This window comes from Nyctereutes procyonoides, unplaced genomic scaffold (assembly GCF_905146905.1).
Source record: "Nyctereutes procyonoides isolate TBG_1078 unplaced genomic scaffold, NYPRO_anot_genome, whole genome shotgun sequence".
In the NCBI taxonomy this organism is placed as follows: Eukaryota; Metazoa; Chordata; class Mammalia; order Carnivora; family Canidae; genus Nyctereutes; species Nyctereutes procyonoides.
Genome location: NW_026575035.1, coordinates 1,824,892 through 1,936,029, shown reverse-complemented (window position 1 = coordinate 1,936,029; position 111,138 = coordinate 1,824,892). Strand labels below are relative to the sequence as shown.

Here is a 111,138-nt window from a genome sequence, read left to right as displayed (position 1 = left end):
AACCCTTCTGAGAGGTTTCTGTCTCCTGTAGGTAGCTCCAGTCCCTTCCGAGGGATCCCGTTTCGGAATGGGCCTAGAGAGACTCTACCAGAGACCCCCACCCTCACTCATGCTTTCCTCCCTCTTCCCCCACCGATGTTAATTCCCAGAATTAGCCCACCCGTTTCAAAATTGAGCCTAACGTCATACTTAACCGTTCACAAACTAAGCTGTCCATCCGCCCTCTACCCAGCAGTTTTATATTAATCCAGTTAGTTTAGAGGAGGAGGCGGCAAGCCCCCTTTGCAGTTCATTTGCAAGTACCTTGATAGAAGGAATTTTTATGTATGACCACAGCCCGTGTTTTAATAATACCTGACTGTGGATTTTGAATCTCTCTGATGTTCTCATCGATTGCATGGTTAGATGATACACAGAACACTAGAAGTTTACTAACCTTGGGACGGTGCCTGATTGTAGGAATCACAATTTATTACTATAGCCAACTGTAGGGTCACTGTTAGAAATTCACTAGGGGGCTTTGAGATAGATTCTACTCCAGGGTGTTCTTCTTGACACTTTAGCAGTTTATTTCTTTTGACCATTAATGAAGTCTGACCGGAGTCATTTTTGCATTGTTATCTGTGGCTATTGCTACAGATACTTCCCTTCAGGAAAAAGTGGTAAATTGTAAAGAGCATTGGCTAGTGACCTTATGAACCCCTTGGTTCTAGTTCTGACTGTAATACTGATCTCAGGCAAAACCAATGTAACGTTGATTTGGGTTCTTCACTTGTAGAGCCAAGCCATTGGGCCCCTTGCTAAATTTTAAGTGCTTTGTAAATTTAACTAAATCAATAGCTATGGAACAAATGGGATTCCTAAAGTCCCAGCTCTAAAATTCAATAGATGTATTTATTATATTCATGTCTTACCTCACCCAGATGATAAACTCCCTGAGCATTAGGACAGCAGACATTTTGGGACAGATCCTGAGGTTTTTAATGTATAAAAGCTTGTGTCAACTGACTTCAAGTTATGCTTACTTAGTTCTTTATCTTTGGTAGAACATTAGAAGTATGAATTGAGAGGGACTGTAAAGGACTCGGTAAATCAACAAGGAGATACCTACAGTTTGTCCTATACCAACACCAATTGTAACATCAGCTCTAATGTTTAACATCTTGATGGCACCTTAGGGAGTCTGATCCTGTTCTACTCCTTGCATTACACCTTCCTTCCTGCTTTATTAAAAATACAGTCCTTTTCCCCCATAGCCTGCAAGTTGTTCGGACACTTTGTAAAAATATTAGCCGTGGTGGATGGCAAGGAACGTGAACAGAGTATAGGTCAAGTCCTGGCTGCACATCTAATGGTTGTAATCTCATTTATAAAATGGTTACCCTGCCACAATCTTGAGCAAAGACTTAAGAGAAATGAGTGAAAATGCCCAACACATACTGAAAGCTTAATAAGAAGTGGCTATTAATGTCTGGATGGAGTGATTAGAAATTCATGTCTCTTAAAGCATGCATAAAAACCTAGAAAAAAGGATAGGACTAGTGATATACTTGGGAGATAATAGTATTACCCTAAAGATATTATCTCTGTGGCTGATGACTAAGATCATTAAGGAGATCATATGAAAGATCAGTAGGGACAGGCAAGAACACTTGAGGAGTGGGAAGAAGAGAATATCAGAAAATAGTCAAACTGGAAAATAAGAATGGAGAATTTTGATCCTAGAAACCAAGGAGATGACCAAAGCATGCTGAAAAGGAGAATGTTAAAGAGAAAGATCATACCCGCTTATAAATATTCCAACAACAAAATTGTGTTAGGTTTTTACTGTATGGTTGGGAGACCACCAAATTAAAAGAATCACACTACCAACCAACCTCATTCTGTATTCAAAATTCTGTAGGAGAGTTGGCAAGAAATTTAGTAACCAAGCATCATTTATGTAAATATGAAATCCTGGCCAGTGTTAGGTACAGGTAGGTCCTGCCCCTCTGGGGGCTTATAAACTAAGAGTGGGTTTCTTTTGGCTCATTCTGATTTCAGTTCATTTTAATTTCAGAGTCAGAATATGGAAATTATTTGCATAAGGTTTGTAGGCTTACTTAAAAGTGATAATGCTTTATATTAACTCTTAACATGGTCTGTGTAACTAATCCAATTACAAGGGGGCAGTCATTAATTTATTGCCAAGTGTTTCTTCGCTATGGGCAAAAAATCTGATTTTTCATCTGGCTCTTAAGAGCTGTAAAAAAACATGGGTGAAGTTGACATAGGACCTTGTGCAGCATCTCCTCTACATACATAAACAAATTGTCACTGTCAACATGTAGCTTGTTGAGTTTTGATACACTAATCCCATATAGCTACTAATGGGTTGGGTTTTTTTCCCATACCTAGGACATGAAGTGTCTGGAGAGAAGTTCTATTAATGGACTCACCTCTTTCCTTGACAGATAATACATACAAAAGAACCCATACCCAAATTACAGAATTTTTATTGTGTTCAAATACTATACAAAAAAAAAAGTACAGTGTGCATTTCGTGATAAACAGATCCAGAAACAGTGATTCCAAATTAAAGGTATTTTTGTTCTCAATGTCAGTACTTTGAGTAGTACTAAAAGGATAATCCAGTGAATTCTCTCTTCCATTGATTACTTTGGCCTCATAAACATGAGAATTCTTGCTATATCCCACAAACTCCATAAATTGAAAATATTTCTTTGTAAAAAGCGGTTAATTTGGGGATTATTTTCTTCTGTCACAGTTCTTGAACTCTTAAACATCTGAGATTTCCTTATTAGATTACTGTTTTCCTACAGTGTCAGACACAAAATTCAAAAGAATGACCAGGACCCCTCTGGTATTTTTAGTAATTATTGTGTTCCAAATTTCTTAACTATCTGTGAATTCATAATATTAAATCCTCCACAAAGACTATTTTGAATAATACTTCTAAGTCCATATGTTTTGTTTTTCTAAATTCAACCTCTTACTACTTTTTACTACTACTTTTAAGATGCAGAGTACTTTTCAATAGATTATTTAAAATAAGTATAGGCAGATGTCTGGAAAAGCAATTTTTCCAGTTTCTTTCACAACCATCACCAATAGCCACATACTCCCCATACCATTTTCCACTCCTTATTCTATCATTTCTCATTATAAAGTAGAGATCTGAATATACTTCACTCAGCTAAAGTTGAAAGGTAGTGAGAGGGCAGGACACCCAAGAAACAATGTGCTAAAAAGATGATGTTGTGATTTTTTTTTTTAAATGAAAGACTAGTTGGAAAAAAATAATTTATGTTGAGTAACCACAGTATTTCTATAAAAAGACAAATTTCTACAGATCCACTTCTTCCGGACAGTGCTTCAGCAACTGGGGCAACAGCCGTAAAGCCTCTTCAAGGAAATAATTTATATGTTAGTCTGACATGGTTAAGTGGTAATTTAAAGCAGATAGTAAAAAAAAAAAAAAAAAAAAAAAAAAAAAAAAATTTTTTTTTTTGCATAGACACCAGTTGATTATTTAATACAAGCTGTTTCCGGACCACTGGTCTCACAATAAATATTGAGACCTACACTACAGATATACAGAATTTATTAGGCTTTTTACATTTAATTAGAGCATATTTTCAGTTGCATCTAAAGTGCTATAACAAAAGCTCTAGCAATCAAGAATGGCAGCATGTTACTTAGAACAATCAACACTTGTGGCTTTTCAAATTTGGTTTTCATAAGATAATTTATCCTGAAGTAAATCTAGTCATGCTTAAAAAAAAAAAAAGCCTCAGGTCACTCCAAGCTTGGCAATTAACATTTGGCATAAACAATAATAAAACAATCACAACTTGATAAATAACAAATACGACATTATAGGCCATAACCATACACAGAATAGTGAAAAGGTAATAGTGATGAATAAGTAGCTATTAGATTATAGAGTACCTTGGCCTCCATGCAGATACTTTTAGAGGCTTTGGTTCATTCAGCCCTGCCATTTTTTCAAAGTAGGGCAACATCTACAGTATCATTTTATAATTTCTAACACACCGAAAACAAGTAGAAAACAGTGAGTTGATTTTCATTAATGCATTAAATCCTCAGGAATTACCACCAACCCCTTAGTATCAAATCTTTTCAAGTTATATTAGTCATACAATTTTGTGTGCTTATTTTTTTAAATGTTGCTAAATGAATTAAATGAAGACAGCAATGTATCCCCTAATGTGATTGATTTTAGCATTTTTACAGCTACTGAGATCTAAAAAACATTCAGGCTTTTGAATGGAACATGTGATGAGTGTTCCTATTTCAACCGACTGGTAATTACAATATGCCCGATTCAGAATGTGATTTTGCAACTTACTCTGAAACCAAAAATTCAGTCTCATGAAAAGTAAGCTGAGAGAAGTGGCATAATAACAAATACAATGAAATGGTTACTGTCACAAATGGTGACAAGGATGTGAGGGTTCTACTCTCAAGTCACCCAGGACTTTGAACCGCTGCACACGTTGTCATGGTCACTTACCAAACTATAACAAATTGGATATAGAGCGGATTTACTTAGTCTGCTGTCTCCGACAAACAAATAGAAGATACCTTCTATCAGAACAATGTTTATTCAAAAATATTTTTTTGTAGCTGGTCTTTCTTTCCTCGGAGGTAAAGAAAATTATGCCAAAACTTTCAATAACCAGGATTCAGGAAATTTTAAAGAAAATTTTAGTTAGCAATCAAATACACAGAAGTTCAAGAAAGAAACAAGAAAATCATATTGAAGACAAAGATCAAACTGGCATCCCAGATCCAGAGCAATTTTGTGAAGTAGGAAAGCAATTACGATAACCTGAAGCTTCTTAGATCATTCTAATGAGGATCCCCAGGAATTATGTGTGTTTTTATACTGATATTTCCTAAATTGGGGCCCTTAAATGCACAGTAAAGGGTGTTTCCCAGGAACAGAGGTGAAGATACTTTTATTTTGTTCAACCCACAAACTATTTGGTCAAATGAATATGTAAAGCTAAGTAAAAGCACATCTGGTAGAAATTCACAGCAATGAATGTTGACAAGATGTGCTTGGATCTTGCTTGCAGCATCTGGCAGTGGGTAGCAGAACAAAGGTAAGAACTTCACGGGCTCGCCTGCGTCTGTTCTGGAAGGGGCTCTGGGGCGGTGGCACTGGCATTTGCAGTTGAATTCAAGACTTCTCCAAAATCCCCGCCAGCCGGCTTGGTTCCGCCTACTTTAGACTTTAAAAAAAGTTCAAAAAAGACAAGACATCATGAAACATAAACTCAGCTGACTCTGCAAAAAAAGTAACTCAAATTTTACTTTGAAGAACAAATCAGTCAGGAACCCAATAGCCCAGTGACGATTATATTTGTACTGAAGTTAGTTCTGTTGCAGTGTTCCGTGCAGTTTAATAGAAAACCATGTGGGCTTCTCTGCTGAAATATTCAGATTGGTAAATTCTACCCCCCCCCCTTCTTTCCCATCTGCTCATAGTTCTTCACAGGGAAATTTGTCTGAAAAACTTTAGGACCTCTTATTCTAAAATAAATCTATTGGAAGACTCTATATTTACGTACCACTTTGTATACCATCAGATTGTTCATTCAGCTATACGCATGCAAGAAATACTGCATATAACGAAAGAAATAGATCTATTTTTCCCAGTTACAGTGTAAACTTCCTAACCTGCTGCTACTTAAAAGTGTGGTGCGAGGACTTGAGTCCAAGTGTGGACTCAACATCACCTGGGAGCTTATTAGAAATGTAGACTCAGACCAGCCTCCCCCACTCCATCTACAGAGATCTCCAGGGCTTCCTTGACAAGTTACAGTTTGTGAAGCACTACTCCAATTTATCTGGCCTGAAATTTTGTCAATAAACATTTGTCTGCAGGAATAAGTTGGCCTAACATTTGTATAAGACTTTATGCTTTTCAAAATGCTTACTATGTCACTTCATCCCTAATAACACTGATACATCTATGCTCACTCTGTTACATCTCCTTACTGACCAACAGGACAGCTAACATTAAGAAACCAGTCAGTACTTCACAGTGCCACTCAGTAGATTTAACTTGACCCTGCTCTTAGCTCAGTCTTAACTAGCTACAGACACATTAACAGTTGGAATCTAGTTGAAATTTTTTCTCACTCTCCTTGGTCTCCCATTCATAATGTCTGAATAGTTTGGAAAAATCTGTACAACTTGTGTCCCCTGTGTATTTATTAAATTTATTAAAACATATTTCTTAATTATAGGAAAATACTAAGACCCTTGCAATTCAACATGTCTAATGCTGAACCCCTCCCACAATTGGTCCCTTCTCTATTCTTCTTTAAAACTTTAAATGGCTGTAACGTCTACCTAGTTGGCCCAGTCAAGATAGCTGGGAATCATCCTTGGATCCTTCCTCATCTTGTTCCAGATCCAATCAATCACTGACTTTTTTGGCTGTCGGGTTTTCTAAATTCTAAATCTCAACACTGTCCCATCAGCACTACCTTGAATTCACTCCACCACCATCTTTGGCCTGGATTACAACTCCTTCCTCCTAACTAGTCTCCCCGAGTCCAGTCTTTCTCCCCTCAGATCTTCAGGGCACCAGTGATCTTTCTAAAATGCACAGAATACACTACCCACATTGTTTAAAATCCTTTAAAGGCTTTCCATTGCCCTAAGTCCAAATTCTTTAGTGTGGCCTACCCATCACCCTAGCTTCATTTCCTAGTCACTACCCTATAGCACAGCAAACTTCCTGGTAGTCCTCAAAAGGGCTCCAAAACTTCAAATACCTCAACCCTAAAGGCCTTCACTTATATTAGTATCCTATGAGAAACACTCTTTCCTTCCTCCTAGGCTTGATCAGACATTCCTGCTACTGGTCCCCACTGCATCCCTGAGTTTCCCTGCCATGGCACCTTACCTCTCTTTATTTTCAATGGCCATTAAATTATCTACACATCTTACAGAAAGGGTCTGTGTCTCGCTGTGGTATCCCCAGGGCCTACCCCTTGCACATGGAAAATGCTCAATAATCACAGATCGATGAATCAATCCAAAATCTAAACATAAGTGCACATAGACCTAATGCTTAATTTAATATAAATGTAATTTAGCAAAATCATATCCCAAGCATAAAACTATATTTTCCAGCTTTTTTTTTTTGGGGGGGGGGGGAGATATCTGTTTGATTAACTTTACTTTTAAAAAGTTACAAGTTTTTATCTGTATGGTGCCTAATCATGTTTCAAAAGCAAGTTTCTTTTTTTTTTTTAATTTTTATTTAGTTATGTATGATAGTCACGGAGCGGGGTGGGTAGAGACACAGGCAGAGGGAGAAGCAGGCTCCATGCACCGGGAGCCCGATGTGGGATTCGATCCCGGGTCTCCAGGATCGCGCCCTGGGCCAAAGGCAGGCGCTAAACCGCTGCGCCACCCAGGGATCCCCAAAAGCAAGTTTTGCCACAACTTACAGAATCCAAATATACTCAGAGGGAGAGTATACACTGAATGAGCTGGACGTTTCTCATCTTCAGTGTCAAAAAAATACAGTTGTCTGGTTTTCCAACCAGACATTTCAAAAAATAATGCTTAAGGCTGATTTCAAGGAGAGGCTTAAGATAGTCCTCAAAAGTGAGAATCAAATCATAGTAAGCCTTGACTTCCTACCGTTTGTTTTCAAATACGTGACTGGGCATTAAAAAGAATAAAGCAGGTCTCATACTGACCTGGAAGAATAACTAGGATGTATTTTTGCTCATCAAATATGTACTAAGTAGTTTCAATGTGCCAAGGACTAGTCTAGGCCCTTAAGAACCATCAGCAAGCAGAGAGGGTCCTTGTGTCTGAGGGATCATAGAGCACATAATGCTAGTGGGAGCTAAATGAACAAGCTCTAGGATGGTGTGTGCAGTGTGATTCCTTCCTGAAAAGTGTTTATACAGTTATGTAGAAACAGAAAAGGTATGTATACATGTTTGTGCAAGGAAAAAAGGTCCAGATCATGGTACAGTGTTTGGTTTTCTTTCCATAAGCATTCCCTGCTTCTGCAATTTAAGAAAGGTGCATTTAGAAATAAGTGACTCAGTTCTGAGAGACCAAATCTGAATATTTGTTTTTAAGTAATTTATATAGAATGTTTAAGATTAAGATAATACTTTTAATCCTTAAAAAAACATCTACAGTAATGATCAGATTTAGTTTAAGAAGAAATGAAATACTGGCTTTGTACAAACTGTAGAGAAGACTGGGCAGTGAATGGGAACTAGACAGCCCTTTCTAATCACTTGTGATCCTAAGAGTTGATAATGTTATCATCTTGAATATAATCTTGAAAATACTACAATTTACAAAATAATAAAGCTAATCATGGAAAAATGCCCACCTTCACTGAAATCAAAGCAATCAAAAAATAAAACCATGAATCATCAATAATGATCACCATGGCATCATCATCATAAAAATGTCTAATAACTGAGGACTGAACAAACAATATCTGTCATAAGGTACATGCAAGAAACCATTAAACATAGTATTGAGGAAGAATATTTAATGACATAGGAAAATATTTATCTTGTATTTGGTTAATTCTTTCTTAAAGCATAATCATGGGGATCCCTGGGTGGCGCAGCGGTTTGGCGCCTGCCTTTGGCCCGGGGCGTGATCCTGGAGACCCGGGATCGAATCCCATGTCGGGCTCCCGGTGCATGAAGCCTGCTTCTCCCTCTGCCTGTGTCTCTGCCCCTCTCTCTCTCTCTCTCTCTCTCTCTCTCTCTGTGACTATCATAAATAAATATTTTAAAAAATTAAAAAAAAGCATAATCATGTAGTTCCATTATGTATGTATGACTGTCTCTTGCTGGTAGGACCAATTTTTTTTGCATTATTTTTTGTGCTTTCACAATGTTAATTTTCTGCAACAAAATTTATATTAAGTTTTGTTCAGTTATAAAAGCATTTCAAAAAAAAAAGTATTTCAGCAGCACAAAGTTCTCAAGTACTATTGCTTTTTAAATTATACATATCCTTTCAGCATTTAGCATCTACCATGCTACAACATACACTCAAAAAGTTGCTTAAGAGTATATATCATCCATAATAATGTATAGTTTAAAGTTATTAAAGCTCTTTAAGTATTTTTAGAAAGAAAGAGAAATGAGAATAATTTACCCACAGCAAAGAAAATCAAGGTACCAAGTAAGACATCACTAAGATCCTATTCATCACTACTTGCCTTTAAGTTTTCAACCTTTTCTTCAAATGATTTGAAAGTTGGGGAGTTTCTATGGAGAGAAAGAAAAACAAAAAGTTACAAACAAAAAAAATTTCACAAATTTTGCAAACATCATTAATTGTATTCCTCTTCACCACGTTTCTCAGTGAGCCAAAGAGACAGATATATTTAACTGTACATATGCGTGCAGGCATACACACAAATCTGCATTATTAGGTAAGACATCATTAGGTAAGATGATCAATTTCTGTTCTAAGATTTCTACAACGACGCTTCCAGTTCCACAGACAGCCCATCTCAGACAAATGGGATAACAGACCTAGCCAAGTATGTGTATGAGGAGAGGGAACAAAACCAGGTAAAACCTCAATTCGGTCACTTCTCCAGCCATCTAGTCATGACACTTTAATTTTGGTTAAGGTACTATAAAACTTGTGTTTAAATTCCCATGTTGCCTGACAAGAGAGCCCTACATGAATCCACATCGCCAAGCTGGACAAGCAGACCACATAAGATTCCATAATAGGGATCCTAGTTCTCAGGGAACAGCATTAGAGACGAGGAAAGAGAGACCAGAAGGAAGGGAGACACACAGAAATATGATTTTGTCTACATGACAAAGCTACCCCATGAAAAGCCTCTCCCTTGCCTTCACATTCATATATTAATTGAGAAGGATCACAGCACCTATGTCGTTCTCAACTGGGTTTCCATAGCTTCTATACTATCCATCTGACCTCAAATATCCTTCCTATTACCTAGATGAAAAAGGTAAAGAAAGAACAAGGGTTTTCCTCCCTCCCACAGTGGTGATGCACAGCCAGTCCCAAGGGGTGGCCCCTCAGGTGCATCAGTAGCTCCTGGGAAGTTGCTGGCAATGCAAGTTCTCAGGTCCCACCCCAGACCTACAGAAATCAGAAACCAGAGGTGGGGCCCAGCAAGCAGAGGGTTTTAACAAGCTCTACTTGTTACTAAAGGTGAAGCCAAGTATATACTGTTAGAAATTCTCTACCTCTCTAGAGTGGTTAAGTGGGGTAATGACATACTTAATAACATACACCACTTGCACGAATTTCCTGGTAAAAGGGGAGATTAGAATTCAATCACATTGGACTCTAAATGGCACAATGGGATGTGAGAAGTGGAAATGGGGAGGATGGAAGAAAAGCAGAGTGTAACTAAAACTAATGTAGACAAATGTGGTGGGACACCTATGCAGCTGGGGAAAAGCAGCTTTATTAGTAAGTGGTCACTTTTTCAATTAAGCAGATTGAAGATATGAAACAATTTAATAGGTTTACAAAATAAATTCGAGAATTCTTTTCTTTAAATCACAAATCTCTAACGGATCTCTTGAACCCATCTTAACATCATAGGAAGATGCAACTTAACATCATAGGAAGAGCAACTAAACACTGATACAGTGTGGATGTGCAGCTTATTTAGAGCAGAACCCTAGTTCCCTATTGCAGAAATGTTCAAGTTAAACATCTAAATAAAGAACAAGAAAGCATAAGATCAACTACATTTTGTAAAAATATACTTTACCTCATAGCAGGCATGCTAATTGAATGTTGAATGGAGCGGATACTAAGAGGCAGCATTAAAAAGAGACAGACATGAAGTTAGTACAGTGATTAGACATTAGAAAACTTTGCTTTCTAGGGGCTTATTCTTTTGGCACCATGAAGACTTAATCTACGTTTTGAGGTGGAGGGGATCAAAGTTATTTCAACATAATTTACTTTTATTCATGAGCCTTTCTTTTAATTTAATATTTTCTTTCTTTTTTTTTTAGTTTGACTGATTGACTTATATAATCCCTACACCCAATGTGGGCTTGAGCTCATGACCCCAAGATCAAGAGTCACATGTTCATTGATGAGCCAGCCAGGTGCCCCTTCATGAGCCAATGTAACCTATGTGGTAAATAGAGCTAATAATTCAGCCTTGCATTTTATAGCACTTTGAAAACCCTATCATCCTTTCACTTATATCTTCAGGGCATCTAGCACCAAGGCTCAGAAGTTAAACAATTTACCCAAGGTTACAGCAGAATTGAGAATGGAACCTGGGTCTTCTGAACTCCTAATCAACGTTCACCACCTCCCCTCAAAAAACGAAGTGCACGCACACACACACACACACACACACACACACACACACGTGAGGCTAGTGAAAGGCTCCAGCAGCTGCCTTTCTCCCACATATTTGTGACCAGACCAAAATAAATCACCTATTTGACAACTTTAAGTGAGATTTACAGATCACTCCTTAGTAGTAGTACAATTTTCTAGGAAGAGGTGCTTGTACTTCATCCTAATTGTTCTTAATGGTCATTCAAATCACATTTGGCCCTTTGTTTTACTAGGACCAACTACTCCAGGGCAATGCAGTTCACTGACCATTCAGGTTGAAGGTTATCTACTCTCAGCCATCTCCCATAGAGACCACCTCGCAAGATGAAAGTACTTTAATCTAGAGGCTCACAAAGTCACTATAAATTGCTGATATGGTTACTGTGCTTAAAATATTCTGATCACTGACACAGTTTTTTTTGGTAGGAAATCTCTCCTTCAGTTATGCTGGACAGTCCAAAGTATTCTCTATATATTTGAATATTGTGTGTGTGATTTAGTTTTCTTTAAAAATCCATTGTTACAAATGACAATGTGTTTCAAGAGAAGCTCCCCAAATCTAGTTCGCACTAATATGTAATGACATGAAGTATGATCTTGATAGGAATCAAAATAGGCTGGCAGTTCACATAGGCAAGATAGTCGGCAAAATATGTAGACATCTTTGTACTTGATGTACCTAACACAGGAAAATATCCATATTCCTCACCATTCTCTCTATACTATAACCTCAGGTAGATAACCTCAGGTATAAGACCTCAGGTTAGATAACCTCAGGTAGATAACCTCAGGTATATTCCAGGAGGGATTTGTTCATTCTTTTCTTGCTTGATCTATTGCAGTGGGCTGGATCCATATTTGAAGGACAGAGATTAATTAAAATCCTCCTTTATAGTTTATAATACTAATTGTATTAATTACAATAGTTTATAATAGTTTAGACTCTTCTAAAGAGGCTGTTTGCATAATCACATTTCCACAGCCACTCTCCATCATCATCAACAATGCTAACTGGATCAGGAGAGCTCTACCCACCGCAACTAACCTGGTGATCTACAAATTGGACTGAATGAAAAGAAAAAAAAGAGGACAATTAAGATGGGAATTCATAATTAGGACATTAAGCCACTGGTCAGTTAGTGGCTAGGTGTATGAGCTAAAAGGTAATGTAGGCTTAGATGCTGAGGAAGACCTTTTTGGGACCAGGAAGGGTAAGCTGCAAGAATGCAGAGGAAGCCAGTTCCCAAAGAAAGGACTGAACATAAGCAGAGAGAGACGTAGAAGAAAGGAGGTGGAGAGGACCATGCAGGGGAGAGAACAGAAGTGGAGAGGAACGGTGGTTTCCTTAGCTTCGGGAAGTGACCTTGATTTCTACCAGCTTTCCAATCAGCAGGGCTAGTCTGGGTGGATCCAGGGCTTGCTTCCTTTCTCCTCTCTTTGGATCCCAAAAGAACTCTTTTTCTGTGTAACACATGCCCCTTCCTAGGTCAGGTAATTTACATAATATTTTTGTTCCTTATAACCAAGACTCTTCATTAGGACATTCGTTTTGGCAGAAATGACCAAATTCTGGCAAAAGAATGGAGAATGATGGCTGAATGTGTGATAAAATGCTTGTTCATGAGACTCACAGATTGAATTCAACAGTATCAACAAAATGAGGAAATAGGTGAAGAAAGTACAAATTTCAGAAATCCATAGCTAATTCTAGCCACTATCCCTAAGCACCCACATAAAACCTCATTCCTTCCAACAGCCATTTGGGGAGTTCTGTGCCCCTTGAACCAGCATACAGACCAGTTAAGAGGGAACAGGTCAAAGGCAAAGTGGAAGACATCATCATAAAATGAATTCTAAATGCATCAAGTAGACTGTCGTAAATTTAACATCTGGGGAGCAAATTACTTCAGGATTACTCTATGTAAGAAATAAGCTCCGGGGTCATAAAAATTGAAAAACTAAACTGTAACCATCACCTGAAATTATCAAGGGGTGGAGAATGGAAACAGGAAGCCAGTGGAGAGCTATACATGAATCAAGGGGGCTCCCCTGATCGGGTAAGAGATAGATGGTAGTGGACCATCAGTGCAAGGAGAGGTCAGGAAGAAAGGGGAAACCGACAAATAAGGTCAAGTTAGGAGAAAGCAGTAATATTGGAAATACAGATAATTTTTTAAATGTTTGATTTTTACAGCATTACTACAGGAAAGGACTACCAATATGCTTCCAAAAAAATCAAGTCAGAAGTTGATAATTTGGGGCACTTGGGTTATTAAGCACCTCCCAGGCCCCAGTGATTTCTGCAATGTGATTTAAAGAAGAATGTTAAAAATGATCACTCTGAGAAATCTAAGAAACAATGTAGCAAGTCAAGTCCTTTAGTGGGGCACCTGGGTGGCTCGGTGGTTGAGCGTCTGCCTTTTGCTCAGGTTGTGATCCTGGGGTCCTGGGATCGAGTCCCTGCATCGGGCTCCCTGCATAGAGCCTGCTTCTCCCTCTGCCTGTGTCTCTGCCTCTCTCTGTGTCTCTCACGAATAAATAAATAAATAAAATATTTTTTTAAAAATACAATAATAAAAAATAAATAAAGTCCTTTAGGGCCTTCTAAAGGACCCTTAAGTCCTTTACAGGATCATGACATAATCACACTTGCTACTGTCAAACTTCAATTAGCAGCCGAGACAAAGTGAGGAATAGATAAGGAAAAGCAAGGAAGTGGTAACAATAAGGTGTTTACTTTGTGATGAATCACTGACTTGAATTTGATTGTGAATGCTTCTATAGGTTTCATATTTCCCAATAAGATTAAAAATGTACTCACTGAACAGAGAATGAAATCAAATTAATACAGATTCTTAAAAAGTGCAGGTCTCGGGCAGCCCTGGTGGCCCAGTGGTTTAGCACCGCCTTCAGCCCAGGGTGTGATCCTGGAGACGCTCGAGTCCCTGCATCGGGCTCCCTGCACAGAACCTGCTTCTCCCTCTGCCTCTCTTTCTCTCTCTCTCTCTCTCTCTCTCATGAATAAATAAATAAAATCTTTTAAAAAAAAAACAAAAACAGTACAGGTCTCCCTGCTTTTGAGATAGCCATTTTAGTAGGGAGAGCAAGGAGTACCTAGCAATTTCTAGTCCATTCAGGTATTTGAACTTCTCCGCAAAATCCATATTTAGGTGAGATTCAATTTTGTTGGTGGCTAGTTTTGTAACTCAACTATAGGGCGGCTGTTCTCACACTTCTGGCTTCCCTATGGAAAGTTATACAAAGCTTCACCTTGACTCAACTTACATAACATCTCCGATTCCACTGAAGTTCAAATAGAATATGGGAAACTCCAGAAGGAAAAGCTGCTAGACCAGAACCGTCTAATAGTCACACTGTGAGGATTCATTAGCAATACAGCAAATTTTGTTAAAATTTCCCCAGCTTGGTTTGTAACTCTTAAATATGGTATCAAAAGTAGGAATACAAGTCTGGGTTCCTCAAAACACTGACCAAAAAAGAAACCAGACGCCAACCAGATTCTCACTAAATGCTTCTTGATCTTACACTTACTCTTACTTTAGAGAAGTTCATCTTTTAAGAAGCTGAATTGATTTTTAAATTTTTTCTTGTTTCTTTCACAGTTACTTGATCTCTTTACCTCTCTAATCACAATAATGGAGGAGGCACAGAGGGAGGGAGGAGGAAGGAAGGGAGGAGGAGGTGGTACACGGAGAAAGGAGGGGAAGAGCTAATGGTTAACCTGCCTACTGTGTGTCAGGCACGCTATCTGTGCATCATTATTCCATTTTGCCCTCATAGTAATTTCCTGTAGGTGAGAAACCAAAGTAACTGCTGGGCAGTGCCTAGAGGGGCATATTCTTTAACTATAACTGCTTTGGGGGTGGGGAGGAGGCGCAAAACAATGCAGAGAAATAGAATTTAGGCTCCAGAAATAGAGTGTTGCTTAGGTTCAAATTTTGGCCATAGCCCCTTAGCTGTGTGACCTTGGGGAAGTCACTTAATCTCTCTGTGGCTATGTTTCTTCATCTGTACAATCAAAAAAAAAAAAAAAAAAGCACCTACTTCAGAGTAACTACAGAGCCTTGCCTGGAAGGCAATTATTTACCATTATTAGTACTAGGGACATTTTTAATGGAAACACATTAACATTTAATTTACATTAGATTATATTCTTTAAAACTGTCACATTGCACCCAGTCTGTTTATTTCAGTTGGTAACTTGAACCACACAGTCTAGACCAGGGGCTGGCACAGGGTTAGCATTCAATAAATACTTCTGAATGAAAGAATGAGTGGATGAACAACTGTGGTAACTATAATTAGGAAATATGGCATGAAAGGTAGAAAAGTTCAATAAAGCTTTCCAAATTTAAATCAAGAAGTACTCTCTGAAAGAAAAGACATCACTTTTTTTCCTCATTAAGTGGTGGAAATTTTCATCAAGACAGAATGGTCTGGAGTAACTTTAATGAGCCCAAAACAAAAATACCTAGAGGGTTATATAAAGAAATATACATATAAAGAGGAGAAATTTCCTTTGGAAATAAAGGCAAAGTTAATGAGCCCTTCCTCCTAAATATATCAAAAGTATCTGACTAATGAAGCTGCTGTGTTATTTTACTATGCTTTAACACTAAAACTGATGTTTAACCCTGGCACCAAGGAAAATGAGAAAGCTCCTTCAAAGTTTCTCTCAAAAAATTAAAGGCATGAGTCAATACTCAGCATGTATGTGTAGAAAATAAGAAAAGAGAGAGAGGTGGATATGAACACACCACCTGGGGGTAGGGGGAAGCTGGCTGCCCCTACTGGGCCTCTCAGCACAGTTCATATTACCATGTCCCACGTCTGGCCCTCAGACACCTAATTCTCAGGGCATTAAAACCAGATCTCGGGGGATCCCTGGGTGGCTCAGCGGTTTGGCGCCTGCCTTTGGCCCAGGGTGCGATCCTGGAGTCCCGGGATCGAGTCCCACGTTGGGCTCCTGGCATGGAGCCTGTTTCTCCCTCTGCCTGTGTCTCTGCCTCTCTCTCTTTCTTTCTCTATCATAAATGAATAAATAAATAAATAAATAAATCTTTAAAAAAATAAAATAAAATAAATAAAATAAAACCAGATCTCTGGGACACCAGGGTGGCTCAGTGGTTGAGCGTCTGCCTTTGGCTCAAGTTGCATTGAATCTTGCATTGGGCTCCCTGCAGGGAGCCTGCTTCTCCCACTTCTCCCACGGCCTATGTCTCTACCTCTCTCTGTGTGTCTCTCATGAATAAGTAAATAAAATCTTTTAAAAATAAAAACAGATCTCTGTCTCTCGTCTCTTCTGCTTCCTCCTTCTTACCCACCCACTTGAGGTGTAAGACAAATATCTAAGTCCCAAGTGCCCATTTATTGACAATGTGACATGAAAACTGTTGCTGTATCTAACAATTCATGTCATCAAATCATCCACAATCCTGTCAGAGAGTGAAATCATCGCCTCAAGCTTTCTGGGTTAGCATGGACTCTGTAAAACAAAAGGTAGTTGACAGGATTAACCAACTATTTCAAGGACGTGGCTAAAGAGACCTCTTGCCCATCTCCACAGGAGCAAAGGCCTGGCTGGGAATGAAACCCTCAAAATCTTTGCTCTAAGCTCCCTCTCCTTGAACAGTTTTTGGGGCCAGTACCTGCTCCCTTGAGTCATTGATCCTAGAGGTGTGGTCTTTCTTTATGTACGTTTTCTATTATGTATGTTTTTATGTGTTTCTATTATATATGTTTTCATATATTTTTATGATATATGAGCACATTAAATCTGATGACGATCAGGGCTTCTTGGCCTGGAAATGACTTAAGTGACTTCAGTCAACTTTTAATCTGTAAGAATTATAAAATTTAGCTTTCGGAAGATGATCTCCTGTCTCTAATTTCCAAGTTCTCATCAAAAGCCTTACTTTAACCTCCATGTTTCAATACATATTATTAATCCTGGAGGACAGTAGGAAGAAAGGCAGGCAGGGGCAAGGGGCCCTGTCCTAAGACGATTATCCTACACCATCCTGGAAGGAGCCCTCCACCCTTTCCCACATGAACAACTCCCTGATAGGTAGATGAGTGTGTGGACAAAATCCTGATTGGGTGACAGGCACGTGGAGGGCTAATCAGATTAAAACAGCCCACTAACATTCTCACCAACGTTCTTGTAAAAACCCCTAGACTTAAAAAAAAAAAAAAAAAAAAAACCCTAGACTTAGCAACTCCCAGGGCATCCCTCTTGGGTCCCCTCCCTCTTCTTCAGGAACTTTGTCCTATCCCTCAATACACGTTGCCCACCACTCTTATTCTTCGAAGCAGTATGAACGAATCATGGGTGCTAAAGAAAAAGAAATCCTGAACGTTATTAGAAGCAGGACTTAAAAAAAAAAAAAAAGCAGGACTAAAAGTGGTAGAGTATAATCTCAATTACATATTTTTAAAAATATTTATTTATTTTAGATGAGGAGGGGCAGAGGGAGAGCATCCTCTAGCAGACTCCCCACTGAGCCTGGAGCCCAACACAGGGCTCAATCCCGGGACCCATGAGATGATGACCAGAGCCTAAGCCAGGAGTCAGACGCTTAACCAACTGAGCCAACCAGGCGCCCCTCAGTGATATTTTTTAAATGAATAAAATGAAAAAAGGGACTAAGGAGCTAGAAAAGGGTGGCAATACTCAATCTGTCCCCAGCCAATTAATAAGACATTTGCTTAATCTTCTTAAACACATAGAGAATAGGGACACATACTAATGAGTCATTCCTCAATAGCACTTACATAAATATTCTTGCATTTTTGTTTATATCACATCTAAAACTGTTTTATATAATCCAGTGTTAACAGGGCTCTTCCACCTTAACTTGTTCCTAGTCCCTGCTTCTTTCCCCCATTCCATCCACTCAAAGATTTTTAAGGTCTTTCCGTACAAGAAGCAGATCTGATTTATGGTTCTATTCTTTGGACCTGCCCACAAAGTGCAGTCTAATGTTAGCAGGATGGATTATGAGACTGAATACCTGTTCACACACAACTCACAGACAACCTTAGATAAAATGGTCTTAATTAACAGTTGCCTAGATCACTTAGGACGTTTTTAATTGAATACCAAAGATACAGTATCACCTCCTATTAGTGATTTTTTTTTTAAAGCACAGGTTTAACTTTAAATAATTCAGCTTTTAGAGTTGATGCATCCCTATGATTTACTCTGACTTCCAGGGCCAAGTGTCAGTAGGGCAGAAAGACCTCAGCTCTAAGTACATATTCCCTCACTTAAGAAGACAGACTATCGCAAATGACTGCTTGAGAAGACAATCTGCCTTCATAGGAACAGGTGTGGAGACTACCAATGCTGTCTTTCCTGCTTATACTCTAAAGACCTTGCTCCAACTTCATTTTCTCAACTAATTGGATACACAGTCTGTATGGGAGACAGAGAAGAGGTTTGTTCAACATCACAAAGATTCCTTCTTCTCTAAGGCATGGTTTGGGCTGACATCTTTTTAATGTGCTTGTTTTTTAGCCTAAGAGATTATTTTTCTTTTGCAACCATGAAATTTCTTTACATGTACACTTAAAGAATATAATGTATAGAGAAATTAAAGGATAGTAAAAACTATACGCTAATAAAACAAGTACTGAAAAGTACAGAGTAATGGTATATTTTACTTTATGTATATTTTACCACAATAAAAAAAAAAATATCCAGAGTAACCTGTATAAGATGGGAGACTAACATCACGAGGCAGGACATATGCAGTCTATTACAGATACATAATGAGACCCAGGTGAAGAATTCCAACATCCTGACAAAAGCACCAAAGAAATTAAAGCATCAGAAACAAACAAAGTCAGACATTAAAAGGGAGGAATTCTGTATGCCATGGTTAAGCTGCTTCTTTTTACCAAAAAAAAAAAAAAAAAAAGTAAGAAACATCAAAATCATTTCCATATCCCTAAACCACAATGTCAAATTATTCTTTTAATTTATCCATTACCCCGGGTATACGAGAAATCCTCCCTTAGAAATAGGTATGCACTAGAGAAAGATATTCCAGATGCAAGAAAAGTATGTAGTGGACAAACACAATCATCCAACGTGGCATAATCATCTAATTAAGCACACTTGTCTTAGACACCGGCTAAGCTGCAGGGATGGTTCAAGCTCTCCTTACCTAAAGGAATGTGAAAAGGCTTGCAATCTGCAAGAAGCCGCAGTAAGCATTAAAAAAGAAAGGAAGTTCTGGTAAATCTAAAACAATGAAATTACCTACTGTTTAAAAGTTGTGTAAGGTTTTAACTGGACTCCAAAGCACTATACAGTCAAGTTGGCAAAAAAAGAAATGAGAACACCTACGAGATGTCTATAAACTGTCAGAAGAATCCAAGTAAGCTATGTTTATTACACAATGCTTAGAATGATGATAGTCCAAATATAATAAGTCATTTGTTTTTTTGGTACAATGTATAATACATTTGATTGCCAAACTTATTCAACCAACAAAATTCTGGTTGTAAAAGCTACATTCCCCACAAATGAAAAACACAAAGTCATGCAATCTGAGGGTTTTGTTGGTAAAACAAAATAACTTTCATGCCAACAGAAGCACAGCAAATGTAAACCATGTCTCTCACTTTCAGCGCTATTCTAATCAACATGGGGGAGGGGGGCAGAGGAGACACACAGAAGCACCGTGAAGTGGTTTTATCAAAATTGCCACAAAAATTCTGCAGACTAATCTAAAATATAAATGCAAAATAAAAAGCAAAGCTCAATATCAAGACTGGGGCCTAAGCATGAATGTCGAGAGAGCTTATAAATGAGTACAAATCAGTACACAGATGGGCATGTTGTAATCACACCACGGTTTAACAATGTAACACACAGAGCTGAAGGCAGGTCTTGGCCCCAGCGTGCAGTCAATGCTCCTGGACGTGTCCCCAGTAGGATCACAGGCTCAGCCCCCAACCACAAACTTGCAACTGCGAGAGATATACTTACCCTGCATGACCAGGAAGGACTAGAAGGATAGAAGTGCACAACCAGAATTTTCCAGCAACTTTAAATGTATTCATAAAATGATTATTTTGAACGCTATGTCTGAAAGTCAGAAGGCTACCCCTACAATACTTTAGGCAATATTTCCTCTCCTGTTTTGAAGAAGTGGGCTCCCCTCAGTTGAAAAGAGGAGAATCCAGCATCATCCACAGCCAAAGTCAGGAAACCAATGCAACCACGACATAACTTTAATTTGCCTCAGCTACTTAATGAGCAAGGAGAAATGAGGACATACTTTACGTCTTCCAGCTTTTTGGTGATGACTGATCCAACAGAGGAGAAAGCAGCTGACGCCTTCTGCCCAGCTTGAGATAAGGTTTCGGAAGTCTTTTTGTATCTACATTAAATTATAAAAGAACAGAACAAAGAAAAGTTAAGCTAACCTTTTCTAATAGTTATTTAAAGCATAATCACCACCTCTTGGAGAGCTCTCGAAAATTAAAATGGTTTTGTTTTCAGAACATCCAATCTGCTTCACAACCACCAGTTTGGCATCATCACTTCACCTGATGCTTACCCCCTCATTCAGGCGCGATCTTCGGCAGAGGCCTAGAAAGGCAGGACCAAGGAAATCAGGGTGAGGGGCAAAACAGTCATGGAGAAAAGATGAAAATGAGCCGGAGGTTGAAAGAAATTATACCTCTTCTTCTTCTCCACCGAAGCCAAACAAAACAAAAATGAAATCAATTCTTCACATGCCTTTTATAACTTAATCTCCTAAAAAGGGACCAGAAGCAAGGTAAGGCCCACATGTACTTTATTATTCAAATATATTGTATGGGCTATAAAGAATTTTTTTTTAATTTCGCATGTCTGCAGAGCTACCAAATAAGGACTTGTAGACTCTCAGCAGAGTATGTAAAAGGTGTGACACTCAAGATAACTTTAGTGTGGTATTTGCTATAACATAAATCTACCATTTACCACCTCCCTCTTCCCATCTACCCACGGATTAGTGAAGGGAAAATAAAAATAAGCTAATATGATAGCTGCTACCAAGAGGTTAAGATCCCCACATTACAGAAAAGGAAGGCTCAGGAATTTTTAGTTATCCCATCAAGATGAAATATTAAAAACAAAAAATGTATGGTGATACACAGTCAAAGGATAGTTTCCTGGACTTATATGGGTAGAAAGTGGACCGAAGGGGGTGGAAAGACCCTAGTGCTGTCACGTAAGGATGCCAGCAGCCTCACTGCCTCTGGTCACCAGCTCAGTAAGTGGGACTGAACAGAATGATAAAGAACACACTTCAGAATCTTCACAAGCTTGCTCCTCCTTGTGCTGGGAAACAAAACTGCATCATGATGATGCCATAACAAAATCTGTGTGATCAAAAAGACAAGATGATTAAGGGGTGGGCCTCGCCACCAGCACCTATCAGAGGCGATGAGTCGAGTCTTATGCTCCCTATAGAGTAGGATGAAGAAAGACTGGCTCAGGTCAAACCTGAGTTCAAATCCTGCCCCCATATTTTTGAGTTTTGTTACCTCAAGACTCACCTGCTCCTGCTTCCTTATCTCCGGCTAGCTCACCTACCACCCTATTTGATCATTCTGAAGACTATGTGACACATGTGCATTTCTGGCAAGTCAATATATAACACTGTGGGAACTTAAATGTCATGTCTTCAACTCACAGACGAGGCTGGTTTTCTTTCTATCCCCTAGAACAGTCTGGAAGACCAGAGTTAGAGAAGACTCGGGTACACTGGAGAACTGGGTTAGGAGAGCCCTGTGTTGTACAAAGAAAAGTTGCAGAAGCCTCCTCATCCCCTTTCAATTCCCCTCCCCACACAAAAGGAGCAGAAGTGTCCTTCACGTTCTCTGTTCTCTAGAAAAATGTATGATCAAGGGAACGTACGCAGATGTTGCTGTCACATCCTGCCAGCCTTTGGCAATGTTCTGTTTTAGTTCCTGTAGTGAATTGATCCCAAGTTTCCGTTTGATCTCTGCTAGGTGCTTCTCTTTTGCTGCTAACACTTGAGACAGAGTCTGGATTTCTTCTTCTACCTATGAGGAAGGAGGTTGGGGTAAAAATACAGCATGAGTCCTTCAGTAAGTGAGGATTATTAGTGCAAAACTATTCTCAATATTCTTCTATATGAGTCACTTAAAAACATGTTCTGATTCATTTATCCGTCTCTGAAAACAACATACAGCATGTTTAGTAAACTGGTTACATGCTGAACTCTACTATAGAGCTTCTCTTTCCTCTTCTTTTTTTATCTTTTTTTTTTTGAGAGAGAGAGAGAGCACACACATGAGTGGGGGTGGGCAGGAGGGGCAGAGGGAGAGAGAGAATCTCAAGCAGGATCCACACCCAGGGCAGAGCCTGACGTGGGGCTCCATCTCATGACCCTAAAATCATGACCTGAGCAGAAATCGAGAGTCGACACTTAATCAGCTGAGCCCCCAAGGCACCCCTCTTTTCTCTTCTTTATATTTCTATCTTGAATTGTCCTTAGGCTTCTCTTCTCTCTCTCTCTATACTTCCTTACTCAGTTATCCCATGGAAGCTTAGGGCTCAAACCTCCACACAGATAATATTCAAATTATTCTAACATCCACTCTTCTGACCTCTCGTCTGCATTTCCAGCTGGACACGTCCACCTGAGTACCCACAGATCTCATATTTGTGTACCAAATCTCTACTCCCCACTAAAACATGTGCATCCAAGCCAAATCGAAATCCAACCTTCCTACATATTTCATAAAAGTTTATACTGGAAACGTCTGTCCCAGAGCCTGCCAAAACCACAGCTCTCAATGAATCAAACTGTCTCCCCACAAAGAGCACCCAGAAGTCCCATGTGGACCTCAGCTAAGGCTGGACAGTTAGAGATAGGCCCTTGACCCAAGGACAGCCAGCCCATCAAGTGGCCACCACCCAGGAATATGCCTGCTGGAAAAAAGAGATGCTCCACTAATCACAGTCTCTGTCATTCAGGAATCTAGTTTGAGAAACTGAGATAACACTGAGAATAGTTGCTGAAAGACTTGGATAAAGATGCCCTAAAGTAAAGAAGGGGAAGTGAGATTAGGAGATTTGGAAGCTTAAATATATTTGAGGAGGCCAAAACTCTACATGCAGAAACTAAAAAGAACAAAAAAGACTTACAGAGCAGAAGAAGAGCCTGCAACAGAAAAACAGAAGGCAAGAGACAGACCCACAGAGACAGACAGACCTCACACGAAGAGAACTTTTGTCCTGGAAAGTTGAAAAAGTGGGATAGTCATTAATACTCAAGACCCTTAGAAAGATGCTTCTCTTGGCTTTTTGCAAAGCCATATTCTCAACCTTGACCTCTCATTTCTAAGATTTCAAAGACAGCATGGCCTTTAAAAACAACCTATAGTGGGCGCGTGTGGGTGGCTTAGTTGGTTAAGTGACTCTTGGGTTTCGGCTCCGGTCATGCATGATCGCAGGATCCTGAGATCATGCCCTGTGTTGACAAGAGTTTGCTTGTCCTTCTCCCTCTGCATTCCCCCTCCCTGGAGTAAATAATTAAAAAAATAAAATAACATTTAGTGTTGTTAAATAAACTCTTCTCACTGCCAATTAAATCTTTACAGAACACAAAGTGAAGAAAAATAGTACTCAACAAAAGGAGAGAAGAACAAATCACATGTGAAGTGGCTAGCAAAACACACACAGTTCTTAAGATGGCATTAATTAGAATGTAGGTCCAGAACAAAGATAACCCTCTGTGCTTGTCAGGCAGGACCGCTCATTCTGTGCTAGTCTTGGAAGTCATTTAAGTGGAATATGAAAATAAAAAGGCAAGAATGAATGAATGAGGTTCAAAATCAAGTAAATTAAATGATTTGCCCTAAGTCATCAAACTAATAATGTAGGAACCAGAATTTCAACCCAGGGGGCTCCATTTCTCAGTTTCCTGGCTAATTCTCATTGCACACTATTAGCTTTCCAACACCTCCCTCTCTATCCCAACTCCCAATTTTTCAGATGCTCCAAAAAACAGACCTAAAAGAAAATATTCTACCCCTTGACACTTCTCTCGATTCCCTTTCCCTAATGACAGTTGGAGAAAAGACCACTAAAAATGTGACCCAATGCATTCCCCACTTTTGTTGGTTAGATTGTGCTGCCAACATACCTAGTTCAGCACATCATAGCTACAATTCCTTAATTCAATATATACATATCACAGACATATATATATAATACATATTTTTAAATATGGAAAAAATACATATATAAAAGAACGACCTTAAAGCACAAAGAATACATCTGATAAGATCTAGTATTCATAACATACTGAACACATATAACTCAATAATATAAGAAAAATAATCCAATTAAAAGTGGACAAAGGATTTAGACATTTCACCAAAGAAGATACATAAATGATCAATCATATGAAAAAATGCTCAATACCATTAATTAGTAATTAGAAAAATTCAAAGAGACTCTTACTAGGATGTCTATCATAAAAAAGACAGTAACAAGTGTCGACAAGGACATAAAGAAATTGGGGCCCTTTTACATTACTGATGAGAAGGTAGAATGGTGCAGTTTGGCAGCAAAACAGTCTGGCAGTTTCTCAAGAAGTTAAACATAGAGTTACCATATGATCCAGGAATTCCATTCCCTGGTACATAGCATACAACCACCCAAAAACCTGTACACAAAAATATTCACAGGAGCATCATTCATAACAGCCAAAAAGTGGAAACAACCTAAGTATCCAACAATTGATAATCAAAATGTGGTAGATAGCTATACAATTCAGCCATAAAAAGGAATGAAATACTAATACGCATTATAACATGGATGAACCTTGAAAAAATACTAAGTGAAAGAAGCCAGTCACAAAAGACCATACACTATCTGATTCCATTTATACAAAATACCTGTAATGGGCAAATCTATAAAAATAGAAAGTAGACTAAGGGTTGCCAGGGGTTGGAGGGAAAGGGCTGGGAGTGACTGCTAATGGGAACACGGTTTTTTTTTTTTTTTGGATGATGAAAATGTTTAGAATTAGGTAGCAGTGAGAATTGTTCAATAACATACAATCTACTCAGAGATTTAGAACCTGTTTCCTCCTCAATCAAGTTATGATAACTAATAGTATTAAGTAATGTATAGAATTGTGGAATTACCATATTGTATACCTAAAACTATGATACAGCATGTTATACTAGAATTTTTTCAATAAATAAAAAATAATAGCATGTGCCTCTTCACACTGTTGTGATAATAAATGAGATGATGTATGCACTGAGTTCAGCTTAGCAAGCAATCTGAAGACACTAGGCACTATTACTATTATGTTAGTATTACCGATAATAAAATAATAATACCAAGAATGACAAGGATTTGGAAAAATGGCTTTCTCATATACTGTGAGAAATTTTCTGAATAGCATTTTGGTACTACCAGTGTACATGGGAATGACTCTATGTCCTTAAGAAAAAACTACTAGACCCAGGAACCCTCTTTGTAGGAGTACTAATTAGAGAAGTGCATAAGGGATTATGTGTAAACGTTTCCACCAAAATATTACATAATAGCAAGAAATGGAAACAACCTAAATGTTTATAAATATGTTCATTAATTAAAAATGAGCTTGCAGCAATGAAAAAATGGGCTATCCAACAATTAAAATTAATTTTTTATTGGCATGAAAAACTGTTATGAAATCCAGGTAAGTGGGGAAAAGTTATAGACCTTTTTTAAAAAAGGCTTTTTAAAGTACAGAAATAAAAAAAAAGAAGTACAGAAATATAACAATACATATCTAGAAAAATGTCTGGAAACAGATCATCTAAACTTTCACACTGTGAGTAATTTTCATTTTCTTCAGTTTTCTTTTATGTTTCTACAATAAATATATGTCACTTGTGGAAAATGTACTTTTGTTTTTTTCTTTTTAAAATAGCATGTACTAAATACACGATATTTTTAATTCTTACTCCTCCATAAGGCATATCACCACTCTAACCTACCCATCCTATCCCCACTTTGTTAGTAAAATCTTATGTAAACAAGTGGACAGAACATATACATCAATAAGAAAACAGAAGACTTGAACAACACCATAAACCAACTGGATCTAACAGATACATATAACACTGTGCCCCAAAACAGTAGAATACACATTTTCCCCAAATGTACATTCTCCAGCACAGAGTATATGTTAGGCAAAAAAAAAAAAAAAAAAAAAAAAATCTCAGTAAATTTAAAATCATATGAAGGGGATCTCTGGGTGGCGCAGCGGTTTGGCGCCTGCCTTTGGCCCAGGGCACGATCCCGGAAGTCCCATGTCGGGCTCCCGGTGCATGGAGCCTGCTTCTCCCTCTGCCTATGTCTCTGCCTCTCTCTCTCTCTGTGTGACTATCATAAGTAAATTTAAAAAAAAAAATCATTATGAAGTTTTTTCTCCAACCACAAAGGAATGAAACTTGAAATTTAAAAAAAGAAAAGCTGCAAATATCATAATTTATGAAAAATAAACAACACACTCTTAAACCACCAATGGAACAAAGAAGAAATCACAATATAAACTGGAAAGTAGGGGCACCTGGGTGGTTCAGTCAGTTGAGCATCTGCCTTTGGCTCAAGATGTGTTCTAGGGTCCTGGAACCTGGCAGTATTGGGCTCCCTGCTTATGTTCTTTCTCTCCCTCAAATAAATATATAAAATCTTTTTAAAAAAAAAAGACCTCAAATCAATTATCTAACTCTACACTTTAACAAACTAGAAGAAGAAAAGGAAATTAGCCCCAAAGCTAACAGAAGGAAGGCAATGATCAAGATTAGAGTGAAGACAGAAAACACAAATAAGAGAAAAATCAATGAAATCAAAACCAGATTCTTTAAAAAGACCAACAAAATTGGCAAACCTTTATTTAGCTAGACTGACAGAGAAAAAAACAATAGAAGATACAAATAACTATAATAAAAAATGAAAGCAGCAACATTGATACCACCTTTTTTTGTATATTTTTTTATTGGAGTTTGATTTGCCAACATATAGCATAACATCCAGTGCTCATCCCGTCAAGTGCCCCCCTCAGACTGGGTGACAGGCACTGAGAGGGGCTACCAACTTTAAAGAAATAAAAAGGACAAGGGCACCTCACTGGCCCAGTCAGTAGAGCTTTCAACTCAATCTCAGGGTCATGAATTCAAGCCCCGTGTTTGGCATAGAGCCAGGAGAAGAGAAGCCAAGACTAGACATAGGATTATAAGAGAAAACTATGAACAACTGTATGCCAACAAACTTGATGACCTAGATGAAAGGGACAAATTCAAAAAAAAAAAAAAAAGGGACAAATTCTTAGCAATTTACAAATTATTTAAACTGACCCAAGACGAAACAGAAAAATCTGAAGAAACCTATCATATGTAAACAGATTGAATTAATTATCAAAAATCTCCCAACAAAGAAAAGTCCAAGACTTAGATGGCTTTATGGTGAATTATACCAAACATTCAAAGAATTAATGCCAGGGATTCCTGGGTGGCTCAGGGTTTAGCGCCTGCCTTTGGCCCAGGGTGCAATCCTGGAGTCCCGGGATCGAGTTCCACGTCGGGCTCCCGGCATGGAGCCTGCTTCTCCCTCCTCCTGTATCTCTGCCTCTCTCTCTCTCTCTCTCTCTCTCTCTGTCTATCATAAAATAAATAAATCTTTTTAAAAAATAAAATAAATAATTAATGCCAATCCTTCTTAAACTCCTCCACAAAACAGAAGACCAAGGAAAACTTCCTAACTCATTCTAAGATGCTAGAATTACCCTAATACAAAAGCCAGACAAAAACATCACAAGAAAAGAAAATCGTAGGCCAATATCTCTCATGAATATAGATGCAAAAATACTCAACAAGGAAAAAATAAATAAATAAAAATTAAAATAAATAAGTAAATAAAAATTAAAAAAAAAAAAAAAACAAGGGGTGCCTAGGTCGCTCAGTGGTTAAGCATCTGTCTTTGGCTCAGGTCAGGATCAGGTCCTGGGATTGGAGTTCCACAGCGAGGAATCTGCTTCTCCCTCTAGCCCTCCCCCTGCTCATGCTTGCTCTCTCGCTCTCCAATAAATAAATAAAATCTTAAAAAACAAAAGGCACTATGAAGAAAGTGAAAAGACAACATACAGAATAGGAGAAAATACTTGCAAATCATATATCTGATAAGGGCCCAATATACAGAATACATAAAGAGCTCTTATATCTCAACAAAAAAAAAAACAAACAAAAAACAATTAAAAGAAAAACTGGGCAAAGAATCTGAATACACATTTCTCCAAAGAAGATAGACAAATGCTAATAGGCACATGAATGCTCCATATCATTGGTCATAGGGAAATACAAAACTAATGACATACAACTTTACACTCGCTAGGATGGCCATAATCCATAATCTTCCTTCGAAAGATCAAAAATAACAAATGTTGGCAAAGATGTAGACAAATTGCTGAATGGGATATAAAATGGTGTCCCTGCTGTGGGGAAATAGTTTGGCAGTTCCTCAAAAAAGTTAAACATGGGGAGGGCACTTGATGGGATGAGCACTGGGTGTTATACCATATGTTGGCAAATCAAATGAAATTTTTTTTAAAATGTAGGGGGAAAAAAGGTTAAACATGGAATTACATTTGATGCAGCAATTCCAGTTCTAGGTATATACCCAAAAGAACTAAACATAGGTATTCAACAAGTACGTTTACACAAATGTTCCTAGCTCAGTATCTACAATGTGGAAACCACAAACAGATAAACAAAATATGGAAGATACATATAATGGAGTATCATTCAACCATAAAAAATAATAAAGCACCAGGGATGCCTGGGCTGTTCAGTTCGGCCCAATTTTGGTTCAGGTCACCATCTCAGGGTTGTGGGGTCAAGCCCGTGTCAGGCTCCACACTCAGCACAGAGTTTGCTTGTCCCTCTTCCCCCACACTGCCCCCCCCACTCATGCTTGTGTGCATACATGCATGTGTGCTCGCTCTCTCATAAATAAATTAATTAATCAAATAAATAAATTCTTTTAGAAAAACAGTAAAGTGCCAATATATGCTGTAAGAATGAACCTCAAAAATACTATGCCAAGTGAAAGAAGCCACAAAGAAAAAGTACCATATTATATGATTCTGCTTAAATAAAATATCCAGAATAAGTAAATCCATAGAGATGAGACATAAAGCAGATTATTGTTGCCAGGGGATGAGGGAGGGGCGACTGATTGAGGATGCCAGTTTAATGAGTATAGGTCTCCTCTGGGTGTGATGGAAATGTTCTGAAACTATACAGAGATGACAGCTGCACAAGGCTGTGAATGTGCTAAATGCCATTGCATTGTACACTTTTAAACAGTGAATTTTAAGACAGAGAGAGAGAGAGGGAGGGAGGGAAAGAAGGTTCAAAGTGCCTATACCCACAACACAACAAAGGGGAGAACAGAGTCACTGATGCAGCTGAAAAGGTAAGTGTGTTAGACTTGGTGCAGCCCCTCAGGTGATCTCTAGCATTCCTCTCGCCCGGGTCCTCCTTCACATCCTACTTCTCGGACCCACATCACCCGTTATATACCTTTTTCCATATAAAAACCAACTGGTATCACGCTCCTCTATTTCTTCTCCCCGCCTCCAGACCTCTTGGACATAAATGCATGCTGCTTTCTCTCCCCTGGAACCGATGAGGAGATGTGACCATGTGCTTTAGAACTCTAAGTGACATTGTAAGGGCAAAGCGTGAAGTTCCAAAAGGAAGGCTTCTTTACCTTTGCAAGTTCTCTTCTTAGCTCTTCTTGCTCCTCCTCTGATAGGGTCTCTGTGGCACCAATTGTGGCAACAACATCTTCTCCTTCCTCGGGTACTGGGTCTGTTCTCAGCAGACCTTGTTGAGGATTAAAAAAAAAAAAAAAAAGTCTGAAAAGTATGAAAACTAAGTAAGATTCTCCCTTAGGCTCCTGTAACTGCCCCAGCGAGAATAAAACCAATTAGACTGGATCCACACATCAACTTTCTGTACCTTCAAATGACCTGGCTCTCCCAGGAAAGGACAAAAGAAAAGTCTGACCTACCGCTAAAAACCACCAAGTTATACTCTGCCAAAAATGAATTTAGAATTCATATTTGCTTGGCTTCTCTGTTCCTTTGCTCAGTCACAATATAGTTACTCCAAAGCAGAAGAGTTAAGATGCCAAAAATGGGCTCTTGGCAAGGCTTAAAATGCTAAGCTAGTAAATCAGCGTGACTAGTAATTCACACTAACAAGGAAAGGGGTTTGTAAATGTCTCTAGCTTCCTCTGCTAATCAAATCCAGCACCTAACCTCAAGTCAAGAACTGAACAAGCTCAGAGCCTACAGAAATTTTATTCCTCCCCCCAAAACAAGAAAGAAATTGTATTTCATTTCTTTCCATTGTTAGTGGAGATAGAAAACACCACCTTGTGGCTTTTAAAATAAATATATTAATATATATATTACATATATATCATCCAGATAATGTTTAAAAAGTCCTAATGTATACAGAAATGACCAACAGCAACATAGAAGTTTTCCATATTATTTAAGAACAATAAGGCCACAGCCCCTCCCCTTGAATGGAGCCAACCACTATGGGTCTTTCAGGAAGAATGTGGTATTTCTCAACTGGCCAAGGAGGCATCTGACCCTCTGCAATTCTCCCTTCTCTTCTGCCCAACCACCCATGCACAAAGCTAGGGTGAGGCCAGCAAGGCGCCCCTACCCACAAACCTTGGGTGCAAAATTTAAGGTGGTACCAAAAAACTCAATATAAATAATATTTTCATGCAATATTTTTAGAAAAGTTAATTCAAAGAATCTATAAAAAAATATCACAATTTTCTTTTTAAAGATTTTATTTATTTATTTATTTATTTATTCATGAGAGAGAGAGAGAGAGAGAGAGAGAGAGAGGCGCGCAGAGACACAGGCAGAGGGAGAAGCAGGCTCCATGCAGGGAGCCTGATGTGGGACTCATCCCGGGTCTCCAAGATCACACCCTGGGCTGAAGGCGGCGCTAAACCACCAGGCTGCCCCAAAATATCACAATTTTAAATAGACAGGCTCAGTATTGTTGACTTTTTCCTTCCACCTCAGCCTCCAAATTGGCTTTGCACAGTACTGTTCCTGATCTTGTCTTTATTTAAAAGTTTCGTATTTTGTTCAACATGATTTCATCTTAATTTTTTTGAATACTATGTTAACATATTATTGGTCTCGACTGCAGAGCATTTTGGTGCCCTATTAAATTTACAGCTAGGGGCACCTCGGTGGCTGAGTGGTTGAGCGTATGCCTTTGGCTCAGGTTGTGATCCCAGGGTCCTGGGATCGAGTTCCACATCGGGCTCCCTGCAGGGAGCCTGTTTATCCCCCTACCGATGTCTCTGCCTCTTCCTGTGTATCTCTCATGAATAAATAAATAAAATCTTAAAAAAAAATTTTACAGCTAAGGCAGGTGGCTGCTGGCCCCCCTTGCCTTACCCTAGTCACAGTTCTGCCCATACATTCCTATATCACAGAGGTTTGGGTTTTCACAGTCTCCTCTGGCAACAGATTTTTTTGCACAGGGAACCAGGGAAAAGTCTCCTCCTTTTCCTGCTCTTCGCCTCTTTCTGCCAGTGGGCATTACAGCAGACGCAGAGCCCCACCACCCCACACCCATTTCTGAGAAGAGCTAGTTCAGCCATAGCAGCAATGTGGCATCACGCCCAAATCAGGATGCCAGGCAGCAGATGACAGACTTCACGGGCAGGCAGAAAGGCAGGAGAGAGAATAAACCACGCTGTTCAACAAGCAGCCAGCGCCATGGCAAGCCTAAAGAAGTATAGGATGTGTATGCACACTGTGGAAAAGGTACAGAGACACCCTTTACGGGGCCTGTTGCATATAAACTGCTAATGGCCCTTAATAATCATAACAGCAATAATCATGAGCATAACATGCCAAAACAGTGCCCACTCGAGGGGCGTTTACAGAACTGTGAAAGGAATAAAAGCAATACAAAGAAAACAACTAAAAAAAAAAAAAACCACAAACTGGAGCAGCAAACAAAATATGATTGAGTCTTCTAATGCACAGACAATACGTGACAGGTACAATCAGTAGATGAAAAAGCCCAATGAGTAATTGCTTCTGTAGGCCCCCTCTAAAATATCTTCAGGCTGCCCAAGTCATATTTCTGTACTAGAAATCTGATCGTGTCACTCTCTAGCTTGCAATCCTCTAGTGGTTGGTTCCCTGTTGTTTTCAAGACAAAACTCAACCCCGTAGCTTAGCACGCAGGACTTACTGGACCCATCCCCCTGCTATCTGTCATTGGAACCCTCATACTCCAACTCCAGCCAAAACAAACTACAGATAAGGTACGTACAGTCAGAAATCACTGAGTAGGGTCCATATACACTTGCAAATTTATCCCCTATACCAGATTATGTGACAAGAGAGTCCAAGATTGAGGGTGGAAGGGGAGTATTTGGTAGCAAGCACATAAGACAATATAGTCAGAACTACAACAGAGTTCATAATGAATACTCTTCATTTTTAAGGTTTTGTTCTGACTTTTCAAGTCTCCAACTAGAACAGGACTCAAAAAAATCTAACAAAACTCTGCTTTTTGTTGCTTTTTAGCAAGGGCTCTTTCATGTCTTTTAATAGTTTGCAAAACTGCTTAAGGGGAAAAATGGAATATCTAACTACTAATAATGCTTTATGCACAAATGCCCACTTCCAAAAAGAATCTAGGGGGATTGATACTATTCAAGTATTTAGTTAGGCTAGCAGAGAAAATAAATGTCTCAGAAAAGGGGGTCATGTAGTTGTCCACAGTTGGCTCAGACCTTGAGATTTTATATTAGGAATCATTAGTAACATAGGAATTACAGGTTCTGCTTTTTCCATATAAGCCTGTAGGTGGCAGCAAGTTATCAACATTACAATTTTAAGGTGTGGTTTGTTTTAGGGTAATCAGACGGGGGTGGGGGGATGGAAAATGAATACAAAGGGAGAACAGAAAGGTAGAAGTCAAAATCACTGGCAAAACATGACAATCATGACTTAGGATAATTATTAATAACCACAGCCACCCCCTCAGAGTGCATTCCGTATATATTCAAATCTGAACTAAGTGGTCCAAATATATTACATCATTTGTGTACAACACTGCTATGATGCAGGGATCCCCATCCCCATTTCCAGAGGGGAAGACAAGCTTAGAGATTAAGCAACTTGCCCATGGCAGCACTTGAATCCATGGTGGGGTTACAATTCTGAACCTCAACAGCTTGATGTGAAAGTATATGCTTAAAATCACTGATTTCTATAATACAAATGAAGAAAAGAGCAGGGAGCTGAAGCTCAAACTTGTATGATATCTAGAAGCAATAATAAAGACCCTGCACAGAGGAAATGAACCTGACCGACCAGATCAAAAGCAATCTCTTCGTTTCCAAATGTACAATTTCTCCAAACCTGGAGCCTTACAAGTTTTTCTAAGTATTATCCAATTTCCCATATGTTCAGTAAGAGTGCAATATTTATTGTAGAGGCAGAGTCTGGCTTTGGGAAGAAAAAAAAACTTCTCATTCACAACACAAGTTGGGAAACGGGAGCATTTTAACATACAATTCCTTAAAACTATAAATACTCCCAAAAAACAATTCTTGTTCAATCATTAATTTTAATGTTTCTCCTCAGAATCTCATGGGAAACCGTTTTTTTTTTTTTAAGATTTTATTTATTTATTCATGAGAGGCACAGAGACAGAGAGAGGCAGAGACACAGGTGGAGGGAGGAGCAGGCTCCACGGAGGGAGCCCAACGTAGGACTCAATCCCAGGTCTCCAGGATCACACCGTGGGCCGAAGGCAGCACTAAACCACTGAGCCACCGGGGCTGCCCTGAGAAACCATTTTTAAAAGAAGACAAAGAAGGACAAAATATGATTAATATTTGTTGAGATCTAATACACCAACCAGGGAGATTCACATTACCTCATTTTTGAAAAAACATCTTACAACCAAAACCTGATGAAAGGAGTATTATTTATTTCCACTGGGAAAGTGAGACCCTCTGCGGTTAGTCATTTGCCCAGAATCACAGGTGAGATTAAAATGTGGGTTTATCTGACTCCAAACTCTTGCTCTTTCACGTACACTTTTTCTTAGAGAAATTCCAATGAGCAGGGAGGACAAAGGGCAGGTGACAGAAGCCACGAAGGGCAAGCAGTAGGCAGAGGGCTGGGGCCTTCTACACAGGGACTTCCAACTTCCCCCAGGGTGGAAGAGCACATGTGGATCCCCAGCTGAAGTCACAGGTACCATTATCCAGCCCAAGCGACTAAAAATTGGGGATAATTTGTTCCTTCTGGTTATTACTATTCTGGCCACCTCCTTCATTCCTGTAGCTGTGCATACAGATAGTCCACCTGCCTCCCTTCCGAGGAGTTATGGAGCAGAGAGAGCTGGGAGCCCATTGGCAAGCCAACGGTCGGGCACCCAGGTGAGAGTCCCACTGTCAAGAGTGGGCAACAGGGAAGAGGAACAGAGACCAGGAGGACCATGCTCCCACAATCAGAGACCAAGAGACCATGCCCCCTCAATCCGAGGACACAATTAAATTTTGAACTTGAGATGCACTGAACAGCCAACCAGTAAAGCGGTCCTTATGGCATAGCGGTTTATCACTGGTAAACATGCTCCAAAACTTGCAAAATGGGTGTCAGGGGCTTAGAAAATCACACACTTCTCCTTCAGCAAAGTCTGCATCACAGACATTACATGCTGAGAAAAATAAAGCAAGACATGGATTATTGCCAGGTGAAAAGCAATTCTGGTTAAGTTAGATAATGCATGTGAAGATGTTTCTGGAGGTAAACTTGGTTTTACTCTAAAAAATAAGCACAGGAGTGTTATGGTCAACATGTATGTCTGAGTAAATCAAAAAGGATGTCAATAAGCATTAAAATTTTTTTTATTTTTTTTAAATCTTTTTTTTTAAAGATTTATTTATTTATTTATTCATGGCAGACACAGAGAGTGAGAGGCAGAGATGCAGACAGAGGGAGAAGCAGGCTCCATACAGGGAGCCCGACGTCGGACTCGATCCCGGGACCCCAGGATCACACCCCGGGCTGAAGACGGCGCTAAACCACTGAGCCACCAGGGCTGCCCTGCATTTAAAAAAAATTTTTTTAAAGCAGTGTCTTTAGTCTTTTAACTTGCAGCAATTTTCCCCCTTCCTCAACAAATACTATAGTGGTACATCCTAACATCCATGGTGTCTTGGAAGAAATGAAGTATGATACTCCACACTCCTGAGAACTTGTTAGCAACTTGAGGAAAACGAAGTGCTTAGGTGTCTGGCTTTAGTGGAAATGTGTGTGATGAACAAGCATGATAGGGAAGAGCAAAGATCAATGGAAAAAGAGTTCAGCCTTGAACATGTCTCTAGGTGCACACTATAAAGTCCTGATGTCACAGCCGTATCTTTTCATTTCAGTGCTCACGGTGCCAAGAACAGAACAAATGTTAATGCTTTATTTGAACTGACTGGTTAAAGATTTATTCAAATCAAGTTCTCTTTACTTTCCCATGCATACCCATCTATTTGACAAATACTGCCAAAAATGTCAACCAGGTATTTTTTTTAAAATACAAATTTTGAACCTACAATTAAAATTAAGCCATGATTAAGAGTTTGGTGAGTATCTTTCTGCTCAAGTGCTATGGAGGCAGCCCATGCCACCCCATATTGGAGCACCCCCCCAAACATTTCCCTTTGGTTCACCTTTGACCTTTGACTCAATTAAGACCAACTGCTTCTCCTCAAGACCTTCTACAACTATCATTTAAAAACTCCTTAGCCTGGGGATCCCTGGGTGGCGCAGTGGTTTGGCGCCTGCCTTTGGCCCAGGGCGCGATCCTGGAGACCCTGGATCAAATCCCACATCGGGCTCCCGGTGCATGGAGCCTGCTTCTCCATCTGCCTATGTCTCTGCCTCTCTCTCCCTCTCTCTCTCTGTGACTATCATAAATAAATAAAAATTAAAAAAAAAATAAAATAAAATAAAAACTCCTTAGCCATTTTTTAAATAATTTCAGATCTGAGAAATTTTGCATCATTTTATTTAAACACTTTATTAATAAGTAAGATGAGGAAATGGGGCAGAGATTTTTTTTTAAGAGTCGATAAAGCAGGAACTTTGAAATTAGATGGTTCTGTAGATTGACTTGTGTCCCCCAAAAAGACACATTTCATTTCCTAACACCCAGGACCCACAAATGTGTTTTTGTTTGGAAACAGGTTTTTGTAAATATAGTCAAGATGAAATCACAGTATATCAGGGTGGGCCCTAATCCAATGTGTCCTTATAAGAAGAAGGAAATCTAGACAGAGAAACCCAGAGCAAACAACATGGAAATATATGAGCCCATAGAGGCCCAGGGACAACTCCACATGATAATAGAAGCAGACTGGAGGGATATAGCTGCAAGCCACAGAATGCCAGGACTGCCAGCAACTGCCAGAAGCTAAAATGAGGCAAGGAAGAATTTCCCTACAGAGGGAGCATGGCCCAACTGACACCTTCATTTTGGATTTCTAGCCTCCAGAACAGAGATAGAACACATTTCTCTTAAGTCATTCTATTTGGGGCACTTTATTATGGCAGCCCTAGGAAGCTGAGCCCTCAAAAAACCCCTTGCATATTTAAAAAACAACACAAAATACCACCTGCCTCTCCAGGGTTTTCTAAGAACACTTTAAAGGATTATGAACATGGAGAGCGGGCACATGTTAGATGTTCAGTAGGGATGTACTACTGCCCCACTTCTCCACGTGCTACAAGTCTTCCCAGTTACTTCCTATCTCCTCACCCATGAAGCATGGCTCACAGGTCCCCTCATTCCCCATCTCTCTTCAACCCCATCACCTGGCATCTGCCTCTCCTCTGCATCCTCAACATGACAGCTGTCAATCACGATGTCATTTGATGTCTCCAAGGCATCAGCACTGAACCTTGGTCTGGAATCTCCGTTCCTGTGTTATCTCCCCATCCAATCGCCCCAGATTTGTCTTACATCTGAGATATGGCTTCATCTCACTCCCCCAGGCATCTCCTTCATGCCTCCCCTCCAAACCTACCACTCTTGCCTTGATTCAGGCTCTCATGATGCCTTGCTCAGATTCTTGTCCCTAAAGCTCCCTGAGGGTGTCCGTCCCTCCAATCCATTCACCACCCTGCCATCAGAGTAAGCTTCTAATGTAGGACTCAGACCATGGCACTCCCCTGCCTTAAATACCTCCAGGGCTTCCCACCTCTTATTGCTCTTGACAATCTGGGGCAATCTTGCTCTGGACAATCTTGACAATGACAACACCCACCAACACACTCACTACCTTTCCCAACCTGCAGTCCCTATGAAGACATGCTTTTATTTTTTTTTTTTAAGTAACATATTAACTCAAAAAGTAAAACTGCCTCCCCTACGTTTTTTGCCCATTTTTTATGGTAAAATATACAACATAAAAGTTGCCATCCTAATCCATTTTTAAGCATACAATTCAGTGGCACAAATAACATTCACAATGTTGTACAACTTCCACTGTCTCAAAACACACACACACACACACACACAACTTCCATTGTCTCTTTCCCAAATCATGTTCCTTTTTTTTTTTTTTTTAAACGTGTTTGCACCTCTTATTTTCACTTCTGGAAACCCCCTCCTTATTTCCAAGTCATATTCACTTCAATAAATCAGTTTTAAGTGTCTCCTGTTCTTGTAAGCTTTCCCTGGATCCTGTGTCCAGGTTCCGCTCTGGGTACAACACGCTGTAATGTCTACTGCACTTAGGATACAGCCTGATGGGCTGGGCAACATTTGACCTCAGCACTGTGCTCCAGTCCTGCATCTTCAGCCCAGCATCATATCTGGTACACAGACACTCATTAGCATGCTCCAAATAAATGTGTACATGAAGGTACACAGTTGAGTTAGAGATAAGAACTCGGTGTCCCTATGCTGTCATTGTATCTTGAGATTTTTATTTTTTAAAAAAAGATTTGTATTTATTTATTTATTCATGAGAGACACAGAGAGAGAGAGGCAGAGACACAGGATGAGAGAAGCAGGCTCCATGCAGGAAGCCCAATGTGGGACTTGATCCTGGGGCCCCAGGATCACGCCCTGGGCCAAAGGCAAGGTGCCAAACTGCTGAGCCACCCAGGCGTCCCAAGATTTTTATTTTATACCTCATTCTTATTTCACTGCTTCACCTACACGAGGCTTTCTATTTAGAGCAGACATAATTTTTTTAATTTTTTAAATAAAACACATGAAATGTCATTTTCTAAAGAAATACAACTTCTGTCTCACACATAATCTATACCAAGATTGTTACATCTGGAGGTCATATACCTTCATTATTGCAGGCAAACTGTGTTCACAGCCAAACGCACCATACCTTTATGGGGGAGAAGGGAGCAAGTGATATTACAGAGGGAAAAATATGATGTCAGCTGCTCCCAAGATACACACTTAGAAGAGAAGAAGATGCAGAGGAAGTAAGCTGAGATATTTGCTTACTTAGTTAACATGAGGACTACACAAGAGCCCTAGAAGCTTCTCTACGAAATAAAACTGTACACACGGGATACCTGGATATCCAGCTCAGTTGGCTAAGCATCTGCCTTCAACTCAAGTTGCGATCCCAGGGTCCTAGGATTGAGTCCCGCATGGGATACCCTGCTCCATGGGGAGCCTGCTTCTTCCTCTTTCTCTGCCTCTCACTGTTTCTCATAAATAAATAAATAAAATCTTCAAAAAATATATAAATAGGGGCACCTGGGTGCCTCAGTAGGTTAAGCATCTGCCTTTGGCTAAGGTCATGATCTCAGGGTCCTGGGATTGAGCACCACATGGGGCTCCCCACTAAGTGGGGAGTCTGCTTCTCCCTCTCCCTCTGCCCCCTCTCTCATTCTGCTCTCTCCCCCAAATAAATAAAACTGGAGGTATTTATTTATATGGACGTATATACCTTCTTTACACAGCCTTTAAAGATGCTACAAAGGCTTTAGGACCAGGGTAGGAATAAGAAATTTTAGTTTCTAAGGGTTGTTTTACATAAGCACAAGCAAGAGTAAATAAATATATGCCTTAAAAAAAAAAAAAAAACCCTAGGGACACAAAAAGAGATACAATGCACAGTTCAAAATGTCTTTAGTGGTACTATCCAAAAAGATCGCAAGACAAAGATATTTTCCCTGTTAGAAGTCTGTGCAGAGGGATCCCTGGGTGGCGCAGTGGTTTAGCGCCTGCCTTTGGCCCAGGGCGCGATCCTGGAGACCCGGGATCGAATCCCACATCAGGCTCCTGGTACATGGAGCCTGCTTCTCCCTCTGCCTGTGTCTCTGCCTCTCTCTCTCTCTGTGACTATCATAAATAAACTAAAAAAAATTAAAAAAAAAATAAATAAAGAGCACTTACTGTTTAAAAAAAAAAAAAAAAAGAAGTCTGTGCAGAGAAGACTCTGCTCTCTGGGTCTTCTCTGTTCCAAATGTAATAAAATCCCAGCAGAGGCAGGAGGAATATTTGGAAGTCCTCACAACAAAGTCAGATCCTAAACAAGCAAGACCCTTCTCTCTTGTAAGAAACCCTAAACACAGGGGCACCTGGGTGGCTCAGCGGTTGAGTGTCTGCCTTCGGCTCAGGGTGTGATCCTGGGGTCCTGGGATCGAGTCCTGCATTGGACTCCCCACAGGGAACCTGCTTCTCCCTCTGCCTAAGTCTCTGCCTCTGTGTGTCTCTCATAAAAAAATAAATAAAATCTTTAAAAAAGAAAGAAAGAAAGAAAGAAAGAAAGAAAGAAAGAAAGAAAGAAAGAAAGAAAGAAAGAAAGAAAGAAAGAAAAAACCCCTAAACACAAAAGATCTATTTAACACAGGGCTTCTCAAGCACAGCACAAGGGGGCATTTTGAGCAGGAGCATTGTGGTTGGGGCTGTCCTGTGCATCACCCCATGTGGCATGCAGGCATTCACCCACTTGACGTCCCCAAAGATAAGTGCTGTTGTGACAACCAGAATCATCTCAAAATTGGCTCTTGGCATGGCCAGAAGGCCTGCAGGAGGGAAAAACTGCCCTAGGTTGAAAACTACTGACTTCGGCAAGGGAGTACCTGCCATTTGACACAGATTATCTTCAGAAGAAAGCAATTCAGTAGCACAGGCCATGAAAACGCTGTATTTCTTAAGGATATAATCTTTCCATATTTGCCGGTGGTGATACCGTACAAGAGTAGGAGAGAAAAATGAGTCTACTAATTGTCATTGGGGCAGCAAGGAACAAAAAGCTGAGGAACCTTGACCCACTCCATCTGGGGAAAGAACCAGAACCCAAGAGATGAACTGGGCAGTATCAGGGCCACTGAAGAGGAGTATAAGTGGGTTGAGGAGGGGAGGCAGGCAGCTCTCAGGCCAGAAGAGAAAAGAGAGCTGGGACCCAGATGGGCAGAGAAGGCTCTGAAAGCAGAGCCCTGGTCAGAGGTCAACTTGCAACCCAAAAAGGTCACCCTCCCAAAACCTCACAGAAAGAGTGGAGGAGGAAGGAAAGATCACAAAGGTAGAACACATTAGTATTTTCAAATGCTTTACTCACCTCCTCCAGAAATTCCTAAACTGACCCTTAAGTCTCTTTCATCTTAAAAAAAAAAAAAAGAGGGGGAGGGATCTTCAGGTGCTTACTTCAGAACCATCTGTTCTCCCAACCCCAATCAAGTGTAAAATGAGTAACTAGGACAACTCAACAAAAGACAGATCAAAGGTCAGCCATGGAGCAATGCAGGGGTCCCCAGGGAGGGTGTCATTTCCATTCTTAAATTTCCTCTGTAGGAATAAGTTCTTCGTATCTTCAATTCTGCTCTGATTTTTACTTCGTAAACCACGTTATCTGCTCTTGAAGACCTTCACAATTAATTACACGTAACTTTCAAGAAGTAATAATGACTTCCCTAAAAAGAAGTGAGAATGACACAGAGTAGAAACCAAAAAGGTAATAAGACAGATATGAAAAGGACTCTGAGCTAAGGAATTCTAGCTTGGTTTTAGAGTTTCAAATATGACAGCATAAAACTAAAATGTCAGATGTTTAAATGGCTCCTGCTCCTATTTCCTGAAGTCACTAGAAATAACCAAAGGTGTTTGTTTCATACAACAGGGCTGCGTCTTTCTGTACATTAAAAAAAAAAAAATCAAGAGGAAGAGTGGTTCTACATAAAAAGGACTTGGGAAATTATCTGTGTAGGTGTTCACTGAGGGATGAGAAAATGCAGCACAGGACACTAGCAGAGAGACGGCTGTGCTGACCATCAAGTGCAAAAACCAATGGAGTCCATGTCAAAGTGGGGCATAAGCAATCAACACGCTACCCCCCATGGTAAAGTCCTTGTTGGACAAGAGATTACACCTGGAATGATTAACCTGTTCTATAATATCTATCGCCAAAGAGGCCAAGAGAATGAGATCAAAAAGTAAAAAATCACTAGCTTGGCGACAGAGGGATGAGTGTGAGACCCAATGGGGGCTGAGCTTTGTGATTTGGGGCTTTACAACACCTCTCTTGGCCTCAAGCCGTAGGGAAGAACAGTGATCAAAAAAGACTCACATCCCTAATGGAACTTACATTCCAGATTCTGAAAATTAGAAGTCAGTTTAAAAAAAAAAAAAAGTCAGTTTTTCAAACCATGGACTGTGAAAATCCATTTAGCAGTACCAAACGAGCATTTTAAAAAGAACAAATGGAATGATATATCAGAATACACCATGAATAGTAAAGATAAGTTCTGTTTTCACAGAATCCTGCCTCAATGATGGCTATTTGTATTGATGAGGGTTGTGGGTCAAGACATATAAGGTATTCTGAATGTGGCTTGGTCGTACCAAAGCACTTAAAAAAACCCTAACAGAAAACCTCTCTTTGTCCTAGCCACAGGCCTTCATCCTATCCTTCACTCAGACTGCTTCTTAGGGACATTTTGCCCATAGATTCAATCTCATTACTTGCCCATTTGCCCCATGATGGCCTGGATAAATATCAAAGAGTATGTTTTTCAGATCAGTGCTCCCAACCTTTCTGAGTAGGATTCCTTTTAACCAGTCCCTTTTGTACACTACTTGTCTGCTGATTAAGGAAATGCACAGTGGGGGCTGCCTGGATGGCTCAGTGGGTTAGGCAGCCGCCTCTTGATTTCGGCTCAGGTCATGATCTCAGGGTCATGAGATTGACCTGTGTTGAGCTCTGCACTTAGCATGGAGTCTGCTTAGAATTTTCCTCTCCCTCTGTGCACCCCCCCACCCCGAACGCTCACACGCGCACTCTCGCTCTCAAATAAATAAATAAATCTTTAAAAGAAAAAGAAAATGCCTAGTGACCAGAAGCCACATGAACTTTTAAATGTAGTTAGAATGTATCTGTCCTGAGAGCTCCTACTGAGAAATACAAAGGAGTACAAGGGCACCCAAGACACAGCATTCCTTCTATCTATGCCCCATGCTTGATGTTCAAACAGACTTGCAGGCTTCTTATGCCCTGAGGGGTCCCAGGCACAGGGACTACTGATGACTGTTCTAGATCCTTTTATTTGGATATTTCAGAATCACCATGTTCTTACTAAATGACTGCTTAGGGTGGTTTCTGTTTGTTTTAACGTTCTCTCCCCCTCCTTTTTTCCAATGAAGGCAAACTACTGAACTGGAACTCTAGTGGGTACATGAGTTTGTTTTTAGTTTTTGGTGTTCACTTGTCTCTTTTTTTTTTCAATAAATTTGTTTTTAAATATCATGAGCCCAGACTCCTACACATTGCTGCTAGGATTTGGAAAGACAATTGTTCAAAATTTGCCTCAAGACATATTCAAACTTCCCCACTGCTTTATTTTTAATAGAAAACATCCAAAGGCAGCAATTATTGCAACTGGGAAAAGTGAAAGGAGGTGAAGAGAGAACTAAAGCCAGGTAAATCCTCCCACAAATCTCACACTCCCACACACACTGATCACCAAGATCTGCGTGAAGTCACATAACTTCAGCTGCTATTTCCCCAACCTTTGTCGGGCTTTACTCTGCCATCGAGCTTCAACTCCCTACCGTGTGTTGCTTCTGAAGCATTTCCTACATGGAGGATTTAGAAGTTACGATGGATGGTGCCATCCTGTTAGGGGCCAGGCATAGGGGAGATCCCCTATATTAATAGAGGCCCAAGGTGGGCCCCGGAGATGGGGGAAGGGAAGCAGCCTGACACCCCAGGTAGACATCTAACGGCAGCCTCCCAGTCTCCATTTCTAGAAACCAGTTCTAACCTGTTATTGTCAACATTGTTCCCTGCCTGGAAATCCCAACTACACCCCAAAGCTGGCTGTGGCTGCAACCAACCGGTTGGAGTAACGTTGCTTCAGTAAGCTCTCTGCTGTCAGCAAGTATACAACCAAAAATACTCACACCTAAGTACCCACTTTGTAAACTTAAAAAAAGCAAAATGTGACCAATCATTAACAAGGAAAAAATTAACTTCGAGGAAAATCTGCTTACTTCTCTGGCAAGTTACAGAGGAAGTCATCTAGGGGTCTCCAAGCCTTAGCTGTAAAATGAGCTAAAATGGCCTGATGTGCAAGGGCTGCTTCCAGACCCGTGGCTGCCTCGTGTCCATAACCTAAGCCTCTCCCTGCTGGTACCTGGCCTTCAGAACAATGTCATGCTGCCATCTGAGAAGGAATGACTGCTGCCCAAGGGACAGCAACACTGAATTCTTCTCTTTAAAAAAAAAAAAAAAAGTCTCTTGCCTGTGTATTTCTGCATGTTAGTCTCTGTATTCCAGAACAAAATCCTGGATGTCCACAAGCAGGGCCTTAAATGAAGTCAAGGCTTCAGATATTTCAGCCTCGTTTGAACAAAGACAAAATCAGGGGTGACTCTTAAAGAATTACATGTAGATGGCCACAAGCAAAGACCTTCAGACTCTCCCTTTTTTTGTTATTTATCAGCTCAATGAACTCAAAGTGATCAGAGGAACTCTAGCATTCATATAAATAGTACCACTTTTAAAACCTAAGTTCCTGGGGCCTGGGTGGCTCTGCAAGTCGACCTGGTTAAGCATCTGCCTTTGGCTCGGGTCATGATCCCAGGATCCTGAGATGGAGCCCCACATCGGGCTCCCTACTTGATGGGGAGCCTGCTTCTCCCTCTCCCTCTACCCACAGCTCCACCTGCTTGTGCTCTCTCTCTGTTAAATGAATAAAGTCTTTAAAAAAATCAAAGTTCCTATTTTATATATAAAAAATATATTCTAAATATTTAGTGACTTCTCTCTCTGCTTGGATTCTTCAACAGCTTTGTTCACTAGTTTCAACACAACAACAACACAGTACCTCTTTACACTACATAATTTTAAAGCCAAGCAAACCCTGAGTTCTGTCCAAGTTTTATTACAGCAAATCTAACTTTAGGAAATCAATAGTGGGGATCCCTGGGTGGCTCAGTGGTTTGGCGCCTGCCTTTGGCCCGGGGCATGATCCTGGAGTCCTGGGATCGAGTCCCGTGTTGGGCTCCCGGCATGGAGCCTGCTTCTCCCTCTGCCTGTGTCTCTCCCCCTCCCCTCTCTCTATGTCTATCATGAATAAATAAATAAAATCTTTAAAAAAAAAAAAAGAAAGAAAAGAAAATCGATAGTTACCAAACTTCTGAAGAGTAGGTGATCCAGATGGAGACGAATTTCCACTAGGAGACAAGTAAAGATAGTTTTTGTTCACTCCTGTGTCAAAATCAAACGGGGACTGGTAATCTTCATAAAACTCCATCTCCCTACAGTCCACTCCGGACAAATCAAGAACGCATGGTTTTATAACCACCTGATACTCTCCGGTTGAGCGCCGCTCTGGGCAAAATACCATGCAACTGTGCTGAAGGAGTCAACCCCGGGGTTTGAAGTCCCTGGCTGCCTGGCCCAGGTGTGACATTTCTTTCTCAGAGCCTTCACACCCCTAGGACAAGCAGGCCTGTTCGATAAACGACTTCTCTGGAGCAACCCTAGTTCTCTGTTCACCACCTGCTGTTAACCCTGGTCAACAATGAACAACAGGCACAGGGGCGCGGAGCTTGCTTTGGTCAACAGAGGAGGGCCGGGTTCCGCAGTATCTCCCAGATGTACAAACAGTTCAAGCCAACGTCAGGCACTGGCACAATTACAAGAAACCACAATTTTTTTTTTCTAAACCGGTCAGCTGACCACAACTACACCAGGGCAGACTTAATCTTCTAGGACAAGGAAGGATTACCAGTCAGTAATCTCCTCCAAAGGCCATCTGGGTGATACTTTTTTCCACCCAGGATTACAACAGAGTCCTTAAAAGCCAAGCTTCCTGCTTTAGCGATCAGCTTTCTAAGTATGACTTCGTATAGAAATAAAGCTACATTTCCATTATTACCTTATCTAATGTCTGGCTTAGTGTCACAAAAATTTGTCCTCCCACCCTCCCTCCTTTTTTTCTTTCTTTCCCTTTCCTCTCCTTTTCTGGAAAGATGGTGTTTTCGTGACATACCCTGTGAAGAGAAGCAGCAGCTCTGGAGGGAAAGGTCCCAGGTGTTGGGGCCCCTTCCTGGTTTAGGCCATGCCCCTGCCAGGTCTGCAATTAACCTGTGTGCAAACACAAGAAGCCACAGAGTGCCCCCCTCAGGGCACACACTGCAGAGTGACCTGCTCTCGGGTACCTGTGAGCCAAATTTCTAAGTCATCAAATTTATTTTCTTTGACACAAGTCTATCTGCAGACCCATTCTATGTTAACCACGGCCTCGGCTCAAGAGATAGCACTGGAAGTTTCTGCCGCTGTTGAGTGAATGGCTCACCTACTCTGAACGAGGTAAAAATGAAGGCAACCCCTCTTCCTAGGTGGGCAATGGTCTATCACCACACAACCAAGAAGGCAGTATTCTATCTCTACAAGTCGACCTGATAAAAAATATGCTCTCCCTTGACTGGAAGCAAATATAAAACCTAAAATATTTTAGGCATTAAAAAATACTCTGTGTCTAGCATATACAACATATTTGCACCAAGACAGTCCTCTGTTCATCTCACCTTAGGATTCATTTTCTATTTTTCCCCTCAGGTTGATACTCTATTTTTGGCAAGCCTTTATCTTCCTGAAGTTTTTAAAAGTTTAATTTTTTTTAAGATTTTATTTATTTGACAGAGAGAGAAAAAGAGCACAAGCAGGGGGAACAGCAGGGAGAGGGAGATGGAGAAGCAGACTCTTCACCGAGCAGGGAGCCTGATGCACGGCTCTATCCTAGGACTCACGACCTGAGTCAAAGGCAGATACTTAAACTGAGACACCCAGGTGTCCCAAAGTTTATTTTTAACAACAAAAATCTGCCTTTTTCTTCTAAAATTTACCAAAATTTGAGCAACTGTCAATGCTATTAAGTCTATTTTTGGAAATAGAATATAAAGCCTTCTTTATTATTATATGAAAAAATGAATTTTCTGGTTTTTTGAAATCCAAGAAATCCACTCCCTTATCTCAGTGGGATGGACATCATGTCTTTGGATTAGAGTGTGGTTGATGGGGCCCCTGGCCTTCTCAATACTCTCTGTATTTGGTCACTAAATAATTGGTAGAAAAAACAGTTCTCCCTCCCAGTATTTATTCTTCCCCCTAGAACCGCAAGTATTAGAAAGTGTTACGGACTGAGTGTCTGTGTCTCCCCAAAATTTGCATGCTGAACCCCTCACCCCAAGTGATGGTTGTAGGAGATGGGACCTGTGGGTGGTGATAAGGTTCAGATGAGGCCAGGAGGAGGCTGCCCCAGGATGGGATTAGCATCCTTGTAGGAAGACAGCTAGCTCTAGCTCTCTCTCACCACCATGTGAGGACACAAGATGACAGCATGTGCCAACCAGGAAAAGGGCTCTCACCAGGAATCTAATCGACTGGCACCTTGATCTTGAACTTCCCAGCCTCCTGAACTGTGAGAAATAAATGTCTGTTGATATAAGCCACCCAGTCTACAGTAATTTATTAGAGCAGACCAAACTACGACAGAAGATAAAACACAGACATACATACAATGCAAGCCACGGCCACCTCCATACTTCTCACCATCCCTCAAAAATCCCACGTCCTTGACCTTCAGTGTTGACATCCATGCTATATCCTCTGCCTGACATGCTGCCTCTTTTCTGCCTGCTGAAGTCATTCATCCTTCAAGACTCAGGCAGAAATGCCACCTTCTCTCAGAAGCGCTCCCAGTTTCTGTGGGAGCACTCACTCCAGCAGTGGCACACAGAAGGCAACATGTCCATCGGCCTGTCCCCCAGTGCCAGCACTCACTCCAGCAGTGGCACACAGAAGGCAACATGTCCATCGGCCTGTCCCCCAGTGCCTCCCCATCCTCCCCTTCATGGCAGGCACTGCATTTTCTATTGTGATGCCTAGCCAGAAGTTCTGGCTCTACTCAGTGTGGAATGAAGAAAGCAAATAATAGTTCTTGTGGACACTGCTTACCTTATTTATAAATATGAGGATTTAGACTTTAAGTGACAACTAAAACTTTTTACACTACCTGCTTAGGTACAATCTTGGGGTAACATCATGTCTCTCTGAACCACCTGCAGTTCTCCAATCAAATCCCAGTCAAGGCACGCTAGCATGTAAGAAAAGTCAGACTGGAAGACTAGAGGTGGGAATAGCATCGGATATGTTACTGGAACAGCAAAAATTCAGCTGACTCGAGATTCACATACCAAGAAAGGGAAGCTGTAAGATATAAAAGATGGAAATGTAGCTTGAGGACAAACCATTAAAGCGCCTGAGTGACAACTTTTATACTTAATAGGATATGCGAAAAAAACAAAAAACAAACAACAACAACAACAACAAAAAACCCACTACAGGTGTTTGAGGGAGGTCAAGACAGGATAAAAAGTTTTACAAAGATGACTCTGGAAATGGTGAACAGGATGTGCTGCAGGTAGAAGCTAAAAGGGAAGGGACTCAGAAAGCATCTAGTGGTACAGCCCAAACAAGGAGAGAAGCCTCTGTATCAATGACTACTCTTTATTTCCTGCTTGAGCTATTGGTCCAAGGAAGGAAAAACCAGGTAAGATTTGGTTCTGTCGTGCTGGACACTTCCACTGGGTATTCGAGAAGAACTTCAAAATCAACAAGCCTAAGACTGAACTCACCAGTTTTCCTTACCATATTCCTATCACTAAATGCGTGGTCCTAAATCCCAAGGCCCCACCTCCCAGGAGTCACTGCCAAGAATTCCTGCTGTACATAAAGAGGCACCACCAGAAGCTGTTCTTCCAACTTGCACTGTCTGCCTTTTTCATCGTTTCTTCTTTTCTTCTCTCACTGACCATGCCCTACTTCAGACGTCCCTGGAGTGTTCTGGTAGAGACCAGCCATTGTGGTGAAGACCTGTCTCTTTCTCTTGAGGAATTTCATGTCGCCTGCTCTGTGGGGCGATAGCCTATCAGAGTTCCCACCTACTCCTTGCTTAAGGCTTGGGCATGTGCTTCAGATCTGGCCCAGGTAGGTACCCTGGCCCCCTTGTTTATAGAGATTGGCCTAAGGGTAGATGTCTGACCCAAACAGTGCCAACAACAGGTATTCCCTGAAGTTTACTGGATGAGTAATGGGCAAAAGTGATAATTCCTGTAACCTAAGCTTTGGGGGGGTGGGGGGGCAGGGGTCTCTTCTATCCTCCTGCCTACAGATGAGAGAACCACTGCCAAGTCTGGGAAGAGAGGAAAGAAGACATGAAACAAGTAAGGGATGGAGAAGCAGCATCTGAGCCCCCTGACCCAGCTACCCCAGGCTTCCCATTCAACCAGTACATTTCTATTTTGTTTCACTTATGGTTGGAACTAGAAAGAGTTCACCATACCTACTTTACAACCATTTCCCAATATTGCCCCACCATGTTTCCACCAAACTTGATTTTCCTGTTTCTCAAAAACATCCTAAACTTGGTCTAGGCAATTTTCTCAAACTAGAATGTCTTTTCTCTATATTTTTATACCTGTCAAATTCCTATCCACTATTCAAGTTCAACTTAATAAGTCACATATGAGGAATGTTCATTTTAGTGCTATATAAAATGGGGAAAAAATAAATACAAATGCCTACTAAAAACTGATTTATTTAAATGCTAAATTTAATTCATATTACAGGAAACTATCCAAACATGAACATGATGATGCAGAAATGCATAGATATCATAAGGAAAGATATTTTTGATACATTCAGCAAATAAATACAAAACTCTCTGTACTGTATGATCTATAATTGTGTCATAATTGGAGAGAGGCAAACCAACCAAAAGAAAGAAAATGGGCAGAAGTCTATCCTACAACCTCAGAAAGTGTTTACATGGGGATCCAGGGGTGGCTCAGTGGTTTAGCACCTGCCTTCAGCCTGGGGCGTGATCCTGGGGTCCCGGGATAGAGTCCCACATCAGGCTCCCTGCATGGAGCCTGCGTCTCCCCCTGCGCCTCCCTCCCTCCCTCTTCCCCCCCCCATGAATAAATAAATAAAATCTTTTTTATAAAAAGTGTTTATGTGCTGTAGTGCCAGCAGAGGGAGTCCATGGGCAGCTCAGAAGTTCATTTAGTACAGCCAGTAAAATGCATACTACAGAACAATAACCCATTAGATGACTCATGTTATTACAAATAGAAATGGAGTATGAAAAAACTGATTACAAAAATATTCAGTTTCTACCTGCTTATTAAGACTTCACACAAATATATCAGGGTAAGTTCTCCCTAATTTTATGAAATATTTAAGGTAGAGGCTGATATAAAAGCTACCTGACCCACACGACAATTTACGTGGAAAGGCCTGGGAGGGGCACACAGAGAGATGACGTAATTACCAACAGGAGAGGCAGGCCACTGACACCAGACACTGTGGACATGTCACAATGACACAGCAGACAGCTGGAAGGAGCTCCAGCTGGCCAAATATACAGCAATTTAATCACCAATATAATCAAGGATAGCGGTGGATTATAAATCACTGAAAAGAGGAATCCAGGAGTCCATATGTGATGCTTAACGTTGTGTGTCAATCAGACCGGACCACAAAATGCCCAGAGATTTGGGTAGATGCTATTGTAGGTGTATCTGCAAGGATGTCTGTGCATGAGATTAACATGTGACTCGGTAAACACTGAGTAAAGCAAATTGCCCTCCCCAGGATGGATGTGCCTCAGCCAGTCTTGTTGAAGGCCTGCACCAAAAGGAAAAAAAGAAATTCTATGAAGGACATTACTGGGTCAGTTAGAAAAACTGGAATACAGAGGCAGATGAGGAAAAAAAAAAAGCATTCTATCAAATTTACTGAAGTTGAAACTGTACTGGGGGGCGGGGGGGAACACCTAGGTGCTTCAGTGGTTGAGCATCTGCCTTTGGCTCTGGTCATGATCCCGGGGTCCCAGGACTGAGTCCCACATCGGGCTTCCTACATGGAGCCTGCTTCTCCCTCTGCCTATGTCTTTGCCTCTCTCTGTGTGTCTCTCATGAATAAATAAATAAAATCTTTAAAAAAAACTGCACTGGGGTTATGTAAGAGAATATCCCTATTCTTAGGAAATACAAACTGAAAAGATTCAGAAGTAGAGGGCCATCACGTCTGCAACTTCCTCTCATGATTCAGAAAATATCATGTGTGTGTACACATACACACACAAACACACACAAAGAATGATAAAGCAGATGGGGCAAAATGTTAACAGCGAATGAATAATTTGGGTAGAGTAGGCAAGTGTTGTTTTTGCCATTCTTATTCTTGCAACCTTTCTGCAGCTTTGAAAAAAAAATTTTTTTAATGGCTGAGAAGAACTCTGCACAGGATTCAGCAGCCTCTAAAGAGCAGGAGCAGAAAGGAGTAGGTCCCTTCTCACAACAATGGAAGGGCAGGTGGCATAAAGGGACTTAGTTACGGTCACAGGTTGGATATCCAGGCCCATCCTGGTTCCTGGCCACTTCTGAGAACTGGAAGGACTCTCTCCATCTTCTATGGAAGCAGCAGCTGACAGGCCCTCCCCCGTACAAGAAGTCTCACCATTGCAGCCTTTGCAGGGCCAGGGCCCATCCTTCCTGAGGAACGCCAGGAGGTCCTTGCTCCACAGTCAGGATAGAGAGGAGGGAGGTGAGCGGGAGGGGAAGGAGTGTCAGTGAACACCATCTTCATTCCCCCGCAGTGCCGCCTAAGCAAACCTGGATCCCAAAACACACGCAGAGTGTACCATGAACCAAAAACAAGAAAAGCACTTAAATATGCAATTCAGGGATGCCTGGGTGGCTCAGTGGTTGAGCATCTGCCTTTGGCTCTGGTCATGATCCCAGGGTCCTGGATCGAGTCCCACATCGAGCTCCCCACATGGAGCCTGCTTCTCCCTCTGCCTGTGTCTCTGCCTCTTTCTGTATGTCTCTTGTGAATAAATAAAAAATATATGTTTTAAAAATATATGAAATTCAATTTAAAATCACAGAGATAGACATTCTATTATTTACATACTTTCTCAAGTAAGCCTCAAGACCTCTGTGAGGTGGGTGTTACAGACTGTGCCCAGTTTTCTGATGGGCAACAAAGCAAAGAGAGGTTCTGTAAGCATCCATACCCACACAGAGCTAGTTGGTGAAGTAGCCGGAGTTTGGAAGTGGGTGATCTGTCTCCAAAGCCTGTGTCCTTTCTGTAGCAGGAGAAAGTTGGACTACAGTGAAGAATCAGATGATGAGCCAGGACATCACATTCAAATGACCTGAGCATCTAATCACAGGGCAGAGTCTGCATCACTCCCAAGCTCTAGGTGACAGTCGCTTCTAGTCCGGGTGACATAAGAAATCTATATTTGGTCCCTCACACGATCAGGTTGGTGTATTTGGTCTTCAGCCACTGTTCCTGCAAACACTTCAGACGAGCCATAGAGGGGAAATCGGTATCTCTTGCTATTAATGAAGGTTGAGGGGATCCCTGGGTGGCTCAGCGGTTTAGCACCTGCCTTTGGCCCAGGGAGCGATCCTGGAGTCCCAGGATCGAGTCCCACGTCAGGCTCCCGGCATGGAGCCTGCTTCTCCCTGCTCCTGTGTCTCTGCCTCTCTATGTCTATCATAAATAAATAAATAAATAAATAAATAAATAAATAAATAAATAAATAAATAAATAAATCCTTAAAAAAATGAAGGTTGACTTTAGGACCCCAACCAAGGGGGCCGCTAGTTGCCAAAAGGACCAACCACGTGATCAGAGGGTTTGGAACTTTCAGCCCCACCCGCACCCCAACACACCCACTGGGGTGTGGGGAGGCGCTAGAATTAGATAATGGTTGGGATCCCTGGGTGGCGCAGCGGTTTGGCGCCTGCCTTTGGCCCAGGGCGCGATCCTGGAGACCCGGGATCGAATCCCATATCGGGCTCCCGGTGCATGGAGCCTGCTTCTCACTCTGCCTGTGTCTCTGCCTCTCTCTCTCTCTCTCTGTGACTATCGTAAAATAAAAAAAAAAATAAAAAAAAAATTTAAAAAAAAAAAAAAAGAATTAGATAATGGCAGCCTTAGCCAATCAGGATTATGCAAAGAGGTCTCCATAAAAACCCAAAAGGACCTGGCTCAGAAAGCTGCCAGGCTGGCGAAGACGTGGATTTGAAGAGAGTGGCACACTCCGAGAGAGCGTGGAAGCTCCATGCCCTTCTCACATACCTCGCCTTATTTACCTCATCATCTAGCTGGTGACTCAGATCCTTTATTGTATCCTTTAATAAACTGATGAATGTATGTGTTTCCCTACGTTTTGTAAGCTGCTCTAGCACATTATCCACACCTACGAAGGAGGTCAATGGAACCTCCAATCCGTAGCCAGCCAGGTCAGAAGCAGACGTAAAAGCCTGGGGCTTGCAACTGGCATCTGGAGGGGGGTTGCAGTGACTGGACTCATGGTGTGGTAGGACTGAGCCCTTCACCCCTGGAATCTGATTCTACCTCTGGGTAGAAAGCATCAGGGCTGACTTGAACTCTTGGATGCCTTGCTGTTTGAGAACTGCTTGGGCATTTGTGGGGGGAACCTAACCCAAAATGGAATGGGATCTGAGAACCTAAAAAAGCCCAGGACCACACATGGAGTAATAAAGTGATGGAGGAACTTAAATGGCAGGCTGAGAGGGACGCCTGGGTGGCTCAGCAGCTGAGCACCTGCCTTCAGCTCAGGCCATGATCCCAAGGTCCAGGATCAAGTCCTGCATGGGGATCCTTGAGGGGAACCTGCTTCTCCTTCTGCCTCTGTCTCTGCCTCTCTCTGTGTCTCTCATGAATAAATAAATGAAATCTTAAAAAAGAATAATAAATGGCAGGCTGAGGAATGTGAACGATTTTTAATAACAATAAAACTATCAGTTTGCATTTATTTCATCCTTACAGCAACATGCCTAGGTTGTTATCTCCCATATGCAGATGAGGGAATGCAGGGAATGAGAAATGAAAGTGCCCAAAAGTCTCCTAGCAGTAATCCTCCTCATACTGCATCAAAGCAATGGGGAACCATCTCAAGTTATTAGCAGTGAGAGGGAGATGGTCAGAGCTGTACTTTAGAAGGATCATTCGTTCCTGCCCCCATATGAAGATGGATTTCAGAGGGAAGATGGGACTCAGTGAGACCATCAGCAGCACCAAGGGTGTTATGAAATTAATCATGTCCCACCAAAAATTCCTATGTTCAAGCCGTAATCTCCAATCTAACAGTATCTTGGATATTGGGCCTGAAAGGAACTAATTAAGGTTAAATGAAGTCATAGGGCCCTAATCCAATAGGAACAGTATCCTTATGAGAAGAGGCCAAGACACCAGGAAAGTTCCTATGTGTGAAGGAAAGCTCATATAAGGACACGGCAAAAAGACAGCCATCTGCAAGCCCAAGAGAGAGACCTCACCAGAAATCAACTCTGCGGGCACTTTGATCCTGCCCTTCCAGTCTCTGGTGAGAAAATAAATCTGTTGTTTAAGCCACGCAGGTGGAGGTATGCCAAACTTTGTTAGGCTATGGCTGCCTAAACAAACTAATACAAAGAGTACGTTCCGGGGAACAACAGTGAGAACAGAAAAGGAGAGACGTATTGCAAGACACCCACAGAGGGATCATAAACAGAGCCTGCAATCCAAATGGATGACTGACCAGAGTGCGAGGGAAAAGACCAAACTCTATGACTTCCCAGCAGGAGTTGTGAGATTTGGGGGCTGCATTAAGATGGTGACAAAAGAGGAGCCATGGAAGGAGGGAGGGGAGGCTTCAGATAACCAGAGAATGAATTCCATTTTGGCACTTTGGCTTGTAATGCTCAGGAAATTTCTGAATGTAAACCATTGGAGCTCAGAAAAAGGTCAGAAAAAGGTCTGGGCTAAAGAGATCAATGTGGGAATCCCACGACTGTCAAGGAAAAACTCAGAGAAGAGTAGCCCAATGAATGTAAGAAAAAAGGCAAGAACACCTGCAACTGAGAAACAGGTCAAAGAGGCTGCAAATGGCAAGAAATGCTCTTTGATGATGGTGATGATGGTGGTGGTGGTGGTGATGATGATGATGATGATGATGGTGGTGGCAGAAATGACGTTATAACTCATCCCTAGAAACCTTTACTATGTATGTGCCAGACATTCTTCTTTGCCCTTCATACCAACCCTATGGTACAGGAGTTTTTTTTCTTGACTCCCATTTTACAGATGGGAAAACTAAGACACATGGAAGTTAATTAACTCCCCCAGGCACAAAGCTAGTAAGTGGTGAAGGTTGGTTTCGGACTTGGGTAGTCTGACTCAAATGCTTGGTGGAAGCAAAAGGCATGGAAGAAAAACCCCAGGGAGCAATATCACAAGGACAATAAGAGGAGAGTGGACAAGACTAAATGCTACAGAGATTTACCAAGAAACCACTGGACCTGGTGTCCTGTGATTTTTCAAAGACATTTTAGCCACAGCAATAGTGCCAGACAAAAAAGGGAAGCAGAGGCCAGTGGAGGGAAGAAATGGGTAGGACTCAGTGGAGACAAGGTAGGGCTTGTGCATTTGTAGTGTTGGTGATGGAGAGACACAGAAGGCAGCTCAGGGATTGGTCCCCAAATGAGAAAGGGCCTTCAATTCTAAACTAAATCATTCGACTCTCTTTCTACATATGTTAGCCCTCAGTGGGGGGAGTCAGCCCTCAGATTGGAGAATTTTAGGAAATACATTCCCCTATGGAAATGCTATTACTCTCCCCCTTTACTTTTTTTACCCCAAGAGGGAAAAAGTCGGCTGTAGCATAGTACAAGAAAACACTATCCTCTCTGACACCTCTTCTCCAGAAAAAAAATGCATACATTAGCAAACATATTCAAATTATCAAGACCTAAAAGCAAACACTCTAAGTGATAAACAAGTTCCTATAAAGTACAAATCCATGTCTTTGACCCACTGCCTCGCAAAGAAATTCTCACGTAGCAGGAGCTCCTAATATTCTACGTGAACACTTTTCTGCTCTCTCAAAATAACTGAAATTGAAGTTGGTGTCCGACAGACAAGCCAGGGACCTTTTTCTTTCTTTCTAAGAAATGTTTTCTGACATATTAAAAGAGCAAGAGTTACATTTACAATGCCAGTGAGACTTTATTTCCTCTTCCAACCTATTTCCAAACATATGTTGTGGGTGAGCCCTTACCTGGGAACACCATAACCTGTTGAGAAATCTTAAGCATGCCTGAATTTTCTATCACAAAGGAGTCAGAAACTTTACTCCAAAATGTACAAAAAAAGGTCTCACTCTTTCAATGAGGTCACCTCTCATCCATTCAGGACGTGTTGCTGCCACTACTGTTCTTAGCCTGGAGAGGTTTCGTTAGCACACCAGAGAACAACAGAAAATAGCTCAACGTGCATCATGTATCCAGATAATTCATTTCTGATGTACAGGCTTTTCAGTTTATAAATACAGTTTGAGCAAAGGTTTTATGGCCCCTCATGATGATTAGTGGTTTCCGTGATGACAGGCTCAGGTAAAAGGTCTCCAACCAGTACTTCTCAAACTTTAATATGTTCACAAACCACCTGGGGACCATGTAGCTACAGATTCTGACTTAGAATGGTCTGGGTGGGGCCCAGACGCTGCCCTTTGGACAAGCTCAGGTGTTTACTGAAGCTTGCTTCAGACAGCAGCTGCTAAGTTTGCCTTAGGATAAATCATTAGGATAAAAAGCACCTGAGTGGCTCAGCGGTTGAGCATCTGCCTTTAGCTCAGGCCACGATCCCTGGGTCCTGGAATCGAGTCCTGATCTGGCTCTCTGCTCGGTGGAGAGCTGCTTCTCCCTCTCCCTCTGCTGCCACTCCCCCTGCTTGTGCTCTCTTGCTCTCTCTCTCTTAAATAAATATTTTTAAAAAAAAATGGCTGGGGCAGCCCCAGTGGCTCAGCAGTTTAGCGCCCCCTTCACCACAGGGCATTATTCTGGAGACTGGGGATCGAGTCCCATGTCGGACTCCCTGCGTGGAGCCTGCTTCTCCCTCTGCCTGTGCGTGCGTGCGTGCGTGTGTGTCTCATGAATAAATAAAATCTTTTAGAAAAAACTTTAAAAGGTTGAACATATTCTAAACACTTGTCACTCTACATGGCCCTAGCATTTTCTAAATATACATTTTTTTAAAAAATATAAGAGATTTTGTAGCCAAAGGGGTTTTGGTTTTTTGGTGATGATTTTTGTTTTGCTGCTATTCTAACAGTGCACAGAGGAAGCAAGCTGGAACAGAAGACAAAGTTGGCTATGTCACAGCAGGGTGTACACCTGCCCGGCCTTTTCAACAGAATTACTTCGAGTCTGGAATTACAATGGTATAAACAGTCTAGAACAATGGCTCAGTAATAAGGGAATGAAAGGCCATTCCATCTTAGAGTAAGTAAGTAAGTACTAAGCATGTATTGTAAGAGCACAGTGGTCTCCATGGTCAGAATACTGGAAGATAAAGAGGTTTTGCACCCGACCTAAATGTTTCCGATTTGCTGACAGAGTTTAATGAAAGCTCTGTAGGGGTCCATAAACACAGACTGTCAGAACCCTAAAAGAAATAAATGAACAGTGGATCAAATTTTAATTTGGAAAAAACTTCTACACTGCTTACACAGCTATTCTCAGCAACCAGAGAGAGGCTCAATGGAAACGCTTCTCCTTAAGGGAATGAGAGTTGCTTGAGAACAGTAGGCACTTACTGAAAATTAATATTTGAGTACGGACTTCAATCATCAGCAAGCTGAGGCATACCAACATACTCAAAATACCCTATTACTAAGTCACATTCAGGCAGCTGAGCTTGCTTCTAGCTTATTAGATTAATTGGGTACATCCGATGGATCGACCATTATAAAAGCACCCAGCAAAAAAATACATCAACAAATTAATAAACATAAAATAAAACCTGTAGCATTTCTAGCCGAACCTGCTACTCTGGTTAAGAAAAGTCAAATTCACATATTTTCCTTTTTAAAGGCAACATTCGAATACCAGTGTTAACTCAAGAAAAGCCCATTATCTTGAAAGGAAATCAGTAGCCAGAAGGCTTCTAAAATAAGCCGGTCTTCTGATACAAGACTAGGGCCAACTAGGGATTTTTTAAAATATCTCACTTAATAACAACCATACTTACTGTTGTTAAGGCTTCCTACTGACTTTCCTGAGTCAGTAGGAATTGTTTGAGTTTAGAAAATGAGTTTTAGAAAAAGTCATTACCAAACAGGTATTTATCAAAGCAGCATACAATTTTATTTATTCCATTTAGCTCTCTCAGTGGTAAAAGGACAGGATAATTCAAGGTGCAATGAGAAAGGAGCACTGATTAGAGAAATGCCTTCCTGAGAAGTATCCAGAACTATGAAATAATGCAATTTCTGTTCTTTTGTCCATGAAAGATCAAAATAAAGAGCTACATGTGTAATTTAATAATTGTACTCAATACAGCTAAGATTACTAAATAATCACTGAACAAATTTCCCTATTCCTGCACACACACAGAGACTACATTTCCCAACTTCCCCTGGAGTCAGATGTGGTCATGTGACTCAGCTCCAGCCAAACAAAAATGATATATATTTAACATAAGGGGGATATAAAGATTGTTGACAGCTACTGAGATTTGGAGGTCTTTACTGCAGCAAAATTTAGAAGCTGAATGATAGAAATATTTTGCCAAACAGAGCTTCAGATGGATTTTTAAAGTTTCTCTTTTAAAATGACCCTATCCCTGGATGAAAAAGTTTTGGAAAACATTGTGATGGCTGCACAGCAATATGGATGTAATTAGTGCTGCAGAACTGTACACTTAAAAATGGTTAACAGAAATCACAAATTTTGTGTTAGATATATTTGTTTTTAAAGATTTTATTTATTTATTCATGAGAGATACACCGCAGGGGGGCGGGGGGCAGAGACACAGGCGGAGGGAGAAGCAGGCTCCATGCAGGGAGCACGACTTGGGACTTGATCCTGAAACTCCAGGATCAAGCCCTGGGCTGAAGGCAGGCGCTAAACCGCTGAGCCACCCAGGGATCTCCATAGATACATATTATCACAATAAAAAAGATCATATAAAGAAGATGTGGTTTATGTATACAATGGAATATTCCTCAGCCATTAGAAATGACAAATACCCACCATTTGCTTCAACGTGGATAGAACTGGAGGATATTATGCTGAGTGAAGTAAGTCAATCGAAAAAGGACAAACATTATATGGTCTCATTCATTTGGGGAATATAAATAATAGTGAAAGGGAATAGAAGGGAAGGGAGAAGAAATGGGTAGGAAATATCAGAAAGGGAGACAGAACATGAAGACTCCTAACTCTGGGAAACGAACTAAGGGTGGTGGAAAGGGAGGAGGGTGGGGGGTGGGGGTGAATGGGTGATGGGCACTGAGGGGGGCACTTGACGGGATGAGCACTGGGTGTTATTCTGTATGTTGGCAAATTGAACACCAATAAAAAATAAATTTATTATTTTAAAAAATGTGACAAAAAAAGATCATATAATTTTAAGGGTTGAGATAGTCATTATTAGTCATTCACACTTTAAATTACTATCAAAAGACTAAAATACAAAGTTCAAATTGGAACAATAGGGGCAGAGATGGGAGCACAGAACCATGAGTATTTGCTCTTAAACATTTTAAATATTCTTTCCTAAGAACACAAGCAGGACCTCTGTGTCCACACTTGTTCAGGAAATGTTCCCGATGAAAAGAAAGAAGCCCCTGGCAGAGGTAGCCTGGTTCACTGTCACAGTAGGGAGGCCACTGTCAGCAAGGGAACAGTCACTAGGGAAGAAGAGTACATCATCACCAGGCCAATAACCTGTTTCAGAGTATGCAATCATGTCCCTTGGTATTTACCTGGACAGAGTGAAAACTTAGGTCCACACAAAAAATCTGCACACAAAAGATAATCATCATATGGTTTCACTCATAAGAGGAATATAAGAAATAGTGAAAGGGACTATAAGGGAAGGGGGGGGAAACTGGGGGAAAAAATTAGAGAGGAAGACAAAAAATGAGAGACTTCTAACTGGAAAACAAGCAAAGGGTTGCGAAAGGAGAGGAGGGTGGAGGGATGGGGTGACTGGGTGATGGGCCCTAAGGAAGGAGGGCACTTGATGGGATGAACACTGGGTGTTATACTATATGTTGGCAAGTTGAATTTAAATTTTAAAAATTTTGTTTAAATAATAATAAAAAAAAAACCTGCACACAGATGTTTATAGAAGCTTTACTCACAGCTGCCCAAAACTGTAAGCAATCAAGATGTCCATCAATAGGTGAGTGGATAAACTGTGGTACATCCAGACACTGGAGTATTATTCACCAATAAAAAGAAATTAGCTATTAAGCCATGAGAAGACATGGAGGGACCTGAACTACACATCGCTTAGTGAAAACACCCAGTCTGAAGAATACTACAGACTGTACGGCTCCAAGTGCATCATAGTCTGGAGAAGCCAAAACTAGGGACGCAGTCAAAAGATCAGTGGATGCCAGGGGCTCAGGAGGAGGCAGGGATACACAGGCAAGTGCAGAGGATTATCAGAGCAGTGACGCTACTCTGCACACTGCTAGAACGGTGGGTACAGGACAGAAGGCATTTGTCCAAACCCACTGAACTGCACAACACACTGAATGCTAACGTAAACTGTGGGCTTTAGTTACTAATAACGTATCAATATCAGTTAATCAATTAGAACATGTAAGCACACAAATGTAAGATGTTTAATAATCAGGGAAACTGGAAGGGAGGGTGGACAGGGGAACTCTGCACTATCTGCTCAATTTCTCTAAACCTATGACTGCACTAAAAAATAATCTATTAATTTAAATTAAAAAACAAACAAACACGTTTCACCTACTCTGCTATTCTGTCCAGGGGAAAACACCCAGGGCACTGAAATTCAGCTGCTTAGGCTGTTATCAAGGCTTCGTAAATATCTGAAGGCCCACCACAGAAAGCATGCTTATATATAGTTTCCAGGGCAGGTCTGAGCTCATGATAAAAGAAGTGACTTAATTACCAAGCTCCATTATGAATGCAAAGTAAACAATCACCTGAGCAGTCTAGATAAATTCCCCTCATGTATTTAAAAAACAAAAAACAAAAACACAGTGGTTTGAATATCAGCTTCCTAGCCAACAATGCTACAAATTTATGGAGTACTTTCATCTTCAAAGAATCTTCCATCACAGGTGAAGTTGGCTGGCAGACTGGCTAGTGGTCTGACATCTTTCTAAAACTAAATAGAAACAGGCAATCTATTCAATACGGATGTAGGGCACCAAGTCTGAGGCCTACACTTGATCCTCAAAGTCTTGTTTCTTGGCAAAATTCAGTGGAAACAGCCTAGCAAGACGGCAGACCCACCACAGCCCAATGATGCAATTAATATTGGCAGGCTTACCGCTTCCTGTGGGTCTCTAAGGAGGCAAGGGAGGCCCCAGCATCTCCATTAAGTAGGGTTCTAAACACTGAACCAGCATGTTGATCAAAACTGAGAGAGCAATTCAAATTTAGATTCTCCATAAGAGGATTTGATTTAGGGAGATAATCCTCTGGAAATCTGGCCTCCAAATTTTGAGAGGTGGAACTTAAATAAAGGCAGTCACTGCACAGAGGCATAATGCCACACAAAAACAGGCTGGGAAAGACCAGACACCATGGTAACACTTGTCTTGATAGGAAGATGATTGCTTTAAATAAGCTGATCCGAGCCCTAGCGATTTTTCTCTGCCTGCCACATTCTCTTACTTTTAAACAAAAACAGAAATACTGTTCCAACTGACTTCCCTTTATAGAGTTTACTCTGCTGCTTAAGAACCAGCAGAGAGAAAAGCAAGAAGACAATGCAATGCCTTCAGCACTTCCATCTAAAAGAGAGTTTTCACAACAGAAACTAGAAGCTGCTTCACTGACAAACTGCCTCAATCAGGGCTCCTTCTGGCTGCTGGGTAAAGGACGGTTCACCATGTGGCATCTCAGAAATAGGTACAAGTCACCTCCTTCCAGGCGGCTAGCCAGCTGTCTACTGAGTGCTGTGCTGAGTTTTACAACGATATACTTTCTATTATATGCATCTTAGCACCAGGAAGCCAGTCAACAACATACTTGGGGAGAAAGAAAGAAAGCAGAGATGATCTAGATAACAAATAAACATAAAGTAGAAGTAAATTAGACAACTAAGTGAAATATGTGCGTGTGAATGTGTGTGTGACAGCTGAGGGACTCCAGGATGTTGGGAATGAGTAACTCAGAACTTCAGACTAAAATTATCTAAGGCTTTTTAACAATTATTCCAAAATTCAGCAGCTTAAAACATCAACCATTTATTTGTTAGTCACAGGTTGGGAAGGCCAGGTATCTGGAAGCAGCTTAGCTGGCTGCTTCTGACTCAGGGTGTCTCATGATATCACAGGCAAGGCATTGGTCAGGGCTGCAACCTCCCAGGTCCTTACAGGCTGAAGGAAAGGCTCCCAAGCTCTCTCCCACAGCTGCCATCCGGAGACTTTGGTTCCTCCCCACATGGGCTTCTCCACAAAGCCACTCACAACATGGCAGCCAGCTTCCCCCAGACCAAGAGATGGAGAAAGACTGAGAGAGAAAGAGAAGCCCCAAGTCTTTTACAACCTAATCTTAGAAGGGCCATCACATATCATCATTTCTGCCATATGCTAAACCTGGGAGATGACTATACAAAACTGAATACCAGGATCACCAGAAACCATCCTGGAGGCTGGCTACCACATAGGACATGCTGGTTTTACCAGGGGTGCAGAAAAACACCTCCGTAATGAGTTGTGACATGCGAAACTTGCAAATGGAAAAGCTTCTAGCACATCTTGTAAAGACAAATTGTTTTTTTAAGTTCTCAATCATCTAGAAATGATGCAACTCATCTACCACAAATACAGCATGCCCAATGAGATTTATCTCCAGTATGGCAGCAGGGAAGAACCAACACAAATGCATCTGAGTCTAAAGTATACATTCTCAAGATAAAAGTGCTTAATAACTAGAAGATGATGTCATGGATGGAGCAAGTGGTCTGAAGTAGGGCAGAGTGGGAGATTAGTGACAATTCCACAGCTCACTGGCTTTCTCATCTTTGGCAAATTTATTCATCAACATAAATCTTAGTTTTTCTCATCTGTAAAAGTGGGTTAATATCTACCTATCTCCACAGGGTTGTTGCAAACAGCCTAGAACATGCTGAGCATAGACACCCAGTAAACAATGGAAATTATTGCTAAACAATCACTCCATCTGGAAAATTAAAACATTGACTCATATTTTAACAATCACCATACATATTTTTATAGCTTTGGAAGTATTAACATTATATCCTGGGGGGGAAAAAAACAAAACATTATATCCTGAGGAACATGGGCAAATGAGTCACCCAAGGTGACTACTGAAAATGAAGATGACTTGCCCCAACTTCAGGGATTACAATTCAGTAAAAATAAAAACAATTATATCGAAAACTAAATGCTTACTATGTAATAAGCAGTGTTCTAAACACTTCACATAAATTAATGTATTTGATCCTCACAGCACTATGAAATAGATATTATCATTACCATGATTGTTATTCCCAGATCAGGAAACTGAGGCACAGAAAGGTTACATATCTTGCCCAAGATCACTGAGCCAAGTAAGAGACAGATTTAGGATTTGAACCCAAACAGACTACCTCAAGATGGTGTTATCCATTACCGCAGTCTACCTGCAAAATCAATCTAGGTAGGGCAGGGCCCCAGGCATCTACATTCTTAACTTGCATCCCAAGTGATTCTGATGTGGATAGTTCAGGAATACACTTAAAGAAACACTGGACTACTGGTAGTAAAGAGTAACAGTTTAGAAACTGTATCTCTCCTAAACCTAAAAAAAAAAAAAAAAGTAGAGCTTATCAAGCTAGTTAACTATTGGACTTCTTTGCTAAGGTACAAGGATACACAACCAAGTGGAAAAGAAATTCCACTTCCAACTGAAGCATCTGAATCAGTTCATACAGGTGGGCTTCCTGCCTCCAGACTCTCCATACCCTCTCTACATTCAATACCAAAGAACCTGGCTTCCTAGACTGTTCTAATGTACTACCAGATTCCACCATGTGCCACCTTCTCACTGAAGCCTACCTTGACTACCTATTTAAAATCACGACTATGCCTTTTCCCACCTCTTCCACACACACAACTCCCTTTGATTCTGCTCTATTTAATGTTTCAATAGCATATATTACCTAACACACTATATACTTACCATGCATAATGATTATTGATCATTTTCCCCCACAAGAACATAAGTTACACAGGAGGAACAATTTTTTTTCTTGTTTGGTTTACTTTGCACAATGATATATCCCTAAGTGCCTAGAACAGTGCCTGACACAAATGAATATTTATTAAATGAATGCTGAACTCTCAGTCCAAACATCCTCTCAAGAATTCTGGACACTAACTGACCTTTCCTCATCCTTAATCCTCTTAAATCAGACCCAGAAATCCAGGGAACCAGCATTCTCTTTGTTCATTTGTTGTATTTGTTCATATACCCCTCCTTCCAGGAATGCCTTGCCCTATGCCCCCTATACGACAACACATTCACCCATCAACATCCCACATGTTTTGGCCATTCTCCAAGGCCTCCTAAGTGGTGGTGTCTTTTTCAAATATTTTCTTGAGTTCATAGCATAACAAGTCCATTCCAAGGAGACAATTTCTGGATATTCTATTCATTTACCTGCAGAGAAGTGATCTGTGGATTAATTCCCAGACTCTCTATGTCCCAACATCACAATCTGATTATCTGGCCAATCCTATCTGATACTATTTTTCCTATTCTCTATGAAATTTTACAATAGAAGCCATCAACTAAGGTAAACCAAGCATATCTGTTTCTTCAAAGCTAACAGAGCTTAATAACATAGAGGCAGCAATGAATAGTAGTTAAGAACATGAACTTGATACAAGCCACAGCCAGAAAGGGAAAAGGTAGATAAATCTAACCACATGAAAATAGAAAACTTCTAAAGAACAAAAATATCCAATGAGTTAAAAGAAACTATAAACAGGGAAAATACATTTAGAAGTCATTTAACAAAGTCTAATTTCCTTAATATAACAAATCGTGTTAAAATCAATAACCCAATAAAAAAGAGTAATGGATTTAAAATTAGTTCTAGATAAATATAAATAGCCAATATATGAAAAAATCTTTAATCTCATTAATGAGTATAGATCAAAATAAGGCAAAAATGTTCACAAATCATAGGGGTAAATATAAAAAAAGTTACATTATTCTCAGGGCTTGTAAGACTGAAAACAATTCTCATACACACTGGTGCAAACTCAAGGAAGGGCAATTTGTTAATTACTAATATTGATCATAACAAACATGACATGCCTTTTACCTAGCAAATCAACTGGTAAAAATTTCCCCTCATCTGTACAATATTACCAAAAATACACCAAAATATGTTTTTAAAAATACTGAGGCATTATTTATAAATGTTAATGATCATAAATAGGTTAATTACGGAATACTATGTAGTTGTTAAAAAATTTTGCTCTATCTTTTTAAATTTCTAAAACATAAAGCTTTAAAAAGCTTGCTTAAAAAGTGAGGCAGAACTAAAATGAGAAATGAAAGAAGGTCATCATTACCAACAACAAAAATAAAAAGGATTATAAAGGAATATTACAAACAATTATATACCAACAAATTAGAGAACTTAGATGAAATGAACAAATACTTGGAAAGACACAAAATCCTTAAACTAATTTAAGAATAAATAGAAAATATGAAACGAACTCTAATGAGAGACTGAATTCGTAAACAAAAGTACTTAACCACAAGGAAAACTCCAGGCCCAAATGGCTTCGCTGGTGAACTGTACCAAGTATTTAAAGAATTCATACTAATTCTTACAAATTTTTCTTTAAAAAAGGAAGAAAGAAACTGAAGAGGAAGGGACACTATCCAACTCATTCTATGTGGCCAATATTATTCTGATACAAAAATCAGACAAAGATATCACCAAAAAATTACAGACCAATATCTCTAGAATAAATACTACAGAAAAATCCTCAAATACTACTAAACCATACCTGGCAACAAACAAAAGGAATCATTTAACATTAATAAGTGGGATTTTATTCCAGGAGTACAAGATTGAACAACCAAAAATCAATGTAATATTATTATGACAGCACAAAAAAAAAGCATAGAAAACATATATTCAACACAACAGACACAAGAAATAACAGAAAAAGCATTGGATAAGATTCATAACCCCTTTATAATAAAAACATTCAACCAACTAGGAGTGTAGCAGAACTTCAACCTGATAACGAGTATCTATTAAAAACCACAGCTAACACCTTATTTATTGGTGAAAGACTGAATGACTTCCTCTAAAATCAGGAATCACATAGGATGACCACTCTCACTATCTCTATTCAACATTCTACTGGAAGTTCTGGCCAGGACACTTAAGCAAGAAAATGAAATAAAGGGCACTCCTCTTGAAAATGAAGTAAAACTATCTATATTTACAAATGATGTGATCTCATATAGAACAACTAAGGAACTGCCTATAAAACTATTAAAATGCAGAAATGAGTTCAATAAATTTTCAGGATACAAGATCAATATACAAAAATTATCACATCTATATAATTACAACGAATAATCTGAAAATGAAATTAAGGAAAAAAGTTTCATTTAATAATAGCAGCAGAGGGGCACCTGGCTGGCTCAGTTAAAAGAGCATGCAACTCTTGAAATCAGGGTTGTGAGTTCCAGCCCCATGCTGGGTACAGAGATCGCTAAAAAAAAAAAAAAAAATTTAATTAAAAAGAAAGTATGCCATTTAAAAAAAGTAACAGCAGAAATAATAAATTTAACAAAGGAAATATAAAATTTATATTCTAAAAATAAAAATTTATTGAAAGAAATTAAAGCCAGTCTAAGTAAATGGGAAGATATCCCATATTCATGGATTAAAAGACTTAATATTGTTAAGGTGGTGATATTCCCCAAATCAATCTATTAATTCAATGCAATCCCTATCAAAATCATAGGGAAATCCAAGGCACCTATAACAGCCAAAACTATCTTGAAGAAGAATAGGGGCACCTGACTGGCTCAGTCAGCTAAGCGCCCAACTCTTGATTTTAGCTCAGGTCATAATCTCAGGGTCATCAGATGAAGCCTCTCATCAGGCTCTGAGCTCAGCATGGGGTCTGCTTGGGATTCTCTGCCTCTCTGCCTGTCGCCCCTCTCTCCCTACCCCCCCTTTCTAAATGAATAAAACCTTTAAAAAAAAAAGAAAAAGAACAGTAAGCTGGAAAATTCACTTTCTAATTTCAAAACTTACTACAAAGTTACAGTAACCAAGATAGTGTGATATGGACATAAGGATAGTGTATTAGTCTGGTAAGGCTGTGTGATATACTAAGAAATATATATTTGGTCCCTACCCTCAGTTTTTGCCAGAGAGCTCCTTGTAATTTCCTGAGTGACTGGGGTAACGGGAGCATCTGACAGTCTTTTCATCAAATGGTACTGGGACTACTCTATATCCACATACAGAGAAGAATGAAGATGGACTTCACCTCAAACTACACACTTAGAATAAAAGACTTAAATATAAGGGCTTAAACTATAAAACTCAGACGTAAATGTACAGGGCCTTGGATTAGACAATGGTTTCGTAGATAAGACACCAGAAGTGCAAGTAAAAAAAGAAAAGATAAATCCAAATAAAAAATAAAAACTTTTATGCTTCAAGAACATGGTCAAAAAAGTGAAAAGCCAACCCACAGAATGGGAAGAAGTACTTGAAAATAATATAGGATTTGTATCTAGAATATATAAAAACCTCTTGTAACTAAATGAGAAGACAATCCAGTTTTAAAAAATGGACAAAGGGGGATCCCTGGGTGGCTCAGCGGTTTAGTGCCTGCCTTTGGCACAGAGTGCTATCCTGGAGTCCCGGGATCAAGTCTCATGTCGGGCTCCTGGTATGGAGCCTGCTTCTCCCTCCTCCTGTGTCTCTGCCTCTCTCTCTCTCTCTCTCTCTCTCTCTCTCTCTCTCTCTCTAAAATAAATAAATAAAAAAATAAAAAATAATAAATAAATAAATAAATAAATAAATCTATTTTTTAAAAAATAAAATAAAAAATTTAAAAAAGGACAACGTATCCGAATAAACATTTTTCCAAAAAAGATATACAAAAAGAGCCAATAAGTACGTAAAAAGATGGTCAAGATCGTTAGCAATGTGAAATGGCAATTAAAACCATAGGGAGATACCATTTCTAACCTACTAGAATTAGTATAATCAAAAGAATAATACTAAGTAGTGTTGGTGAGGATATGAAGAAACCAGATTCTTCATACACTGCTGGGAGGAATGTACAATAGTGCACTCACTTTAGAAGACAGCTAGCAGTTTGTCAAATGGTAAACAGTAAGTTACCAGATGATTCAGCAATTGCACTCCTAGGTATATCCCCAAAAGAAATGAAAACATACATTCACACAAATATACAAGAGTACTCAAAATAGCCCAAAGTGGAACCTACCTACCCCAAATGCTCATTAACCGATGAATGGATAAATAAAATGTGGTATGTCCCTACAATGGAATATTATTTGACAATAAAGAAATTCAGTACTGATACATGCTATAACATGCACGTATCCTGATAACAGGCTAAGAGAAAGAAATCAGAGACAAAAGACCACATACGCATACAACCGTTTTTATAAAATGTCCATACAGGCAAATCTGTAGAAGTAGATAACTGTCTGCCTATGGCTGGGGCAGGAGCAGTGAAGAGAGACTACTAATAGGTAAAAGGTATCTTCTGCGTTAATGTTTTACAATGGATTGTGTTAGAGACTGCACAAGTATATACTAAAAAAACACTGAATTGTACACTAAATGAGTGAGTCGTATGGTATAAGAATTTTACCCCAATAAAGCTGTTATATTTTTAAAAAGCAAAGTAAAGAATATATAGTACATATAGCATGATCCCATTTGTATACATTTTTACTCATGGATAAGTCTGTGTGCTGGAACAGGGACAGAAGATTTCTGGGGAAAAAGTCAAGAAATTTTCATTTTATCCCTTGCTGTTCATTTAAAATTCATTTTATACCATATAAAAGAAAATGTAAACTTTTTAAAATTAGAAGAGTATGAGTTTTGCATGGTAATTAAAACCACACAGTACAGGCATAAGAATAAACAGATTAATGAAACAAACTGAAGTCCAAAAACCTATCTCCGTACACAAAGGAATTTAATATAGGACAATAGTACAGCAGAGAAAAGATAAACTGTTCCTTAAATCATGCCAGAAATTCCAGATGAAATATGCCCAATAAAAATGCTAGAGAAACTGTAGGGAGTAGCAATCTACCCTGTAACTATGGACTACCTTCATAATAATTGATGGTTCTCTAAGATACAAAATCCAAAAGTTACTAAAAGACTGACAAATTTGGTTACATGCAAATTTAAATTCTGTTATAATAAAAGATAGTTAAGCTAAAAGACAAGTCATAGCCTGCAAGAAAATATTTACAACAGATGGAAGTTTACATACTTTGCACATACATACAATAAAAATTCAGCAGATGGTACCTTAACATAGTGAAATTGAAATTACTTAATATTTTTAAACAAAATGGATGGGTTGAATTACAGGTTCATTGTAAAAGTTATTGATGGGACTTAAATGCAATATATGTATATAAATGAAGTACAGCTATTAATCTTAAAAATGGTTTGTATTTTTATCAACACTCATCTGACCCTCTTCAGTAAGCAACATAAAACAACGTTTATTATAATCACTTCACCTAAAAAACCTAAGTAAGACAAATATTTTTCAGGAAGCAGGTTTTCTTCAATTATCATATGCCTAATAATACAGAGATATAACTCATGCAGTGTTAAACACCAAAAATCTGTACTAAATAAACATTTCAATTTCTGTTGGTTTTCTCATCTACACAAATTTATGAATATATACAGCTAAGTACAAGATTATTACCAAGATAACTAAGATCAACACTTCTCTTTCCCACTAAAAACAAATAACCAATTTAAAACTAAGGGCTGGAAAAAAAAATAAAAATAAAAATAAGGGCTGGGATGTCTGGGTGGCTCAGAGGTTGAGTGTCTGCCCTTGGCTCAGGTTGTGATCCTGGGGTCCTGGGATCAAGTCCACATCAGGCTCCCCACAGGGAGCCTGCTTCTCCCTCTCCCTGTGCCTCTAAATCTTTCTGTGTCTTTCATGAATAAATAAAAATATTTTTAAGTAAATAAATAAAACTAAGGGCTATGTGGGGCACCTGGATGACTCAGTTGGTTAAGCATCCAACTCTTGGTTTCAGCTCAGGTCATGATCTCAAGGTCATGAGATCAAGCCCAAGTCTGGCTCTGCTGGGCATGGAGCCTGCCTGTGATTCTCTCTCTGCCTCTCTCCTGCACTCACACACGCTTTCTCTCCCTCTCTCTCTCCTTCTCTCTCTCGTGTGCACACGTTCTCATAGACAGACAAATAGACAAATCAATCAATGTAAGTATTATTTAAGGTGAACATAGCAAAACTACCACCCTTTCACAGCCCGAGAAAAGGCAAGACATGACAGAAGCCCCAAGTGACATCTTCTCCTCTCCCTACAGGATAAGAGACCACATTATTCAACTCAATTCAAAGATTACAGTCACACAGAATGGAGGTTTTGACTGAATGTTTTTATAATAAGCTCTCAGACAGTCTTAGGTTTAGTCTTACTTAATGCACTCATTAATCCTCATGAATACCCTACTACAAAAACTAATAAGTAAGTAGTCAACTCCAAACAGACCAGCCAAACTAATCCTCTGAAGCTTCAGGAGCCACATGGAAAAATGTAATTTAATGTAATGTAATATAATATAATGTAATGTAATAATCTCCCCCCAAACTATGTATGTTTGTTACAAGGAGTTCCTACTGGGATTGCATTTGCAGTATAAACCCCTGATTTTCATTTCAAAACACACTAAGCCCAGACCTAACCATGTTGCATTACGGACACTAAATATGCACTGGTTGATAACTTTTTGTCTCCTTTCAGACTGGCAGCCTGGTTAACAGACGAGGCTTCAGTCTGACTTTATCCTTTTTTTATTCATTTGGAAGATTTTCACTGGTTTCCTGTTGAGTTCCTAGAGCTATAGGTAATAATTTACCATGAAGGTTTTCTCTTCAATTATTATATAATTAATAATAAAGAATTAGGTTTATCATTATTATTTTTACTTTACATATTCCTTTTGTGCTTTCAATACACTATCCCACATAGACCTTCAAAAAAAAAAAATCCCTAGCCAGTGATGTTTTATCATCATTACCATTTCATAGATGAGAAAACTGAAAATCAAATAAATTACTTAGCTAAAATCTCACGAGTCCCCTCACATGAACTAGGAATCAGGTCTGGCACCATGACTAGGGCTTTCTCTAATTGCAACTCACTGCATCTCCTAATGAAACAGAAACAAGAAGATTACACCCAGTTGGAGTGCACAGAAGGAGTAAGGCATCAAATAGGAAGCAGAGCCTGGGGCTGAATGAATGGCAATAAACAAGGATGTGACAGTTCTGAGGACAGTAAGTGAATTAGCTAGGTCAGAAAGTAAGATTTAGGGAGCCTTGGGACTTTTGCCAAAGGCCACTGAAGAGCAGGTCAGGAGCAAAGGGCAGGATTAAAGGGAAAGCAAGCACAGCAAGTGGTCTGGAAGACCTGGTAAGGTCTTCTGGGCAAGAGGGCACCAACTGAGAATCCAGAAAAATAAGGGCAGCAGAGGTGAGGGGAAAGGAGAGCAATGCTGGTGATATATAGGCAGAGCGGTGACAGTTCAAATCTGCATCTTAGATGAGTCCCTCTGGCAACTAGGAAGGAGCAGTTGGAGAGGGACAAGCCCAGAGACAAGGAGACCAGTCAGGAGACCCTGCAGCATCCACATGGGGATAAGGTCCTGAGCTAGGGAGCACCCCAGTGGTCTTGAGAGAAAAAGACAAATGCTGAGAAATAGTTATGACATAAAATTTGCAGCCCTTAATTAGTGGACTGTATATAGAGGAAGAAAAAGAAAAAAAGATGACTCCCAGATTTCTAACATAGAAAATGGGGTGGATGGTTAAACAACTTTGAAGAAAAATAAATTCCATTTTGGTCAAGTTCATGGGTTATCCAAGTAGATATGTTGCATGGGAAGTTGGAAACAAGATTCTGATACTGATGGGAATAACCAAGAAATCGTTAGCACAGAAAGGGAGCTGTTGAGATGCATAAGCTCTCTGAAGATGAATATGCAAAAGTGGCAGAAAACAGTTATCTTTTAAGTTTTTATTGAAATTCCAGTTAGTTACCATACATATTTGTTTCAGGTGTACAATATAGTGATTCAACACTCCCACACAACACCTAGTGTTCATCACAAGTGCACTCCTTAACCCCCATCACCTATTTCATCCAGCCCCCACCCACCTCCCCTCTGGTAACCGTCAGTTGGTTCTCTATAGTTAAGAGTCTGTTTCTTGATTTGCCTCTCTCTCTCTCTTTCCCCTAGCTCATTTATTTTGGGGACACAGGTATCTCTAAGAGATGGACAGAGAATCTTGAGTTTTTAAGCACCAGTGAAAGAGGTATGAGGAGGAACATGGGGAAAGTTCAAATCCTGGAAAGAATGGGAAGGAGCGTTTTACAACAAGGAATGGGCAAGAGTGCGCAAAATACAACAGAAATACACAGTAAAATAAGGAAGAAGTCAGTGGCAAGCAAGAGATGACGGGTGACATCAGCAACAGCATTTCAGTCAAGTGATGAAAGGAGGAAGCTTCATTACATGGGCTGAACATGATCAAAAGGTGAGGAGGTAAAGTCTATGAGAGCTGCCCACTCAAGACAATCATGCAGGAGATGGGGAGGCACCTAGACAATACTAGACAGGGACCTATGAGCAAAAAAGAGGTAAAGGCATATTTCACAGGCTAAGGCAATTGTTTTCAACCTGGGCCAGATACCAATCATTTTTAAAAGCTCCCCTGGTGATTCTAGTATACAACTGTGTTAAGAACCACTGGACTCATGGGGCGCCTGGGTGGCTCAGTCGGTTGAGTGCCCAACTCTTGGTTTCGGCTCAGGTCATGGTCTCAGGATGGTGAGATCAAGCCCTGCATGGTCTGCACAAGATTCTCTCTCTCCCTCTGCCCCTCCCCTTGCTCATACTCGTTCTCTGTCTCTTTCTCTCTCTCTGATAAATAAAATTTAAAAAGGAAAAAAACCCAATGGACGCAGAGATTTACGAAGAATGGAAGAACAAAGACTCAAGAAAGAGAGGCTGAAGTGGAAAAAGAATCTGGAAGAGTACAGAGTCCCAGGTAGAGATGAAGATGCAAATCTAGTACAATTGTAAGAGAGACATGATATTGATGTTTCTTTTTCCAAATGATGATTAATATGCAAACCAAAAGTTCTATGAAATTTTGATTCAAAAAAATTACTGCACTCCATCTAATCTCAAATGCTACTACAGTACCTATCCAGATCAATTTTAGAATCAATAAAAAACCGCATTTTTGTAAGTGTTCATTTCCATCATGTCATCGCAATACCATCAACACCACATCCAATTTTAGTTTCAGGTACTAAGACTGTTTAACGATTGAAATTTAAATATGGAATGCAACCAAAGTACAAAATTTGTAAAGATAAGCTGTTTAATATCACCAATCTCTAAGGTAATCTAGCAGAGTTCTACATAAAACCACTGCTGGCCATAGTCTCTATCATCTATCAGGTCAGCTACCAGATTCTATCCCAGAACCACCCCCCCCCCGCCCCAGTCAAGTGAGTATGTGAGAAGGGAAAGAGCACTTCTGGTTGACTGTCCTGAATGGTCACACCAACTGGCACTTATTCACTCTGGGAAATAAGGAGTACTGTGAAGATCACACTAAGTAAACAGAGCCAGCTGATATCAATATGTGCCACACAATCACAGATAAGCTCAGTTGTGCACAGTTCTGATAAAATCAAATGCCCATACTCCTACTTATGAAGTCTAAAATTCTCCTACATACTTAACACTTGCTTCATTTAAAATGTGTATTTTGTTCATTTAAGCAATTCTGATTTTGGTTCCATTTAGCTCTAATTAATTTCTGAAAACTGAAGTAGAATCCAAGCATGAGACTATAAATTTTACGCTATTCTGAGAAAGGGAAAATGTCATATCTAAAATTCCAAATTTATTATTATTTCAAGTTTTATTTTCTCCTAAAGGGAAAGGTTTTTTTCTTCGTTTTTGTTTTTATGTTGAAACCTTTTGAGGGTTTTTTTTCCCCCCACACATCCCCTGTTCATTCCAAATGGACTTTAAATAGTCATTATTTCTCCTAGGCTGAAACAATAAAATAATACTTGTTTTTGAAGACAGAATTTTATAATGTTGCTTTTAAATTCTTTAGAACATTTTAAGACAGCACATTAAAAGAAATTTTAAATAAAAGAAATTCACAAATAGAAATCATTATCAACTAACCTAACTGATTCACTCGCTAACTATAAATTTAAAGTCTTTTTCGGTACAATTTGAAACATTTCAATACTTCTTAGTTCTCAATTCCAATGTGATAGCCTGGATTTTTTGTGGGTTTTTTTCTTTTTTTTTCTGGCTTGGATGTTTTGAATAGATTATATTCCTCCTGCTTATTGCAGGTTCACTTCATTTACATATGTTTTGGTAATTTGACAATCATTTCATAAATGCATGAACAGAATTGTGAAATGAAACTGACTGACAAAAAAATTGACAGAATGTCACTTAGTCACAAAATCTAAGAAGATATGCATGACAGCATGGATACAGAGCTCTTGGTTCTTTTTCTCAAATTCTGCAACGAAAATTCTCTACTTAATATAATGGAGCCATGCTAGGCCTGAATATACATTTTATTCAAATCAACTTCAATCTGCTACAAACAAATTCATTAAAGGAGTCTCATCAATAATTAAAGATAAGTTACTGGTTTCCATCAAGATAGCTAACTACAGAAGTAAAAAAAATGATGGTTGATTCAGTATTTATTACTGGGAACAATGTGCTAGCCATTAGGAAAAACTGCATTATTAAGCTTGATCCCTACTTCCATAACTCCTTACACTCAAAATTACTCCAGATAGAAGAAATATTTGATTGTACATCATTTTGTACATTTACAAAAGAAATTATGGGTGGATTTTTTTTCTCATTTTAAAAAATTAATCTTGGAGGGGAAAGCACTTTCTAAAATGACCAAAAACCCATTAGCCACAATGGAAAAAGACAGACAAACGTTAGTCCATGAAGACTTAAAACTTCTATTTGGGAACAACTACCATAAACAAAGCCAAAAGCCAAATAAAATTGGATGGGTATTTGGACTATGTGACAGCCAAAGAGTTAATAAAATAAATACGTCTTTAAAAAAAAAAAAAAAAGAAAAGAATCGTTAGACCACTGGAAAAACTGCTCATTTTTTCCAGCCCCATACAACAGTGTTAACATTTGGCCACATCCAATCTTCTTTGGGACCAGGTATCCTTCAGTGATACCTATGAGAAGACTTAACCCAATAAGACAAGACACCCCATGGCCAACTAGTCACAGCCATACATCCCCTTACAGCTACTCCATGCAGCAACCACCTATTCCAGATGGCATAAGAGTAGAGATGGGATGGGAAAAGTTTTTGTCTGGGTGGAGGTTTTGTGTGAACAGACAATTCAGCATCCTAGTTAGGAACACAGCTGTAAGGTCAGAAAAACCAGGAATGCTAACCCAGCTCTACCACTTACTAGATATGTGAAATTCTAAAACTTAAATGTTCTGAACCTCAAGTTCCTCATAATAAAAACCTATCTCATATGGTTGTCGTAAGGATCAAATTTCTCTGTTTGCAAGTCATTCAGTGCATGGTACATGTTCTATAATCTTTAAAAAAAAAAAAGTGTTTTGTTTTGTTTTTGCTGTTCTCTGCCACCCTCTACTGATTCAGAGCAACAAACACAGGTCTCCTGCTTCAGTAACCCTGAGACAACTGTGCCCTAAGGAGACAGTGCCCCATGAGGAAGTTCTCCAGCAACGGAGCAAACGATGGGCTGGAAGGGAAGAGGCATAAAACATAACCCGGCAGTTCGTTACCCTGAGCTACTGATTCTTACCAGTGGGCCAATGCCACTTTTGAGTTACTTTAGTTTTCAGATTCTAGCGATTAAAACTAGCCATACATACGCCTCTGATGCTCATGGAAAAAGAAGATACCTTCATTCATAAAGGTAAGTTCAAATCTCAGCTGCAACACCTACTAGCAATGTGACTTTGGACAGATCAGCTGATCTCTCTGGTCCTTTTCTGCTGCATTTGGGAGACTGAGATAACCGCATATACCTTCCATAGGTGCTACTAGAAACAAATAAGACATTTAAAAGCACCAGTCCCAGGCACCTGGGTGGCTCAGTGGTTGAGCATCTGCCATTGGCTCAGGTCATGATCTCAGGGTGGATCGAGTCCTGCATTGGTTCCCAGCAGGGACCCTGCTTCTCTGCCTATGTCTCTGTCTCTGTGTTTCTCTCACGAATAAATAAATAAAATTAAAAAATAAAATAAAATAAAATAAAAGCACCGTCCCTGACACTCAATGTTTGTTTCCTTCACTTTTCTTCAGTAAACTATAGGTCCCTCTTCCTGAATCACTGCAAATGTAACACACTCAGGCAAACAAAGACTTTACACCTTGTGTCTGGCTCTGAGAGGTTCCAGGGATGGCTGCAAGGAGCACTGTGGCCAACCATGGGTAACCCGAGTATAACTGCCTGATGGAGACCAACCTCCCTCAAATTCAAAATTGAAACAGAATTTTACTTCTTCCCTCCAAAACCATATATTAGTTCCTCTGTTCATTTGTGTTCCTCTTGACCTCTTTTGTTCATCTTAATATTTTTTTAATATTTATTTATTTATTTATTTATTTATTTGGCAGGGATTGGTGGGGGAGAGGGAGAGCATCCCAAGCAAACTCCTTGTTGAGCATGGAGACTGATGTGGGGCTTGATCTCACAACCCCGAGATCATGACCTGAGCTGAAATCAAGAGTCAGATGCTCAACCGACTAAGCCACCCTTGTACCCCGATTCTGACTTCTTATTAATAGTACCACCACTTTCTCTGGTCACTAGGTTTAAAACTTTCACACTTTTTACTTCTTTCTAGCCATTCACCAAGTCAGAATCCTTCCTTCAGGCTCTTTCAGGCCCATTTCTTCCTTCCATTCCTCCTATCACACCTTCACCCTAGTCCTCTTCACCTTCTCAATTGTATATAAATTTTACCTGTTAAAAACTGTCTCAATTTTTCAACCTGGAGTCCAAGAACTTGACAATATTACAAAAGAAATGGACTCTTGGGGTGCCTGGCTGGCTCAGGTGGTTGAGCATCTGCTTTCAGCTCAGGTCATCATCCCAAGGTCCTGGGATGGAGCCCGCATCGGACTCCTTGCTCAGCAGTTGCCTGCTTCTCCCTCTCCCTCTGCCACTCCCTCTGCTTGTTCTCAAATAAAAAAAAAAAAAAAAAAAAGAAATGGATCTACATTATTGGTACATTTAGAGGAACATGGGCAATGAGGGGAAGGGATAGCTAACTACAGCAAAGAAGAACAATGGGGCCACTTTTATTTTTTTAGGACTTAAGTTTGTATCCTACAAACTTAGGACTTAAGTTTGTATCTTGTGTTAGCACAAGAGGATGAAGATGCAAGGGTCTAGAAGTTATGGCTGGAATTGAGATTGGGAAAGTCATCCAAACATAAAATTGTCAAATTAAAACTATTTCCCTATACGTAGTATTCCGTGCAGCTGATGACACAGTAGACACATATGGACCCTAATCCACCGTCATAATTATTTCAAGAATAGTTAACAGTAGCTGTTAATTGTGTACTTACTATGCGCCAATCCCTGAGCTATGTGGCTTACAGGCGTTCTCTCCCTTGGTCCTTACCACAACTCATAAAAACATTTTGCCTTTTTGCCTCTCTTGATCCCACAGAAGGCTGTCCTGAAGACCCTCAAGCAGATCCACACACCAGTGTTCACACCGGCAGGAACTGAGGCCTCCTGCCCACAACTATATGAGTGACCCATCCTGGAAGTGAATCCTTCGGTCCTTCAGCCTTCAAGTGACTACAGCCCCAATCCTCAACTTCACCACATCTCATGTATCTCATGAGGGACCTAGGCCAGGCCACCCAGCCAGAGAAGCTGCTCCAACGTTCCTGACTTATTCTTGACTTAATAAACATTTGTTGTTTTAAGCTGGTAAGTTTTGAGGAAACGTGTCATGCAACAAGAGAGAACAGTACAGCTGCCCAATCCAGAAACCACAGAAACAGGAAGCCTGAAGGTCCTCACCATGATGAAGCCGGAGAAAACTGGGATGCCTGGAGAGACCATGAACTCCCTTTTAGCAGGTGTAGACAGGTGTAGGGAGAAGAATCATCAGAGAGATCACAGCAGGGATGCATGTAACTTCAAGTAACTGCCAACCACCAGATCCAGCAAATTGCTCTTTTTAAATTTTATTTATTTATTTGAGAGAGAGAGAGACAGAGAGACAGAGAGATAAAGAGGAGAGGGAGAGGCAGACTCACCACTGACAGCCCAATGGAGGGGCTGGGTCCCAGGACCCCAGGATCACAACTCAAGCTGAAGGCAGAGGCTCAACTAACTGAGCCACCCAGGCACCCAGATATAATTGTTCTAAAGTTCTTCTCAGTCTAGATATATATACTTGTCCCAAAAAAGCCAAAATGGAATAGCTGGTAGACTAACATGTATCCAAAGCCTCCTCACTAGAACTTTGGAAATAATTCAATATTCTGATAGAGAAATGGGGTCACACAGGAAGCTTCCCTGAACATTTTCATTTCTACCTCCCCCTCTCCCAGACTGCTGGCCCCCCTTCCCAGCCAATACCCAACAAATGTTTTTAACTCAATGAACCACCCTCCTCAGTCTTCTCACTCTCCCTGCCCCTAGGAAGAGCTCTAGTACAGCTCAAATGAAGAGAAAGCCTGAATATAATCTATTTGTTCCCCAGACTTAGAAACTAACTCCTAGGACACTAACTTTGCAATATTTCTAATAATGTTTATATCACAAACACACATACATATACAATTTACAATTAAAACGGACTTTTCGAGCAGCCCCAGTGGCCCAGAGGTTTAGCGCCGCCTTCAGCCCAGGGCGCGATCCTGGGGACCCGGGATCGGTCCCACGTCGGGCTCCCTGCATGGAGCCTGCTTCTCCCTCTGCCTGCTTCTCTCTCTCTCTCTCTCTCTCTCTAATAAATAAATAAAATCTTAAAAAAAAAAAAAACTGCCTTTTCAGGGGCGCCTAGGTGGCTCAGACAGTTCAAGTGTCAGCCTTTGGCTCAGGTCATAATCCTGAAGTCCCAAGGTCAAGCTTGCGTTGGGCTCCCTGCTCAGCAAGAAGCCTGCTTTTCCTTCTCCCTCTGCACTCCCACCCCAGCTCCTGTTCTCTCTCCCTCTCCCTCTCTCAAATAAATAAATAAAATCTTAAAAAAAAAACCTGATTTTTCAGAAAACAATGCTCACCATTTGAGAGCATCTATAGCATTTTGGTTATTCTGTTCTACATCATCAAAAAAAAAAAAAAAAAAGCTGGTTAGAATCCATGATCCAATAATAGGTCCCCAAATATAGTTTGAAAATATATCCTAAGACATACTCCTGAACACTCAGCTACGCCTGAAATCCTACTTACGGACAAAGTGGAAAAAAAAACACCACCCAAAATAATAAATTCCCTTCAATCTTATGTAAATAAGATTTCCACTTTCCAATATCCATAAAATATGCCTTAATGTTTAGGCTTCCACCTAATCAAGGATGACCTCAGGCAGTTTCTATTCAAACAGATAATTACTAAGGCCCTAAAAATTCTTCCAGTCCTACAGCTAATCACTGGAAATTCCACAAACAACTTGCACTAAAATCCCCTTCTCGCTCTTCCCAAGTCTGGACCAAAGACAAATTTTCAACCTTGTCAAATTTTTAAAAAGGAAATAAGAAGGCAGCAAAATAAAACATCAGCAAAAATCTAGATTTGCTTGGACAGAGACCTTAAACACATGTTCTTCTACTTCCACAAAATGGACCACTGGTTGTAGTCAAAAAAGAATAAAATCAATCTACGGAGACAGAAAGTAGATTAGTGGTGGCCTGGAGGTGGGACTGCAGAGCAACTGCAAATAGGTATAAGGCTAATGGAAATGTTCTAAAATTGGATTGTGGTGATCATTTCACAACTCTGTCAGTTTACTAAAAATTGAATTGTACACTTTTAACAACTGAATTTCAAGGTAAATTATATGGTAATTATTTATTGCAAATTATATCTCAATAAGGCTGTTTGGTTTTTTTTTAATTAATAAACTTGTGTGTGTGTGTGTGTGTGTGTGTGTGTGTGTTTAGATTTACCCATTTGTGTTAGATGGGGAAAACACCTAAGAAGATACATGACACGTAAGACAAAGTGCAGAATAGTATGTGTATGACATGTTCCCATTTGGATTTTTATTTATTTCTTTTAAGATTTTATTTATTTATTTGAGAGAGGGAGAGACAGAGATAGTGACAGAGAACACAATGTGGAGGAGAAGGACAAGCAGACTCCCTGCTGAGCAGGGAGACAATGGGGGCTCGAACCCAAGACCCTGGGATTACGACCTGAGGCAAAGGTGGACGCTCAACCACTGAGCCACCCAGGTGCCCCCCCTCATTTGGATTTTTACATGGTTATGCATTTACTATTACTACTCTTTAAGAAGGGACACTTCTTAAAGATCATCCAAGGAGCTTGATTACAACAGGTGTCTCTGGGAAATTAGTCAAAGGGGAAGAGATTTGGTTTTAAGTACATTCCCTTTTTATTAATTGAATTCTTTTGCTGAGCGTGTATTATTTTTCATAAATATGAAGACAAGTTGGTTAGGAGCCCTCAGAAAGCGGACCCTCACAATAGTAAATACAGTGCTAGTTACCACTGTCTTTTGAGGAAGGGACCAGCCCTGTCCCTCAGAATTCAAATATTTCTCAGAAGACTATGCTAAAAAAAAGAAAAAAAAAAAAGGTGATTGTCTTGGACAATAAGATACCTACGTGACAGAAACTTCAGCCTGAAACTTCACTGCATATAACCCAACAGGAAGAGAATCTGAATGCTTTTTGAGGAGCAAATGTGGTTTTCTTGACTTTTAGTAGTCAGCTTCTGCAGATGCTAGAGCAAAACAGAATGGTCTATGCTTTCCAATGATACATGGGAAAAGGCATTTAATGCATACTGACCAACTACAAGACTAGATGCACATAGAAAACTGAAACTATACTCAACAAAATTTACTAAAAATAAAACAAATACACAAGTGAAAAAACTAAAAACGAACCCAAAAGACCACTGAACACCACACTCCCAAAGTCTGTAACCAGATCACGGGTAGCTGCCCAGATCTAGACCTGGCTTGTCTTCTTGCCTCACACCTCATTTCTTGGCTTTTGTTAGACTGACTACCTGATGGGGGCTTTACCTTGCTACTCAAGGACACAGACACTCTGAAAATTAAGAATTTGTGGCTCTCTGAATCCCCCTCAGCCCAACTTTCCCAAAATGCAGCCGTCCTCTGGCCATGAGTCCACTCTCATCACAGGGCTTCCTGACTTAGAAAGCCAACGTCACCAGAATCTGGACCACAAAATACTAGTGTTCCCAACCTCACACCCAAGACTCACATTTAACCTGCATCCGAAATTATTTGTGGCCCCTCCCACCCAGATCCTCACTGGCATGTGGAGCATCTTCTTCCTCCCTCCAGAGCCATGCTTGACAAACATCCACCAGCACAGCCAGATCATGCCACAAGCCCCCCCCCCACCTCCAAGTACCAACCAAACCCCCCTCTGCCCCTCCCTGCAGAGCTCACCTCCTGGAGTTTTACCCCTACCACTGCAGCGCCCATTTCTACCCTCGTCTCACTGTGCTACTTGGCACTTGGCACGTAGATTTCAACTACGTTATTCAACATTCAGTCACCTGTATGTACATGCCTGCTATGTCCAGGACACAGGTGGGAAGGAGGAAAAATGATGATATTTTTGTAGATTAACATTTAGGACAATGTTTTGGGGTTTTTTTTTTTTTTTTTAATTTTTTATTTATGATAGTCACAGAGAGAGAGAGAGAGGGGCAGAGACACAGGCAGAGGGAGAAGCAGGCTCCATGCACCGGGAGCCCGACGTGGGATTCGATCCCGGGTCTCCAGGATCGCGCCCTGGGCCAAAGGCAGGCACTAAACCGCTGCGCCACCCAGGGATCCCTGTTTTGTTTTTTTTAATAGCACCTTCACTGACACAATAAAAACAACTTTTTTTTAAAAGATTTTATTTATTATTAATGAGAGACAGAGAGAGGCAGAGACACAGGCAGAGGGAGAAGCTGGCTCCATGCTGGGAGCCCGACGCAGGACTCAATCCCGGGTCTCCAGGATCAGGCCCTGGGCCGAAGGCAGGCGCTAAACCGCGGAGCCACCCAGGGATCCCTAAAAACCACTTTTTAACATTTTTCATATATTCACAGTTGTGAGACCATCACTACGATTTAATTTTAGAACTTTCTATCACCCCAAAAAGAAATCCCAAAAAGAAATGAACCTCTAGAGTAGTGTTTTTGTGAAAAAAGAAATTTTTTTTTAGTTTCAGATTTGCAAACTTTTAGAATATTTAAAATTATAAAATGCACATGTTATCCAAAGACTGTACAGTATGGGATCGAGATTAATATGGTTAATAATTATCCACTGTTGGGGCTGTGCAGTTTAAAGGACAGAGGTAAAGTTTTCCCTTGGGGAAAAAATCCAGCACAACTATTAAAATAACAAGCAACAATAAAGAGCAGTTTGTATTTGGATAGCGCCTCATGGCTTTTAAATGCACTTGGATACAATGGCTTTCTTCTCTCATCCCAAGCCTCTAGATAGGCACACAGAGCATTTACAAGAAAGAGCCTGAACAAGAAGTTCAGGGACACATGCTTGATGCACACTGAGGTCACCTAGGGGTCCCCCAGCCCAGTTCATGTGGCCCTTGGTCTTTCTCCTGGACCCACACTTTCTCCACTTACTCTGTCACGGGAGAAGTGCACAAGCAGCTCGATGAGCAGACTTGTGTTACCATTAAGCAATTCCAATTTCATATCTGACTGGAAAAAAAAGAGAGAAAAAAAAGAAAAGAAGCCTATTTGTGCTCTCCACGCAACAAAACACGCCTTTGTCTTATGCGAAGGCCCTGGAGATTTTGTCAGCACTGGTCCAGCTGTGACACACAGACATTGGTTCAATGGCCTATGTAAATGCTCTTTGTTCAGTGGAGAGAACGTGAGCCCTCTCTAAACCCAAATCCTAGGTTCTCCTGAGGTCACTCTCAAAGTTAGGAATGGAATCTGACAAAAAGTACCTGTGCCTTGCTCAACGGTTGGGTGGATAGGTTAGAGTTAGAAAATTTTAATTAAAATGAGATAAAATTCTAATTACTTAATAGTTGTCTCCAGAATAACATCATTTCTTATTCACCAAGTGCTTATTATAGCCTGAACCGCTGGGAACACCCGGCTCCACCTTGTTAACCAGAGAAAACAGCTCACTTTTTCTAGGAACATTAACTCTTTTTTCAGACATAAGGTAGTATTTAGTGGGTTTGCTCATTAGTCACTAAGCCTTTAATGGCCTTAAAGAGATTAACGAATTCTGAAAAGTAATCTATTGTGGGTAATAATGTTGAAGGCTTTCCTATAGCTACAGAAAACCATCACAATGCAGGGCATATAACACTGGTGCTCACTTAGATACACCACACACACACACACACACACACACACACACACACACACTACCCCACGGGTACTCTACTTTTATATGCACAAGTGACATATGGTAACAAATTTTATATGACATAAATAAAATGGCTAGTGTACTGTATTCTAAGAAATTAAACATTTCTACCATCTGCCATTCTTGCTTAAAAATTAGAAAAAAGTTGGAGAGGTCAACACTACTAAACCAACTACTAAACCAACTGAGTGAAGTTACCTCAAATTTAATCTAAAATCCAATATTCATTACAGGTTCTATCATCCTGGCAGGAAGAATAACCAATAAAAAGTTAACAGCAGTGCACTGCATTATAAGGCATAGGTGAACCGCATGACCCCACCTCAATGTGAGCAACACTTGGACGGTTTCCTTCCAACACAAACCCCACCTCTCCTACAAATCTCACTCTGCTCCCCTGCTAGCAATAACTCTGAACTCTCACGTTTTTAAAGATTTATTTATTTATTTATTTATTTATTTATTTATTTATTTATTTATTTATGAGAGATACAGAGAAAGGGGCAGAGACATAGGCAGAGGGAGAGGCAGGCTCCTCACAGGGAGTCCGATGTGGGACTCGATCCCCGGACCAGGGATCACACCCTGAGCCAAAGGCAGATGCTCAACCACTGAGCCACCCAGGCATCCCTGAACTCTCACATTTATAACTCCTACCTCTGTAGACATTTTGCCTTCTACCTGGGATCATACTTAGGTATAAAATATAACTCTCCTACTAGACTAAGCTGTTTGAAGCTTGATTCCACATCACATTCATTTCATGAACTTTTACCATATCAACATCAACTTCACCTCCGAGATATCACTCCTCACTTGCCTAAGTCCCAGGTACAGAGGCTCTGCACCTTTTCCACACACACATTACACACCAGGTCATCTCTATGGTGATGTGATCCACAAGATGGCCTCCAAGATGGCTTCAGTGATTGCTCGTAGTCACACACCTGTACCAGGGATGATCTGTATGACCAATAAAATATAGTTCTTGGGTTCTCTCTCTGTAGGATGGATGAAAATCGGGTCATTGGCAGCTTTATGGAAAGGCCCAGGGAGTAAGAAACGGATACCTCCTGCCAAAGACTACCCAAATCAAGCTTTGAGATGACTAGAGCTCCAGCCAACAGTTTTAATGCAAACTCAGGAAAGACCCTGAGCCAGAACTATGTAGCTATCTAGTCTCAAGATTCCTGACCTTTAGAAACTCTGTAACATAACAAATGTTTGGGTATTTTTTAAGCTGATAAGTTTTAGGATATGTTAGGCAACAAAAACAAAAAAAAGTGTGAATTTGCTACCATATGTAAAGCAATCTCAATACCACCTTCATCTAGAATATTCTGAGGCCCACCTCAAACTTCTCGAGGCTGAGATCCAGTGACGCTTATCTTTTGTGAAAATGCTTTGGATCCTCCCTCACCAGAATTACTCTTTTCCCTTAATTCAAATTGTATGGATCACTTTAACTATGGAGTCAGTGCATTTCTGGTGCAGTGAAGGCTCACAGGCCTGCATCCCACACAAGCCAGCAACTCCCCAAGGCACAGATTAGGTCTCTACCTCTCATTAACCTAGTCAAATCAAGGATTCTCCACCATCCCACATCTGTAAACAGAAAAAAACTAGAAAGTGATATTATTGGACATTTGTTAGGGTTGGGATGATCCCCAGTAATAAAGACTTGATTAATTGTGGAGAAGCCTGCTGTAGTCAGGGACCACATTTGGAAAATGGGAGAGTCAGAGAAAGAGGAAAAAGGAATAAAACAAAACAAAACACAGACTGGTCCTGAGAATAATTCAATTTTTCCTTCCTTTCTCTACCCCTACACTTTCTCTTGTAAGCGCATCAGAAGAGAATGGAAAAGGAGAATAACTGACAGAAACATTGCATTCGCACATTTACAGAGGAAGTGAGATGAAGCAGGTGGTTCAGGAGTCAAGAGAACAACACCCTCCAAGTCAGCTGCCAATGGCTTCCAGCACCTTATCGTAGTGGTCACAGAGCATGAACCTGGGAATCGGACTGATTTGGGTTTGCATCTTGATTCCACATTTAGGACCCATAAGACCAAGGAACAAAGCATCCACTTCTTGGGCCTTCAGATCTCCCACCTGTAAATTACTACAAATTACTAAGGCAGCTTTTGAAAGGACTAAATGAGACAATCTACAAGTTTATATGAAACACCTAGAAGGCTGCATGTTCTCTCATCCCCTTCTCTTCCCCTTACTGGAGCCAACCTTCAGAATCTGTGCCCCAAAGAGAAGGGTCTAAACCCTAACACAGTCAAGTCATCTCTATTTGTCTTTGTTGCTATAAATCCCAAAAGAGGCTCTAGCTGGGGCGCCTGGGTGGCTCAGTCAGTTAAGCAGCCAACTCTTGGTTTCAGCTCAGGTTGTGGGATCAGGCCCTACATTGGGCTCTGCACTCAGTGGAGTATCTGCTTGAGGATTCTTTCTCTCCCTCTGTCACTCTCCCCACTCACGGGCAACCACTCTCTCTCTCAAAAAAAAAAAAAAAAAAAATCAATCTTTTTTTAAAAAAAAAAGAGGCTCTACTGTTGGAAAGGCAACCTTTCCAATTTAAAAGTATGGGTACTGGGATCCCTGGGTGGTACAGCGGTTTGGCGCTTGCCTTTGGCCCAGGGCGCGATCCTGGAGACCCGGGATCGAATCCCATGTCGGGCTCCCTGCATGGAGCCTGCTTCTCCCTCTGCCTCTCTGTCTCTCTCTGTGTGACTATCATGAATAAATAAAAAAATAAATAAAAAATAAATAAAAGTATGGGTACTTTGGAAAACACATTTTCCCTTTGACCAGATTCATTAAAACTTAGCAAGTGGCCACCCATAATTTTTGGCCACCCATGCTAATTTTTTTTTAGGTTTCATAGTTAACACAATGTCCACCACATTAAAAGCAACCAACTGATCAATCAACTAAAAAATTATCATTTCTAGAATTTACAAGTATCACAAAAACCTACTCTGGGGACTAGAAGTATATAAAGATTAAAAAACCTACTAAGGACTAGATAGTTCCATTTTCAACATGAAGCACATGCATTAAATGTTTATTAAGATTCTAGTACATTCCACCGTATTAGGCACCAAAGCAAACAAAACAACACGCTTTTCAAAAGAAAAAGTGTTATTTATGCTCTCATTCGTGAAATATACACATTACATTTTTAAACAATCATAAAAGTCACAGTTTATTTGTGAACGAATCTGTAAAATGAAATCCATGGAAAAGACTCCAATATTTAAGTTATATATATATAACAAATTCTATAATTAGTTTTAAAGAAAAAAGTTCAAGGAATGGTCAGAACCAACCAGGTCATTTACCCTTCTTCAAATGAAAGTCATCTTTGTCAGGCACATGTTTTTTTGTAATATCTTGTCCTCTTCTCTACTATGAAGAATATCACGTTAACAATACAAATAATTAGTCAGTAAATTATATCTTAATGTTACCAACATACAAGTTTAGGATTCTGCAATGGGAAGCCAAATCCCAAGAAAAATAAGACAGTACTTTTAAAAAAATACTCAACAGTTAAAAACAGCAGACATTTTACAATACAGGAGGCCATAAAGACACTGATCAATAGTCATCAGAACCAGCAGGGCTCTCCAAGCTAATCGAGGTTAAGTGACCTTCCGCTCCTGCTCCCCTCCCTGAAGGGCCTTTGTCACACAGCTGGGACCAGCACCAGCTTCTCCATAGCAACTGCAGCGAGCCCTGTAGCACTAGGAAAAGCATCAGATGCCTCCCCTTGTATTAAATATGTAGTAGGCTTCAGGATAGTGGTCTTCTTGGGAGGGAGTTCATGGGATGCTCATGTGGCTCAGAGCCCGCCGCCACCCTTTTCTCAAAATACCTTTTCTGTCAGATTCACTGAAATAAGCCCACAACTGGTTCCTTGAGACCGTGGAACTGCCTTCAGCATGGTGTTCGGTGCCCATCTTAATCGAATCGAAGGAGTTCCACATTTTTTAGGTCATCTCTACCCCCTTTGGCACCTCATCCAATAAGTTGTAACAGAAAAAAAAAAAATCTAATAAAGCACTGTACCTATTTAAACCCTAATAAGCTCCTTAGATCTTGGTTGTTTGGAAAGAATTAACACTGTAATGGGTCACTCTGTGGGTTATTTTTTAATTTGTTTCCACACACCACATGAGGTTCCAAATGCACAACTGTCTCAGGCTCTGCTGAAGTATTCTGGGACGAGGAGGAGGAAAGGTTCACTGTGTATGTGGGGAGCCCTTGTGTTAAAATCGGAACAAGTAAAAAAAAAATCGGAACAAGTTTTGTTATGATTTACGGGGTACTTTCACATGCAAAAGCACAAAAGTAAATAATGGATATGCAGGTGTCCTTACAATAAAGTTTCTTGGCTTTAAAAGGAGATGCTCCCGAGAAGCTCAAAGATACACCAGCAACATTGGCGAAGCACAGCTTGTAGCCCAAAGTGACCAATATAAGCAGATTCTGACAGCAAGCGATGATCTTTGAGCACACATGGCAGTTGTCATCATAAAAGTTTTTTTTTCTTTAAAGATTTTTATTTATTTATTCATGGGAGACAGAGAGAGAGAGAGGCAGAGACACAGGCAGAGGGAGAAGAAGGCTCCACGCAGGGAGCCCGATGTGGGACTCGATCCTGGGACTCCAGGATCATGCCCTGGGCAGAAGGCAGATGCTCAACCACTGAGCCACCCGGGTGTCCCATATATAAAAGTTTTAACACTTTTTCATGGGAAAACAGTTTGCATGCTACAGACAAAGCAAGACTACCAAGGAGCTGCTGAAATGCAAGAACTCCTTCCTCTGCTTCTTTTTTATCTAAAACGTAGCTCAATGCCTGACACACAGGAGTGCTCCAAGGAATGGGTGACTAAGAATCCTAAGAATTTTTCTCCTTCAGGAGAGCTGCACTTTATAGGACCACCTCCACGTCCAGTCACTTTTGGGAGCACCATTAACCAACAGCATGGCAAACTAGGAAAACCTAGTACAGACATTACATTTTTTACTCCAGGAATAGCAGCTTCCTCTATATGCTAGGCCAACGCCAGACTAAATCCACATTTTTCACTTGCTGGAGGCAAAGGAGAAAAAAAAAAAATTTTTTTCCTGAAACTGAACTTAAAAGCAATGCCCTTTATTCTCAGATTATGATCTTCCTGATTTGAGAGGGTGGAGAGGGGTGTTAAAAATCTCACACTTATAAAAAGATGGTAGCTTTATATTGGCTGATTTTAACGACTTGGCAAAACAAGGAACTGACAAGCCAGCATGAGCTCCCCACCTCTAATTCTGACTTTACCTACCTAGGAAATCAAACCTATTAGCAATGGTAGTGCTGAGATGTAACACCCACCTACTTTGCCACAACCTACCTAAGACGGTGGCCCCACCTAATACCTGCCAGACTCACTTAACACATATGGTTGCCCAGGGCAGAAAAGAAAACGAGGAATAACTGGTTTAGGAAGTGGAGGATACAAGAAATGCTACATTTGGTTACCAATATGTAGAGTCTGACAAAAGGAAGGACATCCAGAATGGAGAAGTCTAACAACCACTTCCCATTACAAGATACACTTGGACCTATATCCTCTATAAACGTGACATAAGCGAGCCATTGTTACCAAGGGCAATGCTTACCTACCAAGTGTACCGTGAGTGGAAAAAATGGTTGGATTATCAGTTTTAGGAAGTCTATAAAAAATGAAAAAAGACTGGCGAGCAGCCCAAAGCCCATTTCAAGCTGAATTTCCAAAGAGCCCAATCAGCACATTTTTACAATTTTCCTAGCAACTCTGGTTTAGCCCCAGCTTAGGAGGATAATAAATTACTCAGGGCTAGGTGTTAATGTGGTAAACATCGTAAGGAGTCAGGGTGATGTTACCAACTAAAACAAAAATAACATAAAATATATAAATGCTCAGCAATTTCACTTCTCCATACTACCCCAGGCGAACATGCTTGCCTAAAGGATGGATAAACAAAGACGCTCAGTGCTGCAGTTATTTATAATAGTTTTACAAAATTCTGTAAAGAACCCAAATGCCCATTAATAGAAGTTAAATTAAAGCATATTTATACTCTGAAACACTATGCAGCAGTTAAAAAGAATGAAATGATCACAGTGGCACCCGGATGACTCAGTCGGTTAAACATCCAACTCTTGATTTTGCCTCAGGTTGTGAGATAGAGACCCACATAGGGCTCTGCGCTGAACTGAGCATGGAACCTGCTTAAGATTTTGTCTGTCAAAAAAAAAAAAAAAGATTTTCTGTCTCTCCTTCAACCTCTGCCCCTCGTGCCCTCCACACTCTCTTTAAAAAAAAAGAGGAAGTGATTGCCAGGTACTACCACAAAAAGCTCTCCACAAGACAGAGCTGATAAAAACTAGAGAAGCACCTACAGTACAATAGTATTTATTTGCCTTTTTAAAAGGCACACATATGCAAAAATCAATTCTATGAGTGTTCCCAATGTGTGGTCCCTGAACCGGAGGCACTGATATCACCAGGGAACTCGCTAAAAATGCAAATTCCCAGGCCCCACCCCAGACCCACTGAATCAGCAATCTGAGTCTACTAATATGTTTAGACAAGCCCTCAGATGCAAACAAAAGCTTGAGAACTGCTAGTCTACACAGGTCTATATTCAGGTCGCTAAGAAAAGGACAAGACTCTCACCAAATGAGGTGTCTGAGCAAATATCTTTATCCATATTCTCTTGACCTGCCCCTTCATACTGCCTTTTTTTTTTTTTTAACAAGAAGTGTTTTCGTGCATTGTTGCACTGTTCCTATAAATTAAAAGTAACTTTTTTTTGGATACTACAGGTACTGGGAGGGGATTGGAGAAATGGTTAACCATGCAATTACGGTAGAGGAAAAGCTTATGGAATAGGGAATGGAGGTTCCCTGTGAGCTACTGAAATGTTGGAGCTCACAAAGATCATGAAAAACAAGCCAAGTTAGGAATTTAACTCCAGAATTCTCAGGAGTGTCTCAGTGAGTTCAGCTGATCTTACTAGCGTCTCCCACAGAAAATGTACACGACAGTCAACTCTATTACAATGGACACTTAGCTACCAAAGAATAATGCAAACATCGTTTTGGAAAAGCTGAAGTTTCACAAAATCTTCTGTTGTCCTGTTTTGTTGATTCCTTTGCACTATACTCTGCGGTGGACAATGCTGCTCCCAGGCTTCGCTGTCATCTTTATATTTTCTGGGGCTGCTTCCTTGAGCAGCAGGGAAAAGGAGACAGGAAACAGGGCTTTGAAATCTAAGTAACAAATGTAACCCTCTAAGCCCTGACATCCCTTTCCAGGTTGTGGGGTCTGGAAATGCATAAACTCAAGCAAACACCTACACCTGTATTTTCTTTCTCACCAACTTCACAGAAGTAAAATGGACCATTACTGCCAATATTTATAAACAAAGATGCACAAGTGTAGTCTGGAATCCACGTTAAAATAAGGTTATGGCGGGGGGGGGGGCCACCTGGGGGGCTCAGTTGGTTAAGTGTCTGCCATTGGTTTAGGTCATGATCTCAGGGTCCTGGGATGGAGGCCCACAAGGGGAGCCTGCTTTTCCCTCTCCCTTTGTCCCTCCCCACTGCTCTTGTGCTCTCCCTCTCTCTCATAAATAAATAAAATCTTTTTAAAAATAAACTAAGGTTATGGAAACCTATAATATAAAAATAGGATTAGCTATAGTTAATTTTCAGCAGAGAGATGGCAAGTAAGAGATAACCTTTTAATCTCCCTATTATTGCTACAACTCATGTTCCAAACTAGGAATAAAAATAACTGGCACTTTATAAAGAATTACGAATTTTCCACTTCCAAATTTTTTTAAGCGAGAAGCCCATTTGATGTCCAAAATGCAGGTATCACCCTTGACACACATCCTACAACAGCTTAAAAAGCCAACATCTAACACAGCCTAGATATTCTTACCTTAACTCTGCGATCAAAGATCAAGTATAAGTTTCTCTCTCTAAAACAAGTACTCTTCAAGTTTCGCTGAAGAGAAAAAAAGGAATAAGAGTACATTCTCATTCCTGGGTTTTGGGAACATCAGCTCCTTCAGTTTCAAGCTTTATTCTCCTAGATATTGCGAGGTCATCACAACCCACTTGTTCTTTGACACAAGCAAAACCCCATGCTTAAAGTGACTGCAGACCTACAAAGGAACAGCTGTGTGCCATTCAATGATCTGGGCCATGCTTCTCCATGGTACAGAGAAAAATGATCTCTTTTTTAACCTGAAAGCATGCATAGTTTTCCTTCTCATCTCCCACCATTCACCCAATTTTTTTTTTCCTTTAACAAGGCCAACTTTTTAGCCACATCCATTTAAGAAGCTTAGGTTCTTTACCTAGCGAAGATGAAACAAAAAGTTACAGCCACATAAAATAGAAATTTCCAATTTTTTAAAAAAGAAAAGATTTAACATTACATCAAGAATAATAAAGAAAAATACGATTTCACTCTGGAGAGAAAAGACTTAAAACTTAAGAAAAAGACCGTAGTGTCAGGCATCAGATATATTAAGAGATCATCCTGTAATATGCCCACTGTAGTAGATCCATTCCCAAATGAGTTAGGAAGCAAGTGAAAAGCAAGCCAGGATAGAATTGCCTTTATGTCAACATCTGTCAGAGAAGGACGAAGCAATTACTGATAAGCAGCTTTCAGTATAAACAAGAGCCCTTGTACCTCTCTGTTACGTCGATAACAGAATGCTGCAACCCTGGGGAGCCTCTACCTTCCTGCGCCCCCTTCTAGAACAGACATTTCTGAATACTTCTGAATACTGCCTCTACCTCCCCCCCACGGCCACCCACGTCAGAAGCAGGCGCATCCTGACCATCTTTTTCCTCCCCTCCTCCCCACCCCAGCTCTCCAGGGACGCTGGAGGACCAGGCCAGCCTGCAACCATGACTAACAGAATCACATGGGCAGAAGCCAACTCCACCTGGGCTGGCATGAAACAACCTGAGCAGCTAGTTGAGGTATGAAATGCTGCTATGAGAACACCTTTCCTCAACACCCCAGCCCCCCAAACCCCCGCCATACCAATTACATTTACTATCCTAAACTATGACTGGCAAATCCAGCTTTCAAGAAGATCTCTTCCGTGAGAGAAGTCAGGCACAAGCAGGTCTCGGGGTCCCTTCGAACAGAGGAAACTTGATATCCTGAAGGCCTGCCAAAGAAAGCAGCCTGTGTTTCAAGTCCGAGCTTGTGATTAGGAACCTGAATAGTGACTGGACAGGGTGTGTGCAGGGGAGAGGGAGGAGGGCTGGCAGAGGAGTATGAGTGACTACCGGAAATGAGGCCTGGGCTTTGGTTTTTACTTTCATTAAAACGTGTTTATGTTTCCCTTAGCACATCTGTCCCTTAATTAACAGGTATTTTCAAAGAAGGGATGATGCTGAGAAAATGTGGGAGGCGGGGTGCTTAAGATGACAGAGGTCCCTAGGCCTCTCTTATTTAAAAGACGTGTTTCGTTGCTTTGCTTTTATACATTTTTGTCCCCGAGGATTATGTTTAGCTTATGGGGGGGGGGGCGGGAAATGATAAAGAATTACTGCAAAGCACTGAAAAATACTATACACATTTATGGCTGCCTGAAGCTGGAGATGCCAGGTAAGTGAGGAAGCTAATGACAGCCACAGTTGCTTCCTAAAAAGCGCCCCCCCCAAGGGGCGGGGGGGGGGGAGCTGCCCACTGGCTTGGCTGGAATAAGCAGAGGTGTATTCAGCAGGAAAAACTAATTCCTCTAAAGGTGCTGAAGTTCCCTCAAGTGAGTCCTACAGGGGGTGAGGGGAATGCTGCTTTTCCAGCACTTCCACTCCCACCTCAGCAAGGCCTTCTCCCCAAAACAGCAATCGCAAGACCTAAACTGCGGACCCAAGGACTCTGGCTCTACTGGCATCCAAACGTGACTCATCTCCAGTTAACACAAGGATTCACAAGCACAATCCCGTACGCTGGAGACTTGGTTTTATTAAATAAATCTGCTCCATTTTAGCAAATGTATGTCTGTAACAAATCCATTTAAAATAAGGACTCTTGGGGTACCTGGGCGGCTCAATCAGTTAGGCATCCATCTCTTGGTTTCAGCTCAGGGGCATGATCCTGGGGTCCAGGGATTGCATCCCACATCGGGCTCCCCACGGGGAGCCTGCTTCTCCCTCTGCCAATGTCTCTGCCTCTCTCTCTGTGTCTCTCATGAATAAATAAAATCTCTAAAAAAAAATGTTTAATTTAAAAAATAAAAATAAAATCACATCTCTCTACATGACTGACAGGTGGCAAAATATTGTAAAAACTGTATGATACTGGGTAGTTCTTTAAGTCCCCCACACTTCACGCCCCCTTATCAGTAAGATGGAAAAGGAAGAGTCCATCTGAGCGGAGATGCAGAGAAGCTCAAAGAAGGCATCTGCTGCCCTGAACTGCTTGGCTGGAGCCAGGACCAGGCATATACTGAATACATCGTGAGCATCCCTGCCAAATAAAATTCCTCCTTCCCACATGGTACTGGTTGAAAAGAAGTAAGAATTTCGCATTCTTCCAAAGCTGAAAGGCCCAAACCATCCCCATCTCACCTTCTGCATCCTTCCAGTCGCCTTTGCAACCTCTAGAGAAAAGACCAGAACTGCCACACTCTGTGGCAGGGCACCTCGTGAAGGGCCCACTAACTTTCTTCTTTTGTTCAGCACGGAAAATACAGATGTGAGGTAGTGGTATTAATGGCACAATGGACACACGTTAAAAATTCCCCAGTGGGTCTCCTGGGGGACTCCATGGGCTGTGGTCCTGACTCCTGATCCTAGCTCAGGTCTTTATCTCAGGGTTGTGAGTTCAAGTCTCACACTGGGCTCCATGCTGGGCGTGGAACCTACTTAAAAACAAATTCCCCAAAACTGCATTTTATTGTCAAAAGCAAAAGGGTGACTGGGGGTGAACAAGCCCCCGGGTCAGGAGAAGCAGGACAGTCTGAGTGCCGGGGGCTCGTGGTACAGTGCTCTGTGTGCAAATGTGGGTGAAAGCCCCAGGAGCCCAGCCCGTAGGGGCTGCCCACCGCACAGCCTCCTCCTCCACTCAGGGAGCTGGAACACTTGCTAGTGGCCAACGTGTCCAGAATCTAAGGTGGAAGTGACAATATGACAAGTGTCCATACTCTGGGATGACACGGGATTAGAAATGCAATTGACTACTTCCCTCAATTCCTTCAATTGATAAAGAAAAATCAAAAGTTCCTCTTCATTTTCCAGTAAATTTTAAAAACTATGCAGCCTCTTAGTGTTTCCACTTTGCCCAGAATGCATACAGAGACCCAAAGAGTTAAATAAAGTATGAGTTCTGAAGATTCCCAACGACTAATTTGAAATATTTTTTCTAAGCTTTGAATCATTACATTCCGAGAGCCAGTTATTCTCCCCCTGCTTCTGGCTTCTCTCTTTTTACAAATGCACACAGAGGTCAAACTACCACCCTCTTTGCGTTCAAAAACAAAACCTGACACTGGAGAGGGAGAGAGAGAGCCCTAAATTAATGTCACAATAGCAGTGAAATTAATTAATAATAAATGAACAAACTAGGAAATCTGTTACTCGGGGGTTTTTTTTATTCCCACAGAAAAAAAACGTTAATACTAATAAGAAACATAAAATATCTTGAATAAATCCATGAAATAAAAGCAAAATTTAAAAAAAAGAACAACAAAATTCCTGAGTTCTGTTTTATGACCCAAAATGGGGAAAGATAGAAAGGAGCGGGAGAAAATGGAAATTCGGTGGAGATAAAAGACAGGAAAAGAGAGGAAAGCTGAAGGAAGGAGGAAGAGCAAAGTTGGATGACAGACCCACAGAAAGTGTGGTGTGCAAAAGAGAAAACTGACAGGAGCCAAAAGACAGATGTATGATTTGTAGTTTACACTTCACTCTGGATTTTGAGGAATTATCAAAGCTATCAAGTGCACTTGGGTGTTTCAGCAGAGTTCACTCCTCTTCAAATTTAACAGCTACGGTTGCTATTATAAATAGAATAATCAGACTAGGAAACATCATCAGACCAGCTGCAGTGACCACAGTCCCAGCCAGAGGCAAACCAGCAAAACAGCCACCCCCCTCCCAGGACTGGAGTCCCTTCTGGAGATTAAAAAGAGGAAGTCCGCGGGATCCCTGGGTGGCTCATCGGTTTGGCGCCTGCCTTTGGCCCAGGGCGTGATCCTGGAGTCCCGGGATTGAATCCCATCCCGCGAATCCCCCTGCATGGAGCCTGCTTCTCCCTCTGCCTGTGTCTCTGCCTCTCTCTGTGTCTCTCATGAATAACTACATAAAAGTATTTTTTTTTTTTAAAAAAAAAGAGGAAGTCTGAAATTGGATTATAATTCTGGGAAAAAATAAAAGCCCCTAAACCAAGAGCAATCTGTCATATTATCTTTACTGTTAGTCAAAATTTTTATCTAATCCCTGAAGCAATGGGCAATCCATTTTAAACATCATCAGAAGAATAGATTTGAAAGGTATGTTTCCCTTGCAACAGTGACCCGAGAGAAATAGCTGGTGGACTCCTATTTGGGACCTGCCACTCTGGACTGCAAATCATTTTTCAAGAGAGCCTTCGAGAGAATATTTGACAAACCCAGGCACGCTGCACAAATGAATCCCATAGCCAAGACACTCCATGATGGAAGTGAGCACTCACAACTTCAGATTCGCCCTGAGAAATCACCAGTTAAAAAAAAAAAAGTTACAGCTTCACTAGGATTTGGCTCAAATGTCACCTCCAGGCGAAATTGCTTCTCTGGCTCTCATACCACCCAGAGAATGTGTAATACTGCACTTTCATTTTGCAAGTATTTAATAAGTACTTACTCTCTGCAAAGCTGTTACCATTAAAGTGAATTATTGCTCATAGACTTGAGCTCCTTGAAGGTCAAACTCCAGGGTATGACTATTATAATACCTTTTGCATTAAAAGCATCTTAACTAAAACCAGTGACATATACAGTAATAGCAAAGCCAGTTATTCTCCCCCTGCTTCTGGCTTCTCTCTTTTTACAAATGCGCACAGAGGTCAAACTACCACCCTCTTTGCGTTCAAAAACAAAACCTGACACTGGATACTGGTGAGCAGTCCCACCCCACCCCAACCCACGGAGTCTGAACCCCTCAGCATTACCTACTATGGGTCCTCAGCACCAGCCAATACCCAATACTCTTTCTGGCCCATCCACTTGGCTCTCTCCACTTGCCTCTCCACCGCCCTTGAAAGTTGAACTCCCTCTGTCTTAACTTGCACCTTCCTCTCTCTGCCCTGAAATGTTCACATCCAAGTTCTGCTCTCCTTTCACTCCACTTTCCTCCCCCTCCCCTGCTCTCCCCCCTCCACTGGGCCATCTCAGCAACTTAATAGTGTTTTTTTTTTTAATATTTATTTATTTACTTATGATAGACATAGAGAGAGAGAGGCAGAGACACAGGAGGAGGGAGAAGCAGGCTCCATGCACCGGGAGCCCGACGTGGGACTCGATCCCGGGACTCCAGGATCGCGCCCTGGGTCAAAGGCAGGCGCCAAACCGCTGAGCCACCCAGGGATCCCCTCAGCAACTTAATAGCTTCCAAGATCACATGTCTCCCAAACCTTGACATCCTGCCCAGCTCCTTCTCTTAGAGATCCGTATTTCACCCCTGAACCTACCCACATAAACATCCCATGAGACCTGGGTAGTGGTTTTAAAACGTGCCCAGAGCCACTGATGTTCTTCCCTCCCAAAGTGGAGTCAAGTCTCACCTCCTTCTCCTTGAGTATGGGCTGGCCTCTGCTGGCACATTTCTAATAGAATGAGGACCAAGTGATGCCCGAGACGAAGTCATAAAAGTCACACAGCTTCTGTCCACCTCTCTCTTAAGAGTCACACCTTGGGAGCCCTTAGGGAACACACAAGAAGGGTGGGCATCCCGGGGCTGCCCACTGTCAGGTCTACAGCACAGTCTCCAGCATAAACTACTACTCAACACAGGCAACCAAATAACCACCATCGAACAGGCCCGTGCTGGGGGGTTTTTCTGGAGGCCACGCAGACAGAGACGGGTGCCGAGGAGCCCCAGCTGGTTGAGTCTTCTCAGTACCACCACCCCTCACGGGAGTGAGTAAGCCTTCAGATGATCTCCACCTCACACTTTACATCGCCCCAGCTGAGGCTGAGCAGAGACAAGCTGTCCCCACCAAGCGCTGCCCAAGTGACAGATCTGTGACCATAACAAATGCTGTTGTTATAAACCACTGGGTTTTACCATGGTGTGTTATGCAGCTTCGGACAACTGGGAAGGCCTCAAGTGTGCCATACTCCACAAACATAATTATCTCCTTCGCAGCATCTGCTCTTCTTTCTAGATTTTCCATCCCAATCCCTTTTCCATGCAACCTGAAAGCCCTTCTCTCTACTTTTCTCTAACCCTCAGATCCCCTCCACCCCTGACATGACACACGGTAGCCCAGCGATCTCTCAGGAACCCAGCACCCCCACCTCTGGTGTGGAAAACTAATAAAAAGGAAACCTCACTAAAATGGAGTTGGGAGGGTGGGGAGGGGGAACTCTCTTGCTCCACCACTCGAAGTGGATTGCAGACCCAACAGGAAGAGAGACAGGACCTTGCACACAGATACTACTTTACAATTCTAGCAGGAAGAAAGGGGACTTCCTCCTGCCTCAGCAGCCCAGCCAATGAGAGAGAGTCCCAGCTCGGCTAATGAAAAGCCACTAGGCTTAGAACCCCCAGTTTAGGGCCCCTGGGTGGCTCAGTCTGTTGAGCGCGGGACTCTTGGCTTTGGCTCAGGCATGATTTCAAGGTTGTGGGATCGGGCCTGGCTAGGGCTCCACGCTCAGGGCAGAGTCTGTTTGAGATCCCCTTCTTCCCTCTCCTTCCTGTTCTGCTTGTCCTGCTGCTTCTTTCTCTCTCAATTAAATCAATAAAATCATTAAAAAATAAAATAAAAACCCTCCCAGTTGACTCCAATGAGGTCTTTGTTTATGACAGTCTTCCCAACTTCCCACTTTCTTCTACAAAAGAAGATTCCTCTCTTGTGCTTGGTGGATTTTGCCATAGTTTTCTTGTCCTGGATTGCAATTCTCCATTATTCTCAAAGAAACCCATCTGTTGCTGGTAAAATAACTGGCAGTTTTGCTTCTTAGGGTTAACACTGGCTAGGAATACAGAGACACGCTTTACCTGGTTTGCTAGTACCTTCTATTCAATTGCCAAAATAATATCCTAAAACTGAACTCCCCCACACCTGCCACCTACTAACCACCTACAGAATACAGTCTGGATTCCTGATCCTAGCACACAAGACTGCTCACACCACCACCCCCCTCCCCACACCCAGATGACTACCTGAGGTTGCGGATCCAGGGAAATTCTGAGGATTCACAAACACCCTTTTGCCCATCCGTGCCACTGCTTCATTGTACATGTTGACTTGCCTCCATAAACTCCTTTCCTCGTCTGTCTTTCTCTCACCCCTCACAAAGATTCCTACTTAGCCATCCAGTCCAAGGTCAAAGGTCATGTACTGTAAGAATCTTTTCTGATGACCCAGCCAGAGTTGCTCACTTCCTCCTCCATCACTTATGCAAGCAAGCTCTTACAACACCCATTTCAAGACAATGAGCAAGCTCTATGTCTCTTTCTCCAGACTGGCCTTGAGCCTGAGGGCAGGCATCATATCATGTTTGCTCTCAAATACATTAAATGTTTAATTTGAACGGGAAACCACCAAAGTAGCCTTTTACAGAAATGTCTAATATTCAGTTTCAGAATCAATACTATTCAGCACCAAAACTAGTCATCCCTTTACACCTTGTTTCTTCATTTGTAAAGCAGGGATATTAAAGCACTGTTCATGGGTTTCTTAGGAAGATATTTAAAAATGGGGCAGCCCAGGTAGCTCAGCGGTTTAGCACCACCTTCAGCCCAGGGCATGATCCTGGGGATACGGAATCAAGTCCTACATCGGCTCCCTGTATGGAGCCTGTTTCTCCCTCTGCCTGTGTCTCTGTGTCTCTGTCTGTCTCTGTGTGTGTGTGTGTGTGTGTGTGTGTGTCTCATGAATAAATAAAATCTTTAAAAATAATAAATAAAATCTTTTTTAAAAAGATATTAAAAAATGAAACATGAAAAGCACTTAGAATATAACCTAACATATAAAACACACTCAGCAAATGCTGTTGCTGGTATTAGGAGTCGGAGGAGTATTTCTATAAGTGATCCAGTAAAAACCCCAGCTGGAAGACTTAGGTAATTATAATGCAAGGCTGACGCTATGTCCCTTCAGGTTCCAATTTTATTTTAATTAGTTGAGGGAAAAAAAACATCTCTAAGAAGTATGAAGTATCCCCAGGGCTTTAAAACCAGTTAACAAATGTAGCTTAAATTTTTCTTGGGGTCCTGATGATTCTCTTAGAGATAAGAGGTGTGGGACAAAGTTTTTGTAGCACTCACCACATCTAGCACAGTGTATGTAGGGAAGTCGTGATCAATCAGCTTCTGTTTCCTCGTATATAAAGGGAAAATAGGGGATCCCTGGGTGGCGCAGCGGTTTGGCGCCTGCCTTTGGCCCAGGGCGCGATCCTGGAGACCCGGGATCGAATCCCACGTCAGGCTCCCGGTGCATGGAGCCTGCTTCTCCCTCTGCCTGTGTCTCTGCCTCTCTCTCTCTGTGTGTGTGTGTGACTATCATAAATAAAAAAAAAAAAAAAAGGGAAAATAATACCAGTCCTATCACCCACCAGCACTAAGATTCAAGTGAAATAATACGTCAAAAAATTAATAAGAGTTTTGCAAAAGCCAGGTCACCATCATCACCAATATCATTCTGAGTTCTAATAAAGTGATATACCAAAAGGGATATTCTCACATGACACCAAAACAATAGGTTGGTCATCCTTTTGCTAACTGCCCCCAAGGCCAAAAATGTTTGCATTTTTCTCTCTCTGCAGAATTCTCATTCTGGTTAACTAGTGGTCAGTACTTGAGACCACTGTCAACATACCCCTTGCCCTTCTCAACTGCAGTCAAAGAAAACTTCTAAAATGCGCGGAGACCACCCTTGCCTCCTAAGCCCAGGACACATTTGAAGCAAATAACTAACTTTGGTAGAACAACATAGGAAACGCATCCGTGAAAATATTTATTGAGCACTACATCCAACATGCTTTAGAGAACAGAAATGTAACCTCACTGTCTTTCTCTATCTACATACATATATACACACAGTTAACATAATACCTCAGAAGTAAAGTACTAATTTGGCTTCTTCTATTTACAGATTTTCAGTGATTATATATAAAACTAAAAAATATTTGGAACCTATCGTCTTGCCTCTCTGCCAAACCATTATCCTTTCCTAATTCTTAGTCACTATCTAACCCAATCTGACTCTATGCTAGGAATCTTTCCAATTAATTATGTGCAACAGGACAAAGATTTATGGAGTACCTACTACATACACACCTGACTGAGTGCTAGGAATACAAATGTAAGAACCTTTTTCTGTTCTAGTGACTCTATTTCTAGCCAACTACAGACACTAATGAGTTAGATTAACTACTATCTTCATTCCTATAGCCCTATTGATTGCACCAGATGTTCCTTTTCACACCACAATGCCTCCAACAAAGCCCAGAACACAATGGCTGATCCTAACAGTAAACTCCCAATCCTAAACTTTATCAAGGTTATGCTTATATAAATTTTTAAACTGACATTATTTGCCTATCTGTAACATGAAACACACCATGCCTATAAGCCGAGGCATGTAAATTAACAGTAATACCTAAACCCACTATTTTTAGTACTGACTGATTACAAAAGTGTGGTAAGAGAGAAGACTTAAAGACCCAGGGAAGGAAGAACTGAAAGCTGCCCAGAGCCATGCAAATTACTCCCCAAAATGTCACCTACAAAGTATTTGCTCTTAATACTGTATTTTGTTAGTAAAAACAACATCTTAAAGGTCTGACATAACCAAAATAAAAATAAAAACAGGAAAAATATGTGCCACAAAACACAAAGGTTTAATAGGACCATGGAGGGGATGATGAGAAGGCGGCCAAGACACACCAAGATCCAAGTATAAAAAGTGAGTAACAACCTCAAGAGGAGAAGAAAAATGGCTAATAACATATATAGCTTCTCAGTAAATAGAGGAATTTTAAATAAAAAGAGATGGCATTTTTCTTCTATAGAGTTCCTAACTCTTTTTTCTTTTCTTCTTCTTCTTTTTTTTTTTAATGGAATGACATTTGTGCAGCAAAGAAACAACCAAGAGCAAAAAGACAACCTACTGAATGGGAGAAAATACATGGAAACCATTGATCTCATAAGGGCTTAGTATCCATAATATATAAAGAACTTTTACAACTTGGCAACAGTAACAAAAACAAATAATCCAAACAAAAATGGGCACCGGACTTCAACCGACATTTCTCTAGAGAAGACATACTGACGGCCCACAAGCATATAAAAAGATGTTCCACATCACTCATCATCATGAAAGTGCAAATCAAAACTACAATGAGCTATCACCTCACACCCACTGAGATAGCCTCTATCAATCAATCAACAAACAAGTGTTGTTGAGGATGCAAAAAAACAAACCCTTTCAACCTCCCCTGTCCATTTTTTTGCTCCCCACTCACACCTCCCCTCCTCCCTTTAAAATAACTGTTGGTGGGTGACACCTGGCTCAGTCAGCTGAGCGACCAAATCTTGGTTTCAGCTCAGGTCACAATCTCAGGGTTATGAGATCAAGCCCCACATGAGCTCCACACAGGGTATGGAGCCTGCTTAAGATTCTCTTTCTCTACCCCTCTGCTCCTCCCATGCCTCCCTCCATGAAAGAAAGCAAGGAATGAAAGAAAGAAAGAGAGAGAGAGAGAGAGAGAAATGGGGGGACAGGGAGGTAGAGAAGGAGAGGGAGAAAAGCTATACCAACAGGATTTCTGTTGTATTTTCATCTAGACAAATTGATTCTAATGTTCATTTGGAAATGGAATCTGGCAAGAATAGCTAGGAAAAAATTCTAACAATAAAAATAGAGGGGCTCTTGGCTGGCTCAGTTGGTAGAGCATGTGACTCTTGATCTCAGGGTCAGGAGTTTGAGCTCCATGATGGGCATGGGGAAAGAGGAGGAAAGAAAAGAAAAAAGAGAAGAGAAGAGAAGAAGAAAGAGAGAGGGAAGAAAGAAAGAAAGAAAGAAATAAAGAAGAGAAAGAAAGAAAGAAAAGGGAAGGAGGGAGGGAGGGAAAAGGATGGAAAGAAAGAAAAGAAAAGAGAAAAAAGATAAGAAAAGAAAGAGAGGAAGGAAGGAAGGAAAGAAAGAAAAGAAAAGGAAAGAAATAGTAATCAGGGATGATCAGTCTTTCCAGGTATTTTTACATATTATGAAGCTATGATAACTTAGTCTGGTTGCTGGGAACGCACAGATAGATCAAAGGAAAAGAACAGAACACAGAAATTTAGTATATGACAACAGTAGTATTTCAAATCAGTAGAAAATCCAATATTCAGTGACTGGTATTGGGCAACTGAGTGGCCAATTGGGAGCGGTGGTTAAGATTCATACCTCACACTTTCTATCAAAATAAAGTCCAGATGGATGAAAGACTTAAATGTAAAAAATAAAATCAATAAAAAACAGAAACTCAAAGTGGGGATGGTATTTCCAGGAATGATTCAAAAGCTAGAAGCTAAAAATGAAAACAGCCATCAATTAGTGTTTCTACTTGGGAAAAGATCACTATCAAGTCAAAGGAGTAAAGACAAACCAGGAAAAAATACATTAGCAATTCATATCATGGATGGAGGGCTACATTCTGCAAATCAAGGGAAAAAAGAACACAACAGAAAATTGGGCAAAGTATATAATGTGACATTTCACAGAAAATGAAATATAGATTTAAATTTACCAAACCACTTTCATATTAAAAATATATATATAATAAACCATATGCTAAGAAACCCCTCTTGCCGTATAGGATAAGCAAAGATGAAAAAGTGTGACAACACCCAGGCCGAATGATGGAGGGAAGCAGATGCCCACACAATGCTAGTAGAGTGTAACTGGCACTTCTACTGAGCAGGATTTCGCACTATCCAAACTGAACAGTCACATCCTTCTAACAATTCTTCCTACAGACATACTGGCACATTTATCAAATGACTTGCATACAAATTTATTTGCTGCAGATTTGTTTTAAAAGCAACATACCAGGGGAAACTGAAATGGCCATCAATAGGGAACAAGTATCACCTATTAGGATACATAACATGGTACATCCACAAATAGCCATTAAAATGAAGCAGCTCTATATAACTATTGAATAATCTCTAAAACATATATTGTATTTAAGTGGAGGGAGTCAGGTGGTAAACAATCTGCATGTTACAATTTATATAATATATCCACATACATATATATTCATATATAAGTGTATAGATACCTACCTGCATAGACTCTGGATGGAAAGAGAAGAAACTGGTACAATGCTGGCACTGCTATGTGAGGGAAACAGCCCAGGAGACAGAAATGGGAGGAAGATTTATGTTTTGCAAACTTTGAGTCAGTTAGAATTTTGATCACACGCATTAATTACCTGGTCACAGTAGTCAAAATGATGTTGGAGAAGCATATTTTTTAAATATATTGAGGTTTTGTTTTTTGTTTTTGTTTTTTGTTTTTTTTTAATTTTTTTTTTTTTTTTAATTTACGATAGTCATACAGAGAGAGAGAGAGAGGCAGAGACACAGGCAGAGGGAGAAGCAGGCTCCATGCACCGGGAGCCCGACGTGGGATTCTCGCGCCCTGGGCCAAAGGCAGGCGCCAAACCGCTGCGCCACCCAGGGATCCCTTTTTTTGTTTTTTTTAAAGGAGTTATAAAGGGAGACTGGCTGGCTCAGTCAGAAGAGCATGTGACTCTTGATCTCAGAGTCATGAGTTTGAGCCCCATGTAGGGTGCAGAGATCATGCAAATAAATTTTAAAAACTTAAATCAATTTATAGGGATGCCTGGGTGGCTCAGTGGTTGAGCATCTGTCTTCGGCTCAGGTCCTGATCCCAGGATCTGGGATCGAGTCCTGCATCAGGCTCCTTGCGGGGAGCCTGCTTCTCCCTCTGCCTATGTCTCTGCCTCTCTCTGTATCTCTCAGGAATAAATTTTAAAATCTTTTTTAAAAAATTAAAAACGAGTTATAAAATGAAATATTCAATAAGAGATCATTTTATGACTTGTTTAAAATGATACATATTGATTTATACCCATAAATCAATAAGCTAATAATGAGTTTTCAGAATAGAATTATGGATGATTTTTTTTCTTTTTCATTGTATTTTCTGATTATTCTAAAATGAACAACTATTCACAGCTACCAAAAAGTATTTTTAATGTAAACATGTTTTTAACTTCAACTAGACATTAAATCATTTGATCCCCCCCCCGATATTTTTCCAATAAAAATACATCGCTAAGATGATGGTTTCTGTACTACATGCAAATAAAATTTGGGAGAGTCTCTGAAGATTACAGCAATCAACAATTAAAACAGAAATAATGAACCCCAAAGGAAAATATAATAATCTTAACCTACAACAAAAGGATTAGAAGCAAATAAATTCAGGGGATCTTGCTGTTCTTTGTGGTCCTGAACTGAGAGTATGTTTGTTTTTATCGTGCGCATAGATTATGCTGTTTTGAGATCTTGCTAAAAGATCACAACCCCTCCTACCACTCAGCTTTTGCCCTAGAGACCAGGAAGGCTGCCGCATAAAAATAAATGCAGGAAGTGAATTTGAACTAACAAAGACATTAGTACCATATGGAAAGCGAGACTTGACCAAAGACACCCAGGAGTGGGGTGGGTCAAACCCTGAGATCTGTGAGCCGACCCTCTGTACTATTATCCATTCATCTCTACATTTGTTTTATTTTTAAATAAGTGACATCTCACGGTTCTACTATTTTGAAGGTACAATTCAATGCCAAAATTACAGTGGCATATCACTGTGTTACTTTTCTTGCAGCCTTCTCCTCTCCCAGGTTTTTGGCTCCAGCAGCCCTCCCTCTCTCCCTGAAAAAAAAGTTTTAGGGTGAGTGTGTGTGTCTGTGTATGTGTGTGTGTGTCTGTGTGTGAATTCAAACACAGATAAAATGCACTAATGGCTAGATGACTGCCGAAGTACAGGTTATTGCTAACATAAGAGAGTACTCAAGTATAAATATTTATTCGACACCATAAAAGGCAGCCAGGAGGTTTTTTTACACAATGTATGCTCTAGTTAGCATGGCACACTACACTTTCAAAGTGGTGAAAGCAGCACACACATTCAATGTGCTGGCTTCTGGGGGGGAAAGTCTTGAGAGGCACTACGCAGTCTAAGGTAGGTTTTATTTTGGGGGGGGGTAATGGTATGTATGCAAGTATGTATGTATGAATTTGACAGAGTGTGAGCACAAGCAGGGGGAGCAAGAGAAGGAGAAGCAGGCTCCTTGCCCAGCAGGAAGCCCAGCAGGGTCTGATCCCAAGACCCCAGGATCATGACCTGGGCCAAAGGCAGACACTTAAGCAACTGAGCCACCCAAGCATCCCTTGGGGTATGTTTTAAATCAATTACTGTGGACTAAGTTCTCAATATAAGCAGAATATTATGTACAAGGTCTGGGTACAGGGGAAGGTGGGGAAAACAGCAGACTCTGGGCCAAACACTTTATAGTATTAGAATATATTATATAAAACACAAGGAAAACTGTTCTAAGACTTTATAGCTCTGTTAAATTAAAAAAAAATAGCAAGGGATAAATTTTGACAACTTTAAGGAAGGTATAAGGAAACATTTACATTAAAGAAATGCAGTTAAGACAAGAGGTAGGGCATTTATTTTAATATTTTTTTTCTTATTTATTTATGATAGTCACACAGAGAGAGAGAGAGAGAGAGAGAGAGAGGCAGAGACACAGGCAGAGGGAGAAGCAGGCTCCACGCACCGGGAGCCCGACGTGGGACTCGATCCCGGGTCTCCAGGATCGCGCCCTGGGCCAAAGGCAGGCGCCAAACCACTGCGCCACCCAGGGATCCCCGAGGTAGGGCATTTAATTTTGCATCTAGAGTCGTTTTTTTTTGTTTTGTTTTGTTTTGTTTTGTTTTGTTTTGTTTTGTTTTGTTTTAGGGAACAAATGCAACTCCGTGTACACTAAAAAGTTAAACAAATCCCAAAATGTTCTTATGCGGCTTTCAGTACTTGGAAAAAAAAACACAATTCAAGAGAAAATCAGAGTTTCATACACTTTCTTTCAGCCAACACTGTTTGGGAGGGAACATGCAGGTTTACGATCCCAATTTCCTCCTCTTTTTTCAAGCAAGTCTCACCACGGATTCAACAAAGACTGAGCCATCCACTCCGCTAGTTCCAAGACCTTACAAGTAAACTTACCCTCTAAGTCCAAAACAGCCTTGATCGACAACTTTCTCTGCCTAACCACAGAGTTCTGCTCCTTTAAAATACAGAGGGGAAAAAAGAACAGTAGTAAGTGGGAACCAAGGGCGGACATCAGAGGTTCCAACAGCCAGAACATACTCTTGGTCACTTTTCCTTTTCATCTTTGGCAGTCAACAAGCATTTCGGAGCACCTACTTTGTGCCATGGGAACATAAAGATGGAAACACAAAAGAGGGGAACGTGTTCCTCCCTCTGCCTGTATCTCCATTTCTGTGTCTCTCCTGAATAAATAAAATCTTAAAAAAAAAGAAGAAGAAGAAGAAGAAGAAGAAGAAGAAGAAGAAGAAGAAGAAGAAGAAGAAGAAAGAAAGAAAGAAAGAAAGAAAGAAAGAAAGAAAGAAAGAAAGAAAGAAAAGAAAATGCAAAAGAGATAGGCAGATGGAACCAGAAGCCTAAGGAGAGGCCACGTGGCTGCAACACAGCAAAGCTGAGTGAGCCACCTGACCTTCCCAAAGCAGGTGACTCATGTTTCATTCTGAGCTGAGCTTAGACTCCCCACTTCAGGAGGATGGATTTCCCTTGCCCTCGAGGAATAATAATTAAAAACAAGAACTAACATGACTAACCAAAGAAAACATCGGAAAGTTAGAAACGGAGAGACTGCCCTCATAGGCCAAAGAACTCATAAAATATCTCACACACATGAAAAACTAGTCCTACAAAAACCACACAAGGTGCAATCAGCACGGAGGTACTAATGACTGTGATTCTCACCAAACTAGAAAACAAAATCTAGTAACATCAGTCACACCATTCACCTGGTCACACACAGCTATTTCATCTAGTTTGACAAGTACCAAACAGAGCTACTCTAAAAACAGCATCATGATAAATATGACAATGTAAGGCATATGCAAATACGCACGTTCACATGTTTGACATCACAGACACCCTCATGAAAAAGACAGAACAATGCTGGCTTACGTGGTGGCTCCTAGGCCTTCTCCTAACAACACACAGAAGACGGGAGGTGAGCTTTCTGATTCAAACATTTAAGGATCTACCATGTGCAAATCACTATGTCACCCAACCCTGGACAAAGATGCAGTATATGCTTCTAACATCAACAAGCTTCCAATCTAAACAACAGGTGTTCAGATATATGTTACCTGTTATACATACACACACACACACACACACATCAATTACATATTGTATACACAATAGTATATATGGAATATGCTTTTATTTACATAAAAAGCCTGCCTAAAGGTAAATATAAAGTGATAAGCAAAAATGAAAACTGTCGTGCTTGAACTCAAAATAGGAGTCGTTCCTCTCCCCACTTCCTAAAACGTACCTTAATATTGTTACTTTTTTTTCCCCCTTGCCATTTACGTATCTTTTAAAAAGCGTGCCGCCGGCTGTATTATTACCGGGTTAGCGTCACAAAGATGAAGCGACCTTTAAATACTTAATATTCAGATCTTAAAACCATGCCCTCCTGTTTGCATCCCCCTTAAACCAGCCTTCTGGCGGAGACCGTTTCACTTGAGATACTACTGTTTGCAGAAACAAGTCCATCCAGAGCAGCAGCGGTGGGACCGTGGGCTGTCACCTTGACGAGGCAAAGAGGACCCTTCCTCGGAAAAGCTCCATCCCCCGCACCCCCCATAAGCCCCTGGACACCACGGCAGAATTTAGGGGCACCTCTTACACAGAGACGTCCAAAACCATTGCTCCGGGGCTCAAACGCCCCCAGAACCCTAAGCACGCTAACTGGGCGAGGGCAGAGAGTCTCGCTCCTGGGGACGCGGGGGCGGGGGGAGGCCCGGTCCCATCCTGAGCGGCGCGAGGACCCGCGGTCGGCAGTTCCTCAGTCTGCACCGGCGACAGGAGCGCGCGCGGCCCCCTCGCCGCCGCCCAGAGCCTCCGGCCTCCCCACCCCCTGCTGGTCTCTCCCGCAGTGCCCGGGGCTCCGTCCGCCGCGCACACACGCGCGCACACACGCGCACACACACACATGCACACGCGCTCGCGCGCACACACACATGCACACACGCTCGCGCGCACACACACATGCACACACGCTCGCGCGCACACACACATGCACACGCGCTCGCGCGCACACACATGCACACGCGCGCGCACACACATGCACACACGCTCGCGCGCACACACACATGCACACGCGCGCGCACACACATGCACACACGCTCGCGCGCACACACACATGCACACACGCTCGCGCGCACACACACATGCACACGCGCGCACACACACATGCACACGCGCTCGCGCGCACACACATGCACACGCGCGCGCACACACATGCACACACGCTCGCGCGCACACACACATGCACACACGCGCATGCACACACGCGGACACACACGCGCGCGCGCGCCCGCGGCCCCAGCCGTCCGCTCCCCTCTCCCCGCGGCTCGGCCCCGCCGCGACGCCAGAACCGGGTCGGGAAGATGCAAGTCGGGGAGGCTCCGCTCCCGCCGGGCCGCCGCGCACCTGCTGCGGGCGCCCCTCCCGGAGGCGCCGCGCCCTCACCTTGCTCGCCGCGGTCCATGGCTCCGTCCCGCCCGCCGCCTCGCGTCCTCTGCGCCTCCGCCCGGCGCGCCGCTCCTCGCCTCCGCCCGCGACTCCCGCCGAGTCCCCTCCCCCGGCGGCGTGGGGCGCGGCGGCGGCGCCCGCCCTGGGCGGGGAGCGCTTTCCCGGGGCGGCACCCAACCACCTGACCCGGCCGACCTGAGCGCCCCGCCACGTCGGCGGGGGGGGCGGGGCTCCGCGGCGGCCCGGGGGGGGGGGAGGAGCAGCGGCGCGCCGCGGGGAGGCCCCTCGAGGTGTTTGTGACCCCAAAGTTTCCGCGGCGGCCGCCGGGGGCCCTCCCTCTGCTCGGCGGGCACCTGCCCCGCGGCGGCGGCGGCGGCGGCGGAGGGGCGCGCTCGGGAAGGCCGCGTCCGCCGCGGACCCCGGAGAGCACAGGGCAAATGGCCCAGACTCGCTTTTCACAGACGCTGCGGGTTCTCCAAATTGGGAATGTGTTTGGGGGCTTCGGATTCACTGGTCACCGAAGTTCCTGCAATAACACTTTGAATTATTATCATCGGTACTCTATTTTGTTTTTTTTTTTTTAAGATTTTTATTTATTCATGAGAGAGAGACAGAGGCAGAGACACAGGCAAAGGGAGACGCAGGCTCCATCCAGGGAGCCCGATGCGGGGCTCCATCCCGGGTCTCCAGGATCAGGCCCCGGGCTGCAGGCGTTGCTAAGCCGCTGCGCCACCCAGGGATCCCCCCAATACTCCATTTTCAAAGTGGTTTTGCAGTTAACTCATTTGCCATGAAGCCACTTTGAATAATGTTGGTCTAAAGTGGTGCCTCGATTGCATAAGCCACCTAGGCCTGCGAGGGAGGCGACTTTGCATCTGTGCTGTCC

At 41.0% G+C, this 111,138-nt stretch overlaps 1 protein-coding gene across 4 annotated transcripts; it reads right to left on the bottom strand.

Moving 5' to 3' along the window:
- Nucleotides 1–2,475: 2,475 nt before the first annotated feature.
- TPD52 (tumor protein D52) lies at nt 2,476–110,403 on the bottom strand. 4 transcript variants are annotated; one of them, XM_055318285.1, is made up of 8 exons: nt 110,250–110,403; nt 30,221–30,336; nt 22,334–22,482; nt 20,706–20,807; nt 19,587–19,613; nt 10,805–10,846; nt 9,257–9,305; nt 2,476–5,261 (listed from the first exon to the last, which is right to left on the bottom strand). In XM_055318285.1, exons 1-8 carry the CDS (start codon nt 110,266–110,268, stop codon nt 5,142–5,144), a joined length of 624 nt encoding a protein of 207 aa, XP_055174260.1. In that variant the 5' UTR covers nt 110,269–110,403; the 3' UTR covers nt 2,476–5,141. The 4 variants fall into 4 exon arrangements, with proteins under 4 accessions (XP_055174260.1, XP_055174259.1, XP_055174257.1 ...); XM_055318284.1 differs by lacking the exon at nt 110,250–110,403 and adding an exon at nt 99,590–99,695; XM_055318282.1 differs by lacking the exon at nt 110,250–110,403 and adding an exon at nt 45,188–45,407.
- Nucleotides 110,404–111,138: the final 735 nt, after the last annotated feature.

What these genes read in the sequence shown, in the direction of transcription:
- TPD52 (XM_055318282.1), bottom strand. Translation starts at nt 45,404, where the DNA reads ATGGTATTTTGCCCAGAGCGGCGCTCAACCGGAGAGTATCAGGTGGTT. An exon ending in GATGTGACAGCAACATCTGC is followed by an intron (nt 20,808 to 22,333) that starts GTACGTTCCCTT and finishes AATTTAATGTAG; the next exon opens with ATACAAAAAGACTTCCGAAA. An exon ending in AAAAAGCTGGAAGACGTAAA is followed by an intron (nt 19,614 to 20,705) that starts GTATGTCCTCAT and finishes GGCTTCTTGCAG; the next exon opens with ATTGCAAGCCTTTTCACATT.